Source organism: Trachypithecus francoisi, unplaced genomic scaffold (genome assembly GCF_009764315.1).
Source record: "Trachypithecus francoisi isolate TF-2019V2 unplaced genomic scaffold, Tfra_2.0 Lachesis_group9, whole genome shotgun sequence".
Classification (NCBI taxonomy): Eukaryota; Metazoa; Chordata; class Mammalia; order Primates; family Cercopithecidae; genus Trachypithecus; species Trachypithecus francoisi.
The window spans coordinates 71,885,558-72,029,736 of record NW_022681474.1 but is presented as its reverse complement, the minus strand read 5'-3'; the positions used below and the strand labels follow the sequence as shown (position 1 = coordinate 72,029,736).

The window sequence follows — 144,179 nt, the reverse complement described above, 5'->3', positions numbered from 1 at the left end:
GACCTGTCTCCAAGACTACTTTAATGGGCGGCACTCACTGCAGAGCTCCTAGCCAGGTTGGCCAAGGCTTCGCAGATTTCGTCTGTGCCCAGGCCTACTTCCTTTCACAGATACTGATCCCTAATAAACATCTTGCCCCATGTTCTGCTTTCTGAGATCCTAACCTGCCCTGCAAAGGAAATGCACACCTTTTGCCCATCTCAAATCTGACTGTGGCGCATTGCCTCAGGGTGTTAGAACTTTCTCCGTGACAATGAGGTAATTCAAAATATTCATATGGAAGTAACAAAACAATTCCTATTCACATTTACTCATTTTTTAAAACCAGGTTTCTCAGCCTTTATAGCTATAAATGCCAAAAATAGCAACAGAGTTGAAGCTGAATCCTATCTCATTCTAGCATTAAATAATAGCCATCCATGCATACATGAACTAATTGGAACAAATAAAACCCCATGCATCTTATATAGCTATGCACTTTTAATAAATTTTTAATTTCATGTTTAATAATCATTCATAAAAATGTTTAAAGTATATTTATATTGTTTTGATCACTTTTTCCAGAAGATAAATTTCATGAACACCTATGGCCTTATGGTAGCAGGAAATAAAATTTGTTTGTATTTTTATTTATATTATCAAGAAGCCTGATAGGGTGATGCATAAAACACTTGAAAACAAACATACTATATTAGAATGAAATTTTGTGGGGCAATGGAAATTAAAATACGAGTTCAAGGAGAAAAAAGAAGTAAAATTTCTATATGTCAAAAAGAATTTATATTTTTTATTTATAGTTGATGGTATCAAATTGCTATGGCATTTACATTTTACTAGAAGGATGTAAACTTTTATGTTTTTATTTATTTATGTATTTATTTTTCTTGAGACGGAGTTTCACTCTTGTTGCCCAGGCTGGAGTGCAATGGCATGATCTTGGCTCATTGCAACCTCACCTCCGCCTCCTGGGTTCAAGCGATTCTTCTGCCTCAGACTCCTGAGTAGATGGGATTACAGGCCCCTGCCATTATGCCTGGCTAATTTTTGTATTTTTAGTAGAGACGGGGTTTTACCACGTTGGCCAGGCTGGTTTCGAACTCCTGACCTCAGGTGATTCGCCCGCTTCGGCCTCCCGAAGTGCTGGGATTACAGGCATGAGCCACAGTGCCCAGTCTAAACTTGTATTTTAAAATGTTGCCATTTACCATACACCTATAATTACCATCTTAAAAATAACTATTAAACTTATTATCAAAAAATTTAGATGTTAACTTAAAAACCTGATAAGGGGTACATAGTTTTGCAAAACATTTTTAGGAGGTTCATGAACAAAAAGTTCTATGACCACTGATTTGTGTTGCCTGCTGGCCCCTGAGGGCTTTAGCTAAACTACTGAATACCTCTGTGCTAAAGCACATGTTAACACTTTAGTGCAGCTCTTGGGAACATTAATTACTTCAATCATCTAAGAATCATGGCTGAAATACAGAAATGCGGAAGATTTTTCTAATTCCCACCAAGGTTATTTGAAGGCAAGGGCCACAGGAGAATGCTCTAAGGGTCAAGAGAAAGACACAAATTCCCCCAAAAGAGTTTAAGAGAAGCTGCTCCTTCTGCGCCCTCCCCCATGCCCTCCTGCCACTACCCCCAGCTTTCTCTCTTTCCCCTCTCCTGTAGGCTCTATTAGGGGTGGAGGAGAATGAGACATCAGAGGAGAATGTATTCACTTTGCATATTGCCGTGCCTTCCAAAACAATAATTATAACCAAAATAATGACTGCCATTTATTGAACGCTTACTTTGTGCCAGGTTAAAAGAAACAATTCTCTTAACAGCTGGCATCAGGATTCTTCATAGGAAGGGAACTATGTTTATAATACCTTGAATAAGCCCTCTTAGGGACTGATTCTAAGAATTATTCAGAAGATGAGTTAGAAAAGCAAGAAAATGTGGGGAAAAATTATGACAAATAACAGCCAATAACTTTATAAATGCTTGCTATGTGGTGGGCACTGTTTTAAGCACTTTACATACAAAAATTCATTAAATCCTCACAATCACATTATTATTATCCCCATCTCAAAGATGGGACAACTGAGGTACAGAATGACTAAGCAAAGTGTCTCAGTTCAAGTAAGTGGTAAAGTGTCCCCGGGCCCCAGAGTCCAATGCTCTTATCTACTATGTAGTATCTAAGGTCTTAATAACAACTGTGCTGTGCTATGCTAGGATTTTAAAAAACAAAACAATAGTAATTAAACCAGTGTTATGCCTTTTCATCATACAGTAAGGAAATAGGAGAGAGACCAAAAGTAGACCCATATGTAGAAAATTAGCATATGATAATTAGGCATTTCAAATCAGTAGCAGAAATGAAAATAAATTTCTACTTTACACCTAAACTGAATTATATTCCAGATGGATCAAATGTATATAAATGTAAATGTATCAAAAATCTTAAGTACTAGGAGAAAATATTGGAATATTTTTATAATTTTGGCATTTCCTTCTAGGCAGATGATGCCTGGAATTTTTATTTAAAAAGGATTGGTATCTTTTTCTACATAAATATAAAAAATTGAAAAAACACTTTAATCTAAGCTGTAAGACAAATAATACTCTGAAAAAATATTGCAAATATATGATAAACAAAAAGACCAAATCTGGTGTATATCTAATATATACGTATATATCATATACGTATATATTATATATGTATAATGTATATATAATTTTTTAAAATTTATTTTGGAGACAAGGTCCCATTCTTTCACCCATGCTTGAGTGCAGTGGCATGATCTCGGCTCACTGCAACCTTCACCTCCTGGGTTCAAGTGATTGCCCTGCCGCAGCCTCCCAAGTAGCTGGGATTACAGGCATGCACTACCAAACCCAGCTAATTTTTGTTTTTTTTTTTTTTTTTTTTTTTTTGAGGCGGAGTCTCGCTCTTTCGACCGGACTGGAGTGCAGTGGCCGGATCTCAGCTCACTGCAAGCTCCGCCTCCCGGGTTTACGCCATTCTCCTGCCTCAGCCTCCCGAGTAGCTGGGACTACAGGCGCCCGCCACCTCGCCCGGCTAGTTTTTGTATTTTTAGTAGAGACGGGGTTTCACCGTGTTAGCCAGGATGGTCTCGATCTCCTGACCTCGTGATCCGCCCGTCTCGGCCTCCCAAAGTGCTGGGATTACAGGCTTGAGCCACCGCGCCCGGCCTAATTTTTGTATTTTTAATAGAGGCGGGGTTTCACCGTGTTGGTCAGGCTGGTCTTGAACTCCTGACCTCAAATGATCCACCCATCTTGGCCTCCCAAAGGGCTGGGATTACAGGCATGAGCCACCATGCCCAGCCCTCATAATATATTTTTGAAATTTCTGTAAATTAACAAAAATGCCAAACTACCAATTAGAATAAGAGATACAAATATGCAATTCACAGAAAAATAAATGCAAATGGAAATGAACAAATAAATCACTGCACAATCACACTCAAAGCCAAAGGTGTACAAATTAAAAAACAGCGGCTAAAAAATTTAAACTCATGGAGATAAGAGTAGAAAGATGGTTGAAAGAGACTAGGAAAGGCGGGGCTTAGTGGGGATAAAGAAGGGATGATTAATGGGTGTAAACCCAGCCTGGGCGACAGAGCGAGACTCCGTCTCAAAAAAAAAAAAAAAAAAAAAAAAAACAGTTAGATAGAATGAATAAGATATAGTATTCAATAGCACAATAGGGTGACTATAGTTAAGAATAATTTATTGTATATTTTAAAATAAGTAAAACAGCGAAACTGGAAGGTTCCTAACACAAAGAAATGATACATGCCTAAGGTGATGGATACCCTAATTACCCTGATTTTTCGATCATTACACATTGTATGCCTATATCAAAACATAACATGTACCCCACAAGTATGTACAACTATGTATCTATAACACTTCAAAAAATAGGGAATATCACATTTAAAGAAGAAATTAGCAAATATTAAAATGTTTGAAAAAATGTCAAGTGAGAAAACTCTTAAGATATTATTGGCATATGGATGGTAGCATAAACGTTAAAGCTTTTTAGAGAGAACTCTGGCAGTAGCTATTCTAACAGAAAATGCATATTCCATTTGTCCTAGAAATTACAGGGGGAGTTATCATGTCCCCAGTATTCAAGAACCTAGAACAAGTACACATTCCCCTGCTGGGTCAGTTCTGCATGTCAGTCTGGTATTCAGAGTCCTCCATAATATAGGCTCACCTACCTGTTCAGTGCAGCTTCCCCACACCAACCTGTCACCGCAAGCCTGTCAGGTCCCAAACAGCACACCTCTCACCCCCAGGCCTTTGCTCATGCTGTTTCATCTTCTCGAAGGACCCTCCCTCCTTGCTTTTCACCTCTCCCTACCTCCTTCAAGGCCCAGCCCAAACTCCATCTCCACCAGGATGCCAGGTCCTTAGCACAGTCCCTGATATTAAGTAAGGACTCAATAAACTCAATATTTTGTTACTTTAATATTATTAACACTTACACATCTACTCTCTCAGGTTGTTCCCTAATTCTTTGGGGTATGTTTTCTTTACAATTAGATTGAAAGTTTCTTGAAGACAAGAAATACTTTGGAATTTCCAAGTAAAGGACAGTATTGTTTCCAGGGTTTTAACATCAGACAGACCTTGGTAGTCCCTTGATCTGCCTTTTTTCTTTTCTTTTTTTGAGACGGAGTCTCGCTCTGTCGCCCAGGCCAGAGTGCAGTGGCGCGACCTCCGCTCACTGCAAGCTCCGCTTCCCAGGTTCATGCCATTCTCCAGCCTCAGCCTCTGGAGTAGCTTGAAATACAGGCGCCCGCTACCACGCCTGGCTAATTTTTTGTATTTTTAGTAGAGACGGAGTTTCACCGTGTTAGCCAGGATGGTCTCTTTATCTCCTGACCTCGTGATCTGCCCGCCACGGTCTCCCAAAATGCTGGGATTACAGGCGTGAGCCAACATGCTGGGCCTGATCTGCCTTATTCTACTGATGGTTAAAGTTATTTCACCTGTAGACACTAGCCCATAATACCTGCTAAATGCATTGTTACTGGGATGATTACAGCTGTTTACCTGCTCTCTGTATCATGGTTCCCCAGTCCCATCAGTGCCAAAATAGAATCAAACTCATGGAAGGTATTCAGCAAACTCTTATTGGAAGTTGATCAGCTAGAGATCCAAATTGCCATGCGTTCTATCAAATATGCTTTAAATGACATTTTGTGTGTGTGGTGCACGTGTGTGTGTGTTTTCATTCATTCATTCATTTAACTAAGAAGAACTCTTCTTTGCCTTTAGTGGGGTAGTGACTATTCTCAGTTTAGAACTAGCCAAAGAATCAATCTTGACCCAGTTGCTAGGAAACCGTGTCTTTGGAACAGAAGTTAAGAATCAATTTCCCCATGCTTTAAAGAACATGTATTTAAGTAAATTACTTCCTCAGAAATATTGATTCATTCCAAAAGCATTTAAATAATATGAAAAACAAGAGGATTTTTATGTGGAAGCTGTATCTTGACAGTAAAGTAGATGTGCACTTAAGAAAATATATTTACACAGATAATCTACATCTTGTTCGAGAGAAAATAGACTTTAATGTAGTAATAGGACTATTTATCTAATGAACTCTCATGGGCTCTTGCATAAATCATGATTCCTGGGTTGTGTGAATGTTTTTATGTGCCTTTGTGAACTTTCATAAGACTTTGGTTATGTGATTATATCAAAGGTTGAATTTATATTAGCAAATGAGGCATTGTGAAGACATGAAGACATTTTCTAATGGAAACATCATAACCAGAAGCACATTTTCCCAAAAGATGTGTTTTGAAAATGCTAAATCGTTTTAATGGCCTCAATGTCTTGCAAAGGATTCTCTTGGTCAGCAGCTGGCTTCACATGCATTCTCGGACATCAGCAAGCCCTGCTCCAAAGAGGGATGCCAGCCAGCCTGTGAAATGTTTCTGCAAGAACTTTTGGCTGCCTTAACCGCCTAAAGCAAATGTTTGTTTGCTGCAGTACGAGAATCAAATGCTTTTGTGTGAAAACACTTGCTAGAGAAACAAATGTTTGTTTTGGTAATCGACATTTGGACTGTTGGAACATTACCACTTAAGATATTGGTTTGAGAAATATACATTTAATTTGGAAAGCACCAGTCAGGATCAAGCATGTGACACAAATCTAGGCTGTAAGGAAATGAGGTTGAAATTGGACCCAACATTTTCACTTCCCCTTGTCAGTTCTGACTAGGAAAATGGTTCCCTGATTTACATGTTGCCTTATAATGTTACTGAGCAGCAGCATAAAATAAAAAAACTGATTTACTTCCTTCTGGAAGAGTATGACTTATAAATTATCAAAGATAGCAGCAAGCATGTATTTATCTAGTATTAATATTTAAATGCCATTTTCCTATTGAATGTACCACATGCTCCATATTAATCTTTTAGATTAGACTTAGTACAAATTGATGTTTCCTAAATGGAAGATTTCTCCTTACAGTTCACTTTTGATTATCCATGCTAACTGGCAGGAGGAAAGGTACAGACACTCCAAAACAGCAGGAGATACAGAAATAAGCTTTGGCTTCTGAGAGCATTAAATTTTTTAGTAGCAAAAAGAAACTAATTACATTTTAAGGGAGAGAGATACAAGGAAGTTTGTGTGGCAAGGGTGTCATTTATACATTAAACTTATTATATTTGGTCATGGATAATCCATAATTAGGAAGTCAAAATATACTATGCTCATGTCAAGGCTGATTGCTAGAGCAAAAACGGTTTTAATTTAAAAGCTTCTTTTTTTTCTATACATTTTAAACTATTTTTTTTTTTGCTTGATGAAAGCCAGAAGCATATGTAAATGCATCTGATTTTTTTTTTACCATTATGTTTGAGTTTTTCTCTTTTGTGAAAAAAATTGAGGATCTAGGTTCACCTGAAAATTTATGAGCTGAAACCTATAATAAAATGAATACATACTTCATAATACAATAAAATTATAGCTTGAATTCTTTGTTGCTGGCCTTAGCCCTATTTGGTCTTTAGCTTAAAAGAGACTGTATTTTGAAATGGAAAAGAGAGATCAGTTCAAAATAGCCAAATGTAGGAATTATTCATTAGAACACTGAGAAACATGACTTTGTATCCTGAACCCACCCACTACTAGCTGTTTCCATTTGTAAATTTCATTATTCTGTTCAAAAAGATGTGATATAATGCATGTATATTTGAAGTAGTACTTTGAGCTCCCCAGAACTTAATAATTCAAAATATTACGGTAAATTCTCACTTACTCTGAATCCAAACTACCAGAAAGCTGAAATAATGAGAATTTTTTGTACAATTTATAAAATGGTAATGTCCCTGGAGCATTACAAGATTCTAAAATCCTTTGAACAGTCACAGAAAGATTAAATTTTGTTCAGCATAATTTTCTGGGAAGAATGTTTGACAGAGTTCTAATTCTTTGAAGATAGTCATTAATCCATGTGTAGCCTATGGTAATTCTTTTTTAACTTCAATATAGAAATAGTATCTTTGCATTTCCAGAAAACCTTGGTTTTTTATTTCTAGCTGATAAGACCCTAAAATGTATGGCACATCATAAACCTTACAAAGGTTGAGAACAGATCACATATGTCCTACCTTACCATATTTTAGTTTATTTTTATTTTTTTTAGAGACAGGGTCATGCGCTGTTGCCCAGGCTGAAGCACAGTGGCATGATGATAGCTCACTGCAGCCTCGACTGCCCGGGATCAAAGGATCCTCCTACCTCAGCTTCCCAAGTAGCTGAGATTAGAGATAAGTGCTACCAAGTCAGGCAATTTTTTTTTTTTTTTTTCTGCTATGTGGTCAAGTCTGGTCTTAAACTTCTGGACTTAAACAATTCTCCTGGCATGGTCTCCCAAAGGTCTGCGATTACGGGTGTGAGTAACGGCAGCAAGCAGGCAGGTGGTACCTAACTATAAGTGATTCAATATGGTTGCAAGTAAAAGAAACCCATTCAAGCTGGCTAAAGGAAAAGATAATATTTAGTAACATGACACTGGGCTCTTTTATATAACTCAAGTCCATCTTCAGGCATAAACTAGAACCAACTAATAGAGATCTGGGAAACCCTAGAAATTTGTACTTTTCTGTCTGTCTCTCTTCTTTCCCCCTCTTTGTGTATCTGCTTTATTCTCTTCACAGTCTTCAAACCAGCTTCCCTTCTTGTTCTCTCCACTACATGGGAGGTTGGACCCTTTATGGTAATTTACATCACATACTATGGGGTCAGGCTTTAGATACACACTAACACACTCTATTTGAATTGTAAGGGGAGAGTAAGATCGGCCCTGCTGGGGTCAAAATCCACACCCCATGCGCCTACCCATTAACCCCTCTATCCCTCAATACACTTATCCAGGGAGGAGAGGAAGGATGATAGCCCAGGTAAAACAATAACGTTCATGGATAGAGGGAGGAGCAGTTATCAGAGAAAAGGAATCAATCTGAGCTGGGAATCTACCAAGAGTTCTCACACTTGTTTTTCTCAGAATCCCTTTAAGTAATAATTTTAAGTCTTAAAAATTATTGAGGACCCTGAAAAGCATTTGCTTGTGGGGTTATAGTTACCAACATTTACCGTATCAGAATTTAAAATTGAGAAATTTAAAATCATTTAATTTTTAATCCATTAAAAATAATAAATCCATAATGTTAATATTGATATACTTTTTTTTCTTTTTTGAGATGGGATCTCACTCTGTCATCCAGTCTGGAGTGCAGTGGCGCGATCTCAGCTCACTGCAACACCAGGGTTCAAGCGATTCTCCTGCCTCCGCCTCCTGAGTAGCTGGGACTACAAGCACGCGCCACCATGTCCAGCTAATTTTTTGTATTTTTAGTAGAGATGGAGTTTCACCACGTTAGCCGAGATGGTCTTGATCTCCTGACCTCGTGATCCGCCCACCTTGGCCTCCCAAATGCTGGGATTACAGGCGTGAGCCACTGTGCCTGGCCTGATATAATTTTTATCAAAAATAAATATATTTGGCTGGGTGTGGTGGCTTATGCCTATAATCCCAGCACTTTGGGAGGCCGAGGTGGGTGGATCACCTAAGGTTAGGAGTTCAAGACCAGCCTGGCCAACATGGTGAAATCCCGTCTCTACTAAAAATGCAAAAATTATCTGGGTGTGGTGGTGCATGCCTGTAATCTCAGCTACTTGGGAGGCTGAGGCAAGAGAATCACTTGAACCCAGGAGGTGGAGGTTGCAGTGAGCCTAGATCTTGCCATTGCACTCTATAATGGGTGACAGAGTGAAACTCCATCTCAGAAAAAAAATATATATATATATAAAATAAACATATTTTCCAAAATGAAAATAAATTAGTGAGAAAAGTAACACTGTTTTACATTTTTGCAAGTTTCTTTAATGTGTGGCTTGATAAGAAATAGCTGTATTCTCATATCTGCTTTTGCATTTACTCTGTTGTGATATGTTATTTTGGCTGAATATATGTAGAAAACTGGTTTTATACAGATATGTATTTGCGAAAGGGAGGAGTATTTTAGCAGCCTTTTCTTATAATCATAGATATTCTTTTTTGATACTATACCAAAGTCTGACAAATAATAGTTGTAAGGTAGAATCTGAGATCATATCAACTAACATTTTGTACTCTGTTACAGTAGTATCCATTGGTTTATCTTGCACTTTTATTCGGGCATGATCATGCACTGGCCATTTGGAAAATATTGGCTGACTGAGTTATAGAGATTTTCCAAATGTTGATACATTTTATTATGCAACGTAAAAAATCATATTTTCTAATATCGCTATCAATTTATCAGAAGAGTTTTTAAGTATTAGGAAGCTGTCACATTCAAGGTAACAGATACAAGTTTTCTAAAGTTCGAATTTTCACTTGAAAGCATACATTTTAGCATTGGCAACAAACACTGTCAATTGTATGTCTTATAATGACAGGCTGACTTCATTCATTTTTTAAAAAATGTCTGCCAAATATCCAAATATAAATAGCCATAAGTTGTCTCTCAGTTGCACCTTCAAGTAAAAGTAAGGTTCTATTTTTTTTTTTTTTAAAAAGGTTAGTTGCACTCACAACTCAGGCAACCATACAAGTGCTTCTCCTTGAAACAATTGTTCTTTGGTATGCAGAAGAAATACTTACGCATACTTTCTCTTTCGTCACACAGAATATTAAAAACAAGTAATCAAGTGTTAATGTTTAATAAAATTAATGATTTTTAATTGCTTCATCAAGGATATTAAATAAAGCTGTCTTTTTCTTTCTCTCTTTTTTTTTTTTTTTTTTTTTTTTTTTTTTTGAGGCAGAGTCTCGCTCTGTCGCCCGGACTGGAGTGCAGTGGCCGGATCTCAGCTCACTGCAAGCTCCGTCTCCCAGGTTTACGCCATTCTCCTGCCTCAGCCTCCCGAGTAGCTGGGACTACAGGCGCCTGCCACCTCGCCCGGCTAGTTTTTGTATTTTTAGTAGAGACGGGGTTTCACCGTGTTCGCCAGGATGGTCTCGATCTCCTGACCTCGTGATCCGCCCGTCTCGGCCTCCCAAAGTGCTGGGATTATTTTTCTTTCTCTTTGAATGCACTGTAGTGAAGAATATAATGACTAATATAGCCTTGGCGTTTCTGCTGAGGTACCAGCAGTTTTATCCAATATAGCCTTTTTATCATTAGTGCAAATGTCAACATAAGAAGGCAAGTGTCTTTTTTTTTGAGACTGAGTCTCGCTCTGTCGCCCAGGTTGGAGTGCAGTGACGCGATCTCGGGTCACCACAAGCTCTGCCTCCTGGGTTCACGCTGTTCTCCTGCCTCAGCCTCCCGTTTAGCTGGGACTATAGGCACCCACCACAACGCCGGGCTAATTTTTTGTATTTTTTAGTAGAGATCGGGTTTCACTGTGTTAGCCAGGATGGTCTCGATCTCCTGACCTCATGATCCACTTGCCTCAGCCTCCCAGTTTTTTATAAAAATAGTTTTGCCCTCTCAGATCACCACAAGGTGTCAGAGACACACCCTTTACCTGCCCCTACCACCAGAGATTTGTGGACCACGCTGTGATAACCACTGTTATATGCCAACCTGCTAAACATGGATTCACACTAACTGAAGTCACTGAGTAATTTAGAGCAATTTATTATTCTGGTCTATTATCTTCTTGAAAAAAAAAGGAAATATACATTCATATTAAATGGGAAAAGATCACGTTTTAAAAACAATAAATTATAACTTTTTAGTAATCAGTTCTAGGGGAGAATTTAAAAACTCAGACTGGTAAAGTTGGTTAAAAAAAAAAAAAAAGCAAATAAACAAATGAAAACCACCCTCGGAGCTGGTGGAGTTCAATGTAATACCCAGTGGAAGACTATTTAGAACAATAAATGCCGTGGTTTCTGTTTGATGGATTACTTTGCAGGAACTGAGAGGGCCATGCAATGAGACATGTGGTATGGCAATTTTCCAGATCACATAAAATTAAAAATGCAAGGAAATCCTCAATGCTTAAGTTACCACAAACAGGTTTGTGAATTAAAACAATAACAATAAAAGCAATAACACAAAACTAAATTTTCAAAGGAGGCAGTTACCACATATAGTATTGATTTGACATCACCAACATAAACTTACTAAAACTCAGAGACCCAGGGCTAAGGAAAGAGGAGTTTAATCCAAACTCCAAACCATTTACTAGCTATGTAACCATGAGCAAGTACAACTGTTAGGCCTCAGTTTTCAAATGTCTAAGATAGGAGTAACAGTCCATCTCTCCTAGTATTGTTATATCACATGACCTGATGTATTTAAAGTGTTGAAAAGTACATGGCACAGAGTAGAGAGTAAAAATGTTCCTGTGAAAGTTTTAGGAGGTAGGTAGTGATACAACAGAGAAACTCCATAGCTTATCTAACAAGATGGTCTTTACTGTACACCCTAAAGAAACCACTAAAACAACAGAGTTGTATCTTAAAAAAGTAAGAAGGGGCCGGGCGCGGTGGCTCAAGCCTGTAATCCCAGCACTTTGGGAGGCCGAGATGGGCGGATCACAAGGTCAGGAGATCGAGACCATCCTGGCTAACCCGGTGAAACCCCGTCTCTACTAAAAAATATAAAAAACTAGCCGGGCGAGGTGGAGGGCGCTTGTAGTCCCAGCTACCCGGGAGGCTGAGGCAGGAGAATGGCATAAACCCGGGAGGCGGAGCTTGCAGTGAGCTGAGATCGGGCCACTGCACTCCAGCCTGGGTGACAGAGCGAGACTCAGTCTCCAAAAAAAAAAAAAAAAAAAAAGGTAAGAAGGGTGATACACGAAATAATTTTAAAAGCTCAGTTAATCCAGAAGGCAGAAAAAGAAGAACAATGAACTGATGGCACAAACAGAAAACAGCAAGATGACAGATTTAAACCTAATCACATCAATAATCACATTAAACATAAATGATCTAAACAGCTCAATTAAAAAGCAGAGACTGTCATATTAAAAAACAAGACCTTAACTGTACAATGCCTACAAAAAACTTGCATTAAATACAAAGAACAAATGGCTTTAAATGTAAAAGGATGGAAGAAGATAACCATGGTATTACACAGAAAAGAAAGAAAAAGAAAGCTGTAGAGGCTATGTTAATATCAGCAGAACTAGTTCAGTGCAAAGAATAGTGCTAGGGAGAAAGAAAGTCATTTCATGATGATGAAGAGATTGGTTCATCAGGAGGACATAAACATCCTAATTACTAATGAACTAGTAACAGATTTTCAAAAGGCGTTAAGTAAAAACAGAACTGCAAAGAAAAATAAATCCATAATTTGAGGTGATTTTAATGCCTCTCTCTCAAAAATAAACAGGTAGATAAAATTCAGTAAGTATATAGAAGACTTGAACAACACAATCTGTCAACTGAACTTAATTGATACTTAAAGAAAACTCCACCTAATAACAGCAGATTAGACATTTTTTTCAACTGCACATGAAATATTTACAAGGACAACCACATTCTGGGTCATAAAACAAATCTGAATATTTTGAAAATAATTCAAGCCATAAGATAGTATGTTTTCTAACACAATAGTATTAAATTAGAAATCAATACTGGGAAGATCTTTAGAAAATCTACGAATGTTTAGAAATTAAATAACACTCTTCGTAACTCATGATAAAAGAAGGAATGAAAGAATTTTTTTTTTTTTTTCCGCCATGGAGTCTTGCTCTGTTGCCAGGCTGGAGTGCAGTGGTGCAATCTCGGCTCACTTGCCACCCCTGCCTCCTGGGTTCAAGTGATTCTCCTGCCTCAGCCTCCCAAGTAGCTAGGACTACAGGCATGTGCCACCATGCCAAGCTAATTTTCATATTTTTAGAACAGATGGGGTTTCACCATGTTGGCCAGGATGGTCTCAATTTCTTTGTATCTGGAATTGGTGGGTTCTTGGTCTCGCTGACTTCAAGAATGAAGCCACGAACCCTCCTGGTGAGTGTTACAGTTTTTAAAGATGGTGTATCAGGAGCTTGTTCCTTCTGGTTCAGAGGTTTCCGGAGTTTCTTCCTTCTGGTGGGTTCGTGGTCTCGCTGACTTCAGGAGTGAAGCTGCAGACCTTTGCAGTGAGTGTTACAGCTCTTAAAGGTGGCGCCTCTGGAGTTGTTCCTTCCTCCTGGCCAGAGTTGTTCCTTTCTCCCAGTGGGTTCGTGGTGTCGCTGGCTGCAGGAGTGAAGCTGCAGACCTTTGTGGTGACTGTTACAGTTCATTAAAGCGACATGGACCCAAAGAGTGAGCAGCAGCAAGATTTATTATAAAGAGTGAAACAACAAAGCTTCCACAGCGTGGAGGGAAACCCCAGCGGGTTGCTGGGACCCTGCTTTTATTGCCTTATCTGACCCCACCCACATCCTGCTGATTGGTCCGTTTTACAGAGAGTTGATTGGTCCGTTTTGAAAGAGTGCTGAATGGTGCATTTACAAACCTTGAACTAGACAGAGTGCTGATTGGTACATTTACAATCCTTTAGCTAGACACAAAAGTTCTCCAAGTCCCCACTAGATTAGCTAGACACAGAGCACTGATTGGTGCATTTACAAACCTTTAGCTAGACACAGAGTGCTGATTGGTGCATTTATAATCCTCTAGCTAGACATAAAAGTTCTTGACCTCAGGATCTGCCCACCTAGGCCTCCTAAAGTGCTGGGATTACAGGTGTTACTCACCACACCTAGCCAAAAGGAAAATTTAAAAGTGTTTTGAGGCTAGGCATAGTTGCTCACGCCTGTAATCCCAGCACTTCGGGAGGTTGAGGCAAGTGGATCACTTGAGGTCACAAATTCAAGGCCAGCCTGGTCGACATGGTGAAACCCGGTCTCTACTAAAAATACAAAAATTAGCCAGGCGTGGTGGCATGTGCCTGTAATTCCAGCTATTCAGGAGGCTGAGGCAGGAGAATCACTTGACCCCTGGTAGGCAGAGGTTGCAGTGAGCCAAGATCGTGCCACTGCACTCCAGCCTGGGTGACAGAGTGAGATTCTGTCTCAAAAAAACAAACAAAAAAGCCCAAAAATGTGTTTTGAAGGGAATAAAAATGAAAATATAGTGGAATAAAATTCGTAGGAGAATGCTAAAGTTGTACACAGGAGAGAATTGATGCACTAAGTGCCTGTAGTAGGTAAGAAGAGCAGTCTCAAATCAGCTTCCATCTTAAGAGACTAGAAAATAGAAAACAAATGAAATCCAATGTATACAGAAGAGAAAGCATAGAAAACAAGTAGAAATCCATGAATTTGAAAACAAAGAAACAATAAAGAAAATCAATAAAATGAAAAGTGATATTTTAGATCAATAAAATTAATAAACCTCTAGCCAGAATAGTCAGGAAAAAAATGAGAAGAAATTACCAACATAAGGATAGAAAGGTGACACTACAATAATGTCTACAGATATTAAAAAGGTAATAAAGGAATATTACAAACAATGTTATGCCAGTAAATTTGAAAACCCAGAAGAGATGTATAAATTCCTTGGAAGATACAAACTACTAAAAATTCCTCAAGAATAAATAGATAAACTAAATAGCTCTATATCTATTAAAGGAATTAAATTTTTTGTTTAAACTTTCAAAAAAAGAAAAATTTAGGCCCAGATGGCTTTACTGATGAATGCTATCAAACATTTAAAGAAAAAATAATACCAAGTTTAGACAAGCTCTTCCAGGAAATTGAAGATGATGAAATATTTTGCACCTCATTCTTTGAGGTCAGCATCAGCCTGATTCCAAAATCTGACAAAAACATACAAGAAAAGAAACTACAAACTCAAATCCCTCATGAACATGTATGCTAAAACGCTGAATAAAATTTTAGCAAATTGATTCTATCAATATATAGAAAGGATAATGACAAAGTGGTCATTTATCCCATGAATGTAAGTTTAACTTTTCAAAATCACCATATAAAAGTCACAAATGTAATTTACTACATTAGCATATTAAAAAAGAAAAACCACGTGATTATCTCAATAGGTGCAGAAAAAGCAATTGACAAAATATAATACTATTGCTGATAAACATTCTCAGCAATCTAGGAATGCAAGAGAATTCCTTAACCTAATAAAGAGCATCTATGAAAGATCTATAGATAACATCTCACTTAGTGATGAAGAACTGGATGTTCCTTCTAAGATCAGAAATAATACAAGAATTTCTGCTCTTACCACTTCTATTCAACATTATAGTGGAAGTTTTAATTAGTCCAGTAAGTCAAGAAAAAGAAATAAAATAAATTCAGATAGAAATGAAAAAAAGTAGAACTGTATTTAGAGATGACATAATCATCTATGTTAAAATCCAATGGATTCTATAAAAAAACTTTTGGGACTAATAAGTGAGCTTAGCAAGGTTGCATGATACAATATTAATATACAAATATCTACTGCATTTCTATATACTGGCAATGAAAGAAGATATTGAACTAAAAAATATGATTTGTAATAGCACCACAAAAATGAACTAGTTAGGAATAAATTTGACAAATGATATGCAAGATCTGTACCCTGATAACTATAAAATATTTCTGAGAGAAATTAAGGAAGACTTAAACAAATGGAAAAATATCCTGTGTTCCTGGGCCAGATGACAGTTAAGATATCACTTTTGGCTGGGAATGGTGGCTCATGCCCGTAATCCTGGTAATTTGTGAGGCTGAGGCAGGAGGATCACTTGAGCCCAGAAGTTCGAGACCAGCCTGGGCAACACAGTGAGACCCCATCCCTACAAAAAACCAAAAACTTAGCTAGGCATGGTGGTGCATGCCTGTAGTCCCAGTGACTTGGGAGGCTAAGGAGGGAAGAAAACTTGAGACCAGGAGGTCAAGGTTGCAGTGAGCTGTGATTGTGTACTGCAATCCAGCCTGGGTGACAAAGTAAGACCCTGTCTCAAAAAAGAAAAAATGTAACTCTTCCCAAATTAATCTATAGATTAAATATAATCCCAATCAAAATGACAGCAGGAGTTTTGTAGAAATCAACAAGCCAATTCTAAAATTCATATGGAAATGCAAAGAATCTCAAATAGCCAAAACAATTTTGAAAAACAATAAAGTTTTAGAAATAACAACCTGGTTTTGAGACTTATCAGAAAGCTGAAGTAATTAAGACAATGTAGTATTGGTGTAAAGATAGAACAATAAATCAATGGAACAAAATAGGGAGTTGCTGCATTAAAAAATTGCTCACAACAACATGAACAATTAACTCTACAAACTCTACAACTGTAAAGGCAATTCAGTGAAGAGAAAGTAGTCTTTTAAATAAAGGGTGCTAGAGTAATTGGATATTCATATGCAAAAAAATTAATCAATATATCACACCATATACAAAATAAACTATAAAATAGATCACAGACCAAAGCTGTACAATTTTTTGAAGTAAAAAACGTATAAGTAATATCAGTGACATTGGGTTAGACAAACACTTCTTAGACATGACAACAAAAACATAGTTTGTAAAATAATAAAATAAAAACCAAGATTCTGATAAATCTGATCTCATCAAAATTAAAAGCACTGGTCAGAGAATGAACAAATAAGCGAGAGTCTGGGAGAAAATACTTACAAACCACATATCTGATAAAGGACATGAATCCAAAGTACACAAATAACTTCTGAAACATAATGAGAAGAAAAAGTCTAATTTTAAGTGGGCAAAAGATTTGAACAGATATGTAACCAAGAAGAATGCACATGTAAAGATCTTCTACATCTTTAATCACATCTTTAATCACAAGGAAAATGGAAACTGAAACCTTTAGAAGATACTACTATCTACTAATTAGAATGACTAAAATAAAAAAGCTAGCAACCACTATACATATACACTGAAATTGAACATAAACGGATAATGGATAGTAGGAGCCAGGTTTTTTACTGTTCCAGTGAGAGGTTACAGATGATCAAGGGGAGGGGGCTACACTGATCTTTGTGGTCATGGTTTAGAGTTGGAGACATCAGTTTAAACTCATGTTTAACTTAATATAGATAGAAATATTTATAGATATGAATATGTACATTCATATATACATGTATATTTTCTTCTGTCTACAGAGGCTAGAAGCAATGAAATTCCAGTAAAAATGAGCACACTGAACTACCAGATCTTGGTTTCTAATACCATTCTCGAAATAAAATAAACTAGGGCTCTTTGGAGAAATGGCTGGTTCTAGGATTGGGGGAGGAAATATATAGGAAGAGCCTGGAGTATTTTGTTTTACCAAAAAGAAAAGAAGTGCTCAAACAAAAATACATTGATGGAGGCATGTCAAAGGAACAGAGGAGCCAACTGAAAGCTCCCACCAGCCTGACATGGTGTTGTCAGCTTCTTCTATTCTGAAGCTACTGCTTTTTTTTCCTACCTTTTCATACTGTACTCTTTGAAAGGAAGTCACCAAGTGAAGCACTGGCTTAAGAAGTGAAGTTATGCTTCACCTCCTTGATAGTGGAGAATCTGCATAAATTATTTTGAATTCTTCTTTCCTATTATGTACCTATTCAACAATTTATATCAGTATGGATAAAAAAATAGTTATTTTACATTCTGTGTTATCATCCAATAATACTTTATTTTGTTGCTCAAATGTTTCCAGCTTTGGTTTTTGAGGGTATTTTTTGGAGCAACAAGATATTCCAGGCTCATCGGGTGCTGTCCCTATCCCAGCACCAGAATCAGTCAAGGATCTCTGGTTCCTTTTACTGGAGAATAGTATTTAGAACCAAGATCTGGGGGCTCAGTATGTTTACAGCTACTGGTAAGTCACTATTTCTAGGCCTTCTCGATGGACAGAGCTAGGATAGATATGTTAAAAAAAAAAAAAAAGCCCACAGTGATACTTCCAACTCAAACCCAACACTACAGTATATGTTCTAGTCTTCCCCTTTCCATACATGCAAGTTCCATTACCAACAGTAAGAAACCTGGTTTCCGCTATCCTTAATATATATACATATTTATCAAGCCTAGATTGCACAAAAGATTGTTTCAGAGTTGCTAGTCCAGTCATTGCTATGGAATACAACAATGCAGCACTTAGAGATAAGGAGTTCACTTTCTGTGACAGAGGCAATAGAGAAAGAAACTTAAAAGCATAGCCGTGGAATCAGAATTTGAATCTCTCATTTTCAAAGTGTCCGACTTTGAGCAAGTTACATTGTCCCCTCAAGTATCAGTTTCCTCATCTATAAAATGGGAATAATGATATCGACTTCACTGGGTTGTTGTGAGGATGAAATCGTCTATTGTTTGGTGGTTGCTATATTTTGGATATTTGTTCCTCCAAATCTTATGTTGAAATTTAATCCCCAATGTTGGAGGTGGGCTTAATGGGAGGTGTTTGGGTCATGGGGGTGGATCCCTCATGAATAGATTAATGCCCTCACCCCAGGGGTGTGTGAGTGAGTTCCGGTTCTATTAGTTCCTGCCAGAGATTTTTTTTTTTTTTTTTTTCTGAGATGGAGTCTTGCTCTGTTGCTCAGGCTAGAGTGCAGTGGCAGGATCTCCACTCACTGCAATCTCCACCTCCTGGGTTCAAGCGTTTCTTCTGCCTCAGCCTCCTGAGTAGCTAGGATTACAGGCGCATGCCACCACTCCCAGCTAATTTTTGTATTTTTTTAGTAGAGACAGGGTTTCACCATGTTGGCCAGGATGGTCTTGATCTCCTGATGTTATGATCCATCCGCCTCAGCCTCCCAAAGTGCTGGGATTACAGGCTTGAGCCACTGTGCCCGGCCCTTCCCACCTTGCATCTCCCCCAGTCCCTTGCTTCTGCTCTTGCTATGTGATCTTTGCTCACACTGTCTCCCCTTCAACTTCTGCCATGAGTGGAAGCAGCCCAAGACCCTAAACAGATGCAGATGCTGGCACCATGCTTCTTGTACAGTCTGCAGAATTATAAACCAAATAAACCTCTTTTCTTTAGAAATTACCCAGTCTCAGTTGTGTTTTTCTTTTTTTTTTTTTTTTGAGACGGAGTCTCACTCCGTCGCCCAGGCTGGAATACAGTGGTGCCATCTCCTCCGCTCACTGCAACCTCCCCTTCCTGGATTCAAGCGATTCTTTCGCCTCAGCCTCCCGAATAGCTAGGATTATAGGCGTGTGCCACTACACCTGGCTAATTTTTGTATTTTTAGTAGAGACAGGGTTTTCTTTTTCTTTTTTTTTCCTTTTTAGACGGAGTCTTGCTCTGTCGCCCAGACTGCAGTGCAGTGGCCGGATCTCAGCTCACTGCAAGCTCCGCCTTCTGGGTTTACGCCATTCTCCTGCCTCAGCCTCCGGAGTAGCTGGGACTACAGGCGCCCGCCACCTGGCCCGGCTAGTTTTTTTTTTTACTTTTTAGTAGAGACGGGGTTTCACCGTGTTAACCAGGATGGTCTCGATCTCCTGACCTCGTGATCCGCCCATCTCGGCCTCCCAAAGTGCTGGGATTACAGGCTTGAGCCACCGCGCCCAGCCGAGACAGGGTTTTCTTTTTTTTTTTTTTTTTGAGACGGAGTCTCACTCTGTCGCCCGGGCTGGAGTGCAGTGGCCGGATCCTGGCTCACTGCAAGCTCCGTCTCCCGGGTTCACGCCATTCTCCTGCCTCAGCCTCCCGGGTAGCTGGGACTACAGGCACCCGCCACCTCGCCCGGCTAATTTTTTGTATTTTTTAGTAGAGACGGGGTTTCACTGTGTTAGCCAGGATGGTCTCGATCTCCTGACCTTGTGATCCGCCCGTCTCGGCCTCCCAAAGTGCTGGGATTACAGGCTTGAGCCACCGCGCCCGGCCGAGACAGGGTTTTCAATGTTGGCCAGGTTGGTCTTGAACCTGTCACCTCAGGTGATCCACCCACCTCAGCCTCCCAAAGTGCTGGGATTACAGGCATGAGCCACCGTGCCCGGCTTCAGGTAATTCTTTAGAGCAACACTACACAGACTAACAAGAGTAGCTATAGTAAGCATTCAATAAGTAAAAGCTAATTGTTGTAGATGCCTTTAGGAAAATCTCTTTAAGATACTACGTAGAGTGAAAACAGAGGGAACAAAATAGAATGAATCTTAAGGCCTCGCTCATGCCTAGACATTTTCTAACTACTACCAAAGGAACTGTTAACATCAAGGTAAAATGAAACTCTTCTCCTTCTACTACTTTCTGTGCTGTATAAAATTTTGCCATGTGTCTGTGTTATTTTACATTTAAAAAAACAAGCTTCATCTTAAAAGATGATTTGGCTTATTAAAAGGTTGATTTAACGTCTCAAAAAAAAAAAAGTTTGAAGACAGTATCTGTGAAACTGGTTTTCCTGAGATATATTGCCAAGTGTTCTCTGCATCCTGGCCAGCCTGGGAAGCTGGCCCTGCAAGGCAGCAGGCCCATGGCCACTAATTTCTCTTATTACTGCCATATTTAGGTTCCACATCCTATTTTTTCATGGCACTGGAAATAAACATGGATCCACGAGTAATGTTCTCTTCATTATGTTCTCTCTTTCATTCATATATTCATTCATTCAACAGATATTTTTCAAGAACCTACCTCGTTCTGAGCATTACAGCAGGCACCAGGGATGCAGCAGGCAAAAAAAATAAAAATAAAAATAAAACAAAAACGATAAAAATCTTTATCCTTCTGGAGCTTGCATTATAGTATAGGAATATTTCAAGAATCTATTGCTGCTTAACGAACTATTCCAAAACATAGTGTCCTCAAACAACAACCTTTATTTCATCACAATTCTGAGTCAGGAATTCAGAGCTCAGCTTGGCAGTTCTTTTGTTCCATCTAGTATTAACTGGATCTCTTCCTTGACTCCCTTCAGCTGATTGGTGACGTTGGCACAGACGGTTCCAGAAGGCTTTATTCACATGTCCAGAGCTTTGGTACATGGCTCTTCTTCACCTGGCTAGTTTGGACCCCCTTACAGCATGGTTGTTGCAGGGTATTTGTTCTTCTAATGTGGCTGTGAACTTCCAAGAGGCGGCATCCCAAACATGGAAGGCAGAAACTCAGATTCAAGTGACGGTAAAATAGGCTCCATTTCTTGATGGAGAATGACGTCATATTAGAAAACAACATGTGGGATGAAAGTTAATGTTATAGTCATCTTTAGAAACATAATCTACCTTAGAGAGACAGATAACTAAAAAGACAAATGAGTAAAAATGAATTTTAAGGAGAAAACAAAAGCAGGAAAGGGAATACAGAGTGTGAGTTTGGGGATGGAGTTTCAATTTTAAGAGGGGCTAGAGAAGGACTGATTGAGAAAGTTACATTTAAATTAAGACTTGAATGAAGTGATGATAGTTGGTCTAAGAGCATTCCAGGCAGAGGAAACAGCAAGTGCAAGGCCCTGAGGCAGGAGCATGCCAGGCATGTTCAGGATAGCGCAAAAGCCAGTATATGTGGAACAAAGAGAGTAAAGTTTCTCTAGAGTAGCAGATTAAGTCATGTAGGTAATGGGGTCAGCAGACCATGGACAGTCTTTTACTTCAGCTTTTACTCTGAATTAACTGGGGAGCATTTGAATGTTTTTTGCACATGGAAGGTATATGATCTGACTTGTGTTTTCAGAGGATCCCTCTGTCTGCTATCCTGAGTATAAACAGTAGAAAGCTATGTGGTAGTAGGGAGACCAGTTAGAAGGCTATTGTAATAATTCAGGCAACAGATGCTGGTGGCTTGAGTTGGGGTGGAAGCAATGGAGATGGTGATAAGTGGTTAGATTCTGGAGATATTTTGAACATATACTCAATAAGATTTGCTGGTGCATTGGACATATGGTGTTCTGGATAGAGAGGAACCAAAGAAGACTTAAAGGTTTTGACCTGAGTAACTGGAAGGATCAAGGTGGTGTTTACTAGATGAATAAAACTGTGAGAAGGTCAGAATTGGAACAGAATAGCAGATCTTGTTAAAGTTTGAAATGACTACTGTGCTTCCAAGTGTAGCAATTTAATAGGAGCTGCAACACACAAGTTAAGTCCTCACCTGACCTCATCAGTAGGTACTTGGAAACTTCAGCTTTAAGGAAACACACAAACGAACCAAATTTACTGCAGGCTAATTGATATAAACAAGAGTTAAGTTCCTATGGCATATTTCTGGTCACAGAAACATCACCAGACTTCTAAAGACTAAAACACTTCTAATATTAAACACTGAAATAAATGTGAACTATATATACATTTAAGAAAGATTAATAAAAACAAGATAATTATTACCCAGTTATTCCAGTTGAGGGTTGAGGGTGGCCAGAGTCCATCCCAGCTAGCTTAGGGCACAAAGCAGAAGCCACCCTGGCCAGGACACCATGCCCTAGCAGGGGGCACCTCACACACACACCTACACAGGCTGCGACAATGTAGATACACCAGTTCACCTAACATGCACATCTTTGGGATGTGGGAGGAAACCAGAGTACCCAGAGAAAACCCACACAGACATGGGGAGAACACGAGAACTCCACACAAACAGGGGCCCCAGGCAGAAATCAATTTTTTTCCAATCAACAGTATAATGAAATGACATTGACATTGAACGAAATGATGTTATTTGAAGATCAGCTGTCATTGCGTGTATATATACATGCACAGATTTTTATTTTTTTATTAAGTCTTTTATTATGTTATTATTTATTTCAACAGGTTTTTGGGGGAACAGGTGGTGGTATCTGGTTACATGAGTAAGTTCTTTAGTGGTGATTTCTGAGATTTTGGTGCACCCATCACCCACATGCACACACTTTTAAATGCATAAAAAATGTTTGGAAATATACATTAAAAATTGTTAACAGTGGCTACCTCTGGGTAACAGGAATCTTTGGAAAGCGGCACTGGAATGTTAGGGGAGGAAGTAATATATGTTTTTGTTTTTTGATACCTTTCTGTATCATGTTTGTATGTATATATGTATTACTATGTTCTCTGTTACTTTTATGATTAAAAATTACTTAAAATTTGTGTGGTTGGTGAAATGAACCAAGTCACTGCAAACAGGAGTCTTACTAGGAGAGTCCACATTGGATCAGGGGTTTATAAGGTCCTTTCAAGCTCTGACACTGATTTCTGCAACTGGGCGTTAACTGGTAAGTATCCCCGTCATTTCCTCCGTAGGCTTCTGTGAAATTCGGTATGTGAACAGCCTCTCTAATTCATCTGCTTCATCTTGAAAACAGTACCAAGAGCTCTCGGTGCTTAACTACCTCACAGGAAATTTGAGGTTGGATGAGATAAGGTGTTCAAATACTTTGAGTTACCACAAACACAGGTGCTCATGTAGGCAGAATATTATGAGTCCTGGAATATTAACAGACCTAGTAAAAAGAAGCTGTTTCTGCCTTTTGATCACGTAGGCATTTTGATACTCTTGAACTCCATTTAGTCTGCGGTGGAATGAGTGTTTCTCCACAAACAGTATTAATTTTAGCATTTTTGTTCATGCCTTCTGTCAAACAAGATTTCTTCAGCCTTTGATTTTTATCAAGATTCACTTTATTCTTCAAAGCATTTAATTCAAAGTTCACTCCATCAGTGGGTGGATTATTTAAGTAACTGAAATACCAGTGTTGAATGCCATAGTAGTTATAATATTTCTCTTCACAGGGGATATATTTACCAAAGTCACATACTAATGAACAACTGGAAGTGACTGTCCAAATAGCAGACACCTGGTAAACACTGAATGGAAAATAAACATGGACAACTCTACAAAATATTTATTCGATGACTCTTTTAAATATTCTTCTAAGGTCATTATTATGTGTCAGGTGCTGTACTGGGTGCTAGGAATACAGGAAGAAGACAAGTGTCTTTTCCCTCATGCAGCTTATATTCTACTAGAGAAATGTCACGTTGTATTTTAAATTTTTCACACTGGTTCTAATGAAGTATTTGAGAAGCTATGTGAAGAGGAATTTGGAAGTTGCTGGCAGTTATCAGTTTCTGGAGATTATGTAGTTGATTACTATTATTACAAAAAAAAAAAAAATCAGCTTTAGTCCCCCACAAAGGTGAAGAGAAAATCAGAAAGTCACCACCAATCAGAATCACAAAAGGCAGTCAGTGGAAAAGATTGCAAGTTTCAGGAAAAATGAGTTGTCTTAATACGTAAAAAAGTATTTCTTAGAACTGGAACTTACAAGAAATGGGGTGAAAATTCTAAAAGCAAACAACCTTAAAGAATAATGTCAAATAGAGGCTGGATATTCATGAATATGATGGGTTGGGGGCATGGCTTCTGCCTACAGAAGGAGGTTGAAGTAGGTTATCTCTGAGGAGCCTTCCTAGTCTAATTGAATAAGTACCGCAGATATGAAATTATATTTTCTCTAGAGAACAATTTCTCAACAACCAAATAACCCAAGATGCTAATACTCTATTTATATTTTATAATTTCTTAACAAAGATCTCAAATAAGAACTGAGTAAAGAACAGGCCTTGTTAGTTACTGAAGAGTAAAGAGAAGTATAGTTTTCACTAGACAGTCTTGCCTGAAGCTCAATTAGAAATCTTACCATTCACTAGTAAAACATCTGCCAAAGTTAACAGGTAAACCACTAATTGGTAAGCGGTCACTCCAGGGCCCCTGCCATCATCACCATCCCCAACTCGCAGGAAATCTTGCTAAAATTTTTCCCATTGTTCTGCTTCCCTTTTCTAATTTGCCAGCCAAATTTGTTTTCAGTACCAACTTCAGATGACTCTCCTCTCATGACAGCTTGACTTGTCACTCATTTCTATAATCTATCAAAAATAGGACCTCCACAGTTAAAAAAAAGAAAGAAAAAAACCTCATAATTTTGATGGCAGACCCTCCAAGTTGACTGGTACTCAGGCACCAAGTCAGTCCCAAACTAATGAATATTGATTGCATCAGTTCTTCCAGCTTTGATTCAAAGATTGCTTTTGGCAGGCCAGGCACGGTGGCTCACGCCTGTAATCCCAACACTTTGGGAGGCCGAGGTGGGTAGATCATGAGGTCAGGAGTTTGAGACCAGCCTGGCCAAGACAGTGAAACCTGTCTCTACTAAAAATACAAAAATTAGCTGGGTGTGGTGGTGGGTGCCTGTAATCCCAGCTACTCCGGAGGCTGAGGCAGGATAATTGTTTGAACCCGAGAGTCGGAGGTTGCAGTGAGCTGAGATCACACCACTGCACTCCAGCCTGGCAACAGAGCAAGACTCCGTCTCAAAAAAAAAAAAAAAAAAAGATTGCTTTTGGCAAAGACATTGACTCAGTTTCAAACTGTGGTGAGACATCAAAGGAAAAAGTTCTTGGTTTGGTTCCTTTAGGAAGAGACCCGGTTAATCTAACATCTGAATTCACGGCAGTTATATGTGACTGCTGACTCCTCATCTTGCAGCCACCCCAATGGGGGGGTCTCCAAAACAGTACATCAGGTGCTTCTTGTGCCTAGAACAATCTCTGGGGTTGGGATAATAGTAATAGACACAGTAGCTAACATGTATTGATTATTTGCTGTTTTCCTGGAATTTTACGCTTTTATATATAAACTCTTATTGAATTCTTGCAGTGGTCCTATGATTACCACTTTACAGGGTCTGGGCCTTAAAACAGTTAAGTTGAACTGCCAAAGGCCAGTCGGTGAAAGTAGCAAGGCTAGGATTTGAACCCAGGACAATGTGCTTTCAGTGTTGCAATGGCTGGAGACTGTAAGGTGTGGCTGCCACAGGAGGGAGATGGGCTATCATACCTTTGCTTTTGTTTGCTCCGTGCCTGGCTCACCTGCCCTGGAACTCTCAGTCTTACGTATTCTTAACATATATGCTTTCATTTCGTCTTTTTTTGTTTTACATTAGGGGCATCTTTTATAATTCAGCTAATGTTTCTACTTAATGCATTCAGAGAGTGAGAAGTTCCAAAAAAGTTTCCTTTCTGTATATGTAGTTAGGTTTTGCTAAAGAAAGGTGAGCTCAACTGCTGATTTACTAAAAATAAGATTGATGAGGGAACCTTATCTTATTTTGAAGACGACAAATATGGAGACTTTTCAACCATGGAGGAAGACAAAATGCAGTAGCTGAAAAGGAGATTAAAGCAATAGGGAAAGTAGCTTTCTGCCCCGTGACCGAAGATGTGTGTCCTATAGAGAAGCTTCTTAGAGCACTGGGGGGGAAGGGGGTGTGGGGGAGAGGCATGGTGGGAGGCCAAGTGCTCCTCACCCCCTTCCTGCTCTCAAGTAGTTCCACTTGGCTCTTACGTATTAAAAGTCTACATAAAGTATTGTTTGGAAATACAGTTCTGCTGCTAAAACAAAAGTACGACATTGTACAATGGTTATTTTACTGCTGGTTACCGGTCAGAAAAACTTTTTTTTTTTTTTTCCTGACACTGGAACTAAACCCTATGAATAAATCCAACTAATTTCATCCTCCATCCTCAGATGCCCAGGCAGCTAGCAGAGTCCTGTATATGATGGGAACTAGCAATAAGTTGGTTGAGTACTTTTTTCCCAAAATATTTTATTACTAGTACAAGTTACTGATTGTGTCCCAGGAAGTTTATGGCAAAAACATTAAACAGACTATTTTCACTGGTGTTGATAAGACTTGTGGTACATTTAGTCCAAAGCTTTCTGGGTTCTCCACCCTAAGCATTTTATTTTAGTAATTGATCTGGGTTGAAATCGGTCTAAAGTGGAATTATTATCTTCAAATGATTTCAAAGTTTTACTAAACTTAATTTCTTGGGCTGCTTTGCTGCCTAATACAACAAAGATGTTGAAGTATACCAGACACATTATTCTGATTTCCCAGATAACCTTTGAGTGACTGATTCAGGGATGATGGCAGCTTTGTTCTCAGAACTGACTATTTAAGGAACACTTTTGGCATCACAAATTACAAAAAAAAAAAAAAGAAAAAGAAAAAAATAGGGAAAAAGTTCAGTTGAATAGTCCTCAGAGGGAAGCAGAAATCAGGAACTCCATTCGAAGTCCTTGGACACATGTGAGGTTTGCCTGAGGTCCCGAAAGTTTTCTCCCTTTAATCTGTTCACCCCTCTGTGTCACCCTTCAGAGCTCTCAGGCCTCTCCTTTCCTCTTGTGTACCGAAAAGAGAATTTGATACATTCAGTCACCTTAAGATGTCACAGGTTGATGCAATTTAATGTATCACCCTCCCCTTGCAAAAGAGCTGCCAGACAAGAAAAATCAAGTCAATAGTGTCACATTAGTGACCTGGATATATGTGAACCACTGTTTTTTCTTTTTTAGAAATTTTTAAATCAAGTCAGGTGAGGCGTGATTCTCTCAGCATACTTATATTGACAAAGCATGTCTTTTTAAAAAAGTGGCCTGTGCCCTCGGTGAACTTAATGTATAGTGGTGGATTTACCGGCTGCTTTTCTTCTTCTAGAGACAATTTATGAGGATGCTCCCCAATACTATCTGTAGCTATCTCTGCCCTAACTACTCAGAGAGAATCTGTCAGACATGTGATCTGAATCCACTAAAGCCCATATGGCAAATTTCTTCAGCATACCAGAGAAAAAAGCAAACTTTAGACTGACATTCAAGGCCATCCATGATCTGACCACATCTGCCTTATTAACCTGATTTGTCAGTAATCCCCAACCATATACAAATGAAACAATTTCGAGTTTTTAGGTAGACCCTACATTTTCATGCATTTTTAGCTATCAGTTACAGTGGAAACAACCCCAAGACTTAGTGGTTAAAACAATATGCATTCATTATCCTATTATCAGTTACAATAGGTCAAGAATTTAGGAGCGGCTTAGCCATGCATTTCTGGCTTGAAATTTCTCAGAAGGTGGCAGTCATGACTAGACTTGAGGGTCTGCTGCCAAGGTGTCTCACTAGCAAGTTGGGGCTGGTTATTGGTGACAGGTCTGTTTCTTTCCACATGGGTCTCTCGCAGGACTGTCTGAGTATAGCCACCGGCTTCCCCCTAAGTGAGTGATCCCAAGAGAGGGGAACAGTAAAGGTGTGCTATCTTTTTATGACTTAGCCTCATGTGTCACACAGTATCACTTCCATTATAGTCTCTGAGTTACAAATGAATTCCTAAGTCCAGCCCACAATCGATAGGAGGGGAACTAAGCTCCACCTCTGAAGGGAAGAGTGTCAGAGAGTTTGTGAACGTATTCTAAATCAACATCATGCTCCCACTCCTTTGCTCATTCTGTTCCCGCTGCTCAGAATGCTTTTTCCAGTATCTGCAGAGCCCAATCAATCCTATGTCTTTCAAGACCCAATTCAACTGTTACTTCCTCCAAAAGTCCTTCCCAAATGCCTCCTAAGAGCTTTCCTTTCTTTTCATTTCTGTTTTATTTTCTACATTTTTTTTGTTTTTTGTTTTACTACACTTGTTCTTATTTTAGATGGTAATTATTTGGTATTCCAAGCCAGAGTTTATCAACTTTGGCACTACCAATGCTTTGGGCTGGATAATTATTTGTTGTGGGGATCTTGTCCTGGTATTATAGGATGGTTAGCAGCATCCCTGGTCTCTTCCCACCAAATACAAGCAGCACCTTCTGGCCCTAGTTGTGACAATAAAAAATGTCTTCAGACATAGTCAAATGTTTTGTGGTGGGCCAAAAAAAATCACCCCTGGATGAGATCATAGTTCTAGGCAATTATGTTCTGTGATTCATTTTGAATTTCCAACTCATGGCTCCGAAAGGCCATTCTAACAAGCTAGGAGAGGGAAAGGACTTTATTTCAATCTCGACGTTGCTGAGAACCCCTGAGTTTTTCTGTCCAACCTTTCCTACGCATTCTTCAGTCCTCTGAGTGATTCCAATAGCCTATCAATAAATTCGCCCACCAGGTGCAGTGGCTAACATCTGTAATCCCAGCACTTTGGAAGGCTGAGGCACCAGATCACCTGAGCTCAGGAGTTCGAGACCAGCCTGGCCAACATGGTAAAACCCTACCTCTACTAAAAATACAAAAATTAGCTGGGTGTGGAGGTACACACCTGTAGTCCCAGCTACTCAGGAGGCTGAGGGAGGAGAATGGTTTGAACCTGGGAGGGGAAGGTTGCAGTGAGCCAAGAACATGCCACTGAACAACAGAGATTTTTTTTTTTCTTAAAATAAATAAATAAATTCACCCATTTTTTTTTTCTTCATTTTCAGCTTAAGTGAGTTTCTGTTGCCTTCTACCTAAAGAAATGTAATTAATGAAAACTAACTCATACTTCAAGGTCTGGCTCAAATATCACTTCTAGTAGTCCCAGATGTCTCTAGATAGAATTTATCTTTTCTTCTCCTTCATATTTCTTTTAGTGCTTTCTGCAGCCTGATAGTGGAGTCTATCTAGGTTTACATATACCAAATATTCCCTTAACCCAGGGCCAAGCATTATGCACAGAATAATATAGGCTGGATCTAATTGTAAAGGAAATGGATTTTCATCCGGGGCTTTAATGCAAAATAATACATCAAGTGACCACATGACTGGGGGAAAAAAAGAGTTTGGAGGCTAGTCTGGCAAACCTTGGTCTCAATGCTTTTTTTATATTTCACGTTTATTAGAGGCTGTTGGTATACTGAGGAGGATGAGAGCACTGTCTTGAATAACTGATTAGGTTCAAATCCTGTCTTCTCCACTTACTGGGAGACTGTGAGCAAATTACTTAATTGTTTTGTGCCTCCAATTACTAATCTGTAAAATGGGGATTGTTAAAATACTACCTCATGGGGTTACAACATAAAGCAGACAAACTTAGAGCTGCTTTGGCCAAATTAGGAGAGACCCAGAGACTCCCTCACTTGGCATCACCCTACTGGTTGCCACCTCCAACGGCATCAACTCAGGGACCTAGGGCTGTCTGGCTCAGTTTGAGACAAACACCAGCAGCCATCCCAGTTGTTAACTAGCCATGTTGTATTGAACACAGTATTTACTCACCTGTTTAACACTAATAAGGAAGTTGAACAGGTGAGTAAATACATTGTGCAAGACAACGTGGCTAGTTAATGGTAGCCAGGAGCTGGGTGCTCATTCTAACTCTGTCAGCTCTAGTTCTGATGCCAAATATTCCAGCTTAACCCGTCTTATTTTCCTGAACTGCCATTCAAGTCCTTTGTGTGGTACAACATATCCCATCTCTCCCCTACTGCCACATTTGCTTCAATCATGCCTACTTGTTTTACCTACAATTTACTTTACAATATGCTCATTCCATTTCTGCCCAGCCAACTGCCCTATCCATTCATTCCTTTCCACTTCTACGACTACTAACCTCCCTTTGAAAGCGGCAAAACTGAAACTCCTCCAGGAACCCATTAGATGAATTATCTTCTATTTTACTTATTCCTTCTAGATTTGAAAACCCTATTATTATTAATCCTTGCATCTTTGCAAGATATTCATAGTATATACATTTGCACTTCTTAACTCGTTATTTTTTTGAGGCAGGGTCTTACTCTGTTGCCCAGGCTGGAATACAGTGACTTGATCAGAGTTCATGGCAGCTGGAACTCTCAGGCTCAAGTTACAAGTTATCCTCCCACCTCAGCTTCCCAAGTAGCTAGGATTGCAGGCATGTGCCACCACACATGGCTTTTTTTTTTTTAATTTTTTGTAGAGACAAGGTTTCACTATATTGGCCAAGCTGCTCTTGAACTCCCTGCCTGCCTTGGCCTCCCAAAGTACTGGGATTATAGGCATAAGCCATCGTGCCCAGCCTTAACTCAATCCCTCACAGCTCTTTCATAGCACTTAAAATTAGATGCTAAACTGTGTCATACTGATTACTCTTTCATACTGCCCATAGTGTTTTATGTATTTTTTAATCTTTATAACCTAAGTTTCCCAGTGGTAGGTAGAGATTGCTTGTATCCAGATAGATTTATGTTAGCTATATGGGAGGCAGGTCAAACCATGCTTCATCTCCATAAGCTCTAATGACTGGTTCCACTCACTGGAATTCACGTGAGCTTAATAGGCTGTCTTTTAATTCATAAGCCCCATTAATGCCAAATATAGAGCTCAAGAGACAATGAACAATAAGTACATGGACACACTTTTAGGTATTTCCTAAATTTTTATGCACTGTGAGCCTAACATGTTCACATCAAGCAAGAAATGAAAATAGGAGAGGGGTTATAAATGACTAAGTTACTATGTGTGTGTTGGGTCTCTATCAGCTGTATCCTCTTCATACACGTGTTACATACTGTATGTCAACCTGTAGAAACAAGGCAGGCACTTAAGTATTAGGTCCTAGACTATGTTGTTATCTTATTTAATAAACACAACTATCTTATAAGGGTTTTTTTAATCTTAAACATTAAAATAAAAAAGCCAAATGAGGTTTAAAAAAGCCCCAAATCATATAGCTAAGTCATGACAGAGCTAGAATTTAACCCAAGTCTAACTCCAGAGTCCACAGTCAACTACCATGCAGTATATGACCCAGAGCAAGTCTTCCACTCTTGTATGTGTGTTAAGTGGGGCTATTGAGAGAATATGGTAATGATTAATTTATACAAAATATTTAACACAGTATAGTATCTTACACATATTACCCAATAATCTGTACTCACTCTCATTACAGAATACTATGACAGGGTTAAAATGTCAATAAAGCATGCTTCCTGCCCTTGAAAAATCTAATAGGGTGTGGTGGGTAGACTTCTAAAATAGCACTCCAGTGGCTCTAATTCAATGGCTCTTTACCCATGAAGACGATGAGATATCACACCCATGACTATATTGCATGCAAAAGGGATTTCCGAATCAGTTGACCTGGAATTACTCAAAAGGGAAATTATCATGGTGGGTATTCCTCATCTAATCATATGAGCCTTTTAAAAGCAAGCACTTTCAACTGGGAGCAGCTGAAACAGTCAGAGATTTGAAGCATGAGGGAGGCTTGATGCACTGTTGCTGACTTTGAAGGCTGAAGGGGCTACTTGCAAGGGCCACAGCACAGTTTCTAGGAGCTAAGAGTGACTCCTAGCCAACAGGTAGTCCTACAAGCACAGGAACTGAGCATGAAGTACCCAGTAGGGCATGGCAGGTTGGAGCTGGGTTGTAATGGTTTCTGTAAACTGTGGAAGGTGATTTGAACTTTTTATTCTGCTTCATTGGAAGCACATTTAAAAGAATTTTTTAAAACTAACTGAAAATACCTGAAGAATCTAACACCAGTATGTGTATGAGTATGTATGTATGTATGTATGCCATATCTATACTTTTATATTTTGCATACATAAAACACACATTTTAATATTTGAGATAAGTGAATAATTCCTCTTACTACTCTTCTCCCTATTAATATAAAACTACTGAATTGCTCCAACTAATTCAGTTAAAGATGTTTATTAAGATGGCTAAGTTCAACAAAAATGCAACCATTCATAAAAATAATTTTGAGTAGATAAACAAAATATCAAAATATTTTAAACAAGACACCAAAAAGTATTCATTTTTTAACAAAACTATTTTGATATCTTGAAACATCTGACATAATTATGCATACACAAGATCTTTTCAATCTACCTCTTCCTTAGTAGTTACATTACGAGATTACCATATGTCTCAAAAGCAAACTGCTGCAATTTAAAACACACTTTTCCATAAGATCTGGAATGATCTTTCCTAATTTTCAAATGTGTCAGGAATAGTATTTTCTCCTATACTCAGATAAAGAAAAATGTTTGTTAAAATTTCTTGTAACTTTTTTTTGTTGTTAATTGAATGTAGTTTGTTTCTCTAAGCACATTGATTAGTAGGCCTCTCTCCCTGAAGTTTTTTTTTTAATGTTAAATATTTCTGACCATACAGATTTAGACATAAAATGCTGAAATAATACAACTGAGCCAGGATTGCTCATTTCTCTCCCCGGCCTCTGAGGTGCTCTGCAGGAATAAAGTACTGAGGGAGGTACATCAAAATAAGGAGACTCCTTGTGGCTAGCAGCAACTGAATATCCTAGGTATCTAATTTATTGCAGTGGCTTAAGCTCTGGGGAAATTATGCATCACTAAACTAAAAGTAAGATTATGTCAATGGATTTTTAAAAGAGCATACTTAGGCCGGGCGCGGTGGCTCAAGCCTGTAATCCCAGCACTTTGGGAGGCCGAGACGGGCGGATCACGAGGTCAGGAGATCGAGACCATCCTGGCGAACACGGTGAAACCCCGTCTCTACTGAAAAATACAAAAAACTAGCCGGGCGACGTGGCGGGCGCCTGTAGTCCCAGCTACTCGGGAGGCTGAGGCAGGAGAATGGCGTAAACCCAGGAGGCGGAGCTTGCAGTGAGCTGAGATCCGGCCACTACACTCCAGCCTGGGCGGCAGAGCGAGACTCCGTCTCAAAAAAAAAAAAAAAAAAAAGAGTATACTTTTAGCATCAGCTACTTGGTATGTCTTTTTCTAATTAAACTGATTCCACTACACTGTCTACTTACATCAGTCTAGTCTAGAGGAGCACTTAAAGATAAAAAGTTAGAAAATGTCTTCAGAAATCAGTTCTTTTAATGTATAGAAGTTTCAATTACATGACTTGGGCTTGCTTACCAAATGCCTTTGGTACTTTAAAAAATGTATGTTCATGATATAATACTTTTTAATCCAGAAGTTTGAACCATATTTAATTAAAAAATAAAAATGATAAACAAAGCCAATTACACAAGCATGTCAGTAAATAACACACTATAATATATTTTCGAACGAAGACTTGCTTTTAAAAACCCAAAGGTAACATCTTTCCCAGAGTTAACTAAGAACATCTATGATCCAGAATAAGCAGATTTCATTTAACTATTAATAGCAATGAAGCAGTTACACACAAACATGTAAACATATGTAAACATTTAAAAATAGTAATGTCTTTGAAATGTAAGGGGAAAATGTCAACTTTATCTACATTATAATTTAAGACTAACAGTGAAGATAGCTACTAGACTATAAATGGTCATCAGTTAAAGTTTAATTACTATTTGATAATTCACTCTTTAACAAGAAAATGTGTTTTGATAAATTCAGACCACAGGGAGCAATATTTTTCTTGCAGAGCAGCTCTTGCTCATGGTGCAATGCAGCATTCTGTCCATGTAGTACAGTTGTACCTCAGTCGTGGTAACACAGGTGATTACATTCAAATGGCATTTAACATAAATTGCACCAAACTGCCCTATAATTTCATTTTGGACTGACTTAATTAACTTCTCAGTAGGTGGCTGAGGTGCTGAACAACATAAGCCTAAAGAAATACTTGACTGCTTAACCTACCTTACGTGAGGTGTCTCTAATTCAAGACAGCTTCCATTTTTAATAAATAGTACCAGGTAAAATGCATTTAGTAGGATCCCAAAGGGTAAAGATAAGGCATTTATAATAGATGGATTTAGTTTTCCACATATATTCACATCCATTTAAAAAAAGTCAGGGGGCACTGCAGACAGCTAAGGAGGATTTAACAAAACTCAGCAAGAGTTGGCATGCCTGATATTTTTGAAAGACTATTTACCTTAGGAGGTGTGCATTTAGAATTTTAAAAATGTCTTTTTTGCCCTTGCAAGATATTAAAATACAAAAGTTACCACTTAGTAGCAATTAAAAATTATTACTATCTTAATGCTGAATACATAATTTATATCCCAGAGCTTGAAATGTAAATGTAATTGTCTAAGACATTATCTTTAGATCATCAGAATTATCATATCATAAAATATCTATTCTATTTCCCCAATTATATTATCAAGAGCTGACAGCTAACTCTTTGCTTCAAGTTTATAGTCTTCATATATCAAGAAACAAATTAAAAGGACAAACAAGGAATGTGAAAGCTCATAAAAAGCTGAAGCAGCTTTCATATTACATGGCATATTTCTTTGTCATAAACTTCTGGTTTAAGAAATGAGAAAACACACACTTCTTTTGAAACACTCTTTAACCCAGTGCTTAACTATTTTTAGATTTTTTTTTTTTTTTAACTGTAAAGGAAGGGAAGGAGGAGAGACAGAGGGCAAGTGGGAATGGGGGATTAGACAGAGAGAGAGGAGAGGGTGCCAGAGAAAGAAACGAAGACAAAAAGAAAGGAAACAAAGAAAATAACCAACTTTGTATCATAACTACACTCTTTTGGGAAGAGGTAAATTAGCATTTCAGGAGCTGAAGACACCAGGCCCATTTCAAAGACTTGTAACATACAGTAAGCTGGGCCTCCCCAGAAAGAGACTGAATAATTTGGTGGGGAGGAGGTGGTGGTCCTTGCTCAGGCTTTTAAATGGTTCTAGGTAAAAAGGGCTTCAGACCTGTTTCAATGTTCTGCTCTGAGGGCGTAACTGCCAGGTAATTTCTATATGAATATTTTCTTTTTCTTATACAACTTAAATCCTTCCTGCTATTATTTGCATGATGAACAATGACAAGAATATAATCTGGAAGTTTTAATACTGATTTGTAATAAAGGCAGGCATCAACTAGGAAAAAAAAAAAAGAATGCTTAGATGCCAGCTTCAGAAACAATTTTGCCTACAGCATCTTCTAGCTCAATAATTTAGTGGCAATGACAATCACAAATGCTGCCAAAAACAGCAATGAGGTTTTAAAAACTAACCAAAAAATTCAAACATTATCCTTTAGATTTTTAATGTCATTTATTAATTGGCAATCATAACAGAAACTTACGAGAGCCTTCTAGTTAGAAAAATAAATCCACTTTTTAAGGTTTCCATACATGTGATGATCTCAACATGCCATCAAGCAGGCATATAGTATTTTCTTCTCACCCAAACCTGTGTCTGTCCTGGTGTTACCAGTCACAAAAAAACCTTTTGTTATCATCACTCCCCTCACGATTCAATACTTACTAGGAGTCCTGGGCAAACACAAAAGTGTCCTGGCAGTTACATCATTCTCTATAAATGAAAAAGACCCTGCTATCTGAAAATAATGAAAGGCTCCGTTTAAATTAATGTGGTTTTTTGGTCAAGTGTTCATTTTATTTTGTAATCATGTAGTTCTGATCCAAATAGAGTTCTTCCTAGCTTTAAAAAGATCTCGAGATTATACAAGGGGCAGCAATTTAATTCTTAATTTTTTATTTCTTGCAATGACATTTAGAGTTCAGTGTGATTTGAGATTTTTAGTGCTGTTGCTGACACCTTATGGAAACTGTTTTATTTGGAAATTCTGATTAGATTTTTAAAACTGTTCTGCTCTTGTTTACAAAAAGCATTATTATAAAAAATGGATTTTTTTGTTCCTTTAAGGTATTTTTCTGCTATTTATTCCTCACTTGACTTTATAATCCTGTTTGGGTCACTATGATTAGTTGCTATGGAAATTACCTCCTATGGAAATGATTCCAATGTCATTGTTGTAAGAATATGACTTTTAATGAAAAATACCGCTAGCAGACATCAACTCTTACTAGGAAAAGGAAATCTAATTAAAATTTTAAAAAAGAATTCTGAAAATTATTTACCATGGCCAACTTTTCTGATATTTTTGAATCTCCCATCTTCTTTTTAAGTAAGTATTAAATGAATTTTAAGGTGTTAATCAGCTACTCACTTCCCTAAATTCCAAAGTCACAATGGAAATCAGCACCACACGCAGAAAATTGAATGTAAAGAGCATTTCATCTACCATTTCTCTAATAAGTGTTATGCTTCATTTATGAAAGTTAATGTCAACAGTATTTCAGGGCTCATCAAGGAAACAAGTTTGAATAGCACATTACAAATTCCCTTTAAAGATGAAGAATTTAATATTCCAAAATTTATCCCAGGAATTTAAAAGCTCAGGCCTATAAACTAGTGAGTTAAACAATAGATGAGAGCCAGTGAACCATTAGATGAGAATTCCAGAATGCTAAGAAGAAAATTTTCTTGGGTGGATTCTATAATTTGTGGTTTGAATAAAACCTTTGAAACATTCCATTAGTATTAAAATTCTCACAATGAGAATATGGCTCATATTTAACACATTTTAAATTACTAGACAGTCTCTCCCCAAAAGAAATTTTAATGCTTTATTCCGCCTAGGGCTTATTCACTGCCTGGTACTAATTTAGGAATAAATTAACCCTTCCAACAATTAGGATATTGTCTAGAAACTGCCTCTTGCACACTGCTGGAAAAATCACTCACATTCTGAAAATCAGGAGTAAAAGAGAAATCCATTTCTTCATTATAAAATGTTTTTCTATACCTAATAGCTTATTAATTATTGGTATAAATCACTATCATATTTACCTATATAATTACAATACTCTATAATGCCTCTGAATTAAGTCTCACAGTTATAGATTTTGTTAAATATTTTATCATTAAGAGTTTTCTAAACTTGTGCCTGCAGCCATGATCTAGGGTCCAGAATGTCTTTGATGGATTTCTGTCTTGGAGCTGGCACTGGCTTGGCTTCAAAATTCGTTTTAGTGTCTGTGTGCTCACCATCACTTAATCTATTTTTCCTGGCAGGGAGAAGTTTTCGAGGAGCAGCCATTGGTTTCTGTAAGTGATGCATTAGGGTTGATAGTTTGGTATCCAAAGACGATGTCTGAGATATACTTGTTTTTCCCCAGTTGTCCTTAACCAATTGATCTGTGTTACTCTGTGATTTTAAGCTGAATGGAAGTTTATCAGGAGGAGGAAGCGGGGCTCGTCTCTTTTTCCCTTTTTCATCATGTAATGGCTCACTTGCAGGAGACAGTACCTTTTTCTGGATGATCATTTGATGGTCACCATCAAACAGTGTAGCCCGAGGAGGTGGTAAGGGTTCCTCATGCTGACCAATAAGGAACTGCCCATTTGTCTCTTCAATTTCTTTTTGTATCATATCCGTTAAACTTTCAAGTTTCATAGGTGAATCAATGCCTATAATAATTTTTAGAAAAAAAAAATGAAAAAATTCAAAACCAGTATGCACTTTATCTGAATAAGTTCTTTTTGAAACTAGTAGGCTATATATAATGGTCATCAAAGACTATGATAAGGAAAACATTCACTTGTAAAAATAACCACACCACCAGAACTAAAAAGATCATGCACTGCACTAATCATACATTATATATGTAAACACACATAATACATAGTATGTATATAAAACATATATAACATACATATAATGTACATAATACATACACATGTATAAATATATTCCTATATAAATCAGCAAAATCCAGCTTTCAAAGTGGAATTATATGAGTTTCCTAAAAAATTCTATACATTAAGTATATATGGGATAACATTTCTTGGATTTAAAACCTTATTCTGACTGCTAGGTAAGAGATTTCCTTTTTACAAAAGCTAGATATATATTGGGATGACTGTATTTGGATGAGTATTCTTTCCTGTAGACCAGCAAAGTCTCTGTTAAAAGGGAAAATGCTTAAAACCAAAAACCCAGGAGAACAGAGTAATACTCTCATACCACTGTGGCAATAAGGGCGGTGGGTGAAATTTTCCTTGGGAAAAATAAAATAACAGAGATAAATGTCTATTAAGTGAATTACTAATATTTTAAAATGTGTGAACCCAAATGTACCATTTTTGACCTAACATTTTAAAGTGAATGTAAGTACAGATACATTAGGGGCAAATTAAACAGAATTTAGACTGACATGCTCTTGTTCACAACATTATTTACTGAGGCAACGGCAAAAAATAAACACCCTTCAAGGTGTGGGAAATTGAATAAAAGTGAGTCTAGAAATTTAAAATTTTCCAAAGTATTAAACTTAACCAATTTTTTTTCTGGCTAGAGATGAAAGCTTCCATTCATTAATAAGCATCTATCAACACTACTTTACAACAAATTTAATAAAATGCAGAAAAAAATTACTGAACATGATGACATTTTAGAATCTGCAAGTGTTTATTTTCAGAATTTTCATCAGCTACTCAGCTAATGTTTATTTTCAGTGCACCTTTACTCATTTTAAGCCTTAAATTTTTTGTCTGATCTTGAGCATTCAGACTATGAAAAAATGTGTATTCATTATTCTGTATTAATTCATCTATTAAACATGAGTTCCTTAGTCTATAATCATAGTCTTTTTTCATTCATTTTGATTGTGCCCTGAAAATTTTAGCATTTTAATGTCAATAGAATAGGCTGCGTGAGTATGGACAATGTTGTTTTTGTTATCCTGCAGCACAGAAAAGACAAACTCCACTTACTTATATCATGGTAGACTGAGGTTGCCTCTTTTGTCAAGAACAAAGGTGGTTTCCGTGGTGACATAATCTCAATTTTCATAAGTTCTTCACAACAATGCTTCCATTGGCCTAAGACAGACAGAAAAAAAGGTAGACCGGTTTAAAACATAAATGTGAAGATATGTATTTCATTTTTAATAGATAGCAATACATTTTTGCTTTGAATAAAAATCAGTGAATTTATAAATAAAGCACTTCCTTAAGGGAGGCTTGCAGAAAAACCTAGTACTATCCATAGTTTCAAAGTCCAGTTCTGAATATAAAAGTAATCTATTTAAAAAATTAAGTTCGGCCAGGTGCGGTGGCTCACGCCTGTAATCCCAGCAGGTTGGAAGGCCTAGGTTTCTTCTGACTGGTAACATCTGAGGTCAGGAGTTCAAGACCAGCCTGGCCAACATGAGGAAACCCCTTCTCTACTAAAAATACAAAAATTAGCTAGGTGTGGTGGTGCAGGTGCCTGTAGTCCCAGGTACTCAGGAGGCTGAGGTAGGAGGATCACTTGGAGGTGGAGGTTACAATGAGCTGAGATTGCACCATTGTTCTCCAGACTGGGCGATAGAGGGAGACTCCGTTTCAAAACAAAAAAGAAAAAGAAAAAAAAAATACTTCTATGCAAACATTAGGCTAAAATCTCTAGGCTATTAAATACAACACTATTTCACTAAATGGTTAATAACTACTTTAAAACTTCTATTTATTGCAAAAGTTTGTGCAGGTTTTCTTTTTTAAATATTAAACATTAAGTATTCAAGACGCTGAAAGGTTAAACAATCAACTGAAATATAGTTACCTAGAAGGAAATAGAAAAAAACATAAATGAGTAAGGTTCTCAAAAATGGTTTTAACTATGAAAATTTTGATTAAGAAAGAAAAATGATTTAATAGCTGTTCCTTTAAGATGATTATCATGCTTTTCAAAATCATTTAACTTTAGAAAAACACTGTATTTTCATTTAGGTTTTAAAAGGTATATAAAAACCTATTACTATAAAGTCATATCACTCAATAAAATTCTGAGTCTAATTTGTTTTATGAAGGATACATTAAATAAAGGCATTTGAAATAAGAAAAAATACTCTTGAATAAAATCTTTCAACTATTAAGTTAAAATTTAAGTGTGGACATCAATTTTTATTTTAATTCACACTATTTTAGTCTTAAATTTTTTAGATTTCTCCTGAGTGATGTCTAAAAATTTAATCTTTTCATACTTATTGTGCACCTGCATGCTGGATAGCAACTATGCTAGTTCCTACATATCTATATATTAATTTTGTAAGAGTAAGTTACTGAGGTTCACCTTCTTATAGCCTATCGTATACCAGTAGAAAAGTAAATGTAATACACCTATGTTGTATATCCATATTTAATATCCAATTTGATTTTTTTCTATGACTTAAAAACTAAGGATACTTCATGTTTAATAAAATTACTCATTTTTGTTGTTTGTAGTTGAATATACTATCATAGTAATATGATAATACATGCATACATTTAAAATCCACCACCATTAGTTAAGAAACATAAAAAAGCCTTTCAGTATGTTTTATTATGATGCTAAGCATAGAATATGGTAAAAATTTCAAAATAAGCCACATAGCAACTGATGAAGGGAATAAATTCTTGAGTACAAGGCTTCAAAGGTTGATCTCTAGAATGTCAGGATCTGAGATCTGATAACTTATTCCTCCCCACACTTCCTTTTATAGATAAATATATAAAAGTCAGTTTTTTTCTTCTTGGGGGCAGGAAAAAAAACCCTTATCTAATGGAAAAATAATGAAACACTTTAAACTGCACACATGTCTGTCACATTCTTAGAAAAATTATTATAAAGTACAGTATCTTCTCTGTATTGATAAATGAAAGCATTTCATTGTTAAACTAGTATCAGAATACGAGTTACAATGAAAACTGGAATATAATGCCACATTATTCCACATGTTACTAAAGTCAGAGGTACAAATGTGTTCATGGGTCAAGACTTCACGATTGAACCATTGATTTTGCCAGCAAATAAATCTCTATGCATAGCTATACATGCTAGCCAATATGCTAACATGAAAACAAGGGCGCAATATGAAATATTAAATGGATATGTTTTGTTCACATAACAATTTATATATTGAAGATGTTTCCTAAAATATCATTCACTGTTATAGTATTCCCAGTCAAAATAATTTTTTATGCTACACTCCTAATGTAACTCAATATTTATACTGTTAAATATTTTAAAAATTTTAATGTTCCAAATCTATCTTAATTTTTGATATCTTTGACCTACCATTCATTCTTTGCTCCACTCCTATTGACCATCCAGAACACGTCACTCCTCTTTTACATGTTTGTTAACCCACAAATATTAAAAATAGCTATTACATCCCCCTTGCCACCAACATCCACCCAAGGCTATTCTTCCTCAGGCTAAACAGATATATTTCCATAAGTGTTTCCTCCTGAGTTCTAATTATCACACCCTCCTGGTTTTCTATTCTTAAATAGCGCCAAATAATTGAGATTTGCTCTCAATATTAAATTTCTCTTACTTTACTCTGCCCTGAATATCTATCCTGTACTTTGTTCTATGTACTATACTTCAATCAGAATCACTAGAGGTTGCACCTGTCACTAGGAAAGTTAAAATTTTAAAGTACAAGTCAATTTTTTAGTATGGTATAAATACCTCCATCTTTGTTTCATATATCCATATGAATTTTGAAGTATAAATGTAATAGAATTTGTACTTTAAAAATTACATAGGTTGGCAGTTTTTATGCAAAAAAGCATTAAATACCAAAAAAGTAACCAGACCCAAGAACCAAGTTGTCATCACTTATTATGTTGACACTACAAAAACGTCATGAGATTCTTATTCCTTCAAATCCCCATTTTAGCATGATAAATTATTTGACATAATCTAGAGAATGAAAGCATGAGATGATCATCTAATAGTAACTGATATCTAGACTACAAGATTTTGGTATCATCATCTTCATTTACCTCTCCCCCTGTTTTTATGCACATAACAATTATAAAATAGCTGGGCACGGTGGCTCATGCTTGTAATCCCAGCACTTTGGGGGATGGAGGTGGGCAGATCACCTGAGGTCTGGAGTTCGAGACCAGCCTGACCAACATGGAGAAATCCCGTCTCTACTAAAAATACGAAATCAGTCGGGTGTGGTGGCACATGTCTGTAATCCCAGCTACTCAGGAGGCTGAGGCAGAAGAATCGCTTGAACCCAGGAGGCGGAGGTTGCAGTGAGCCAAGATCGTGGCATTGCACTCCAGCCTGGGCAACAAGAGCGAAACTCCATCTCAAAAAAATAAAAATAAAAATAAAATAAATAAAATAAAAATACCAGAATCATTTCTAAACATAAGATAGTCATTTATAAGACGGATTCTCTAAGACAGAGCATTTAGGAAAATGGTTAAAGTTTTAGCTATGATTAGCAAAAGCAAGGAAGTTCTTGTCTTTTAAGTTACACACCTGAGTTTTTTTTTTTTTTTTTTTTTTTTTTTAAGACAAGTCTTACTCTGTCGCCCAGGTTGGAGTGTACAGGCGAGATCTTGACTCACTGCAACCTCCACCTCCCAGCTTCAAGTGACAAGTAGCTGGGACTACAGGCACATGCCACCACGCCTGGCTAATTTTTATATTTTTAGTAGATATGGGGTTTTACCATGTTCATCAGGCTAGTCTTGAACTCCTGACCTCAGGTGGTGCACCTGCCTCGGCCTCCCAGAGTACTGGGATTACAGGCATGAGCCACCATGCCTGGCCTGAAAATTTTAACTAAATAAATGTGGTACACGCTGATAAGCATGAAATGAATATTTGAACATTTATTGAGTTTCTAGGGATGATACTTAAGGAAAACAAGTCCTAAACAATCCAAGAAAGCCATGGAGGGAATCCTCTAGTTCAATGTTGTGAACCAGAAACCTCTTCAGGCCTAAGTTTTCTCATCTTCAGAGCAAAGGGAAATAATTTCTACCCCGCAAGAGTGTTAAGAGAAATAAATGAAATAATCTGTTATATGGGAAATAATCCATAAATTTAGATCCCTTTCTTGCCTCTTCCCCAACTTCTAATTTGAGGGCTGCAGGTATTACCTCTTCTTCCTAGTGTTCCAGAAAACAGAATTCCTAAAATGTCGGTCCCTAGGATTATTTCTATGAGTTTCAGAAATAATTTTCTTTTTGGAAATGTCTCAACTTTCTATGGAATAGCATTCAATAGACAAAATACTGGTAGTATCCATCAGTAGGCTTTGTTTGATCAGAAACAGACATTATCAACATTCTACATTTTCAATATAATGATAATATGCTGTTAAGACTTATTGTCAGTAAACACAAAGAACTGTTATGATTTCAATATTTTCCTGTTGATAAAATTCTTCCTTGAGAAATTTGAGAACCTCATATATTTTACATACTAGAGTCCTATTACATTACCATCCCATTGTTTTTATGTCCATGTCATTAGACTGTATTATTGAGATGAGAAAATCATGTGTGTGTGGTTTTAAAAAAAAACCTGTCTGGATGATGTCCAAGAAGATGGTAACGCATCTGGAGTTAAGGGAAGGCTACAAAAGTGAGACTCTTGAATGTTTCAATATTTTAGGATCATCATCATCCTGGAAAAGTTTTTTGTTTCTCAAATGGCTTCTTATCCCTGGATCAAACACATTGCCTTCAACAGTTAAATCCTAACATTTTGAGACAATATGGTCTGACTGTTTTAGTGACCAAAGGAGCTTCAAAAAGTAGGAGGTAGAGATGCTAGAATCCAAACGTATACTACACAATAGTCAGGCACTGGAAAGAGACTGAGAGCAAAAAGCATCACTGCATTGATGATATACTACCATTTTTTCAAGAACATAAAAAAGTTTTGCTACAAACTATAAGATTATAATTGTAAGATTGCTGTGCACATCCTTTTAGGCTACATAAATACACAACTAAAAAATCCAAATATCTATTTACTAAGATCAAAGAAATGCTGCCAGAAGGCTTCCATCCACTGCTGAAGATCTTCTCTATTGTCAACTGCAAAAATCTGAGTTACAGCTTGTCCAGGAACAGGATTGATGACAGAGAAATTATGGGTTCTTTTCTTGGCATCCTTATCCATTGCCCGGATCCTGGTTTCCTAAAATTTCAGAAAAAAAGTGGAGTTTTGCATGAGAAAATTTCTCTAATGATCAAACAAATGTTTTATTGCTTAGCGACCATATTTACATCTGATGTAACCATGATCTTATTGCTGATCATTTGAAATTTAAAACATGTAATTTTGAGAATTTTTAATATTCAAACTCCAATCTAGAAGGTTTTTTAAAAAGAATGCTTTATATAAAAAAAACTGAATAATGTCTTAAAGTATGCTATATATAGCACGTATGCTAAATTACATGAGATTAAAACATAACCCCTGTTTTGATCTATCTCAGTTTAAGTGGAAGTTTGCTGTCTTTTATATACATCTTAAAATTTCCAATAAAACAAGTACAGCATGTCGTAACTGTAATGTGGATTATACATTAACTATATTTCAAATTAATAATCACTAAAGTATGTTTCTTATTCTAATATTCATGCATCATATCTAGTGCTATCAGTTAAAGCAGTAAAACCATAACTTAGTGTTTACTGTAGCAAAAGTTAGGTTTTCCTCATTAACATTTATTTTGTATGTAACATTCATTTACAAAGTTCATAGCTAAAGATCCATAAAGTAATATAATCTTATAGTTAAAATTAGTTTTAAAGTGCTAAGTACAACACTACCGCAAACGCAATGGTTTCATTCACGCTGACAGTCTATGCCTTTTTTTCTGAGTGATACCAGATATGCTATTATGATGACACTTACTGATTCTATACTTAGAAGATTCTGAGAAGTCTATTCTCAAGTCACACATATGCACAGCCATGCCACATGGTAAGCTAGCAACTACATGTGGTTTTGACCAAGGAATATTGGGGGATAAAGTCTGTACTAGAACTATCTATTACACAAAGATAGAGATTTGATGCCTAGATAATGATTCATTTACACTATTCTAGGGCAATGCTGTCTGGTATAAATACAATGTGAGCCACGTATGTAATTGAAAATTTTCTAAAAACCATGATAAGTAAAAAGAAACTGCTGAAATTAATTTAATGATGTATTTCACATAACTCAGCATATCTGAAGGCTTTCATACTAAGCCTTCAGAATCCAGTTTGTATTTTACACTTACAGCACATCTCGATCTGGATCAGCCACATTATAAGTGTCTTAACAGTCACTACGGGATAGTGGCTACTGCACTGTACATAGTGGTTCAACAGAATCATGGTTAAGCCTACTGTAATGTGTGACAAGAATATTTTGGCTGGTAGTAATAAAAGCTGATTAAGAATAGAAAGAAATTCTTCACTGAGTAAAGTGTGAAAAGAGGCTATATAGTCACACACCAAAACCTACATATACATATAATGTGGATATTATGTGGTCATCACAGAAGTAGCAGGGTTAGGAAGAAAAGCTATCCATTCCCCGAAAAATTGATAAATACAGGCAGGTGAACACCATATATACTACGCAAGGAATTCCTTTCTGAAAGAATAAATTCTTATTTAAAAACCACAGGGGAAAATGTATGTTGTATAAAGAGCAACATAACTTTGAACCTTTAGAGTATCACAAAATATAACGATAGTTAATCTATCCCGTCACTGTAGAAATCTAGGAATGTGAGTGTCTTTAGAGGGCTGTAATGGGACTTATGCCCAGTATCTTGATTTTATCATAATAGAGTCTTTTTACACTTCTATGGCTTGGTAATAAACTTCGTGAATTAATTCTTTTAAGTAATTATTTTTATTACGTAACAGATTTTGCCCTAAATGGTATCCTTGGAGCTCAAAGATGCACCTAATCATCCACTGTGAATATAAAGCTTATGTATAAGCTTTGTAGCTAGCAGAGAATGACTTAAGCTCTAGGAAGAATCTTTGATATGCTACTCTTATCAGACTAATCGAAGGTTAAATCATAGTGGGGGAAAACCCTCTATTGTATTAGAAAATAAAAAGTATTCTTGTTACTGAAATTGTGCTTCCCTGCACCAATTCCATTTTAATAAACATTTCTGACTACTTTTTGTATAAAGGATTAAAGTGGATTCAATTTTTAAATAAGGGAAATTTGATTTTTATCGATGAATTTGGATATTTTTACCAAGGTTTCATTTCAAATGAAACTACTACATAGAAAATCTGAGGAACTCAATCATTTATATCCTTCTAAGAGAATATAATGCAAAAATATATAAATACTACTATATATACACTCCATTGATTCTGGTAGCCATAAATATCGCTACATTTTTAAAACATGAGAGGGTTTCAAAAGGTACAAATGAAATGCAGAATTTGAATTAACTTCTATGTTATTATCCAAAATAATTTACTGGAAAATTTTTAACCAAAAAACTGCGTGTTGAAGAAAAAGTGATTAATACAAGTAAAGTTTCTTAGAGTGTCAGACAGTTCATGCAAGCTGTTTTTTCAGTGTGGGAAAATATCAACAATAGTGCTCAGGTCTTCAATTCTCAAAAAAGGGAGTGATTAGAAAACACTAAGGTGAATTTTAGGACTGTTATTTACAGGCTTATGTGTTTACATAAGGGAAGTATCTCCTCTTAGGGTATGAAAACAAGGAACTTGGTAATTCTCCGCCTCCCCCCATATTTCTGCCACCTAAAATATTGCCTCGTACTCAGTAAATGGCTAAAAAATATTTAAAGAATAAACAAATGAAATAGGAAAAGAACAACTCAAATAATGATTTAAAAATTTTGTACCGAAAGGCCCAGTTCCTGGAAATAATCTCCAATCCAATTCTTTATGAGGAAACATGTTCTGTGAGAAGTATTCTATTAAGCCTAGCGTTTCCTGTATTGTTTTTGCTAATCTCAAAACTTTAATTGATCTAGGAGGTTTTATAGTCAACTTTCCTTGATCTGTAAATAGATTTGAGATTATTCACTGTGAAATTTTAATCTGTAGCTGGGTTTGCTTTTTGTCAGTCTGCAATTTTTCACTCCATGAGATGGTGGTGTTACCTAGAGAATGCCAAGTGAAATCTATAAAAACATAATCTGGGAAGTCAATTTTGTAATAAAACAAAAACTCTAAAGTCACAGGAAAGTTTCATTTAGGTTTTAAAAAATTATTATTTTGAATTAAAACTGTACTTCCTTCCACCTCTTCATTTCCATGTACATGGAAAATTACTAGAACAGGACTAGATTTATAAATTATTTATGTTACTTTTGACGATACAACCCTAAAAAATGCACCCAGATTATGGTCTCTAAATACTCTTTACTACAAAAAGGAAACAGAGCTTTTTGAAGAAATGACTAATCCTCAGCCTGGGCCAGAAAATGTATAAGATGATTCAGGAACATCTTGTCCTATCAGAAATCTAAGATTCCTAGGGTTACGTCAAAAGGATTCAAGAGTCAACTCTAAGGAGCTTCTACCAGTCAAACATTGGACAATTAGAACATCGATTAGAATAGCAACAGCACGGCCGGGCGCGGTGGCTCAAGCCTGTAATCCCAGCACTTTGGGAGGCCGAGACAGGCGGATCACAAGGTCAGGAGATCGAGACCATCCTGGCTAACACAGTGAAACCCCGTCTCTACTAAAAAATACAAAAAATTAGCCGGGCGAGGTGGCGGGCGCCTGTAGTCCCAGCTACCCGGGAGGCTGAGGCAGGAGAATGGCGTGAACCCGGGAGACGGAGCTTGCAGTGAGCCAGGATCCGGCCACTGCACTCCAGCCCGGGCGACAGAGCGAGACTCCGCCTCAAAAAAAAAAAAAAAAAAATAGAATAGCAACAGCAATGGACAGACACATGACTTGTCTTTAAATCCAAAAATTCATAATGATATTTAAAAACTAACTCATTGGTCACCTGTGAAAGACGGTAGGAAACTATCTCATTATTTTGGTAACTGACATATAAATGGGAAAAAACAAACAAGCAAACAAACAAACAAAAAAAAAACCAAGCACTTATCCTGTCTTCCCTACAAGAATTGTACTTCAGGGTAACCAAAGAGCTGATGAAGTAGAGACATTCCAGCTATAAGCAATGCAAAAAAGCTACCGGTTTGCAATCCTTAATGAAATAAAGGATCTAAACGATGCTCATCAGTGGTTGTTAAGATGAGCGGAAGACCTAGATATTGATATGCTTCTTGATGAAAGTATATGACCCTTCCTAAAATGTATTCTTACTAACCAACGAACAAATGTGAGTATGATCCAAAAATGTAAGAAAAAGGCAGGCTGGGTGCAGTGGCTCATGCCAGTAATCCCAGCACTTTTGGAGGCAGAGGCAGGTAGATCACCTGAGGTTAGGAGTTCAACACCAGTCTGATCAACGTGGAGAAACCCCATCTCTACTAAAAATACAAAACTAGCTGGGCATGGTGGCGCATGCCTGTAATCCCAGCTACTGGAGGGAGGCTGAGGTAGGAGAATCGCTTGAACCTGGGAGGCAGAGGTTACGGCGAGCTGAGATCGCACCATTACTCTCCAGCCTGGGCAACAAGAGCGAAACTCCATCTCAAAACAAAAAAAGAAAAAGAAGAGAAAAACGGCAACCCAGGGATGCAACTAGAAAAATCCAGACTATGGAAAAACCCTGTAGGATAAAATATCAATTTCTTCAGCAAATAAACTGTGCATGGTGTGTGTGTGTGTGAAGGGGGTAGTTTGAGGTGTGAGTAAACATAAGCCAACATATTCATTATTATTAGTAGTAGTAGTATTAAGTTCAGGGGTACAAGTGCAGGTTTGTTACATAGGTAAACTTGTGTCACGGGGGTCTGTTGTAAAGATTAATCACCCAGGTATTAAGCCTAGTAACCATTAGTTATTTTTCCTGATTCTCTCCCTCTTCCCACCCTCCATACTCTCCGATAGGCCTCAGAGTGTGCTGTTCCCCTGCACGTGTCCATGTGTTCTCATCATTTAGCTCTCACTTATAAGTGAGAACATGTGGTATTTGGTTTTCTGTTGCTGTGTTAGTTTGCTAAGGATAATGATCTCCAGAATGATTTATATTCCTTTGGGTATATACCCAGTAATGGGATTGCTGGGTCGAATGGTATTTGTCTTTAGGTCTTTGAGGAATCAACACACTGTCTTTCACAATGGCTGAACTAATTTACACCCCCACCAACAATGTATAAGCATTTCTTTTTCTAAAGAGACTTAAAAGACCTAATCAATCAACCATAATATGTGGCCCTTATTTGGATCCTAACTCAAAAAACCTTAAAAAAATTGAGACTGGGGATTTTAAAGACTGCCTGGATTTTTGACGATATATTAACTACATATAATTATATCTACATATGACAACTTATATATAAAAGCATAAATTTTCTTAAGGGTGACAACTGGAATATTACAAGCAAAATGATATGGTCTCTAGAATTTGCTTCAAAATATATGTAATGTGGAGGCAATGTGTGAGAGTACAAATGGGTTCATTTATACTATTCTATGTATAAATTACCTTGAATTTTTTTCCAAAGTAAACAATCAAAAAATAAAATACAAACACAAAAACCAAAGTCAGTCTATTATTAACACCTCTTTCTTGTTTGTAATGCAGATAATATTTCTTATCTTCCTTACAAACATGCTGTAACGATAAATGAGTTATTTGAAAAATGCTTCATCTGAAGTCCTGTTAATCAGGAATGAAGACAAAATGGTGCTAAGAACAAGTTCTAGACTTTATATACACTCTACTGACAAAAAAGGATACCTTCATATATATGACAAGGAATGTTTGAAATATGTAATCCATAGCTATAAGTTAAACCAGCCATGAGGTATGATTAGTATCAGTTTAATATAATTATTTTAAATTTATATTAATTAAATCAGATGTAAACTCCTGCAGGAAAATGTTTGAAAAATTATTTTTGTTATATTTAGTTTTAAAAATCTGAACAGTTGATGTGATTAGATATTAAGGAAACTAACATAATTGGATTAAAATCCCATGTGCTCCATAATAATTTTGCTTTCTAGGGTCTATGATAAATATAATAGTTAAAAAGTATTTTCAAAACAATTTAACCAAGGTCTACTACAGTAACTAGTGTTGACTTGTTTAGTACAGATTTTATTAAAATGAATGATGTATATGATATTTAAAACAAGAAAAGGCTTGATCTCAAAGACTCACACTTTTTTTTTAACCATCACACTCCTCACCCTATTAACAACAGATAAAGCTTTGGTTAACAAAATGCTTTCTATAATGTGTAGGAAATTCAGTTAAGTACCTGTTACTGAGAATGTCTTGCTCAAGAACATTCTTGTGAAGTTTTCTGAATTTGAAGCAATCACTTTGAAGTAAATCACCCTTTCAAATTTGGATTGAAAATAGGAGGGGAAAAGCTTTTAGGCTTTTCTTCCCTTAATGTGACTATTTCCACAGACGGCTCCCTATGAAAATTAATGAACTAACTTAGCCTTACAGGAAATGCCATTTAGAAGGACAAGAATTATAGCTTGAGAACAGATCCTGTGATCTAAATAACAGAACTATTATTTATATACCTTAGCAACTGTGAAATTTATGTTTTCAAACAATTTTTAAAGTAGCATTAAGGAAAATTATTTTCATGAGAAAAGAAGACAACCAAAAGACAAAAAACTCTGATTTGTATTTAATATTTAACATTATTAAGCTTAAAGATCTTAGAGACCAACCATTAGAAATATACTAAAAACTAAAAGAGACACACTATTCCTTTTTCTTGAGACGGAGTCTCACTCTGTCGCCCAGGCTGTAGTGCAGTGGTATGATTTCAGTTCACTGCAACCTCTGCCTCCCAAGTGCAAGAGATTCTCCTGCCTCAGCCTCCCAAGTAACTGGGACTACAGGTGTGTGCCAACATGCCTAACTTTTTGTATTTTTAGTAGAGATGGGGTTTCATCCTGTTAGCCACGATGGTCTCAATCTCCTGATCTTGTGATCCGCCCATGCTGGCCTCCCAAAGTGCTGGGATTACAGGCGTGAGGTACCGCGCCCAGTCGAGAAACACTATTCTTAAAAGTTTTATTTGATCCTTACCTGCTGTATCAGAAAATACCAAACTGGCTTTTATCTTTTGTTTATTTTAGAATACATTGTTCAAGACCACCCTGGGCAACATGGTGAAACTCCGTCTCTACTTTAAAAAAAAAAAAAAAGCAAAAAAAAAAAGCCGGGCGCGGTGGCTCAAGCCTGTAATCCCAGCACTTTGGGAAGCAGAGACGGGCGGATCACAAGGTCAGGAGATCGAGACCATCCTGGCGAACACGGTGAAACCCCATCTCTACTAAAAAATACGAAAAACTAGCCGGGCGAGGTGGCCGGCGCCTGTAGTCCCAGCTACTCGGGAGGCTGAGGCAGGAGAATGGCGTGAACCCGAAAGGCGGAGCTTGCAGTGAGCTGAGATCCGGCCACTGCACTCCAGTTTGGGCGACTGAGGGACACTCCGTCTCAAAAAAAAAAAAAAAAAAAAAAAATCTGGGGTAATTAAAACTTTTAGTTAAATAATAGTTACGGGTCAGTAGCTATCCATTTTGTAGGCACTACCAACAAGGCACAGAGAAAACTTCAAAAACTACCGGAGCCTGTTGGTGGGTGCCTATAATCCCAGCTACTTGGGAGGCTGAGGCAGGACAATAGCTTGAACCCAGGAGACGGAGGTTGCAGTGAGCCAAGATCGCGCCACTGCAATCCAGCCTGGGCGACAGAGCAAGACGCCGTCTCAAAAATAAATAAATAAATAGTTTAAAAAAACAACAACAACAAAAGAATATACTAAAAAGCTGGGTATGGTGGCTCATACTTGTAATCCCAGCACTTTGGGAGGCTGAGGCAGGCAGATTGCTTGAGCCCAGGAGTTTGAGACCAGCCTGGGTAACATGGTGAAACCCTGTCTTTACAAAAAATATAAAAATTAGCTAGGTGTGGTGGCATGTACCTGTAGTCCCAGCTACTAGGGAAGTTAAGGAGGGAGGATCCCTTGTGTCTGGGAAGTGGAGGCTGCAGTGAGCTGTGATGGTACCATTGCACTCCAGCCTGAGTGACAGGGCCAGGCCCTGTCTTAAACAAACACAAAACCAAAAAGAAAATGCTAATAACATGTCTCCCTTACAAATGTGCAAGGTAAGAAAAACAATCAAAACATCTACCTTAGAAATTAAAAACCAAGTAATTTAAAACATTGAATAGATTAAAAACCTACGAATGTATCACTGTAAGAGACAGTGAAGGTAAGGCAGAGAGGAAGATAACACTCATCTGCTACCCCTGGAGAGATAATACCAGCTCCAATATATATTACCAATACCAATGCAACACCAATACATGAGACCAACTACTTACCCTGAAAATTGGCAATTAATATATCAAGTATTTATCCCGCCTTTTCACAAGAGACTGTAATTCACCCCTAGTTTATAAGAAAAACTTCTTCACAAAAAGAATGCCAAAAGGAAGGACCTATGTAGAGGGAAAGTAGTATGAGAAAATCACCCAGAATCTCCTGTGTAATAACTGATTTAGGCAAAGACAATCACAGGTGGCTAAAACCATTATGTGAAAGACTGTTAGGAAACCAAGACAGTCACACAGTGCTAAAGTGTCTCCTCACTGACTACTTGCTAGTTGTAAAGAGGGAAGATTACTTTATGTTGGAGAGAGGGCATCACCAGCAGTGGCGACAACCTCACATCATGAGCCTCCTAATGGGAGGCTCTATAAAGTACTTGTCTGTCATCAATCATAAAATCTTCTAATAAAAATGTTTTACATAAACACAATCAAGCCTCTAGACCTCATTTATAAATCAGAAGAACTGCAGAGGATGCATAATCCCTGAATAATCCTGGACTGAAGACCTGAGCTAAAAGGCCATTTTGGGAAAACGGGAAAATCTGAATATGGACTGAATATTAGGTGACATAAGAAAATTATTTTTAATTTTCTTAACTGTGATAATGATATTACGATTATGTATATATATGAAAGGCCCCTATTTTTATTAATAGGAGTTACATGTTGAAGTATTCAGGAATGAAGTATCATATCAAAGTCTTAAGTTCAAATGGGTCATCAAAAAATATAGATTTAATCAAAGAGATAATGTAAATACGACAAAATGTTAACTGCTGAGTCTAGGTGGTTTATACATGGGCCATCAGTATAGTTTTTTTTTTCTTCAACTTTTCTGTACATTTGAATCATTTTGTAAGTTGAGCAAAAACAAAAATTACTTTAAAAGGAAAAATAATTACATAACAGTCATGTTTTAGGAAGTAACAAATATATTTCTTGACTGGAATAGTGCTTGATATTTTGAATAAGAAGATCAGTGAATTCACTATTAAGTGGGAAGTTTTCAGGTGAATGGAAAAATTCAAAGGAAGCCTGAGTTCTCTAGAAGTAAGAACTACAAAGAGAAAAAAGCTTCTAAAGAGAAAAACACAGGAAACCAACACTGGAGAAACTTAAGATGGCAATATTGCAAAGAAGGAAAACAGAATACTTTGTCATCAGTTTTATCTTTGAGATTAACAACTAAATTATATTTTTTAATAATCTATAATAATAATAAATATATCCTTCCAACATTAACTCTTATTTCATGTTCTACTTTTAAAATGCTCTTTTGTACTTTAGATAGAAGTTATGTACAATGGAAGAGATAGTTGAGTCATCAGTCCTCAAGGTCAAATGTAGCTCACATTGTCTCCAAGTACAAGGCTAAATCTATACAAATTAATAAATTAATAATTTTCCTATGATATGTAATGGCCAATTGTGGAAGAAACACTAGAATTTGTAAGTCTGCTGATTTCAGTCATCTTAACAATGGCACTGATTGACTACAAAATCTCATTAGTCACCTGGCCATCAGCCTTTATTACCACAAGGAAAAGTAAATCAATTAAAAAAGGTCAATTCAGTCAGGCCATATAAACATTGTCACCACTTTTCTGGAATTAGATCCTTGTCATCAGACTGAAAATAACAGATACACTGATTACAATAACACAGTTTTATTATAAATGTTCTCTTAAATTTAAATCATAAAGTTTCCACACATGTCTAAGCCATCGCCTATAAGTCTACTGTGGCTTCATGCTCAGAACTTCATTTTACAACTACTTAACTTTCAAAATTGATTTACAGTGATAACGAAGAGAGGAAAAAGTCTAATTCTGCCTTCCAAATGCCTATGAGGAAATAGCAAAAACAGTCCATGAATTTTTATCTATTTTTTCCTACTCATTAGGAAAAGGGTGAGCCATATAATTTTCCTTACTAGTTTGGAAAGTTCTATCTGATCTCTAAGTCTATTTCCTCACTTGTAAAACAAATACTATACCTGTAAAACAGGGCTGCCATACCTGCTTTGCCTATCTTAAAGGGCTGAGATAAGGCGAGTTGAATTCCTTCAAGACTGTCTTCAAATAAAACAAATGACTTTAAAAATATCATTTGTTTAGATTACATTTTAATTTATTTTATGACTGAATATTCTATGGTATAAAATAGAAGAAAAAAACTAGGATTTCATTTTTACTCCTCAGCTATTTACTAAAAGCCAAATCAGACATAATCACATATATAGAACTTTTACCAAAATTATTTAAGCTGAATCTAGTGAAATAATTAGTTACATATAGATTTGGAGAAATTCTAAGAAGAAAACTGGCCTGGACTTTAAAAAAAAGTCAATGTAATGAAAGGCATAAATAAATAAAGGCAGAAGGTGAAGGGCACAATTTAGATGACAGGAATCCAAGGAAATGCTGACCAGATGCAGTACATGATCCTTGATGAGGTACTGGATCAAACAATGAAGAAAAATTAGAAAGGATATTGTGGGGACAATTAGAGCAATTTCTTTTGTATATTAGATAATAAGTATCAACAACAAACTTTTTGAGCATGACAATACTATTATGGTTACGAAAAACTGTCCTTGGTTTTAGGAGAAATATGCTAACATATTCAGAGAAGAAATGTTATTTGCAACTGATTTTACAATGGTTCAGAAAAAAATTTTAACTACAGAGAAAGCAAATGTGGCAAAATGTTAACAACAGCTGAAGAGTCTAGATGAATGGTATACAGGTGTTCATTATTCTGTTTCAGTTTTTCCATATGAAATTTTCAAAAGACTAAAGTGTGAAAAACTGGCAGGAAAGACAACTCTGCACAAACCAAACAAAATAAAAAGTTGGCAAGTAATGAAAAAAGCATGTCAATTTTTCATTAATAAAATTATATATTTCAAAAACCTACTTTTCTAAGCCAAAATAGATTCATTATAATACTGAGGTATTATGTCCTTATTTGTTTTGTCAAAACAAAACAGTTTAAACAAAACAGTTAAATTAGGTGAATTTATATAATAAAAAGTCTCACTAAAAGACTTCCTGTAGGTAAAAAGCAATGTAATTTCTAAAAGCGGAATAGAAATAGACAAAAATGTAATTATTGGAAAAGATCATGAAACTAAACTCAAGTCTTTATAGATTAGTAGACTGGTACCCACAGGTTTTCAGGAATACAACTATTATATAAAAGGACATACAACTTTACATTCTTCTTTAAAGGATAATTTCAAAGACAAGGAGAACAAATGTGATGCCTCATGTTTCATCACACACTTCAACCACGCCAAAGACAAGCAAAGCAGAACAACTAGAAACAATTAGGGGCAGCCTATAGGCAAAAACCATGGTATTTCGGTCTAGAAATGCAATTATTCTAGAGTAGGAATGCTCTAAAAATTGAGGAAAGAAAAATCCTCTAATCAACACTAGACTTGAATAACAGACAAAGCTAAATTTAAGACCGTGAAGTAGAAGAAACTAAGTCTGCGTTATATTGAAAAGTTGTCCTATAGGATTCTAGATGAAAAAACTGTAGCTAGATTTCAATAGTCTCCTTTGTATCAAACCACTATATATATACTTGACAAATTCTCTAGGTGGTGTGGTACTACTTTTTTTTTTTTTTTTTTTGAGACGGAGTCTCACTCTGTCGCCCAGGCTGGAGTGCAGTGACGCGATCTCGGCTCACTGCAAGCTCCGCCTCCCGGGTTTACGCCATTCTCCTGCCTCAGCCACCCGAGTAGCTGGGACTACAGGCGCCCGCCACATCGCCCGGCTAGTTTTTTTTGTATTTTTTTAGTAGAGACGGGGTTTTACCGTGTTAGCCAGGATGGTCTCGATCTCCTGACCTCGTGATCCACCCGTCTCGGCCTCCCAAAGTGCTGGGATTACAGGCTTGAGCCACCGCGCCCGGCGGTACTACTTTTTAAATGCAGTATAAGCACTCAACTATTCTAAATGGACTGGCAGGCTTTTCTATTCTGACACAAGATTGGACAATTGCCCATCAATCCCATAAGAAATCAGAAAGTATAGTCAAGAATGTCTTTTTATGGCTTCATTTGAATACTAACTAGAAAGAGCATCACTGTAACATGAGCTTAAACAATTTATGTTTAATCCCTAAATTCATAAAAAAAATTAAATATACTGTTAATGCGGAGTTACATTTTCTGCTTTAAAACCTATTTACTGGTATAGATGTCCATTACTATGTTTTCTTAGGAAATATACATTTTCTTATAACAGATAAGCTCTAATAGAAAAACAGAAACAGATTAAATTGTATTTATGAAGTAATCTGTTTTTACCAGTGCTTCTCTTTTATTCATAAGACAACAACAATGTAAACTGCACATACAAAAACAAACTTCTTAAGATGTATCTTTTTTTCTCAAAATAGCATTTCCTTTACCTTGTTAATGGGTACTACCAAAGCTGGTTCCACTTTAGCTTCAATTTCCTCTGGACTGTAAAAACAATAGAGTTTACCTCCTCGCAAAACACAATACAGCCTTCTCCAACTAATCAGACCTTTTACCATTTGCTGGGAAAAAAAAAAAAATCGAGAGACTATCAATTTTAAGTTATCACTTTAAGTTCATCAAAATACTTATCAAAGTTAAATTATTTAGAATTTTTAAAATGTGATAGAATTATCCATTAATTTGATATACAAAAGGTCAATTGCTCCAAATCCAAGAGTATGTTAATATCAGAGAAGAAAAGTTTGGAATTAAAGACATTAAGTGAAATGGAGGCAACGATCACCACCTAACTTTTACACACATAAAACCATAGATCAATGGTGTCTTAGAAAAGCTAGTTGATTAAAAATTAGTGCTTAGAATTCTATGGCAATTCATCAAATGACTCAGGAAAATTATAAAAACAATTCTATATGTTCAAAATATTATTTTCTCTTACTGTTCTCAGACTATCGGAAAATGTCAACTACCCTGTAAGAATGCAAATTTTCTTTCCTCCTAATGGAATCTTTTAGAAAAAGCTATTGATTCATTGAAGTTCACAATTAATTATTTACTGAATATAAATAACTATGGTTATAAATAAATCAGGAGTAGGTGGCACAGAGGCAGCTCTGGAAGCTCAGAGTCCTAAACCGTGCCAAACGCTGTCTGCCAGAAAGACCTTTATGCAAAAGGTGTTGAGCAGACCTCATCAGTTTCCACAAGGAGCCCTCTGTTGCTGATTATCCTGTTGCTGCTATTAATGAAGCAGAGGAGCATGGAGAGGTAGCACCTTAGCCATCAACATTGCAGTAGATCCCTCTCTGCCTTGTCATTCTTTTCACCCCGCATCCCCTACAATTTATATCTCATAACATTTAGAAAATTGACATTTAAAAAAAGGCTTAAAAAATACTTCTCAGTATCAGAAGGTGAAACAACTGCCAGTATATTAAGATTTAAAGTAGAGCTACAATTGTTGTAGGATATTTAAAGTCCTCTAACCTGCTGATTAAGAAATCCTGCAAATGCATCCTCAGCCATACAAGCTGGCTGGGCAACTAGTCGGCAGCACATGTTGCCATATAGGGGAAGCCAAAATGAAGACTCCTCTATTTAAAGGAGAAAGAAAAAAAATCAAGTTATAAATATAAGTTTATTTAAGGTCATCATACATTTTGATTTTTCTCTTTTTACAATTTTGTTTTGCTTTGTACAGAACATATTTTAGAATTACTTTTATGTAAAGATTCATCCTACCCAAATACTAGTGCCATATTTAGTGAGAAAATCAAATACGAGAATAGAAAGGACAGGATAATATTATAACTGATCGTTTACAGCATGCTACCACCTGAATAAATATGAACTCTTTAGTCTCTTGTTTGATTTTAATTATTCAATGAAAGTTGTTCAGAGAATATAAGTGATCTCATTTAATATAAAAACATTCTAATAAAGTAATTTATGTTTGTCAAATTCTAATTTTTGCTCTGATTTTCATTATAATAATTAGAAAGGTGATCCTCCGAATGAAACATTATTTCACTTTGCGAGGCCGAGGCAGGTGGATTACTTGAGGTCAGGAGTGAGATCAGCCTGGCCAATATGGTGAAACCCCATCTCTACTAAAAATACAAAAATTAGTTGGGCATGGTGGTGCATGCTTGTAGTCCCAGCTGCTTGGGAGGCTGAGGCAGAAGAATCGCTTGAGCCTGGGAGGCAGAGGTTGCACTCCAGCCTGGGCAACAGAGCAAGACTCCATCTCAAAAACAAAGCAAAACAAAAACAAAAAACATTATTTTAGAGAACTTAAGATAACTTAATCAACATTTTTGGCCCTTCCTCCTCCCCTTCTCTTGCTGAACAATTCAGTCATAAGCCATTAGGTAGAGACCCCAACATAAACATCTGTGCCAAGACTGGAGAAGGAGCTATGGTGTGCTAGAAAGGGATGATGGAGACAGGCAGAGTGAGAATGGTGAGTAGCAGGGGCTGCCTGCAGGAAGTATCAGCAGCTGAAGGGGCTGAGAGGGTGATGACACTGGGGCGCAGCCTAGATTTGGGACTCTAGCTTGAGCAAGCAGGGTAAAAGAGGTATGCCTGAGAAGAGGAGCCTGACATCGAACATTAGAGCCCAATGAATGAAGAACTAGTCCAGACTGAAGGAAAATTAAAAAGCATGATAATTCAATGAAATATATGATTCTGCACTGTATCCCTCTGCCATAAAGAACATTATTGGGATGATGGGCAACATCTTGAATGGACTCCGAGGATTATATGGTGGTAATGTATTAGTATTCATTCCTTGACTTCGAGAGTGATGGTGATGTAGCTGAATGTCCTGATAGTAGCAAATATGTATTAATACATTTTGGGGTATGGACTATCATGTAAGCAACTTGCTCTCATATTTTTTTGAGAAAAAAAAAGATCTTGACATTCAAGTTGAGTATGGTAATGTGTGCCTGTAGTCCCAGCTACTCAAGACGCCAAGGTGGGAGGAGTGCTCGCATCCAGGAGTTTGAGGCCAGACTGGGTAATATACCGATACCCCTCTCTAATTTAAAAAAAAAAAAAAAAAAAAATCTTGACATTCAACTTGCAACTTTTCTGTAACTTTGACATTGTTTAAAAAAATTCTTTCAGGGGCCGGGCGCAGTGGCTCAAGCCTGTAATCCCAGCACTTTGGGAGGCCGAGACGGGCGGATCACGAGGTCAGGAGATCGAGACCATCCTGGCTAATACGGTGAAACCCTGTCTCTACTTAAAAATACAAAAAACTAGCCGGTCGACGAGGTGGGCGCCTGTGGTCCCAGCTACTCGGGAGGCTGAGGCAGGAGAATGGCATAAACCCGGGAGGCGGAGCTTGCAGTGAGCTGAGATCCGGCCACTGCACTCCAGCCTGGGTGGCAGAGCAAGACTCCGTCTCAAAAAAAAAAAAAAAAAAAAAAAAAAAATTCTTTCAAAAAAACATTAAGATACTCCTTTAATGAAGATACTTACCTGTGTACTACCTATCTATATGGAGGAAAGCATTAAATGATTCTAGGAATCAGTATAAATAAAAACCCAACATATGGCCCTTAGTTCACACTGGACCACATAAAAATGATTTTTAAAGTTTTCGCTGTGCCCTGTTGGTAGTACCTACAAAATGGCTAGTTACTGGCCATAACTATTATTTACCCAAAAGTTTTAATTACCCCAGAATTTTTTTTTGTAAAAATAGTTAATACATACATGCAAGGCAGCAAAGGTTTGTAGTGAAACCAAAAAATTTTAAACTTACCTGCCCAAGATTCTACTATAGAATAGCACACAACAATGTTCTGAGACTATTCAAATCATTTTTATTAATACATTTTTAAAGCTGCTATATTTTAGAAATAAGGGCTTAATCTGGGAAAAATGAATGCACAAGCATAATACATACTATTCCAAAATGCAAACACAAATAAACAAAGTTATCTTTCCTAAAACAGGCAGCAAATGAAATAAAAATTCTGTAAAAGCATGTATTTCAGTAATACATCTGAAATTAACTTTGTGATTTATAAGTTTAAAAGTTTGAAAGCAAACTTCTTTATATAGGCAATCTCAGATTTATGACTAGCTTATGTCCTAAATATCTGTAAGTTAGTTGAAAAGTACATCATAAAGAGTAAGAAACACGAAGGATACAAAGCATGCAAAAAGAACTAAAGTTACACAACAGCAGAGGCAGTTTCAAATTAGATAAGTGAGATTTTGTCCAAACTGATGAAACATACCAACAACGTAAAGAAGCTCAAGAAACTCCAAGCAGCATAAATAAAATCTACACCTAATTATACCATGGTAAAATTTTAGAAAACCAAAGGCAAAAAGGAATAAAAAGATTACACTCATAGTGGTGACACACTGGCAAATTATTTACAACATTTGTAATAAAATAATAGAAGCCAAAAATATTGGAATTGTATCTTCGATATTCAACAAGACAAAATTAAAACTGCAGAATTAAGAAACATCTTCAATAATGAGGCAAAATAAAGCCATCTTCAGATAAACAAAAAGAACAAGAAGTGTTTGTAGAGATAGGGTCTCACTATGTTACCCAGGCAGGTCTCAAACTCCTTGGCTCAAGTGATCCTCCCGTCTCATCCTCCCAAAGAACTGGGATTACAGGCATGAGCCACCACACCTAGCTTCCTAATTATTTTTTAAACTATATATTTACATTTCATGAACTTTTCCATATTTTTAACATAATTTCTCATTGTGAAACAAAAAAAATTGATATAACATTATCAATCTTATCAGTACAGAGCCATAATCCTTACAACAGTAAGTATAATTAGGACATTTACCACGTATTTTTATTTATTTGCTTGGAGAAAATGAACAAAAGTAAATAACCCAAATCATACTTCCAAACTGCCTTACCAGCACTGCTCCATATTTTTCATCACGAGTAAAATAACCTGGGAGAGTGGCAAGTGCTCATGCTAAGTTTTACCAATCTTCTTAATGACCTAACCCCCTTCTTCAGTTTCCCATATCTTTATTTTGGATAAACTATAACTACCACTACCATCCAAAGAGAGAAAGGTTAAGGAACCCTACTTTCTCTTTCTTACATTCTCTGCTTCCTACTAACAGAAAAGCTGGCTTCCTTGATTTCAAATTCAAAAATAAGTCAGGTCTTTAATTTCCAGCTAGAAAGTGGTGAAGTCATAAATTCCAAGTCAAAAACAAGGATTGAGCATACCCGAGACCTTTCTTTTCCCACTAAGCCTTGCAAACAAATCTCAGCGTAGAGAAAGGAAAATAAACTTTTCTCCTTTGGGGAAGAGGGACAGATATATTTGAAAGAACCAACAGAATCACTCATGTCTCCATTATTTAAGCCGATATCCACTTGAGGGGAACATACTATAATTAGAAATACAGGCAGAATATATGTAATAAGTAAAATATATACTATACTTACCATTTCCATTAATAGACAGATTATGGGTCTTGAAACTATCCTCAGCACTTTCCAAGGTTAGGGTAGTGTGAGCTAGCAAATTATACTTTACACCACTAATAGTAAGAAAGAAGACATGTTTTAAGTATTTTTGTATTTCTACTACTACACAAAATATTTGTATGTTCAACAACAAATAATAAACAACCTGATTTAAAGATAAGCAAAGGACTTGAATAGACCTTTCCTCAAAGAGAGAACAAGATCCAGCATTACATTCTGATGCACTACATTTCTATAAAGACAGAAATGTCTATTTCTCTTTTATTGACAAATGGTCAACAAAACATAAAAAGATGCTCAATATCATTAGTCACTGGGGAAATGGAAATCAAAACCACAATGAGATATCACTTCATATTCATTAAGATTAGTAAAACAAACAAACAAACAAAAACCAGAAACACATGTTAGCTGGTATGTGGATAAACTAGAACCCTTGTACATTGCTGGTGGGAATGTAAAATGATACAGCCTCCGTGGAAAACATTTTGGTGGTTCCTCAAAAAATAAGAAATAAAATTACTGATCCAGCAATTCTACTCTGATATACACCCAAAAGAACTGAGAGCAGAGACTCAGATATTTGTACACCCATGTTCACAGCAACATTATTCACAATAGCCTAAAGGTAGAAGAAACCCAAGTGTCTATCCAGGGATGAAAGAATCAGCAAAATGTAGGGTGTGTGTTTGTGTGTGTGTACATACACATACATATACATAATGGAATATTATTCAGCCTTAAAAAAGAAGAAAATTCGGACACACTACAACATGGATGAATCTTGAAGACATTAAGCTAAGTGAAATAAGCCAGTCACAAAAGGACAAACACTATATGATTTCTCTTATAAGAGGTACCTAGAGTAGTGAAATTCATAGAGATGGAATCTAGAATGGTGGCTGCCAGGAGGAAAGAATAAGGAATTAGTGTAGGGTGGGTGCAGAATTTCAGCTTGAGCAGATGAAAAACTTCTGGAGATGGAGGGTGGTGATGGTTGTACAATGTGAATATACTTAATGCCTCTGAATGTATACTCAAGAATGCTTCACCACAAAAAAAATTGAGATATTACAGATGACATTTTTTGATGATACAAGTTTATCTCTATATTTTGTCAATAAAAACCTGCAAATTATTTGTTTTAATTCACACCAATGTTTCTCTGAAGGGTCCCCGTTCATTTGTTATTTTTTTTTTTTTTTTTGACTCACTGCAAGCTCCGCCTCCCGGGTTCACACCATTCTCCCGCCTCAGCCTCCCGAGTAGCTGGGACTACAGGCGCCCGCCACCACGCCTGGCTAATTTTTTGTCTTTTTAGTAGAGACTGGGTTTCACCCTGTTAGCCAGGATAGTCTCAATCTCCTGACCATGTGCTCTGCCCGCCTTGGCCTCCCAAAGTGCTGGGATCACAGGCGTGAGCCACCGGGGTCCCCATTCATTTAATAAATATTTACTGAACACTTAAAATGTGCCAAGTCCAATGCTAGGTGATGGGCATTCAATGGTAAACAAGATCCAGCATTACATTCTGATGCAGGCAGAACGAAAAAAAGAGTAGGCATAGGAATAAACCAAATACCAGCATTTGCAAGTTGGAATGCAACTTTTTCTATGAAAGAAACAAAGGAGATGAGAAAACTGAGGACCTGTGGTAGGTAGGTGAACTGGGGAAGGATTTTCTGAGGAAGTAACAGTTATCCAGTCATAAAAGAATCTAGCCAAGCAAAGAATGCAGGAAAACATTCCAAGCAGAGTGAGTATGTGCAAAGGGAGGGCTGAAGGAAAACCAGTGTGGCTGGTGCACAACAGGCAAGCAGCAAGCATGGTGCAATGCAAGGCTCGAAATACAGGCAGTGATGAGCTCACCTGAAGGCTCTGTGCGCCCTGGAAGAGGGGTGGATTTAATTCTAAGTATAGTAGGAAAGTTGATAAAAAGTGGAATGATAGGGTCTGATTTACATTAATTTCCCAGGGACAAAGGCTGTCTTCTTGACCAAACTCCAGCCACACTCCTCTGAGTCCTTTTCTCAACTAGGCCTCAACCTGGCCCTCTAAGGACCTGAACAATCACTAGCATTGTTTCTTGCAGCTCAAAGTTGCATCCCTAAGATGTCTTCTTAAAGTGCCTGCCTGAGAAAACTCAAGGCTGACAAAAGAACTTATTGTTTGTTCCAGCCAACAGCTGAAAACAGTGCCTTTGTCTTTCAGTCTCTGTGGGAGGGTAGGACACTAATTTTGATAAATACCAGCTAGAATACCCAGGTGGGTTCCACATGGACCAATTCCCTCTTCTCACTATCTGGAACTTTTCACTTAGCTAACTCTGAGTCTGACTCAACCTCTCCCAATTTCCTTATTCTCCCTTTAAAATGCCCAGTCGCCTCTACACAAATCAAAGTTTAGTGCAGTTCATGTGTGACTCTTCTTACTGTAATGGCACATTACTGATTCAAATCTGTCCTTACCACTTTAATTAGCATCCAGCTTTGTTTATTTTTCACAGAATGAATCTCCTTCTTCTGGTTATCTACATCAGAGATTTGAGGGTTTTATCTATAGTGTGAGAACATGGAGGACTTCATTACACGCATTCCATTTTTTTCCATTATAGTTCCCTTTGTGGTACTTATGTTAAAATAGCACTCTTACCAAAACACCTAGAATTTCTCATGATGTATTTCATATTCTGGCACTTTGTGGTGATAAAAAGTGAATTTATGTTCAGTAACAACTGTATTTTCTGTCTTTTTTTTTTTTTTTTTGAGACGGAGTCTCACTCTATCACCCAGGCTGGAGTGCAGTGGCGCGATCTTGGCTCACTGCAAGCTCCGCCTCCCGGGTTCACACCATTCTCCTGCCTCAGCCTCCTGAGTAGCTGGGACTACAGGCGCCTGCCACCACGCCTGCCTAATTTTTCGTATTTTTAGTAGAGATGGGGTTTCACCATGTTAGTCAGGATGGTCTCGATCTCCTGACCTCGTGATCCGCCCACCTTGGCCTCCCAAAGTGCTGGGATTACAGGAGTGAGCCACCACACCCAGCAACAACTGTATGTTGTATGCTAGTAATCCTAATTTTTTTCATGATTTTCTTGATTTTTTTTTTTCAAATCAGTAAAATCTCAAAACATCAATAAGTATATTAAAAGAGAGAGAGAGACAAAGAGAGATATAGAAGACAGTGATATCTGACGAGAATTTATATTAATTGTGCTAGGTGTTATGTTTCATACACCTCCTTTGTTTCTTACTAAATCTTTAATAAGATTTCTGTATTACAAAGAAAAAATATGCATACACTTAGTAAGTATGCAACGTATGCATGCACTTCAATAAATAACAGCATACTCCACAGAATACTACTCCCTTGGAGAATGCCTCTTGGCTTTTACTATATAGTCATTACAGACCAAAGATAACTCTCTATACCCAGTGTTTTTGGTCAATGTTTATATACGAAAATTTATGTTTGTCTCCATATTTCAACATAACATTTTAAACAAAACAATGCATGAGTATATTTTTGAGTTACAGTTCTGAACCGGTATAATGTCAGACTCACACTTAGGCTTTTCAAAAGTTCACTATGTATCAACAAATCTTCACTGCTGCTAGAACTAAAAGAGGGACAAGTGGCCATTCTCTGCTATTATTCACTCATTCTGAACAAGTTTCTACAGTGTCTTTTACAGTAAGCTCTTATTTTTTCCTATTGTTCACAAAATGAATCCCAAAGAAGTTGAAGTATTAAAACTGTGGAGAAAGAACCAAAGTAGGCTGGGCATGGTGGCTCACGCCTATAATCCCAGAACTTTGGGAGGTTGAGGCAGAAGAATCGCTGGAACCCGGGAGGTGGAGGCTGTAGCGAGCCAAGATCGTGCCACTGCACCACAGCCTGAGTGACAGAAAGAGATCTTGTCTCAAAAATAAATAAATAAAAAGCAATCAAAGTAATTGAGAACAGCAACTACAATGGAAGAGCAAATGTGATTACACACGAACTGCCTACTAACATTCGTATTAGTTGTTTGGTTATCAGGGTTCAATATGTTAAGCATTATCCCAACATAATAATTTGTCCCTGATAAATGAGTTTTATGGAACTATATTTTAGAAAACTAGACAGGAGTTTTAAATTGATAACACATTATAATGTTTCCCACTTAAACAATGGGATGTAGACTCACTGTGAGCACTTTAGGGCAGAATATGTTATTTTCAAGAAAAGATTATTGACAATAAGTGGGGTTGCCTGCATTTGCCAGGCACTGTTCCAGGTGTTAAAACTACAATAATCAACGAAATGGGGGAGGAGAATGTATAAATATGTAAACATACATTTATATATTTATCTACTTTTCCTGTCTTATACAGGAAGAAAAATAGATAGAAAAATATATATCAGGCCCATGAAGCTAAGTAAAGCATGGTGAAGGAATTAAGGTGAGGGGAGACTGCTATTTCAGATGGCCCAAGGAGAAGAAGGCCTATCTGCAAAAGTAACACTTGAGTGAAAACCTGAAAGGAAGAAAGGAGCCACGAGAAGAACAGAAGGAAGAGTATTTCAGGCAGAGGACAATACATATAAAGGCTAAGGTGAGTACATGCTAGGTGTGTTTGACAAACAAGGAGGACAGTGTGACTGGAGTAGTGAAGGAGGCAGAGTGATTTGAGATGTCCAAAAGGCAAGCAGGGGGCAGACAGACAGTCAATACCACAGTCCTGGTGGGGCATGGTAAGGAACAGTGGATTTGGAGTGAAATGTGCAGCAAATGGTAGGTTCCGAGCAGAGTCATGTACTATGATCTGACTTGTATGAAAATTAAATGATCCCTTGGCTGCTGTGTGGAGAACAGACTAGAGAGGCCAGGAGTGAAAAATGGAGACACCAACTAAACGGTTACTGAAATTGACCAGGCAAGAGCTGTTGCAGGCCTGGAATAAAATGGTGGTAGTAGGGTGGTGAGAAGTGGTTCAGATTCCTGATACATTCTCTAAGTTTTAGTGCAAAGACAGGACGTGAAAGCAAGGAAAGAATTAAAGACATCTCCAAGGCCTCTGGTCCAAGCAACCAGAAAAATGGAATTGTTATTAACTGAAATGAGGCTGACTGAGAGAGAAACAGATACAGGAGGTAAGAATTCAGTTTGGGGCAAGTACGTTTGAGATTGTTTTTGATATCTACATGCATTATTTGAGATTGTTTTCAGTATCTAGATGCATCCAGGCAACTGGATATATGAATCTGGAGTTAGAAGAGGAATAGGTATTGGAGATATAAATTTGGGAGTTATCAGTATATACATGAAATTTAATGAAAGTTAGTTAGGTGAAATCCAAGGAGCAAATAATGGGACACAAGCACTCCATTAAATGAAGAGCAATGAACAAAGGAGACAGGCAATGAATAAATGGTTACTGAGGTTGAAGAAGAATCAAGAAAGTGTCATTCTAGACGGCATATAAAAATAGTATTTCAAGGAGAGTGATCAATTGTGTTAATACCAAAAGGTCCAGGAAACTGACAATCAAATGTGGCAACATTAGATCACTGTTGACCTTGACGAGAGTATTTTCTGTAGGACGGGATGGAGGTAACATTAGGTAAGCCAAATGAAATAGTTCAATAGAGAATGGCAGAAGAGGAAGTGGAGATAGGAATATAAAAAATTATTTTCCAAGAAGGATAGTTAAGAAATTGAAGGTATTTCAGCATGCTTATAAGTATACAGAAATGGTGCTGTACGAAAGTTGGTGATGTAGGATAGGAGGGGAGGAAACATACAGGAGCCTACTGTGAGTGAGAAGATGGGATCTAATGCACGAGTAGACAGGCCTTAGATGAGGTGAAGGCAGGTCACAAGAAAGGAAACAGCAAACACTGAGGCAGATGTGGGTAGGCTGGCAGGTTTGGAGGATGGAGGATATTTAAGTTCTCTCCCAATTACTTCAGTAATATCAATGACATATGAAACAAAAAATATTAGCGGTTAGAGAGGAGACATGTGAAATACTTACCTTGAAGAGAGGTAAAGTAGAAGACTGTAGAAACAGAATTGCTCAGTCATACTGAGAACCCACTTAAGGTTAGGGATTATGTATCTCAAGTAAGACCAGGAAGTATATAACTGTGTTTTTCTCTTGCTTCTTCATCTATTCCTCATGAGTACGAGTGCATAGGAGCTAAAAGTAGGAGTTAACCAAGGTTGGAGTTTTTCTAAGGAAAGTATGACAAGAGAGATGCTAGGAAAGGATAAAACAGTAAATTATGTATCCTAAGCTGGAGTCAGAGTACTGAAGGGAAGAACCTGGAAATGTGGGAGATGGTGGAGAGAGAGGGATACCTACTACAAAGATTACAGAGGACATGCAATTACTAGTAATGACAAGATCTAGAATGCAATCACGGGGTAGATGGCTGAAATTGAAAGAGGACAAAATTACTGGGGCAAGGTCATGAAACCGAGAGGTCAAGGTATTACATGGGCTAATACTTGTATTATTCTTAACACATGTATGTTAAGTCGATCAAGAAAAATATCTGAAATGGTAGGATACAGAAAGAGAATGAAGACACCTTTGGGTTTTATTTTGAGGACCAACACTGTAATTTATTCTCATTGACCACTAAAAAAATTGGAGTAGTCTTCACTTTAGGAAGAGTCATTTCAATATACTGTAGAATGTTAAACACTGCTACTAGTGTGCACAGGAAGGAACTATGTTATTCGCTGCATCTGTACTGGGTGCACTGAAGAGATGGCATGTTTAGAAGGCAATTTGTGTGGCAGAATTGACTAAAATTATGTGATAACCAAACTATATGTTTAAATTTTTTTCTTGGGCCTTAAGAAATGATTGTGACTGAGACATCTTTTAACTACTTTAAGGTTAATATGTAAGACATTTACCTCTATTTCCAATGAGTGACACATAACAACATGAAAAAAATTATTGAGAGCCTCCTCTAAAAACAGTTAAACTATGATATAGTCAACTAACAGATAATGTGGCCATCAAAATAATTATGTAAAGACTGTAATAAATTCTGAAGAAGGTTGAATGTGCAGTATAATTATTATCTAAATATCCCCAAAAGCTAGACATTTAAAAACCTGAAAGTAAAATATCAGCTTAAACTGATAAGAAGTATTTGGTTTAGAGTAAACTATGACTAACTTTTTTTCCTTCTAGGTTCTATTTCCAAGTTTCTATTTTTTTTCTTTTTTTCTTTTTCTTTTTGTATTTTGAGACGGAGTCTCGCTCTTGTTGCCCAGGCTGCAGTGCAATGGCACGATCTCGGCTCACTGCAACCTCTGCCTCCTGGGTTCAAGTGATTCTCCTGCATCAGCCTCCCAAGTAGCTGGGACTACAGGTGCTCGCCACCATGCCTGGTTAATTTTTTGTATTTTTTTTTTTTTAGCAGAGACAGAGTTTCACCACGTTGGCCATGCTGGTCTCAAACTCCTGACCTCAGGTGATCCACCCACCTCAGCCTCCCAAAGTGCTGAGATTACAGGCATGAGTGACTGCACTGGGCCTATTATTTTTCTAACAAAATGATTAATGTGGTTAAGTGGTAACAGGATGAAAACCACCCCTAGGAATCAACTGCATGCAAAGCATTGTCATACTTCATCTCTATGTGCAGTTTAAGGCACTTTGACAAGCAACATCTTTTTTAAGGTTCCAAAAAACTACTAGAGATAGGCAGGGCAGATATTTTGTTCCACATTTTCAGATGAAGAAACTGATGTTCAGAGAATGTAACTGACTTGCCTGTAGCTAGCAAGAGGTATACTGGAAAGAGAGCCCCAGTGTATCATATTGGCTTTATAACTCATTAAGAAATAGTTTAAGATATTTTTTCTTTTAAAACAAATAGTGACTACATTTTACTAAACTGGAAGAATTTTGAGTGCAGGGATCTATTAACCTTTGAATTTACCAGATGACATAACTGCTGGATAATCATTTCTACAATGATTTAATTAATTATGTACAATAGTTGAGTAACTCCTTAGTTACGTTTACAAACTGTATTATCTGTCACATCACCAAATCTTTAAGTCTCGTTCCTCAAAACATAAATAATCCATGTATTCTGAACAAGTGTTAGGATACATGTTTCATAACTTTAATCATATTTAAGATGTAATATTAGTGGTTTATTTTTAAGAAACAATACATCTTTTGTCAAGTAAATAATCACTCTGAAGTTTACCAGTTTTCACAAGATGATTGTTTAGAATGATGTATAGTTAAAGAATAATGTACTAAATAGTTATCAAGGAGCATAAAATAGTTAATTCAGCTATTAGATGCACTGGGAAAGTCTGCCTAAAGGAATTTTAGTAAGCTAAAGTCTACAATAAAATGAATAAATGAATCTTATCAGGGAGCATACTAAAAATTACCAAAAATGTTCACTGTCTTCTTTCAGATCAAACAATACTTTATGGTATTTCAAGTTGCTTCATTTTTAAAACATGACTAACTACAATGCCAGTGCTTCCAAAACCAACAGTGACCTCACTTTTAAAACATTCTTGTCAGGATAACATTTTCTTTCTAAAACATTACACTCATTCCTTTTAGCCAACCCCAATATTGAGTTCCCAAAAGTTTAATCAGCTACATTTTTTTTCTATCAAATAGGCCAATTGTTACAACATTTTTTTGGAGGAAAGGGAATGTTATGAAAAAAAATGGCTGCTTTAAATGGTAGTCTAAAAAATGCACTCTTGTCAGGAAGAACGGCTATATTTAGTCACATGTCATATTACTAGGGAAAATTTTATCATTTTATATGTGTCCATTTTGGTTAAAGACTAAAATCTGTATTAGAAATCTTCACATTGACCTAGATCACTTAAATACACAAAATGATCTCCTTATGCATCCTGAATTTTAAACTCCTACCATGGTGCTGAAGTGGTCCAGTTAAGGAAGCATCAGGTAAGAGTAGTCCTGGGCTATGAGTTAACCTAGCAGACTCTAGGGTCATACTACAGTATCAACAAAATGCTGGTATTAGAAGGACATGATTTGTGAAATGCTGTAAAAGGTTTTATTTTATCTTTTAACCAACTTTAATGGTATCAAATAAACAAATGACATGCAAGTTTCAAGGGGGAAATGTTCATAAAGAAAATTAGTGTTTGGATTCAAGAATAAACCAAATAGAATGAAAAATTCTGAACAGGAAAATAGATACTCCAAGATAAATATGCCTATCTAGTAAAAAGAACTTAATGCACAAAAATTTATTCTCAAAAATTCCTCTAGGCTTCAAAAAGAAATACAGATTAAATACGGTTCTCTCTCTCTCTCTCTCTCTCTCTCTCTCTCTCTCTCTCTCTCTCTCCCTCCCTCTCTCCCCCTCTCCTCTCCTCTCCTCTCCCCTCCCCTCGCCTCGCCTCTCCTCTTCTCTCTCTCTCTCTCTCTCTCTCTCTCCTCTCTCTCTCTCTCTCCTCTCTCTCTCTCTCTCTCCTCTCTCTCTCTCTCCCTCCCTCTCTCCCCCTCTCCTCTCCTCTCCCCTCCCCTCGCCTCTCCTCTTCTCTCTCTCAGCATGATCACACAGCTCACTATAGCCTCAACCTCCCAGGCTCCGGTGATCCTCCTACTTCAGCCTCCTGGGTAGTTGAGACTAGACCTGGGCTGGTTTTTTGTATTTTTACTAGAGAAGGGTTTCACCCTGGTGCCCAGACTGGTCACGAACTCCTGGGCAATCTGCCTGCCTCAGCCTCCCTAAGTGTTGGGATCACAGGTATGAGCCACTGCCCCCGGCCTTAAATATAGTTTCTAACATCATTTAAATGATCTCCTATAAAATTATAAACATAGTTTAAATGAAAAAATGTGGCTACATTTTATAATCCTATGTCAAGTTTCTAAACCGTGAAGTTTTACCATGAGTTTAAAAAAAAAAAAAAGGCCTAGAAAAAGCACTGGTCTGGGGACAGTAAAAATAATAACCATAATGGTAACAGAGGTTACTATAAAATGCTTCCTTTATAAACCAAATCCATGAATTGTCTTATTAAATCTCATAATTATCCTATGGAATTGAGATATTATTATTTATTATTATTACAGAAGGAAAAACAAAAAGAGAGTAAATTAATCTCTCGGGTTACAGAAGTAATAAATTACAGAAATTAAAAATTGAGTATTCATGGCCATACAATGAGGTTTTAAACTATTTAGGAAGTACATTCACTGTTTTTACATGCTGCAAAGGTGCATGAAACTCCAGAAATGTTTCTGAAAAGCTTTCTAAAAAGAAATGATTGTGTATGAACATCTTTGCCTTTCATATGAGAAAGTGAGGGAAAAAATGTAACGTTTCTATCATATAGTGCAGTTGGATACGAGACACTACTGGTCCTGTCATTTTTAAAATAGGAGTTTTGCTACTTAAAAAATGTAAAAATTATTGAACTGGGTAATTATCTCTAAGGTCTCTTTCTGCACTAAAACCTGTTTAAACCTGGAAATAGAATTGTTTATCTAATCATCAAAAAGAATTAATTCCACCACCTTATGACTGAATTAAAGTACCTTCCAGCAAATCCTTGATATAATATTAATGCAGAAAAGTTTTCAAGATGGTCTAAGATCTAAGAGAAGAAAATGAAAGGTCTCTTGCCTCCTTTTAAATGACATTTATATTGGAAAGACATCTTCTATGACTGTTTTTCAGAATGTGGACTGGGACTGATTCATGGGTCATGAAATCAATTTAATGATTTACAAACAGCATTAAAAAAACTGAAAGCAACAGAATAAGAAAATGCCTGATAATTATATTGTAAATAGAAAGGGTTAAGAATTACTTCATAAAATCTATCTGCTTACATAACTGTGCACTCAGTCATGATGTAAAATGTATTTTTTTTAGCATAAGCATCAATCCAAAGAGATTGAAAGACACTATGCTAGAGTGCCAAAGTATATTTTGCATGTAATACATCTCACATGAAAAGAGTAATTTAATTAAATTTTGATGACTGGTGTTTCCAGGATCTATACCTCAAATATTTTGCTTTTTATAATTATAGTAAAATTATTGACATGCTGAAGAGCCAACTCTACGAAACATGCAAAGAAATTCTAGGAATGCAGCTTGATCAACAGTGTTCCAAAGAAACATCAACATAAAACTATTTGTGAAGAAACAAATACAATGTTTAAAGAAGGTATCTGAAGGAAACCACGCTCCTTGGAGAAATGGTGATTCCAAGTCTTGGCAGAAAAATATAAGGTGAAAGGGGAACATCTTACTGTGTCAGAAAGCAAAAAAGCTATCAAAGATTAGGTTGTCTCAAAGGATGTAGAAGTCAGTTTAACGGTTTCCCACTGATCAAAGATGAACAACTTGGGCATCAAAGAGAATAGCAGATTGAAACACAAACATTATAAAAATTCAAGGCTGGGTGTGGTGGCCTCACACCTGTAATCCCAGCACTTTGGGAAGCTGAGGCAAGCGAATGATTGTTTGAGCCCAGGAGGTTGAGATCAGCCTGAGCAATGTGGTGAAACACTCTCTCTACAAGAAAAATACAAAAATTAGCCACCAGGCGCAGCAGCATGTGCTGGTAGTCCTAGCTACTCAGGAGGCTGAGGCTGCAGTGAGCTGAGAGCTCCACTGCGCTCCAGACTGGGCAACAGATCCAGACTTGTCTTAAAAAAAAAAAAAAGGAAAAGAAAAGAAAAGACAATGCAAGAGTTCAAATAAAACAACACTGATCACCTCCATGATTGCTACGGTTTCAACTTAATATTCTAAAATCTAGTAAACAGAAGAATCAGGCATTTTTTTCTTCCCTTTCCTCCACCAATGTTATTGTAGTTGTATCCAGAGAGTTTACAAGGACACGTTCTTTGCAAGAATTCCAGTTTGGAAGAAAAATGCAGGACAGATATATAAAGTCACCAAATTATAATCCATAATAATAAATGATGAGCCTTGACTGCTAAAAACCATTAGATAAAAGACTGATAGAGAACTTTATACCTGATAGGTTAGGCTGGCAACACTTAAACCCACTGATCAATTTCAACATTACTCAAAGTGGGACAAAGCCTCCTACTAGAAGCTAGTAGGAAGTACATCTAATAATATGAATAGTATTCCCCTAAAAGAGAACTGAACCTAATCAGTCCTCTAGATCTAACTGCAAGGTTATAGGAAATACAAGGGCCAGAAAAAAATGTAAAAAAAGACCACAAAGATGCAATCAACTAAATTCAAAATATGGAAAATTCTACAAGACCTAGTCTCTTCGATAAATAATGACAAGAAAAAAATAGGACAGGAAATTGTAGTAGGTTAAAAGAAACTTAAAAGATTCACTTTAATGTAATATTGTAGACCTTGTTTGGATTCCGATTTGAACAAATCAAAACAGGATTTTTTTCCAATATTGGGCAATATGAATATAGACTGGATATAAAGGACTTATTTTTTTTTAGTTAAGTATGATAACGATAATGTGGTTTTATTAAAAAGAGATAAAATATTTTCCATAAGAATAAAGCATGACATACATAGAGCAATTTAATTAGTAGATTAATATATAAAGAAATACCTTGACATGCACGTAGTTCCTTTCCAACAACATTTCATTTTTTTGGTAGATACAAGCTAAGCATCTCTACTCTGAAAATCTGAAATGCCCCAAAATCTGAAACTTTTTGAATGCCTATATGACACCACAAGTGGAAAATTCTACACCTGACTTCATGTGATGTTTGAAGTCAAAACTTTGTTTTATGCACAAAATTATTAAAAATATCATGGAAAATTACCTTTAGGCTATAAGGTATGTGTATGTGTATGTATGTATATATATGTATGTATATATATAACGTTTAGTCCTGGGTGCCATCCCCAAGTTACCTAATTATGTACATGCAAATATTCCAAAATCTGAAAAAGTCCAAATCTAAAACACTTCTAGTGTGAAGGCTTTCAGATAAGGGATATTCAACTTGCATTAGAATTCCAAATCACTAAAAACACTCTCACCCAACGTCCTACCTTTTAAGGAGGGTATTAAGGATACCTCAGTTGAGTAAATGTCAAACAACTAAGTTTTGTTTTTGTTTCATGATGTTTTCCCATTTATAAAGTAAACATACACTTCACATATAATACTTTAAAATATCACAAATGTATAATTATGTCACCATAAATGCAGTATTAAAAACTTACAAAACAGCCGGGCTGAGGAGCAAGCACGTTTCATGATCCTCTTCTTGAAGCACTAAACTTATTTTCTTTCCTGTAGCTTTACTTATAGATGTCTTGAGTTTCTTAGCTAGCTTTTTTGGTGTGTTGGTTATAGAAGATTCTTCTGTACAGCAACTATATACTTCCACCTTTATCTGAAAGTCTGGCCCTGCTTCATTACTAAAAACAAGGGCATTCATAATGTTAGAAATTTAACTCAGTAGAAAATAAAATTACAACATTCTTTTATGTTTATGTAACATTTAAAATCAGCATTTGACATCAGGAAAATGCAAATTAAAACCACTATGAGATACTACTTCACACCCATAAGGACGGCTATTATCAAAAAGGCATGAGATAAATGTTGACGAGGGTATGGAGAAAAGGGAACCCTAGTACACTGCTGGTGGAGTCATTATGGAAAGCAGTATAGAGGTTCCTAAAGAAATTAAAAATGGAACTACTATATGATCCGGCAGTCCTTCTTCTGGGTTTATACTCGAAGGAGATAAAATCATTACCTTGTGAAGTCATCTGCACTCACCTGTTCATTGCAGCATTATTCACAATAGCCAAGATATTGAAGAAACTATAAGAATGCAGCATTATTCACAATCGCCAAGATATGTCCACCAATGGTAAAACAGATAAAGAAAATAAAGTATGTGTGTATACACACACACAACAACCATTCTGCCTTAAAAAAGGAGATCTTGCCATTTGCTACAACATGGATGAACTTGGAGGATATTAAGTTAAATAAGCCAAGCACAGAAATAAAAACATTGTATGATCTCCATTATATGTGGAATATTTTTTTAAAAAGCTGAACACCATAGAAATAGAGAATAGAACTGTGGTTACCATGGGCAAGGATTGAGGGAGAGTAAATGGGGAGATGTAGGTCAAAGGACACAAAATAGCAGATATGGAGGATGAACAAGTTTAGAGATATAATGTACTGTAAAAACATGAGGACGAATGTTAATAAAATTGTGTTAGAGATTTTTGTTATGTAGATTTTAGCTGCTCTTGTCACAAAAAAGTAACTATGTGAGATGACAGATGTTAATCTGTTTGATTACAGTAACATTTTACTATTTATATGTATCCTGTAACATAGTGTTATAAACTTCAAATATACACAATAAACTTTCTTTTTAAAATAAATAAAAGACTGTAGGGGAGCCAAGAGAAGATTGCAGAATTTCCTCAATAAGTGCAAGGTTTATGGGGAAAAAGTAAGAATTTGGAATAAGTTTATGTTAAAATACGTTAATAAGACAGAATCTCTCAGTGTTTACTTAGCATCTAAATGGCCTGAGAGACTTACTGCAACTTTCAGAGATATCAGCTTCAAAACTATGGCAATCTTAATTCAATTTAACCAATATATACATAGGGATGTTAAAGAAAGAATAAAATACCCTGGTCATTTTGTTGCCAATACTATTTCTTCTTGTCATTCCTTTAATACATTTTTAAGGTATTTATAAGTGTAATTTTCTGAAATGACTGTTCTTCCAAAAAAAATCTGCTAAACCTTTAGTTTTCATTTCTTCTTTATAAAGAGTCACTTATAGTGTACACGTCACTGTGTCCCGTGACCCGCCCTGACTTTTGCACCTAATAACTATAAATAACATTTTACTATCTGGTTATATAGGGGAAAAAATATACTTCAAAGCATGAACTCCTTGAGAATGGTTGCTGTCTGGGTGATCTTTGTGTTCTTAATCTAGTATTGTGCCTGGAATGTAGAAGGTACTAGATATATTTATTAAATCAATATACAAAATTCTGCAATTTTAGCAAAAGTTAAGATTGGCTTTGCCCTTTTTCAGACACAATGAACTACCTTTAGCATTCAAGGCTGTGGTGGTGTTACTAACAATAAAATATACTTAAGACTGCAAAAGAGGTCCATCAGCAGCAGATGTTACTTGCAGATGGAAGATCCATCAGTTTCAGAGATTTAAAAAATGGAGCACAGACTTTTAAAGATATAAATGGCCAATCTATAGTTTGAATAAATCCCAGGAATAACTTCCAGCTATTTTTATAGTTTATTATTTGGCAACTTTTAAACATACAGTATTCCTGGTAATGACTAAAAAAGTCAATATTTAGAGAAAAACCAGAGATTCCTAAATATTGAATACTTATTAAAAACAATCATCATAACAAAAAGCACATTTTTCAACATTTATAACATTTGTCAGCAGTTATTTTTAGAACAATTTAAAATATTTACGGAATTCTCAAAAAATTATAAATCATGTGTTGTCTTCCTAACTTCTATTGTTCTTTCCCTGGAAAAAAAAGTCTGATTTTTGTCTCCATGATAAAAACAAACAATAGCAAAGTGATGTGAAGAAAAGGGCCCATTAACGGGTAATTTTGGCGGGAAAAAAAAATTCACTAGCAATAGTTGATAATGGAAACAAATGTATTCAGATAACCAAGAAAAAAGTAATTTTTTTTTAGCCTCAATTATATAAGCATTTGGGAATATGTTTTGGACCCTAAATAAATTCCTTTGGTTCAATACAGCTTATAAGGCGGCCTGCATTACTACTTATAACTCAGAACAATGCATTTTATTTTTCCAGGCTACACTATTACTATGAGACACTGGACCAGAAGCCACAAAATATGGTTTGCTGTAGGTTTTTTTAATGTTGTGTGAGTGGCAAAACTAGGCCTCTGAAATCTCACCTGTCTAGCTCATAGCTGAAAATGGCAAAAACCATGCATATGGGTTTTTATATTAATGGTTAGTAGCTATTAACATTTAGATCTAAAGATCATGTCTTGAAAAGTCTAAAATACAAATCCCACACTGATTTAGGCACACAGAACCTTTGAAGGAGGGCAGGAAAAACTATGTTAGTTAAAAATGATTTCTATGGCTACCCAAGGAGTTCTTTCTTGTTCTGTATTATGACCACAATAAAATGAGCCTGTAAAAGAGCAGGGACCATAAAAACAGCCCTGAGGATCACCCATTTTTTTTTTATTGTTTTGAAGTACATGAAAGAAGTGCACCATAAGAAAAAGAACACCCCAAAATTTCAAAGTGCTCTTCCTATAGCATGTACTTCAGGACTATCTTGTAAATAAAGTTGTTATACTACTTTAGTATTTCTGCAACCAAATATCCTACATGAGATAAAAATCCTGTTTTATGCTTAAATTATCTCTATATCAAATAACATTACAGGATATTCTGTTATATGCAAAGCTTAGTTAATAACTGAACTATAAGTCAAATATTTATTGCTAATAGTAATTACAATATTTCCATTTTTATTTTACATCAGAAAATTGCAGACAGAGAAAAGGACTTCTTCTGAACAAAGTAATTTTAAAATCATATTAAACATTTAAAGATCACTTAAACATTTAAACATTAAAATAATCCAAAGACCCAATAAGAACTTCCTTTTAAAAAAGAAAAATTTTAGATTTTTCTGTGAAGACTAAAAAATACTTACAATATGGTTACATTTTCAAAACATATATCTGTGATTGTTTTATCTACATTCACCACATCAGTATCAAACACATTAGCTCCCATTTTGAATAAACAAAAAATGGCATAGCATTGCGATCCTGGAGGAAAAATAAACATATTAAGCAACAATCCATGTAATAAATCATTATGTTAAAATCTACTTGAAAATGAAAAATATTAGCTTAAAGATTATTAATAGACTCTTTTCATACATTGTATATTGTAACCCTTAAGTCTTACAGTGACTGTTCTGCCAGTATATAGGAATACCTTACTCAACTAGAACACAACAATTAAACAAGGAAGCAAAAATAAAGTTAAATATATAGGCCTCTCAGCAGCCTAAAGAAACCACCAAACTCATAAATTTTATTCCTATTAAACTCCTTAAGCTTTAATTAATAGTAAACTTTATATAAACACACACACACACACACACACACACACTACTACCTCTGTCATTTTGGTTTCCAAGTCTATTTAAGAAAAAGATGTTTTTTATTAGAAGAGGTTAAGAGTAGGCACATTAACGACAGCAAAATATTTTCCACCAAACTAACAGCAAGGGAGGAAACCACAAGAAAAAAAAAAAAACAATAAAATAGACATGAGAACACAAAAAACATAGCTGCTGGGCCTTTTAATTTGGTGATGTTTTAAAAAGTATTAGGTGATTAAAGAGCTAAATCCTCATTTTGAGAAAATGTAGCTCCTCAGAAAAACTTATTCTCTTTAGTAATCAGAAAGCTTTACTTAATTCTCACATGTATTCCTTTGTAAAGTAAATTATATTTCCTAATTGAATAACAAACACTAACCTGATTTTAAATTCATATAAAACTAATTATGCTTAATATGATTCAGTTTTTAAAGTACAAGGAACAAAGCTATCACAATAGACAAGGAAGATAAAGTATTATCATATCTTTCCTGCTTTGCCTCTAACAGCTAGAAATCATTTGAGGTTAATTTCCATGACCTAAGCAATACATGGATTTGTAAAGACTATATAAAACCATAAAATACTGAAGGAAAAAAAATCAGATCAAGCTAAAAATCTTTCCTTATTTCATCCTGTTAAATAACCTGAAGTAATGAAATAAGGCAGAAAAATCTTCCAGACTCTGGTCAAATACAAGAAATGTTGGCTTTACCTTTATTCGTTAAACAATTTCTTCTGCTTTACCTTTATTTGCTGAACATTTCCCTTCCCCCGTTCCCACTCTGAACCCAGTACTCACTGTCCTTGCACTGGTTCCTATCAACAACTAAAAGTACACTACATATGCACTACATTAATTAGTATCAAGTAACTGCAACATATTTATATTAAAAATCAGAAAATGGTTCAAGATGCTGCTTATTCTTTCAAATGACATCAATTTCCTTCAGCAAAGCAGCAGTCTTTTTTCTCAATAATCAGATATACTACATGCTAAAGAAAACATTTCAATTACAAATTAAAATCATACATACGTTCTTTATTGCTGAAGTGATCAGTGTCTTTCCACATTAGTGGTATTCGAATATCTACAAAGAAGGGAAAAAGAAATGACAAGTAATAATCTTGGTAAGTTTTATTCTTTACAGTGACCTGAACCTCTGCATTCCATAATAATTCTGACTATTAAAGCTAACATAAAGTGTTACTGTTTAACAGCACATTTTCTAGATGTTGTTTATACTTTGTACTTTTATTTAATCTGTAAAATTACTGTGTGAGGTAAAAATATATTCTTCTTATAAAAATAACTGTTCTAACTCCATATATATCTGTTTCTTCCTTACTGATTAATGATGACATCTTTATCATATATGCCATTCTAAGTAAATACCTGTTCCTTGACTATACTTTTATGAATCTGAATCATTTATTAATTAGTCTAGCTAAATACCAACACCGTATTATTTTTCTTTTTTTTTTTTTTTTGAGAGGGTCTTGCTCTGTTACTCAGGCTAGAGTGCAGTGGTGCCACCATGGCTCACTGCAGCCTTGAACCCCAGGGCTCAAGCAAATCTCCCACCTAAGCCTCCCATGTAGCTGAGACTACAGGTGTGTGCCATCTGTTGCCCAGGTTGGAGTGCAGTGGCACGATCTCAGCTCGCTGCAACCTCTGCCTCCCAGGTTCAGGTGATTCTCCAGCCTCAGCCTCCCAAATAGCTGGGACTACAGGCATGTGCCATGTGCCAGTACCCCTGGCTAATTTTTTTCTATTTTTACTAGAGATGGGGCTTTACCATGTTAGCCAGGATGGTCTTGATCTCCTGACCTCATGATTGGCCCGCCTAGGCCTCCTGAAGTGCTGGGATTACAGGCGTGAGCCACTGCGCCCGGCTGCCTACTTTTTATACCTTTTTTTTTTTTTTTTGGTCGAGACAAGAGTTTCACCATGTTTGCCAGGCTGTTCTCCAACTTCTGGGCTCAAGCAATCTGCCCTCCTTGGCCTCCCCAAGTGCTGGGATTACAGGCATGAGCCACCATGCCTGGCAACACTATACTATTGTAACTATTGTACCTTTATAATATACTTACTAATCTGTTAGATATATTTCTTTTCTGAAAACAACTTATTCTTACTTGCTAATTTCTTTATATAAATTTTAGAACAAATCTTGTCAAAATCCCCCTTCTCCAAGTGTTTTATTAGTATTCCATTATCTAAATTAATTTAGGAACTGATAACTTTATAATATTGTCTTTATATAGAATAGCATAACAATTTGCCTTTACATTCTACTAAGGTTATTCTTGAATAATATTTTTGTTTTTTGGAGGTTTTATTGTAAAGGATATCTTTTTTGGTAATATATTTTCTAAGTAGTTATTGTTGATTTTAAGATAAAGTACCACTTTTTTGTATATTTATCTTGAATCCAGCCACTTTTACTGAATCTTTATTCATTCAAATAGAGTTGAAGTAAATTCTCTTAAGTTTTGTAAGTTTATAATCTATTACCTTTTTTTTCTTTTTTGAGACAGAGTCTTGTTGTATCACCTGGGCTCGAGTGCAATGGTGTGGTCTCTACTCACTGCAACCTCCACCCTCCCCCCAACCCCTGCCCCCGGGTTCAAGTGATTCTCCTGCCTCAGCCTCCAGAGTAGCTGGGATTACAGGCATGCGCCACCACACTCGGCTAATTTTTGGATTTTCAGTCGAGACAAGGGGTTCATCGTGTAGGCCAGGTTGGTCTCAAACTCCTGACCTCAAGTGATCTGCCTGCCTTGGCCTCCCAAAGTACTGGGATTACAGGCGTGAACTGCCGTGCTGGGCCTACAATCTATTATCTTCAAACAGTATTCAATTTATCTATTTTCAGTATTTTCACCTTTTATCCTTATTATTTTAGCTAGAATTTCTAAAATTGTTAAATTATATTGATATAACGGACACTGTAATTTTTTTTTGATTTTTATGAGAATGCTTTATTGTTTTGTAATTATGACTTGGCTGATATCCTGCCAAAAAGTCCACTTCTTCTTGCTTGACCACAGCTGCTGACTCATTTCATTTCACAACTGTACTTATTCACAGCTGTTCTTGCTCTGTTAGGATTAACAGAGCATTAACTATTTACACTATCATGGGAGGGACATGGATCCTGACTTCCTTTGCTGTACACCCACAACCTGTGGGTCAGCCTTCTTCTATCCCATGCCTAAGAGAGGAGGGTAGATATCAGCTCCACAAGATGAGAAGTTGGATACCGATTTCCCAGGTAGTCTTGTGCTCTTCAGACAGCAATGGATTTGTAACCCATCAACTCTATTTCTGAATTCAGCTTCCAATAACAGAACTTCCTTCAGGTTCTTGCAAATGGCTCAGTTTCAGTTTACAGTACTCTAACCTTTGTCTTGTTTTATGTCTTCAATGACATTTTAATGGTAAACTGAGAGAGTCATAATAAGACAGCTGACTTGATGCTACCAAGTCCCAGAAGTCTGTCTATCATTTTCAAAAGTGAAAACTAAGGTACTTGGTGAACTGATTTGGTTTATTCATTAAATTAGTAGTCGGTGACTAAGCTAATTACCACAATATAATTACGGTAAGTACTACATTTATATATGGTAAATATTTGGTGTTCAGCAGAAATAATAAGAGTAAATTAGTGATTTAGTTTCATAAAGACCTGGCCAGGGAGTGGTGTAGCTGGAAACAAAAAACCCAGGTATTTTCTGGCTATCAATGTACCAAAACATTATGAAACTTCGTTGCAAATATTCATCTTTACCAAAGCAAAGGTCACATTTTCATCCTAGTATCAAAAGAAAATGGATTTATAAAGGTGAATTCATTTTTTGTTTTTACAAACACATACAAGATATAATTAAGTCTAGGCAAAGATGAAAAGACATTACGTAAGTATCTGATTTTCTCAGAGTTTCCGTTCCTTAATTTAATTTAAAATTATCTTTTGGAAAGAAGAAGCACATGCAGAAATATGTTCAATTTTTACATTTGAGTAATTGTGGGCAGGAAATAGTTTTTTATTTTATTTTAAATACTTTTACTTAATAGACTCCTTCTAAATGTACAGTTATTTCTAATATTATGAATTGGTACAATCAATAAACTTGTGAAATGACAATAGATGTTGACTATCATGGCATTTGAGTGTTTAACAGCAACTTAACATATCTCATTTATATACTGAGTGGCACTATATTAGAAGCAAGAAATGAAGGATATGTTTAGTTTTTATAAAATCTCAAAGATGTACAGTAATTTATTCACAAAAAATTTATTACACATAATAAACAATACTACATAAAAGTACATGTTTGACAGCAAAAGGATACAAAGATAAAACATGTTTTGTTTTGTATTATAAAGATAAAAACTATAAATAACAATAAGACAAGCAACAAATTTTTACATATTCCAGTTATTTTCTGAAGAATATTGTGCTTAGCTGAATGCAATTCTTCAGATTTTGGCCATTTATGTACTTTGTAAAATGTAGGTCTACCGTCCTGTGTGATAATTTTGTTTATCCAGAAAAATATTACTAGAAACAGTTCCTTAGGTGATAGTGCCTCAAATGTAGCAGGCTCTCTAGTACAAGACTTTTGGCCAATAACCTAGTTTACTTAAGGACCCACGGAGGTATATACTGTTGTTTCAAAAATGTACTGACAAGAAAATAGTTGTAAAAGTGCATTATCTGACTACTGTATACACGAGTCAGCCATGTATTCATTTCAGTCTGTGGCATCTACAAGCCATTGTCTTTAGCTTCCTGAACCCTTTGGAGAAACTGAGACTGCACAGCATAAGTGCCATCTAGTGGTGAAGGGTCTCCTAACTGCATGAGGAATTCAGAGAAAGGAAACATCATTTCTAGCTGGAATGGTAACAGACATTATATTATATATAGATGAACAAACAGATCTTTAAGAGAATGTAGTTATTTCACAAGCTAATTGGGTGTCAGAAGCATGGGTTATGTTGCCAGGACAAGGAGAGAAATGTCTGCTAAAGCAGACAGCTTATGTTTAGGAGTAACAGAAGATATGACTAGAAAAAAAATTGGGTCAAAATGGAAGACTGAAGAAAAATGTGTGGTCTTTACACTACAGGCAGTGAAGAGCAGGCATTCATCCAACAGTCACTGAGCAATTACTATGAGCCAAGCACTGTGCTAGCTTCTGGGTATAAAGTGATGACCAAAATAAACATGGTACCAAAACCTAATGGAACTTCTGACCTAGACAAAACATTAAAAACATTACTATAGCTTCTGAGCAGGAAAGGAACAGAGTCAAAAGACTTGGGTTTGGCCCAGTTCAGTCACTTACCCTCTGAGTCTGTAGAAAATAACAATTACTCTACCTATTTTACAAGGGTGCACTAAGGAGAAAGCTGTAGAGTATATAATGTATAAAACAGTTTTCTTAAACTCTAAAGTTCTATATGAATGTAGCACATAACGCTGAAAACAGTGTTTTAGAAGAAATATTCTGATAGAGGCATGAAAAACAAAATGAAGAGAATGGAGACAGGGCATGAACCAAAATCCACCATGTAGTTATGTTATGGAATTTATTAAGCAATATAAAAGATTCATTTATAGCATACCTGATATGGCAATCTTTCCTTTACACGCTGTTCGTTCTTTACTTTCAAATTTCACATCACTGTCAAAACAAAAAACCTTATGGAAAAAAAGATCTTTTCTAATAAGCAATTGTTTTAACAGTGTTTCACAAATGTCGAAATATTAAAAGCAAATGCGTATCCATGAATAATAATGACTTCCAGTTAATGTAAACTATTTGACTCAAACTTTAAGATGTTTAGTCAACAGTTAGCAAGTTAAAAGAAATATTTGGAGCCACTCCCTGATTTTTCATATAAACTTTATATTCCTTGATGACTGTATACTGGTTACTTTACGATGAAAGACTTTTGTGACCACTTGTATCTGTAAACAAGATGTACAATATTTGTCCATGTCCCCAGAAGTATAATACCTTAGATCACAATTTCATAAACTACATTTCTAACTTACTAGATACAGTGGCCTGAAACAGTTAATGAACTTCCCAATCATGCAATTTGCTGTCCAGGAGTATCTAATCCATATAGAATCTGATAAATATCCAAAAAAGTACCCTCTGCTGTATAAATATCTACAGTTAATATCATATTTAATTTCTCCAAGATTCCAAAGAACTAAGTGTATGCTAAAACAATAAAGTAACAAACTAAGATGAGAAACAGAGTAGCTCTGTAGACAGAATAAAATTTAGAGAGAAAAATATTATGATTCAAAGGAAATTATGGGGATATAAGACACTTCCAAATCTGAAGTTAGAATATTTTATTACCATGAAAATTTTAAAATTAGATAGAAACAATCCAATATTTGACTGTTTCCCCAATATCCTATTTTCCTAATAAACTGCATTTAGAGATTAGCATTCCATTTACAGGGCAATATTTCCAAGACTATTCTTTGTATTTTTCATTCCTATTTAATTTGGTCAGCTAATTACCAGTTAATTTAATTTGTTACTTCAAATAAGTGATAAGACAGAAATTTGCCATTTGGATACTGCTGGATTCTAAGAAGGCTTGTGGAGAAAGACTGGATGGGAATTTGAAATGGGACGTTTTCAGAAGGAGATGACAGCAACACACTGCTTTCAGTAGGTCTGTTAAAAACACTGCCAATATATTCATTATAATGCATCCAAATATGAAAACAAATGTATCATCCTACTTTTTTGCCCCTTTACTGGATTAAACTCATAAGTATATAGGTGGTATATTTCAAATGAGCTAAAATAATTTACTGATGTAAAGTTCATAAATTTATAAGATATTTACATAGTATTTATAGAATTATACATTAGGTATGACTAAACTAATGCAGTATATTTAAAGCCATATATTCTTGGAATTCTATCTAATTACTTTATGGCCATATCTGGTATTAAAACTAGGGAATTCACTCAGTGAAACATACAAATAAATACTCATTGTTTATTTCAAAATAAAGTTTCATTGAATCATAAATTTTAAAGAGTGAAGTTCAACACTTTATATTAGTTTGTCACGTCAGAGAAGATTTTCTTGCTTATTACTTAAGTTCAATTCAACAGTTCAATTGAACAGTTTATTATTTATTTTAGTGAAATAATATACTGAAAGGCCCACTAGAAATTAAACACAAATCTCGAGTTCTTCAAACTTGTACAAGAAATACAATACAAACATAACTGGTTGGCATTTGAAAGTAATATTTCTAAAAACGCCTATATGAGCAATGCATAATATAAATTCTTCAAATACTTATTTTAGTGAAAAAGCACAAGGAAGCTCAAATATAGTGAGTAACTTAAGTATTATGGAATAGGTCACAGATTATGCTAAAGTTGAGATCCATTAGGTATTATTAAATTGGATTAAATTTGAGGCTTTGGCAGGCAAATGAAATTCTGAAATACTAGAACTACCAAAAGCAAACTTGCTGAATATTTACCAAGAAAAATTTCCCCCTTCCGAACTATTCAACTACCTGGCAGAGTATAGCTTTCTCCCCTGCAATTATAAATTATTTGCATAGGCATTTCCAGGACTGGTGAGCAAACTTATTATACACAAATATTGTCAAACTATAATATAAATTCAATTAACCATATAATCTTAGAGAATTAAGTCTGTCTTTTAAAAAATAAGAGGAGAAAAACTGAAGTAATTCAGCCTTAATTTTCTGAAGCTTGAATTACTTTCAATTCAAATAACAAAACTGCTATTTAGGGTACTAAAATGTGATGTTTTTCTAATTAATCCAAATTGACAATGAAATTGTTAAACACTATCTGTCTAATAATGTGCTACTGTAGCTAATAGTTTAATATAAATACTTGTTCAAAAATCTGCAATATTAATGCTAATTCTGAATGCTAGAATTAGAGAGCCAGCCTGAGGAAACAGAAAATAAGCACAAAATTACCAAAACAAAGCACAGCTAGATAATAGTGTACCTTATTCATATGAACCCAGTCTAGAGCATTATTTTGGCTGAGATTTGTAAATGCTAACTTAAAAGATAGAGATAAACATATAAAAGACAAACTTAATTTGTATTACTTATATTTCTGCCTGTAGGTAAATAAAATGACCAAAAGAGGGTGCCAATCTGCCACATTGCTGCTCAAAAATCTGTATTAAAACTGACTGAGTAAATACAGATTATCCTATCTTATACTGTTCCAAGTGGGAATTTAAAACAGCATTTCTTTGCCAAAATTAACAAGTTATAATGAGAAATAGGCCAATGATGAAAGCATTTTACATTTTCTTAATGAAGCACTAAAATAATTCTAAATGGGAATCTATTATTTGAAAGCAGGTTATAAAATCCTTTACCTCTGATGCAAATAAGTAAAGATTAAGATATTCAGAAACATTTAGCATGAAATTTTAACCCATCCTAAAACTATGGTATAAAATTTGTAGCTTCATAAATATCTTAAAAATAAAATCAGTAATGTCTTTAAATACGTTTTATTATAGAACTAAGAGTACACAATTTTCACTTCCAACCTATACTTTTCCTTTTTGAGTTATAGTACCTGAGCAATGAACAAAAAAACTGGAGGATGAGAGAGAGTAGTATAATAATCACACAAAACTCACAAAATTATTTTGGCACAATTAAAAATCACAATTATGTTAAATGACACACATAATTAAGTGCTATAAATGACACTGATTAGTATTGTTTTTACAAAGCCAAATAAAGCATTTCAGAAGTAAGTCAAGAAGCGATGAACTGGGTTGAGCAGGGGTTGCGGGGTGCGGGGCGTTGTGGGTGGTGGGAAGGGCACAGATGGAGGATATTGCTGAAATATAAGCTCCGTGTGTGCTTTTTTGTGTGTGTGGGGTTGGGGTGTCTATTTTGTTCAGTGGTCTATCACCAGTGCCTGGTATTCAGCTCAGTGCATTCTAAAGAACTCAATGAATGTTTAGGGACTGTTAAATGAAATAAGGATATGGTCATTGATGGAGCAGGCAGTAGACATGGATACTTAGCATTGGATTTTACTCATTATTAACTAATTATATAAGTGGGTTGCTATTAACCTTTTAGCCTCAGTATCTTTATTTGTAAAATGGGGAAAAGATTCACTATCTCACAGAGCTACTAAATGGATTAATATTTTAAATGTATCCTATGTCATTCTTCAAAATGTTACACAAATACAAGGACGACTTTCTGAGTATTTATATTTTTGGCCTCAGTATTTAGGTTGGGGCTCACATAGAAGAGGCAGTAAGCCATTAGTTAAAGTGATCAGAGAATGACTTACCAGTTCCTGTAAAACAGGAGTAGCCATCTAAATCAGATTTATTTCATACATTCTACAAAAGCCTTGAGATCAACAAGGAAAGCAAATAAAATGACCTACAGTCAACACCAACAGTATAACTAGAAAACAGAGACTTCTATGAATTTTAATTTACAGTAAATGCGGAAACTAACATCTGAAACCGTCAAAACCAGCTAGTAGAGGCCTTGCATGTAAGAGTGAGGTGGGCATTGCAAACCACAAGCAATATCAACTTAGGATTTCCCCTAGAAGAAGAGTGAATGGATCTAAGACCTAGTGGATACCACAGTACTGGTTCCTGGAGAGGTAAAAGAAAGGGCTCCAAAAGTACTTTGGTTCAAAAGTTAAGTCTTGTGAGCAACACAAGAATGAGAGAGGTGTCCTTTGGAGCCTTGGCTACGAAGAAAAAGGAAGAAAGTAGATGAAGTTTAAAATCCCAAGAAACACATTAGTATCAAAGAACAGAATATTAGCCAACCAGCATCCCAAAATACATCATTTATTAAGGAAACTACTCTTCACAGTTCCAATAATAAAAAACATTCTTGAACTAAGAAACCAAATGCAGTATTCTCCCCCTAGCCATGGTTTTGCTTTTCATGGTTTCAGTTATCCAGAGTAAACTGCAGTCTGAAAATATTAAATGAAAAATTCCAGAAATAAATAATTCATAAGTTTTATTATTTTTATTTATTTTTGAGACAGGGTCTCACTATGTTGCCCAGGTTGGAGTGCAGTGGCGTAATCTCAGCTCACTGCAACGTCCACCTCCCAGATTCAAGCAATCCTGCCACCTCAGCCTCCTGAGTAGCTGGGACTACAGGCACACATCACCATGCCCAGCTAATGTTTATGTTATTTGGTAGAGACAGGGTTTTACGATGTTGCCCAAGCTTGTCTCGAATGCCTGGGCTCAAGTGATCCACCAACCTCGGCCTCCCAAAGGGCTGGGATTACAGTCATAAGCCACTGTGCCTGGCCTAACAATTCATAAATTTTAAACTGCACACCATTCTGAGTAGTGTAATGAAACCTCACGCTGCCCTATAGGATGTGAATCATGCCTTTGTGCAGTGTATCCATGCTGTATACATCACCTGCTCATTAGTCACTTAGCTGCCGTCTAGATTATCAGACTAACTCCCAAGGTATCACAGTGCTTGTGCTCAAGGTCCATAGTAGCCTAATGCTATACCACAATGCCTATGACATTCATCTCATTTAAACTCATCACAAAAGCAATTTATCATCTCACATCATCACAAAAAGGGTAAATCAGATATTCTGAAAGAGAGAACACATTTGCATAGCTTTTATTATAGTATATTGTTATAATTGTTCTATTTTATTTTTATTAGTTATTGTTGTTCATCTCGTACTGTGCCTAATCTACAAATTAAACTATCATAGGTGTGTATGTGTAGGAAAAAAACATAATGTACATAGGGCTTAGTATTATCTGTGGTTTCAGGAATCCAGGAAGGATGATGGAACATACCCCTTAAGGATAAGGGGTCCTGACTCCTGACTCCTAATCACTTGGCTCAGAAAAATCCTACATATTTCCTTACGGACAAAAATAGACTCCAATTACCCATAGAAACCTACTATAAATAAAAGTAGATAATCAAAACTCTTCATTTGATTAAACTACTCTACCAACTCCACCTCCAACAAATATGAAAAGTAACAAAAACCGTTAACACAATACTCCAAAATGAATTAAGTGCATTTATACAAATTATTGCAAATATGAAAGAAACCAGGAACCTAAAATCCAAAATTTGAGACTAGGAAGGAAAAAACAACAGGCAGATATGCAAAGAGAGGAGAGAATGAGAGGAAAGAACAAGCAGAGACACTGGAAAAATAAAATCATTTTTGAAATGAACATTAAAATGTAAGGTGTCCAAGGATAAATATATAGAAGCAAAAGTACACAAAGGGACATAGTAAATGGGAATGAAAAGAACCAAAAGAACAAAAATGAAATACGGTATTAAAAAAGATCAGAAAGTGATAGACATAGAAGACAGGCAAAGAAGATTCAACTTATATGTAATCAGAATTCTTAAATAGGAAAAACAAAATAATGAGATAGAAAGAATATTTTTGTATAATTCAGAAAGATGTTCTGAAAATAAAAAAGAACAATCCACATATCAAGAGTCCCAAAATGTGCCAAATGGTCAGCCTTACACACATTCCAGTAAAATAATCAGACTTTAAGATAAAGTACTTTCAGTCTCCAGGCAAAAAGTCAAACTCATTTACAAAGGAAAGAAAATGAAAGATTAGATTTCTCAATAGCAAGACAACAATGGAGCAAAGTCTTCACAAAACTCAAGGAAAGAATGTGTTGGCTAAGGAATTTATAACTGGCAAACTCACCCTAAAAGTAGAAACACTAAAGAAAAACACTTTAAACATACAAGAAAGTGAAGAAAACTGTACTCATGTGGAAGAATCTTCTAGCTGATGAGCTTCTTCCAAAAGAGATGATTTTGGAAAGTACAACGGAAGAACAAGAAGTGAAAATTATACCTACTTAAGTGCATATCAAAGACTAAAACAAAGGTGAAGATACGACTATAAGATTACTATGTAAATATTATCCATTCCACCAAAGAAGAAAAAACAAAACTTGAAAAAAAGTGGAGTACGGGGAAATACAATAAGCTCATTGATCTTGACACAGATACTAACTGGAAAAAAAAGATATTACTTAAAACAAAAAATCAAAATAGCAAAAGCCTGTGTTAGGCCATTCTTGCATTGCTACAAAGAAATACCTAAGGCTGGGTAACTTAAGAAGAGGTTTAGTTGGCTCATGGAACTAAGGGCAATATATATAAAAAACGTATAAGAACTAAGGGCATTATATAGTTATCAGTATATATAAAGTTTTTTATATAAAATTATAGTAACTACTATAACTTATAAAATGCTTCCAAAATTTAAAACAAAGAAAACAGACCACATAGTAAAAGACTGTAATTATAATATACAAAGTTAACATAATATAAAAGAATATTACAGTAGCTGAAATCAGATATATCAGTTATATCAGCAAATATAAAATGTCTTAATTTTCCATTAAAAGGATTTCCAGATTGGCTCATAATATAAAACCCAACTCTAGGATGAATACAAGAAACAAGTCTTCAAAGGTGAGTCAGAAAGGCTAAAAATAAAGAGATGGACAAAGATATATGAAACAAATACAAATAAGAAAACAGGGGATGTGATTTTGTTACCAGGCAAGGTAAAATTCAGGTTCAAAAACATTACCTGAGACAACAGAAGGACACTTTATAATGCAAAAGGCTGCAACTAACGATGAATATATCACAAGTACCGAATGTACCAAATGTTACAAAGCATCTTCCTAAAGCATAATGTGCAGAAGATACAAGGATGAAGACAATTAAGCCTTAACAATAAAAAATCTTAACCTATCTGTTTCAGTACAAGACAGTTCAACTGGTCAAAAAATAAGGAAGGTTATCAAAAAGCTAACATAGTAATTAACACAGATCTTTCAAACACCTTTGACTAACATTACACTCTTATAAAAAGAAATATAACTTCAAAAGCCAATGCAACACTCATGAAAACAGACCATATTGCCGGGCGCGGTGGCTCAAGCCTGTAATCCCAGCACTTTGGGAGGCCGAGACGGGCGGATCACGAGGTCAGGAGATCGAGACCATCCTGGCGAACACGGTGAAACCCCATCTCTACTAAAAACTACAAAAAACACTAGCCGGGCAAGGTGGCGGCGCCTTTAGTCCCAGCTACTCGGGAGGCTGAGGCAGGAGAATGGCGTCAACCCGGGAGGCGGAGCTTGCAGTGAGCTGAGATCCGGCCACTGCACTTCAGCCTGGGCGACAGAGCGAGACTCCGTCTCAAAAAAAAAAAAGAAAATAGACCATATTAAGTCATAAAGAAAATCTCAAGATGTTCCATAAAGTAGAAAAAATAAAAATTTATTTGATTAAAAAGCAATTTTAATCAATTAAAATTCTTCTTTTGGTAATGGCAGAGTAGCTCACGCTGGAGAAATCCTCCCACAGAAAACAATAAAAAATTTAAAAAACATCTACCTGAAGTGACTGGCAAGCAACCAAAACTATACAGAAATTTGAAAAGAGTCAACACTGGAAAAAGTGATACAGCGGAAAAAAAAATAATTGACACATGATGAATCTCAAAAGCATTATGTTGAAAGAAAGAAACCTCCACTGTATAGTTCTATTTATACTAAGTTCCAGAACAGGCAAAATTAACCTACAGTGGAAAAACAAGTCAGAATAGTGGCTGGTTCTTGGGGTTCTGGGAACCATGGCAAGAGCTACTAATTGGAAACTGGAAAGGAGCACACGGAAACACTATCTATCCAAAAAATGTAATTAATTCAAAGAGAAAAAAAGCAAACAGAAACAAATAAGTCTGTTTATGATTTAATAAGAAGACCGTAAGAAAAAGTTCATTGATATGGTTTGGCTCTGTGTCCCACCCAAATCTCACGTTAAGCTGTAATCCCCAGTGTTGGGGAAGAGACCTGGTGGGAGGTGATTGGATCATAGGGGCGGATTTCCCCCTTGCTATTCTTCTGATAGTGCGTTCTCATGAGATCTGGTTGTTTAAAAGTGTGTAGCATTTCCCCATTAGTTCACTCACTCTCCTGTCGCCATGTGAAGGAAGTGCTTGCTTCCCCTTCAACCTTTTGCCATGATTGTAAGTTTCCTGAGGCCTCCAAGCCATGCTTCCTGCATAGCCTGCAGAACTGTGAGTCAATTAAACCTCTTTTCTTCTTAAATTACCCAATCTCAGGTAGTCCTTTATAGCATTGTGAGAACAAAGTGATATAATCAAGTAATTTTTGAATACTCTCTACCCTATATCTACAGGGATGTACATACATGTGTACATATACATACACACACACAAAGAACTGCAAAGAACTTATTTTAAATTGTGTCATAAGGAAATAAAATAGGCTGAACATGGTGGCTCATGCCTGTAATCCCAGTGTTTTGGGAGGTTGAGGTGGGAGGACTGCTTGAGGCCAGGAGTTCAAGATAAGCCTGGGCAACATAGCAAGACCCTGTCTCTACAAAATAAATAAATAAGCAAGCTGAGAGACAAAAAATAAATTAGCTGGGTAGGGTGGCATGAACCTCTAGTTCTAGTTACTTGAGAGGCTGAGGCAGGAAGATCACTTGAACCCAGAAGTTTGAGGCTAGAGCAAGCTATCATTGTGTCACTGCACTCTGGCCTGGGAGACACAGTGAGACCCTAGCTCTAAAAAAATTAAAAAATAAAATAAAGTAAAATGGATTGGACAGAGGGATAAAACAAATATTAGTTGTAGAACCTTAGTGGTAGGTATATGGGTATTCACTGTATAATTCTTTCATCTTTTCTGTATGTTGGAAAATTTTCATAATTTCTGTATGTTAAAAAAAGAATTGTAAGGAAATCTTGAACTTGCCTGGGTAGGTTTACGGTCAGTAATAACATTGGTACTGTAATCACAAACCTATAAACATTGATATAAACTCATGATTTTTTCATCTATTTCATCACTAGATCCACTGAAAAGGCCTAGAAGCAGTGATACCCCAGTAAGCATGAGCATACCCAGTTCCCAGGGTTTGCATTCAAAATATGATACACCATTAAAGGGAGCAAGGTGTCAGAAAAATGGCTGACTCTAGGCATGGGACAGGGAAAATATAAAGCAAGAATGGATCGTCTTTTTGTGTCAGGAAGCAAGAGATTCTTAGTGACTATAAACGATAATAAAACATTGAATAAAAATCCAGGAATGGAGAGACTAAAGAGACGAATGTCCTTTATAGAAGAATATCAGCCAGGATCCGTGCCAAGATGGCCGAATAGGAACAGCTCCAGCCTCCAGCTCCCAGCGTGAGCAACACAGAAGACAGGTGATTTCTGCATTTCCAACTGAGATACTGGGTTCATCTCACTGGGGTGTGTCAGACAGTGAGGGCAGGACAGTGGGTGCAGCCCAACAAGCAAGAGCCGAAGCAGGGAGAGGCATCGCCTCACCTGGGAAGCATAAGGGGGAAGGGAATTCCCTATCCCAGCCAAGGGAAACCGTGACACACAACACTGGAAAAATCGTGTCACTGACACCCTAATACTGCGCTTTTCCAAGGGTCTTAGCAAATGGCACACCAGGAGATTATATCCCGTGCCTGGCTTGGAGGGTCCCACACCCACGGAGCCTCCCTCATTGCTAGCACAGCAGTCTGAGATCTAACTGCAAGGTAGCAGTGAGGCTGAGGGAGGGAGGCCCGCCATTGCTGAGGCTTAAGTAGGTAAACAAATTGGCCAGGAAGCTCTAACTGGGTAGAGCCCACCAAAGCTCAAGGAGACCTGCCTGCCTCTGTAGACTCCACCTCTGGGGACAGGGCATAGCCAAACAAAAGACAGATTTAATGTCACTGTCTGACAGCTTTGAAGACAGTAGTGGTTTTCCCAGCACGGAGTTTGAGATCTGAGAACAGACAGCTTGTCTGCTCAATTGGGTCCCTGACTCCCGAGTAGCCTAACTAGGAGACATCCCCCACTAGGGGCAGACTGACACCTCACACCTCACACGGCCAGGTACACCTCTGAGACAAAGCTTCCAGAGGAACAATCAGACAGCAACATTTGCTGTTCAGTAATATTCACTCTTCTGCAGCCTCCGCTGCTGCTACCTAGGCAAACAGGGTCGAGCAAACTCCATCAGACCCGCAGCTGAGGGTCCTGTTAGAAGGAAAAATAACAAACAGGAAGGACATCCACACCAAAACCCCATCTGTACATCACCATCATCAAAGACTAAAGGTAGATAAAACCACAAAGATGGGGAAAAAGCAGTACAGAAAAGCTGGAAATTCTAAAAATCAGAGTGCCTCTCCTACTCCAAAGGAATGCAGCTCCTTGCCAGCAACAGAACACAGCTGGACAGAGAATGACTTTGATGAGTTGAGAGAAGACGACTTCAGACAATCAAACTTCTCCGAGCTAAAGGAGGAATTACGAACCCAGCACAAAGAAACTAAAAACCTTGAAAAAAGATTTGATGAATGGCTAACTAGAATAATGCAGAGAAGTCCATAAACGAACTGATAAAGATGAAAACCATGACACGAGAACTACGTGACAAATGCACAAGCTTCAGTAATCGACTCGACCAACTGGAAGAAAGGGTATCAGTGATTGAAGATCAAATGAATGAAATGAAGCGAGAAGAGAAGTTTAGAGAAAAAAGAGTGAAAAGAAATGAACAAAGTCTCCAAGAAATATGAGACTATGTGAAAAGACCAAATCTACGTCTGATTGGTGACATCTGAAAGTGACAGGGAGAATGGAACCAAGTTGGAAAACACTCTGCAGGATATTATCCGGGAGAACTTTCCCAACCTAGCAAGGCAGGCCAACATTCAAATTCAGGAAATACAGAGAACACCACAAAGATATTCCTTGAGAAGAGCAACTCCAAGACACATAATTGTCAGATTCACCAAAGGTGAAATGAAGGAAAAAATGTTAAGGGCAGCCAGAGAGAAAGGTCGCGTTACACACAAAGGGAAGTCCATCAGACTAACAGCAGATCTCTCAGCAGAAACTCTACAAGCCAGAAGAGAGTGGGGGCCAATATTCAACATTCTTAAAGAATTTTCAACCCAGAATTTCATATCCAGCCAAACTAAGTTTCATAAGTGAAAGAGAAATAAAATCCTTTACAGACAAGCAAATGCTGAGAGATTTTGTCACCACCAGGCCTGCCCTACAAGAGATCCTGAAGGAAGCACTAAACATGGAAAGGAGTAACTGGTACCAGCCACTGCAAAAACATGCCAAAATGTAAAGACCATCAATGCTAGGAAGAAACTGCATCAACTAGCGAGCAAAATAACATCACAATGACAGGATCAAGTTCACACATAACAATATTAACCTTAAATGTAAATGGGCTAAATGCTCCAATTAAAAGACACAGGCTGGCAAACTGGACAAAGAGTCAAGACCCATCAGTCTGCTGTATTCAGGAGACCCATCTCATGTGCAGAGACACACATAGGTTCAAAATATAGGGATGGAGGAAGATCTACCAAGCAAATGGAAAACAAAAAAAGGCAGGGGTTGCAAACCTAGTCTCTGATAAAACAGACTTTAAACCAACAAAGATCAAAAGAGACAAAGAAGGCCATTACATAATGGTAAAGGAATCAATTCAACAGGAAGAGCTAACTATCCTAAATATATATGCACCCAATACAGGAGCACCTAGATTCATAAAGCAAGTCCTTAGAGACTTACAAAGAGACTTAGACTCCCACACAATAATAATGGGAGACTTTAACACTCCACTGTCAACATTAGACAGATCAACGAGACAGAAAGTTAACAAGAATATCCAGGAATTGAACTCAACTCTGCACCAAGCGGACCTAATAGACATCTATAGAACTCTCCACCCCAAATCAACAGAATATACATTCTTCTCAGCACCACATCGCACTTATTCCAAAACTGACCATATAGTTGGAAGTAAAGCACTCCTCAGCAAATGTAAAAGAACAGAAATTATAACAAACTGTCTCTCAGACCACAGGGCAATCAAACCAGAACTCAGGATTAAGAAACTCACTCAAAACCGCTCAACTACATGGAAACTGAACAACCTGTTCCTGAATGACTACTGGGTATATAACAAAATGAAGGCAGAAATAAAGATGTTCTTTGAAACCAATGAGAACAAAGATACAACATACCAGAATCTCTGGGACACATTTAAAGCAGTATGTAGAGGGAAATTTATAGCACTAAATGCCCACAAGAGAAAGCAGGAAAGATCTAAAACTGACACCCTAACATCACAATTAAAAAAACTAGAGAAGCAAGAGCAAACACATTCAAAAGCTAGCAGAGGTCAAGAAATAACTAAGATCAGAGCAGAAGTGAAGGAGATAAAGACACAAAAAACCCTTCAAAAAAAATCAATGAATCCAGGAGCTGGTTTTTTTTGAAAAGATCAACAAAATTGATAGACCGCTAGCAAGACTAATGAAGAAGAAAAGAGAGAAGAATCAAACAGATGCAATAAAAAATGATAAAGGGGATATCACCACTGACCCCACAAAAATACAAACTACCATCAGAGAATACTATACACACCTCTATGCAAATAAACTAGAAAACCTAGAAGAAATGGATAAATTCCTGGACACATACACCCTCCCAAGACTAAACCACGAAGAAGCTGAATCCCTGAATAGACCAATAACAGACTCTGAAATTGAGGTAATAATTAATAGCCTACCAACCAAAAAAAGTCCAGGACCAGACGGATTCACAGCCAAATTCTACCAGAGGTACAAGGAGCAGCTGGTACCATTCCTTCTGAAACTATTCCAATCAATAGAAAAAGAGGGAATCCTCCCTAACTCATTTTATGAGACCAACATCATCCTGATACCAAAGCCTGGCAGAGACACAACAAAGAAAGAATTTTAGACCAATATCCCTGATGAACATCAATGCAAAAATCCTCAATAAAATACTGGCAAACAGAATCCAGCAGCACATCAAAAAGTTTATGCACCACGATCAAGTGGGTTTCACCCCGGGATGCAAGCCTGGTTCAACATATGCAGATCAATAAACGTAATCCAGCATATAAACAGAACCAAAGACAAAAATCACTGATTATCTCAATAGATGCAGAAAAGGCCTTTGACAAAATTCAACAGCCCTTCATGATAAAAGCTCTCAATAAATTCGGTATTGATGGAACATATCTCAAAATAATAAGAGCTATTTGTGACAAACCCACAGCCAATATCATACTGAATGGGCAAAAACTGGAAGCATTCCCTTTGAAAACTGGCACAAGACAGGGATGCCCTCTCTCACCACTCCTATTCAACATAGTGTTGGAAGTTCTGGCTAGGGCCATCAGGCAGGAGAAAGAAATAAAGGGTATTCAATTAGGAAAAGAGGAAGTCAAATTGTCCCTGTTTGCAGATAACATGATTGTATATTTAAAAAACCCCATCGTCTCGGCCCAAAATCTCCTTAAGCTGATACGAAACTTCAGCAAAGTCTCAGGATACAAAATCAATGCGCAAAAGTCACTAGCATTCTTACAGAGAGCCAAATCATGAGTGAACTCCCATTCACAACTGCTTCAAAGAGAATAAAGTACCTAGGAATTCAACTTACAAGGGATATGAAGGACCTCTTCAAGGAGAACTACAAACCACCCACTGCTCAATGAAATAAAAGAGGACACAAACAAATGGAAGAACATTCCAAGCTCATGGATAGGAAGAATCAATATCGTGAAAATGGCCATACTGCCCAAGGTTATTTATAGATTCAATGCCATCCCCATTAAGCTACCAATGACTTTCTTCACAGAATTGGAAAACACTACTTTAAAGTTCATATGGAACCAAAAAAGAGCCCGCATTGCCAAGACAGTCCTAAGTCAAAAGAACAAAGCTGGAGGCATCACGCTACCTGACTTCAAACTGTACTACAAGGCTACAGTAACCAAAACAGCATGGTACTAGTACCAAAACAGAGATATACACCAATAGAACAGAACAGACCCCTCAGAAATAATACCACACATCTACAACCATCTGATCTTTGACAAACCTGACAAAAACAAGGAAAGGTGGAAAGGATTCCCTATTTAATAAATGGTGCTGGGAAAACTGGCTAGCCATATGTAGAAAGCTGAAACTGGATCCCTTCCTTACACCTTATACACAGATTAATTCAAGATGGATTAGAGCCTTAAATGTTAGACCTAAAACCATAAAAACCCTAGAAGAAAACCTAGGCAACACCATTCAGGACATAGGCATGGGCAAGGACTTCATATCTAAAGCACCAAAAGCAATGGGAACAAAAGCCAAAATTGACAAATGGGATCTAATTAAATTAAAGAGCTTCTGCACAGCAAAAGAAACTACCATCAGAGTGAACAAGCAACCTACAAAATGGGAGAAAATTTTTGCAATCTACTCATCTGACAAAGGACTAATATCCAGAACCTACAAAGAGCTCAAACAAATTTACAAGAAAAAAACCACCCCATCAAAAAGTGGGCAAAGGATATGAACAGACACTTCTCAAAAGAAGACATTTATGCAGCCAACAGACACATGAAAAAATGCTCATCATCACTAGCCATGAGAGAAATGCAAATCAAAACCACAACGAGATACCATCTCACACCAGTTAGAATGGCGATCATTAAAGTCAGGAAACAACAGGTGCTGGAGAGGATGTGGAGAAATAGAAACACTTTCACACTGTTGGTGGGACTGTAAACTAGTTCAACCATTGTGGAAAACAGTGTGGCGATCCCTCAAGGATCTAGAACTAGAAATACCATTTGACGCAGTCATCCAATTACTGGGTATATACCCAAAGGATTATAAATCATGCTGCTCTAAAGACATATGCACACGTATGTTTATTGCAGCACTATTCACAATAGCAAAGACTTGGAACCAATCCAAATGTCCATCAATGACAGACTGGATTAAGAAAATGTGGCACATATACACCTTAGTTTTTGTCCTTAGTAGGGACATGGATGTAGCTGGAAACCATCATTCTCAGCAAACTATCGCAAGAACAGAAAACCAAACACCACATGTTCTCACTCATAGGTGGGAATTGAACAATGAGAACACTCGGACACAGGAAGGGGAACATCACACACCAGGGCCTGTTGTGGGGTGGGGGGAGGGGGGAGGGAAAGCATTAGGAGATATACCTAATGTAAATGATGAGTTAATGGGTGCAGCACACCAACATGGCACATGTATACATATGTAACAAACCTGCACGTTGTTCACATGTACCCTAGAATTCAAGTATAATAATAATAATAAAAAAGAATATCAGCCAATAAGTGTAGAAGGAATACTAGAATTAGATAATCACTGTTTCACAAACCCCATTATAAATATAATTGATTTAGGCAAGAATCATAAATGGATGATAAAGCCATTAAGTTAAAGCTCACTGGATAACAGAATAATCACCCAGTTCCAACACCCCACAGATTACTTACGAACTGCAAAGGGAAAACCATTTTATCATGAAGAAGAAAGCTTGCAACTGCCATCTAAAGCAAGGGTTCAAACTCAGCATTAGCTGGTGGTAAGACCAGATATCATATTGCATCAATTGGGAGCATATAATGGTCCCCAGCCTCACCTAGAAAAAAATGTTTGAGTCTGATAAAGCCTTTAGACTCAATGTCCATCTATGGCAAAAACAGAGAATACAAGAAAAGGTTCAACGATACCTCAAGGAAACAACCAGGCAAATGCAGAATGCAGGATATTTTAAAGGCTAAAAAAAACTAGGCTTTCTTTTTTTTTTTTTTTTTTTTTTTTTGAGACAGGGTCTTGCTCTGACGCCCAGGCTGGAGTGCAGTGGCATGATTGTCGGTCACTGCAATCTCAAGCTTCTGGATGCAAGTGATCCTCCTGCCTCAGCCTCTTGGGTAGCTGAGATCACAGGCACACATCACCACTCCTGGCTAATTTTTCTGTATTTTTTTGCAGAAATAAGGTCTTATGCTGCCTAGGCTGGTCTTGAACTCCTGGGCTACAGCCATCCTCCTACCTCAGCCTCCCAAAGTGTTGGGATTACAGGCGTGAGCCACCATTCCTGGCCGAGACTCTTCAAAGTATAAATGACAAGAGGTTTTTAGAAATAGGCAGAGTAATTAAAAGAAACTGAAGAGATATAACCAAGTGTACTGCACAGATCTTGACTGAATTCTGGTTTGGGGGAAAAAAAGATAAACCGTTTTCTTCTGACAACTTGGTAAAATTGCATATGGACTGGATATTAGATTATTATTATGGAATCACTAATATTTTATATATAATATTTTGATTATGTAGAAGAACGTTATTTTTAAAAGATCCATGCCAAATTATTGTGGTGTGTGTGCCATGTTGTCTGCAACTTATTTTTAAATGGTTCAACAACAACAAAGAAAAATGTGTGAATGTATACACACACTTGTATGTGTATTTGTGTGTGTGTGTGTGTGTGTGTGTGTGTGTATAGAAAAAATGGTAGAGTAGATGAAGGTGAATATATATAGAAAACTATTAACTGGACAACCTAGGAGGAGAATATACATGATGTTGATTGTACTATTCTCATAATTCTTATGTATGCAAATTTCATATAAAAAGTTGATTAAAAAGCAAACATAGTTGAGAATAAATGATAATCTGGAACATGGTAACCCGACACTTGGACCAATAAATGACAGTAAGAACCTAAGAACATAAAAGAAGGTGACAAAAAAAGAGTAACTGGTATATAATTAACTCCTATTAAATTCTAAGCCCTATTTGCTCATCATACACATTAAGGGGATACAGGACAAAACTTTATTTATGAAGCATACATTAAATTGTTCTTAAGTAAGTACACAACGCTGTTGGTGTTCTGGGGGATATAAAGTAGAAAGAAGGAGAGAACCAAGAGTTGCCTCAGCTATGAGTTCCCTCTAAACTCCAAGCACCAAATCCTCACAATAATCCTGTGAAATTAGTGGTGCTATCCTATTTCACTGACAAGAAGAATCATTGTCCCTGTTTCCAGAAGCTTATAATTTATGAAAAGATATGTTGATTATAAATAGCTCTATTAGAATGTAGTATGTTCTAGTGAGGTATTCATGATTTGGATGGTACTAAAAGTAAAAGGAGGTAAATAGTCATTGTTTGGGTCCTTACCATGGACATAAAGGAATAATTACTTTCCGAATAGAATTATCAAGGAAACTTTGAGGCAGGTATGGTGTCCCAAAACAAATGGGTTTCATCAAGTGGGAATGGAAGATATGGTACTTCAGGGTAAGCAAATGCACTGGAAATAAGAAAATCCAAGAACTGTTTTTGGGATATGATCAAGCATTTGACTGCAATAAATTTGTAAAGCAGAAATTGAAAGATAAGAGTGCAAGTAATTTGGGATCAGACCCCAAAGATTCTGGAATGCCTATTTCAGTAAATGGAAAGTAATAGCTATTTTTTGAGAAGTAGACTGAAATAAACCGTCTTTTAAGTAGCCATATCCAGCCACAGCATGCAGAAAAAAAGGTACAATGATAGTTTACTAGTCAAAAGTCCAGCAAATTAACAGACTGCTGTAACCAAGCCATGGTACTCTCTAAATTGAGGCAGTAAGCAACCTATGCACCTCATCCTAACGACCTACTGCCTACCCAATCCAGAAAGGTTTTACATCCTGACTCCACTGGGAACTATACAGAAGCCTGGGTATTTTGGCTTATTCAAGCATAAAGAATAGGCATTGTACTAGGTGTTTCATACCCAAACACAATTTAGAACAAAGTTTTTGTTATATTATTAGAACAGTATGGTAATAGAACATTTCACCAGTTGTCAATATTCTCAGGATTGTATGGTTTTAAAAAACAACAAATGATATTACTGATTTCTTAACTGTGGTTCCTCATCTAAAGCACAGAGTAACCATTTATTGAATTTTTCCAAGGGTGGTACAAAAGTAGCCCTATTCTATATGCAGAAGTTAAGTCAATGTATACAATGGATTTCTTGGGACATTAGGACTTAATTCTTTCCTGGAACCCCAGTTTTAAAAGCCTCTAGAATGAAGTAAGATTATTTGACTTTTTAAATAATTTCATTGGATTGAGAAGTAACTGAAAAGTTCTTGCAGAATGGTTATGTACAGAGAGCACCTTGAGTGAAGATCTATTAGAAAAGCCCTGAAGAAACCAACACACAGTTTTGATTTCCTCATTTCTCTAACAAAAGGTTACTTCTTTATAAGATCATTTCTATGTCTGCCTATTCTTAAATATTTTCCCTAAAAACTGGTTATTTCAATTATTTACTCTCACCACCTTTTTTAATACCCTGCTGCCAAATAACCTTCCCCAAATAACCGTTTTTATCATACCTCTTCCTTGCTTAAAATGATAAAGGAAGGCCGGGCGCAGTGGCTCAAGCCTGTAATCCCAGCACTTTGGGAAGCTGAGACGGGCAGATCACGAGGTCAGGAGATCGAGACCATGCTGGCTAACATGGTGAAACCCTGTCTCTACTAAAAAAAATACAAAAAAACTAGCCGGGCGAGGTAGCGGGCGCCTGTAGTCCCAGCTACTTGCCAGGCTGAGGCAGGAGAATGGCGTAAACTCGGGAGGCGGAGCTTGCAGTGAGCTGAGATCCGGCCACTGCATTCCAGCCTGGGCAACAGAGCGAGACTCCGTCTCAAAAAAAAAAAAAAAAGGATAAAGGATAAGCCGGGCGTGGTGGCTCACGCCTGTAATCCCAGCACTTTGGGAGGCTGAGGCAGGCAGATCATAAGGTCAGGAGATCCAAACCAGGGTGAAACCCCGTCTCTACTAAAAATACAAAAAAAATATAGCCGGGCGCGGTGGCGGGCGTCTGTAGTCCCAGCTACTCGGGAGGCTGAGGCAGGAGAATGGCGTGAACCCGGGAGGTGGAGCTTGTAGTGAGCCAAGATCTCGCCACTGCACTCCAGCCTGGGTGACAGAGCAAGACTCCATCTCAAAAAAAAAAAGATAAAGGATAACAGGATATAGAATATTCAAGATTTTTTTAAATTCCAGAGTTCAATAATTAAGAAAAACAATGTTTTTACATGATGAAGAAATATATATGTGTATATATAACATAAAAGATATTTTCATGGGTAAGCAAATATATATAAAGCCCTGTAATAGCTCACCATGGCAGCCTGGTGCAAGAGTAAAAAAAAAAAAAGTACAGGTTCTTTTTCAGAAGGAGTGGGAGACGGAGGTACATGGGTTTTTAAGTCACCTGGATTCATGACCTAGCCACAAAAGCCCTGTGTATCCTTAAAGAGTTACAGCCTTTAAAAGATGTTTACATCTGATATGGTTTGGCTGTCTCCCCACCCAAATCTCATCTTGAATTGCAGGTCCCATAATCCCCATGTGTCATGGGAGGGACCATTAGGAGGTAACTGAATCACTGGGGGGCAGGCTTTTCCTGTGCTGTTCTCATGATAGTAAGTCTCACGAGATCTGATGGTTTTATAAAGGCCCAATTGCCCTGCACACGCTCTCTTGCCTGTTGCCATGTAAGACGTGACTTTGCTCCTCCTTCACCTTCTGCCATGACTGTGAGGCCTCCCCTGCCATGTGGAACCATGAGTGCATTAAACCTCTTTTTCTTTATAAATTGCCCAGTCTCGGGTATGTCTGTATTAACAATGTGAATATGAACTAATACACTATCTTTCTCCATTTTTAATGTGATATTTGTTAACATCTTACACAATGCCTGGCACCTGGAAAGGCTGTTAATTAATACCAAAGAACTTCCTAGCATTCCGGGCTTTCTTGGATCTTGCTTCCTCCTTCCTTTTCATCTTTGCCTTGATCTTCAGACTCAACACAACAGACCTTTTCACTGCTCTTGAATAATTCATACTGATTTTTCAACATAAATTTTTATTTTGCTGTTTCTTTTTGAGACAGAATCTCACTCTTTTGAGCTGGCTGGAGTGCTGTGGTGCACTCACTGCTCACTCCAGCCTTGATATCCCACACTCGAGCAATCCTCCTGCCTCAGCCTCTCGAGTAGCTGGGAGTACAGGCACATGCCATCATGCCTGGCTAATTTTTGTATTTTTTGTAGAGACAGGTTTTGCCACGTTACCCAAGCTGATCTCAAACTCCTAAGCTCAAGCAATCTGACCACCTTGGCCTCCCAAAGTGTTGGGATTACAGGCATAAGCCACTTCGCCTGGTCTATTTTGCTATTTTTCTTGGAATGCTGCCTTCCTCCTGCTCACCTACCTGGATTCTATCCATCCTTCACAATCTAGAAGATCCAAACCCAATTGTTCTATTAGATATTCCTCAATTCCACCACTTCACAATTACTTGATTCTTCTTTGAAAAAGTCTAGATTTAGTATCTATACTTATTTTTTTGACAGTTTATCATAAAATTTAGAGAAGGTAGACTAGTGTTCTCATTACAATGCTATTTATTTTAACTCTAGCAGCAATATAAAACTGAGCATTTTTCCACCTTAAGGACTAACCAAACTAAGGAACAGACTGCTGAATCTCCAAAGGCAAAATATTTGCTGAATATTGCCATATTTTGACAAACTGTTTTTTTAATATAGATACCCTAGCACAGTGCTTAATAAGTGTTCTGCAAGTAGTAGATATTCAGTAAATATCTGCATAATTTACATAACTTTCTTCAAGGAACTAAATCATTAATCTTCAAGTCATTTTTGTGATAACAAAGCAAGTATAATTTCTAGTTACATCTGATCAGTGACCTCAGGTTATATCTTCATATACAAAATGAAGCAATAAACAAAGAATACATATAGAATATACAAGATTTTTTTTAAACTCCAGCAATAATAATTAAGAGAAACACTGTTTATACATGAATGATGAACAAATATATATGTGTGTGTATAGTGACAAAGATATTTTCATCGATCACAGATAATTAGTAAAGAAACTGAAAATCAAACACATTTCCAGTTAGGGGTCCTAATTTTTCCCCATCCCTGCTATATAGATTGAACAGGCATTAGGCTTATTTAATATTCTTTTATAAATTAGCAACTTCAGAAAAACCACACTGTCAGATTTAAGAAATGGTCAATTCATAACTCATTAATACTTAAAGAGCATTAAATATGGAGGCAGATATGGTCCCAAAAATAATATTCCAGATATTGTGATAGATGATATAATATAATGTTTAGTCCCATACTTTCTAAAATCAGGGCTTCTCAAACTTTTCCACTGAAACTTCCCTTCTCGACAAAATATCCTAATAAAAAGGCTGAGAGGGAACATATATCCCCAGGTATAAGAAAGCAGAACCTCAAAATACTCCACTATTCTAAACTTCTCATGCTTAATCTTAAAAATTCATGCTCTAAGAAGACATGCTATATTTATTCTATGACTTTGTATCATGTACTCTCCGTGCTACATGTTACCAACTTTGAGAAGCGCTGACTTAAATCAATGTATGTCTATCTGAAAAATATTTTCCTACATTAAGATAATGGAACGATTTCATTGTATAATGCTGGGGGCACACAGCAATGAAAACTGACATTTGTTGAGTACTAAGTATGTAAAAGGTATTACATTAGGTTTTGGAATATATAAAATCTCAATTTTCAAGATGTAAATATTATCATGCCCATTGTAAGGAAGGAACCGAGAGGCACAAGGAGATTAAAATAGCTATCCCAGCAGGGCGCAGTGGCTCATGCCTGTAATCCCATCACTTTGGGAGGCCGAGGCGGGCGAATCATGAGGTCAGGAGATTGAGACCATCCTGGCTAACATGGTGAAACCCCATCTCTACTAAAAATACAAAAAAAATTAACCAGGTGTGGTGGCACACGCCTTTAGTCCCCGCTACTTGGGAGGCTGAGGCAGGAGAATCGCTTGAACCCGGGAGGCGGAGGTTGTGGTGAGCCGAGATCGTGCCACTGCACTCCAGTCTAGGGAACAAGAGTGGGACTCCGTCTTAAAAAAAAAAAAAAGGCCGGGCGCGGTGGCTCAAGCCTGTAATCCCAGCACTTTGGGAGGCCGAGACGGGCGGATCACGAGGTCAGGAGATCGAGACCATCCTGACTAACACGGTGAAACCCCGTCTCTACTAAAAAATACAAAAAACTAGCCGGGCGAGGTGGTGGGCGCCTGTAGTCCCAGCTACTCGGGAGGCTGAGGCAGGAGAATGGCGTAAACCCGGGAGGCGGAGCTTGCAGTGAGCTGAGATCCGGCCACTGCACTCCAGCCTGGGCGACAGAGCGAGACTCCGTCTCAAAAAAAAAAAAAAAAAAAGGCTATCCCATGGCAATATAGCTAATAAGGTTGTATACTTTGTATCCCGGTCTCTTTTACATCACATCCTCATCAAAATTTTATTTTTACAGAAATCTCAAGACTCTGACTGGTGTTTTTAACTTACTTTTCAAGAATTTAATGATGCTATGCTCAGCTCAACAATCACTATTGTTTAACAAGAAATTCTTCCCTTGTGTCAGAGCTGTAAATCAACAAAGGGGAATGTAAGACTGTTTTTATTTAAAATACACCAAAATCCAGCCACTAAATTGAACCAATTTTTAGGTTCAAGTAAGATTTGGCATTGTAAATAAGACAGGATATAAATTTCATATACAAATCATCGATCTATCTAAAAGAGCAGCATGAGATGATAGAACACATGACCAGAAGTTATTAATACTTAGCAAATCTTAACTCTCATTAGCTTTCATCACTTGTTGCATGAATGTCCTTGAGGTTTTTTGCCTCTCTGGGACTTACATTCACCATATCAAGAAGTTCCTTTCCATTCATAAGGTTTTATCTCTTCACAATTTTGCTGCTCACTCATCTCAGTTTCTATACTTGAGTTTCCATGTCTCACAGCTAGTACCTTTTTATTAACATATTTCTAAGAAATTAATTTTCTTACTCTACATTTCTATCAATATTGGTCCTTTCTTCTTAAAACGCTCCCTCAGTCATTGCTTCTGAATAATTTTCATTTTATAACTACATATTGAATACAACAGCCCAATAAAAGCTGCTAAGTTCACTCTGAGCTCTATCGGCAAACTGTTTATGACGTCAGCTACTACTTCAGTGTATTTGCTTTTTTAAACAGTTTGGTGATTTGACATGTGTACTTAAGCTTAAATTATACTGTGTTTTAAATTTACATATTTAAGTACATTAAAAGTCACAGGTAAACTATGTTACTAACCATCTTCCAGTCTGATTTGCAATCTGTTCTTCCAATTTCTGTAGCTCCGATGTATAGGCCATTATTCGAGCATTGCACACCATGAGATTCTTAACTGCATGTAAAACCTGATCTTTCTGAGTGCTCAGAGAAAGGAGTTTCCATATTCCTTCTCGCATTCGAATTTCTAAGTCTATTTTTTCTTGAATGCTGCAGTCCTAAAAAAAATAAAAATGCATCTTTAAAATATAGCAAAAATCCAAAATTACATTTTAACCCATAATAGATGCAAAATGTACTAGATATCATAATTGTATACCATCTCGAGAAAGCAACAAAGTTTTAATATAAATATATGTAGTGTAAAAATAGCTATTTTAAAGTGCTCTTTGCAATTCTTCACTTCTTGCTTCATTACGAAATCTTTACAATCTAAAGAAACTGAATAAACAGAACATAAACAAAGGTGACAAACATTATGTGTTCTTATAACTATATGAAGCTTAATAGTGTCTCTCCAAACTTTATGTCCACCCAGTGCCTCAGAATGTAGCCTTATCTGGATAGAGGGTTTTGCAGATGTAATTAGGTAAGATGAGGACATACTGGATTAGAGTAGGTCCTAAATCTAATGACTAGTGTCCTTAAAGAAAGGTCACAGGAAGACACAGTCACATACAGAGATAATGACATATGAAGACAGAGACTAATACGTCTATAAGTCAAAAAAAATACCAAGGATTGATGGCAGTAATCAGAAGCTGGAAAAGGCAAGAAGAGAATTCTTTCCTAGGGCCTTCAGAGGAGCGTGACCCTGCCAATTCCTTGATTTCAGACATCTGGCCTCCATAAGTTTGAGAATAAATTTTTCTTGTTTTCAGTCACTCAGTCTTGGTCATTTGTTATAGCAGCCTTAGAAAACATACAATAACTAACGTGAACAATATATCACACATATATATTATATAAATTGTATTAAGAGATGGCAATGTGGTTGATGACAGTGAATTAACCAGGAAAAACATTCTGAAAAAGCAGATACTGAGTAAAGGAGCCAACGTTTAGTAGCAGGGAGGAAACAGGCTATTTGTAATAGTAGGCAGTGTAAATACAATCTCAGAAGCAAGAGAGCGAAAGCATTGTACATAGAAAATGTCAGAAGCCTTAGCTATCCAGAACAGAGCTTTATAATATAATTCTGGACATACCATTTATTTTAGTTTTAGGGTTCACCATGAAACTACTAAATAGCTTATTTCTAAAAGTCTTTTATTCCATATAATTATCTTTTAATGGCCTGATTCTACATACAAGTTTCACATGCAACATTAAAATTCTACAAACTGAATGTACAGTTCTGATTTAATTCACAATGACTTTATAAAAATTATAAATCAAAGGTACGCTTTATTGTATCACAAACATGTAATGATGTTTCTAGTATGTCTATTTCTTAAAGTGACCACCCTAGTTTCTATGGTAAACAAAATAAAGACTATAATTTACCTTCTGATTGGATCAAAATGTAAATTTAAAAATGTAAATGAAATCTAATAACAAAAGGTCTAGACAACCTTTTCAAAAAGAAAAGATGAAAGTTAGGAGAGCTAACAGTCTTTGAAGACTACCCCAAAAGACAAACTGCAGATGATTTAACTTGACTATCCAAATCAATCAACTGTACTATTTACACACAGAAAACAGATCTGTTTAATTACCTCCTGTAATTACATCATGTAATCACCACATAAAAACCTTCTCATATAGTGTTGTAACTCAAAACTGGTGTACTATATAAATGTAGTCATTCGCTGGTTTTCCTTCGCTGCACATGACTGAATTTCAACAACTCCATTTCATCTTTTTATGAGTTAACCAGCCCCAAAGTAAATTCTTCTTTAATGTAATTAGCAATTAATTATAAGAATTATCTATGTGACCCATATGTCTATAGAAATAAACTCTGGCAGACTGACTATATTGGGGAGTGCACATAGGGAGCAACCTAAAGCTGGTATGAATAGTTTTACCCCACAACTCAAATATAAACAAATACCAGCTGGTGCCACTAAATTCAATTTTGGTTTTAAATGCTGCAATGAAACAGGCAGTTGAACTAGCACAGTGGTTCTCAAAGCTGGCTGCATATTCAAATCATCTGAGGCAGAGAGGAAGGGCCTTATAAAAGTACCTAAACCTGTGACCTACCCCAGGCCAAGCAGGATTTCTGGAGATGGGCTTGAGCCTTTTTTTTTTTTTTACAGTTCTTCCGGTGATTCAATGGTCAGCCAGGGTAGAGAAGCACAGCTGGACTATTTGAAATTCCACAGCAATCTTGAAAGTTGCAACAACCTTAAAGAACCAGCAGGTGGCTACAGCCACATTAACGAATCAGTTTGGGTTTCTGTCCCATAAATAAAGAGTATCTTCTCACCATCACTTACAATGAAGACTCCATAAAACTACAGAAGCTTGGGAAATAGTAGAGAAAGAAAATGTAGCCAGGATTTTTTTAAAAAGTACATTTAAAAAGTTTGAAGATGATGTAAGATTAAAGTACTATTTATTAAGGAAATGAGGTGTATCTAACAGATACTACTATGAAGATTTTTTTTCTTTAGAGCAAGGGTCAGAAAACCATGGCCTGGCTGGGACCTGATTTTGTAAATAAAGTTATACTGGACCACAGACACATTCATTCATATTGTCTATGGCTCCTTTAAGCTACAAGGGCAGAGCTGGCGACTTCAACAGAGACTGAGAGGCCTGCGGAGCTGAAAATATTCAGTTTGCCCTTTATAGAAATAGTTTACTGACCCATAATCCAGACAAATTAACATACATAGTAAACTATAATCTTACCTCCCTCGCTGAGGCAGGTCTCAGGCAAATGTGAGTTAAGTGGATCCCAGAAGGCTAACATAAGCAGGATGAATTGTTAAGTGTACATATGGTTTTCAATGTATTCTGAGTTTGTTTTTTTTTTAAGGCTACTGGTTTTAGCCAGTTTTGTATTTCCCATGCAACTTCTTTTAGTACACATCTATACTTTACATGCAGAAAAAGCCTTTCTGGTTAAGCAATGCTAGCTCTAGCAAGGAAGGGTTTATGGAACTGAAACCCTTTAGAGCTGTCTTTAGTTACTAAGGGTACACAGTGCATCTGGGGTAAGGGTTGATGTCTAGTGCTATCCCCAGTAAGAATAATGATCATGTAATAAGGGCACCAACTGGGCATTCAATAGTGACGTTTATTGACCTCAAAGAGGATGAGTACGGAGTGGAAAATCATCAGTGTTGCTCCCTCAGCCCTAATGGCCAGGTAGAGTCAAGGCTGATTAGGACCAAAGACAAAAGCTAGTCTCTCTGTAACCATTCCTTTTAGGAGTGTTTGAATGCCAGTCTCCAGAAAGAGCAGAGAATGAGGTAAGGCCATCATCCTCTTATTTCTTTTCCAATTTTCTGAATAAGGGCTTGCCTCTAATCAAGCAAACAGAAGCCTGTGTCACTGTCCTGACCCTGTAAGTACTTTAACAAGTTAGGCTGATAAAAATATATGGACAAGGCTATGAATGAAATAGGAGGATACCTTAAAAATGGAAATTTAGATTAAGTAGGAAACAGAAACCTATCAGGTTTTTTTAAAGAGCTAGCCTAGTATGAAGGAAGTGTAAAGAAAATGGCTTTATTGTTGGTATCAAAAACTGACTAAAAAAACCTGAAGTTGAACTCCTGGTAAGACAACTGCAGTAATCAAGACAGAAACTACCATTCACCTAATGGATATAGTTAAGCCATGATAACCAAAAGACCAAGGTGAAGAAGAAAAGAGTAAATACAGTCCATTCTCATTTTGCTAAAAGAAATTGTGTAGATTTTAAGAATTGTTTATGTTCAGAAAAATGTCTGGAAATTGTTAACAGCGGCCATTCTGGGGAATGGAACTAGAGAGAGAATTCGTAAATTCATGTTTCTATGTTGACTTTCCTGCAATGAGATAGTATTACTTTTTGAATTTTATTTTTATTAAGATTCCAAAAGCTTAAACATTTGTAAGAAAAGGTAGGGGACTGCCCGAACCACTCAGCTGAATAGGACGAAGGATAATAACAATAGTCATCTCTCAAGCACATCCTGAGTGCTAGGTGCTGTGGATAAGTACTTTAGAGATGTTCTTGAATTCCAACAGCTGTCTGGGATAGGAAGAATACCCAATCTACAACTGTGGAAACTGAAACTTAGAAAACAGAGATAACTTATTTAAGGTTGCACAACAAGAAGAGTTTGGTTTGACCTGAATCTGACTCCAAAGCCAATACTCTATGCTATGAGGAGTCGCAGAGGACTCCAGGGTTTCAGTAGAGGTGTTTGACTAGTGTGTGACCACCTCAAAATCTTTGGCCTTATCTCGATAACATGGCAGCTTCATTCATGTATCAAAGGAAATACCAAATAAAAATTCAGTGTTAGTCAAGTATAAAATTATCTGACTGACCCTCAATATTCCTGTTAGGTTGAAACCTACTACTATTTTGTGTTTTTTCTCCAAATCTAAACTGAAGATTCCGCATTTCAATCATTTCGATTTTGTCCTGCCTAAAAAATTAAGTATTGTACCTTCCCACATGTAAATAACCAAGCCTTTACGTATATTTAAACATTTATTTTCATTCCTTGCAGCTAAACTTCCTTCATGATTTTATCCTCATGTCGCTTCTGTACCATTCCTATTCCTGCAGCCTGAAGCTCAATAAATACACCTGGACAGCTACACCTACACCCACACCTATATGATCCATACAAGAATCTCAAGAGAATGCCAATTCACTATAAATTAAGATTTTGTTAACAATCAGGACAGCCAAAGTATATAACAGGACAGGATCGAAAAAAAGTACATTAAAATCTTTGAAATTTTTGAAAATGCTGATATAAAACAGCATAAAAATTTACTGATAAAGACACTGGACTTCTTTTGCATAATGAATCTTAATGTCTTGCTTTATTTTTCACAGTATTATTGAAAACTTCCTAACAATTTTGTGTCTGCTAAGGAAATTCTAGATTTTTAAACAAAGATATCAGATGCCTCCATATGAATGAAATTGCAAATATTTTACCAATGTTGACCTACAAAACTGGCAATTTCATATGGCTTAACCTACTTCTGAAGTAGGCAAAAGAAGGTAGAGATTAAAATAGAAGTGAAGATCCAGCTTAAAGACATCAGAGTTCTCTTTTAAGACCCTAAAGTTATGGTTAAGAGTGAAAAGTAGTAACATTTTAATAACTGATGCTGCCAAGAAATAATGTTGGTCTAGTAAAAAGCAAAATAAAAAGGTTTCTAACACATTTTACATGGCACAAAAGCAAACATCAAACTTCTATCCAATTTAACGTGTACTCTCTTTTTCCTTTCTAATGATTTGAGAAAGAACCCACTATCAAACCTTCAACTTTTCTCTAAAGTGCAGAGGTTGCAGTTTGCCTCTACTCCACTCCGAACCGCCCCCCCAACCCCAACCAGTTCTGTGTTGTGTGTAGACATCGCTCCATTACTGTGCTTCCCATTAAATCTGTAATAAGCCAACTGTCTTCCACTGGCCTCGCTGGGTTTCTTGGGAATCAAGCGGCTCCCATTCCCCGGCATCACCTACACTTGCAAAAAGACAGGCGTCCAAACTCTGGAGAGGGCGGCAGACAAGTGCACCAGCAAACGCGCGCTGGGACCCCGGCCCCGCCTTCCCACTCCGGACCTCAGCTCCCTCTCTGAGAAATCCGGCGGTGCCGATGTCCAGGCCCTTTAGAGCCCCAAGAGTGCAGTCTCCTAGTCCCTCCCTTTGTTTGTGGCCACCGCTGAAACAGAAGAGCGGGGGAGAGGCTTTCCGACGACTCCACAAAGCGAAGGCGCGAGGAACAGAACCCCGGCTCCCTCTCCTTCCGCGGCAGGGTCCCTCCCGCAACTCACCTGCTGGGTGGGAAGCCCCGCCAGGCCGAGCGCAGGACCCCTCAGACTCGGCCCCTCCATCTCCAGCGCGAACCGTCCGGGCCGTCGCCACTCTGTCAAAGGAAGATTTGAAAAGCCCGCCCCTGCCTGGAGCAGCGGAGGACGCCAACCGCCCGGCTGTACCAAGTCCCAGTCGCAGGGGCCGGGGGCGCAGGAGGAGCCCTGCCGACGCGCACGCGCAGTGGGCACGCCTCGGGCCCTGCCGCTCCCGCCGCCGGAAGTTGCCGAGACCCCAGGCTCCAGCGCGGCGGGGCGGGGTAGAGGGCGGCGGCGCCGGACTTAAAGTGGGGACAGCGATGTGGGCGGGCCTGGAACGTGAGTGGGAGGGGCCGCAGGGAAAGATTTGGCGGCGGAGCGCACCTGTCGGAGCGCAGGTTTCTGGCTGCTGGTTTTCGTGGCACGCCCTTTGCACTGGGAGCATTCTGCCCGCATGCCACCGAAGGCCTTACAAAGTGATCGTAGCTGGACAGACTCGAGGCTGCCGTCCCTGTACTCCCAGACAACTCAGGAACCCACAGTGTCACTACGAGCCCACGGTCTCGCTTTCAGAGAACAAGTAAAATTGCTCTCAAACACAGCGCTCGCTGTCTCCTCTCACCTTGCCCAGCGTTGTCACCAGGGTCACCCAGAGATAATGGTTTTATTCATCAGGTTCATAAGATACTATGTCAGCCATTTCACAAGGTCTTGTCTTTGCCCCCAGTGTTTATAATCCTAGATGTTCCCCGCCCACTACTCTGTCCACTTACTCTGTTTTCTTGCGAAGGATTTCTTACAGCTCTCTCACCCTCTCTCTCTTTCCCTCTCCTCTTGTTTCCCCACCAACATCCAAAGTGACAGCAAAATGGGGTACTGTTTCTCAAAAGCCTTATTTCTTGCTGCCCTAAAGATGAGCACAAAGACCCATTTTAATTAATGGATTTTGTTAATTATAAAGGGAAACGTGGAATTTTTAAAAATCAAAACGAAAGCAGCAAAGATTTCACACCCTTGAAAAGTCCGTAAAATTCGTTGTCCCTAGTTTATCTTGATTTCCCCCTTGAAAAGGCAACAGGAAGCCTCTTTGGGCCTCAGACATTTTTTCTTCTTGAAGAGTCTACCAAATCAACTCTCCAGCCCTCATCGCCTAGAAACCCTTGGGCATTTTTCCTCTATAAATAGGTGCCCATGTTTTTTTATTTGCCTGGGACAGACCCTGTCTGGGTCGGTTGTCCCAGTGTTGCACCAATCTTGCACTTATCCCGAAGTGGATATTATATGGTCATTTTAACTGCAAGACCTTTTTAAAAGCAGTTGGTTTGAGAATGTATTTTAAAAGTATATTGGGTACCCTTCCTCAAATAGGTAAAATGCCTCTTTAAGAACCTTTGGACTAGGTGATACGAGAAGCTTCCCAGTAGGGAATGATGGTCCCCTTACATTATGAATGACTTCCTTACAACAATAAAAGATGTGTTCAAAATTACCAACATGGAGCTCACCTCATTTTCTACAACACAGGTCTGAATTTCAGAATTATTAAATGCCCCTTCCTCCAATGCACATCTCTTTCTTATGCTACCACTTTGTGGTGTAATTATCCCCTACTCAATGTGAGGCTGCATGAGCCTAGCTATAGTACCTGACTCAAAAGAAAAACACACCGAGAGCCCGTATCAGACACGTAGTACTTATAACACATAAAGCTCTCAGATGCAGATCAAAATACATGTAGAAGCCAGCACTTCATAAAAACAGAGGTGAGTCAACCAGTTTAAAATTGGACACTGATACAGGAATATTTGATGAGTTAAAACCAGATATTTAACTAGAGATACATTTATTTATGATACTAGAAGAAAGAGGTTAGGAAAGGCCACATTTAGTAATTACCTGTAGAATACAGTTGTTACAAAAGACCTTTCTCTTTGGAGAAGAAGTTATGATGTGGTCCTGCTTTTATTATATACCTAGAGAGTCCCCAGGAAGTGCTTAAATAGTTAATTATTATATGATGATTAACATACCTTGGAGTAGGACTTCTGTTTCCTTATTTATCCTAAAGTCCTTTCTTGTTACTGCTAGTTTGATCAGACACAGTTTTCTCTGGTGTATGTAATGCACATAAAATATAATCACTCATGGAAACTACAAAAGTTTAAAGAGCTCACATGCAGTAGTTTGATTAGCTTGAGGATTTATCTTTCGATCTATCTATTTATTTTACAGTTCCCAGAAAGTGAGAAGTACTACGTTTTACCATCTCAAATATTTGAGAGAGAACATTTGGGCATCTCTTAACCCATCATCCCTGGCCTCTTACAGAGGGTTGATATCCACCCAACTGCCCAGATGTAGTAGCTTCAGCTAGAGGATGAGTGACGGAATTACTGTCCTACCAATATTACTTCTCACTATAAGGTCAATATTTAATGCCAATTAAAAATATACATATATTGGTTACCCCTTACATAACAGATAGCATTATAATAAATTAAAAACTACAGAAACCAATCTAGAGAATACTAATATATGTAAAGTACATTTTTCTTCTCTTATTCTCTGTATTCTTGTTTTAAACTAAGAGGCTAAAGGCAAAGAAAACACTGAAATTAAAATCAGCTCTGTTACATAACAGATCCATTATTTTGAAAAATGTGGTGTGACACAGAACAGGTAACTTGTGATTTTGAATATCCTCCTAGCCTCTCTTATATATAAAAAAAAAGGTCCTATTAAAAATTCTCTTGGTGCTTCCTTTTACTCATCTGTTCATCTTGTAGATAATGTGTTAAGGTTGAACTGAATAAATTAAAGCTATATTTTGAATTATATATGGAAGAGACAGAGAGAGAGAAGGAACTGAGGTCAAGGTGCTAAGCAGAAGTGCAGCATTTTCTTAAATGAATGGTCTACGAATAGCTGAAGCATCACATAATCATAAGGAGGCTATGGAATGTGGAGTCTGAGAATTTATTAGCCCGATTACCTTGGGCAAGCCACTCGGTTTTCTTATTTGTAAAACAAGTATAATAATACCCATCTTGTTTTTTAAAGTTGTTGGGAGACTCAGATAAGATTTGTGGGAGTGCTTTGTAAACTGTCCCACAAAAACAGGAGTGGTTCCTACTGTAGGAAGAAAACATGAGTACCCAAAGGCAACTGTAAAGGACCTATAGAACTATGAGAACTGAATGAGAAAAAATGATGTGAATTGGATATATTCAAGATATATCACCTACTACTGCTAAATAATATGCTATATATAAAGAACTCCTATAAATCAATAAAAATCCAACTGGAAAATGGTCAAAAGCTATGGTAGGCATATTATAGGAGAGTAAATCCAAATGACAAATAAAATATGAAAGGTTGCTCAACCTTATTATTAGTCTGTAAACTGCAGATTAAGGTCCCAAGGAGATATTTTACAGTCACTAGATTGAGAAATATTAAGAAATCTGATAATACTAGGGGTTGGCAAAGATGCAAGTCCAAGGGATATTATATACTGGTGGAGGAGATAGAAATATGTCCAATCACTTTGGAAAAACGAATTTAGAACTGTCTTGTAAAGCTGAAAATGTGTTTACCTAGCAGTTCTGCTCCTTGGTATGTATCCTCTGGGAAATTCTCGCAAATTTATATAGGCAACATTGCTTATCATAGCAAAAGGATTTTAAAAATCCAAATGCTCATTTCAGGAGCATGGATTAATAAATTGTGGTGATTTACCCCGTAGAACATCATATATCTTTAAAAAAACCATAATTATGTTTAATAACACACACATAACTAAATCTTAGAAATACTGAAGAAAACTCTGCAGAAGAGTACACAGAATATATAATTTTTGTAAACTTAAATAACAAGAGACTTTAAACAGTACATTTTGTTTTTTTTTTTTTTGAGACAGAGTCTTGCCCTGTTGCCCGGGCTGGAGTGCGGTGGCCGGATCTCAGCTCACTGCAAGCTCCGCCTCCCAGGTTTACGCCATTCTCCTGCCTCAGCCTCCCGTGTAGCTGGGACTACAGGCGCCCGCCACCTCGCCCAGCTAGTTTTTTGTATTTTTTAGTAGAGACGGGGTTTCACCATGTTAGCCAGGATGGTCTCGATCTTCTGACCTCGTGATCCGCCCGTCTCGGCCTCCCAAAGTGCTGGGATTACAGGCTTGAGCCACCATGCCCGGCCAACAGTACATTGTTTAAGGAAACAGGTGTGTAGTAAAAGATTATGCTTAACAGGAAAGGAATGCTAAAAACAAAATTCAGGCTAATGCCCAGCTTTGGAAGGAAAGCAGAACAGGATAGTCACAGAGCCTGCAGATATAGAGCTACTTACTGGTCATGTTTTAATTCTTAAGTTGGGTGATGGGTTCACCAATATTAACTGTAATGTTTACCTGGTAACTTACATATATAACATATATTTAGTATCCGTCAAACCTTTCATAATAAGAAATTTTTAATAGGTAAAAAAGTCCTTGTAAATGTTAAACAATAGTGATAATGTGTGGTTTTTTAAAAAACTAATAATACATATTATAATATAATACATATTTTAAATCTAATAATACATATTTTGGCTTACAGAATTTGACTTGACATTTGATGCATTACCTTGGTATTTTTATTATGTGAAAGCATGGAAAACACAACTGTAAAGCATTGGTGCCAAAACCAGAAAAAAGATGCTGAAGAATTGACTATATAGATTTATTTGTGAATACTTAAGAACCACTGCTTGGGAGTAGTAAGGGGTAGGAGTCTGGTGGAATTTGCAAGGGATGAGAGCTCTTGTCAGCAGATGGGGACAAAATTTACTGCCAGTGTGACCTACATATTACACACAATCCTGAGGAAACTGAAGTTACATTATAATCAGAATGCTCTTTACTCACCAAGCAAATCAGTCACAGGAATTAGTTGTATAATTTGAACCGGTGGTTCTCAAATTGGGGCACACAAAGACTTTGCAAGGCCTGGGTATATGTAAAGGTCTGACTGTTTAAAGGAACTCGTAGTTAAGATCTTCAACTTAGGTTCCCTCATTCTGAAATTGATGGGCCTAATAACTTACCTGCTGTCTAGGCCTCCCCTTGGTCACCCTTTCACAATCACCTTTTCCCATTTGACAAAAGAAAGCCATCACTTCCACCCATTGCATCGTCCTGAAGTATAAAAACCATCTAGAGGTCAAAGAGGCAGTTAAAATGATTGATATTGGGCCAGGAGCAGTGGCTCAGGCCTGTAATCCCGCACTTTGGGAGGCTGAGAGGGTAGATAACCTGAGGTCAGGAGTTTGAGACCAGCCTGGCCACCATAGTGAAATCCCATCTCTACTAAATATACAAAAATTAGCTGGGCGCAGTGGCGGGTGCCTATAATCCCACCTACTTGGGAGGCTGAGGCAGGAGAATCGCTTGAACCCGGGAGGTGGAGGTTGCAGTGAGCCAAGATCATACCACTGCACTCCAGCCTGGGTGACAGAGTAAGACCCTGTCTCAAAAAAAGAAAAACAAATTATTGGTATTGATTCTACATTAAGTAATAGTTACCTATGAATACATAACTAATTGGAGGAAAAAGGGCTCATCCACCACATATGTGATGTATAAAATTTCAATTTATATACATATGTTTGTTGCAGAGAAATATTATAAGGTGAGCAGTAAAGACTTCTCATGCATAAAAATATTTTATTTTAGCATAAAATTCTGTGGGGAAGTGGAATAAAAATACAAGTTCAAGTAGCAAAAGAAATAATGTACAATTTCCAGCATAAAATTGTTTATATATTTTTTACGTGGATGATGCTGAATGGGTATCAACTGTTAACATTTTAGATTCCACTGGATACATTTAATAAATAGAATTTTTGAAATTTGAAATTTTAATTATTTTCAATATACCAGCAATTACAGCCTTTGTAACTATTTAAATGTATGGTAAAACATGACAGATGTCACCTTAAAAATATGTAAGGGGTAAAAAGATTTTTTAAATTATTTTAAAATAATGAAATCAAGTCATTTGTAGCATCAACATGGATGGAACTAGAAGTCATTCTGTTAAGTGAAATAAGCCAGTCACAGAAAGACAAATACTGCATGTTCTCATATGTTGGAGTTAAGAAACTATCTCATGGAGATATAGAGAGTAGAATGATAGCCAGGCGCGATGGCTCATGCCTGTAATCCCAGTGCTTTGGGAGGTTGAAGCAGGAGGGTGAGGATCACTTGAGCCCAGGAGTTCCAGACCAGTCCTGACAACAAAACAAGACTCCATCTCTACAAAAATAAAATAAAATAAAAAATAAAAAAAGACAAAGAAAGGAAATTAGCTGGGTGTGATGGCACACACTTGTGGTCCCAGCTACTTGGGAGACTGAGGTGGGAAGATTGCTTGAACCTGGGAGGTTGAGGCTGCAGTGAGCCATGATCATATGACTGCACTTTAGCCTGGGCCACAGAGTGAGATGTTGTCTCAATATATATATATACACACACACACATATATATATATGAGAGAGAGAGGGAGAGAGAGAGATATCAGAGGCTGGGAAGGGTGTGAGGTTGGAAAACAGTAGGAAGGGGGAATGAAAAGAGATTGGCGATTGAGTACAAAGATACAGTTAAACAGAAGAAATAAGTTCTAATGTTTGATAGCAGACTAGGTTGACTATACTTAGTATAGTCATCATAATATACATACTAATATTATGTATATTTTAAAGTAACTAGAAAAGAGGACTTGACATGATGCCAACACATAGAAATGATAATGCTCAGGTGATAGATACCCCAAATACCCTGACTTGATTATTACAAATTCTATGCATATAGAAAATATTTACATGTACTGCATATATATGTAAATATTACATATGAATAAAAGAAAAAATATTTTAGGTGTATTTGCACAAAAATGTTTGAAAACTGCTGATTGAATTATCTGATGGCACCCACAACAATACCCAGATGCATTGATATAGAGCAGAAGGTCCACTTGCAGAGGGAACCAGACCCACTTCCTCAAATTCCCCTCTGACCATTTCCGCCACTGTCTGCAATCCCTCATATACTCTCACATGCCCCTCTGATTTCCAGGCCAGTCTCAATTCCTTTCTTAGCTAATATTTTTTTCTTTAGATGGATTAATATTATGAATTAGGCTAAGGACAGATTCCTCTTTTCCCACTTTGGTTCTGGAAATGCTCTTTTTGTAGATATTTACTACCTTTTTCTCCTCAAGAGTATCTTGGCTATTACTGTGCTTTTGCTCTTTTACATGAAATTTTGATTCAGCTCCTCAAGTTTGAAGGAACAAAAAGAAGTGTGTTCGAGTTTTTGTCCGAATTGCATTGAATTTAGAGAGAAATTGTATATTTAGGATATTGGGTATTCCAATCCATGAACATCATGTATGTTGCAAATTTAGATTTTCATTTGAGGTCTTTTGATGAAGTTTTACAGTATTTTCCACATAGGCCTATGCATATTTTCAGTTCCATGTATTCTTGGGTTCCTTGTATCTCTTGTTGCTATTATAAATAATACTTAAAAGACATATCTTCTGTTTGTGGCTGGTGTATAGAAATAAAACTGATTTTTATCTGTTGGTCTTATATCCAAGGGCCTTGCTAAATTTGCTTATTATTTCTAATAAATCATCTACAGGTTTTTAGGTATATTCTGTATGAAATCAAGTGTGAATACTAACACTTTTCTTTTCTGATTCTCATATTTCTTCTTACTTGACTTACTACATTGGCTAAGGCAGCCAATACAATATTAAATGGAGGTGGCATTCTTGTTTTATTCCTGATTTTAATCTTTATCTCACTAAGTACACATCGTTTACCTTGCAGTTTGGGGTTTACGCCTTTCTTAATCTATTGTCTTTATCTCCTAACTTTTCTTTTGTATTCTCTACTTTCTGGACTCTTTGTGCTGAATTCCGAGTATTTTTCCAGATTCTCATTTTTTTCTTTTATCTGTGTCTGATTTTCTCTTAAATCCATCCACTGAGTTTTTTATTTCAACCATTAAATTTTTCATTTATAACAGCACTGTTATAATGACTTTTACAAATCTCCCTGGTAATTTTGAACAATCTTGTTACCTGTTCACTTCTGTGATTCTTCTATTTCTTTATATCTTTTTCACAATTGTTCTACATTCTGTTTCTAATCATTGTGATATTTGTAGTGCTTAAGGATACTAATTTGATGTCATTTCCACTGACATTTACTGAAGGTGATTGATTTCCTTGAGATTTGTAATCATTGACTGGGTGTTCATTTTTACCTAATCCAAGCTTTCTTACAGGGGGGATTTACATGTGCTTTTACTGGGAGTCATAGGCTCTAGATGCCTGAGACCAGTTAACTCAGGTTTCTAAGCATAATATAAGAATCTCAGGTGCACGTCCTTCCACTTATCACTGGCAGAGCAAAAACAATTTGTGTGTGTGCACATGCATTTGTGCGCTAATAACTTACACTGTGGTTTTAACTCAAGTTTTTTGATTGATTGTTTTTGTTGTTACTCTATTTCTAGTTCCTTAAAGGTGTTTATTTTTTTCCTAAGATACCAGCAATGCTATAAAAGTTATATTTATGCAAATATATCTATTTTACAAAAAATTATTCATCAGCGAGAGGAACCATTATTTGTGAAGTCCACTGTACCTCTAATATAGAAGTTCACAGAAGGCCAGGGGCGGTGGCTCACGCTTGTAATCCCAGCACTTTGGAGGCCGAGGCAGACGGATCACGAGGTCAGGAGTTTAAGACCAGTCTGGCCAACATAGTGAAACCCCATCTCCACTAAAAATACAAAAAATCAGCCAGGTGTGGTGGTGTGCACCTGTAATCCCAGCTACTCAGGAGGCTGAGGCAGGAGAATAGCATGAACCTGGGAGGCGGAAGTTGAAGTGAGCCAAGAGTCACACCATTGCACTCCAGCCCAGGCGACAGAGCGAGACTCTGTGCAACCCCCACCCCCACAAAGAAAAGAAGTCCACAGAAACTGCTAATATAGAAATTCACAAGAAAGGATAGTTTAATACCAAAATATAGTAAGTACATAATTATATATAAAATGTAAGAATAAAGAACTGTCCTTTAAATTGCACTCATTTGGTTTTAAGGGAAACTCACCATGTTATATTTTTCTCCTGCAGATGTGGCTGCCTAAAAAAGCTGGTCAGTGTCCCAACAGGGTCAGATTCCTTAATGGTCACTTTGAATATATTCCATTTTGAGCAATATGGAAAAGGAAGAATTTTTCAAATGGTAGAATGAAGTGCTATGAGGAATAATAGACTGGGGAGTCCTCTCCAAGGTCTAATCAAGGGACTTTTCTCTCCCTTTGGGATAGAGGATCATTACAATTTCTACTTGCTGAGATTTCATAGCTACTGCAGACCAGCACTGCTGTGTCTCGCCGCCTTCTCCTTTCTAAATGGGAAGAGTTACATGGAGGCTATCCTGAACATGTATCCCCAGTATATATTGGATATACGTGGGGCAGATGACTTGCCCTTGATGTTCATAGGTTTCTGGTTCAAGACGACTCCCATCCTCACGTGAAGCACATTGTTCCCTGAGGTAAGGACTGCAGTGTATTACCAAAGATCCTCCTTTTTGAGCTTAATATCATCACCACATGCGACTTTTGGATTTTCTCCTTCCAGGAGTGCATATTGCCAACAGGAAAGAGAGTGGACTGAATACTTAGTGCCTAGGAAGACTATTGTAATCAGTGACCCAACATAGTTCCGGTTTGGCTTACTTCCTCATAGGTTTGCCTGTTTGAGGTCAGCCTTGACCATGAGACTTGCTTTCTTTGCTGAACCATGAGCAGAAGGGTCTGTGAAGCAGCTGTAAGAGCAAGTGTTTGACTTGCTGTCATTTTTCCCCCCTCTGTCCCAGTGACAGGCAACTTTCCAGATTGTAGATGGCATAATATTGCATGGTTCAGAGTGAAATAACTAAAGACAGAACCCACCTGTCTTGTGCTGAACACACATTAAAAGCAATAAACATATCTTTGTTATTTTGAGCGTTAAATAATCTGTTATTTTTAGCACTATTTTGAGCCTCTGAATCTGGGAATTGTTTGATGCTACAGTGTTACTTACTTTGTTCTGGTTTGATACAAGCACCAAACTGGGAGACAGAGGATTTAAATTACAGTCTTAGTCGTCCTGCCATCTAATATCCGTTTGGCAAGTCACTTGACATCTGTAAAGCTGAGTTTCTTAATCTGCAATATACAAATAATAATCCTTCCCCTGTCTGCTTCACAGGCTTATCTTGAGTATCCAGTGTATATGAAAGTATTTGAAAAATGTAGGGCATGTACAAATATCTGCCAGCAGTGTCATTAACATTGAATTTGTTTATTCCATCTGTGTAATGCCAATCCCAAAAAAGAAAACATTAGAGAAGTTATGAAAACTAAAGATTTAAATTAGATAACGGTGGAATGAAAGACTTGACAAGTTCAGCATGAAGTGGAGATATTTCCATCTAAAATATTTCAATGACTATGCACACCCTATTTTATAACCATAAAGTTCTTTAAAGAGTCATTAATGTTTTTTAAATTCTATTGTAAGTTAAAAGTTATGACTAACAAAGCCAAAACCAAAGGTATTTTTAGAAGAAAAAAAGTTTATTTTGGACTTAGAAAATACTGTATTTTTCTTTTGTGTGATAGCAAAGTGAAGCTTGATTGAGTTGGCTTGCTTTTTACACATTCTGCAGTCAAATCTGCTAAACTGCTATGTTTTCAAACTCCATCTGTCTTTCTCTCAGCCCCAAATTCTGAGCACCTACAGGTTGATCCTTGCCTTCCAAGAAATCACCACATTAGAAAGAACAAATCATAGACTCTTGTAGCGTGCCCTTCCCATTATTTTCTGAAAAACTGAAGGCAGGAGAACATTCTATGATGACTTTCCAGAGTGTGTGAGCCTGTTAGTAGTTCTGCATCGGTTGATGAAGAATATACACTGATCACTTAAGCTGTCAGTGAGAAGGAACTCTGTACCTTACGGAATGTTGTTTTTGGCTTGCCATTTGCTGTTATGGATGTCCAGGTAGGTAGGGCAGGCCCCCACAGTAATGCTATGAAGTGCTACATTTACTGGTGCTATCACAGTAATGATGATGATGTGTAATGAATAATTATACATGAAACTCTGAGATCCTTCTCGTATTAGACACGTGGAATGAATTATTTATCTCTGTCCTTTCTAGTTTTGCATTGGGAGGCCTAAAATATTCGGGTTTCATTTTGAGCTGTACAGATTTTACTGATTATAGGTGTTAAATAATTTCTTTTTCTTTCTTTCTTTTTTATTTTTTTGAGATGGAGTTTCACTTTTTTTTGCCCAGGCTGGAGTACAGTGGTGAGATCTTGGCTCACTGCAACCTCCGCCTCCCAGTTTCAGGTGATTCTCCTACCTCATCATCCTGAGTAGCTGGGATTACAGGTGCCTGCCACTGCACCCAGCTAATTTTTTTTATTTTTAGTGGAGACAGGGTTTCACCACATTGTCCAGGCTGGTCTCAAACTCCTGACCTTAGGCGATCCACCCGCCTCAGCCTCCCAAAGTGCTGGGATTACAGGTATGAGCCACTGCGACCAGCCTCGTGTTAAATAATTTCTTTTTTTTTTTTTTTTTTTTTGAGACGGAGTCTCGCTCTGTCCCCCAGGCTGGAGTGCAGTGGCCGGATCTCAGCTTACTGCAAGCTTCGCCTCCCCAGTTTACGCCATTCTCCTGCCTCAGCCTCCCGAGTAGCTGGGACTACAGGTGCCTGCCACCTCGTCCGGCTAGTTTTTTGTATTTTTTAGTAGAGACGGGGTTTCACCGTGTTAGCCAGGATGGTCTCGATCTGCTGACCTCGTGATCCACCCATCTTGGCCTCCCAAAGTGCTGGGATTACAGGCTTGAGCCACCACGCCCGGCCGTGTTAAATAATTTCTAATGCTAAATGAAAGCTTGCTTTTTGCTGGTCACTGTTCTAATTTTTTTCCATCTATGAAATCTGCCATGAATATAATTTCATTTCTTCAAACCATTTTTCTGTCACTTGGAAAATGCAATCATTCATTTCTGAAATACCCACTAAATTATTTAGTTGAAATAAGTAAATAAAGTGTAAAATAGCATATACTATCAACAAAGAGTTTTTTGCCACTCGTTACCCAAAATATGTGGTTCTGACTTTTTTTTTTTTTTTTTAAGTCAGGGTCTCACTCTGTCATCCAAGTTGGAGTGCAGTGGCATGATCATGGCTCACTGCAACCTTGAACTCTTGGGCTCTAGCAATCCCTCATACTCACCTCTTGAGGAGCTGGGACTACAATTGTGTGCCACCACGCACACCCAGATAATTTTTTAACTTTTTTGTAGAGATAAGGGAGGGGTATCATGCTTTCCAGACTGGTCTAGAGCTCCTGGCTTCAAAGGATCCTCCCACCTCAGCCTCCCAAAGTGCTGGGATTACAGGTGTGAGCCACTGTGCCAGGCTGGCTCTGATTATTCAAAAGGACATTTGTGCATGCCAGGGAATATATCATCACATACATGCCTTTATTTTTTGTGTCCTAACAATGTGTTCATCTTTTGGCGTTTCATTTATTTGCTTTCATTTATATGAATTTGTTTCATTTATATGAATTTGTGGAAATTTATTTAACAACATGACTCCTTTCTAGCATGGTAGATAAGTAAAAGGTGAGATTTTATCTGCAGGTTCAATGTATGTTGCTTAATGTGTAGTTTTAAATATTTTGAAGACTTTTGTATATTAATCGTATACTTGATTCATATGTGAAAAGTGTTGAACCAAAACATGCTTTTAAAATGTTGCTATGCCCAGAAACAGATACTACTTAATAACTATTAGAGGGTAGATATAATGTAATTATTATAACATGTTATAAAAGTAACAAAATAATTTACTATTTATTAAGTAGTAAAAGCACACTACTGGGCATAGTGACGATCTCTTCCTAATAAAAGACCTGGTCATCTCACTTCTAAAAGATTTTCTCTTCAATGTCCAATAGTACATTTTTCTCTGTAGTTTTTATTTAACTGAATTCTACTTGGAACTTCTTTACTTAATAGTTTTTTATGTTCAAGCTCATTATAGAAATTATGTACAAAATGATATATATTTTATTATCTAAAATAAATTAGTTTCCCCTTTTTGGATATTACTTATTTACTGAAACTAATTTTTTTTAATTACTGGTGTTTTAAATTCATAAAATTAATAAAATAAAAAGTATGGTTAAAGAAATCATGATATTCATAAATCACTTTTTAAAATAACGCAGTTTTACTAAGAATGAGTTTGTAAATTGAAATTGTCTGTGGAAAGGAATAAAACAATTCTTAAGATCCCTTAGTATATTTTACTGATTTTTTTCTATTTCTTAATAAGTCAATATGGGAAACAAAAGGAGAAACTAATCTTGTTTATCACCTTTCATTAGTCAAACAAAATATTTTCCCCTAAAAACTTTTAGGGAAAATTGCAGGCCGGGCGCGGTGGCTCAAGCCTGTAATCCCAGCACTTTGGGAGGCCGAGACGGGCGGATCACGAGGTCAGGAGATCGAGACCATCCTGGCTAATACGGTGAAACCCTGTCTCTACTTAAAAATACAAAAAACTAGCCGGGCGACGAGGTGGGCGCCTGTAGTCCCAGCTACTCGGGAGGCTGAGGCAGGAGAATGGCGTAAACCCGGGAGGTGGAGCTTGCAGTGAGCTGAGATCCGGCCACTGCACTCCAGCCTGGGTGGCAGAGCAAGACTACGTCTCAAAAAAAAAAAAAAAAAAAAGAAAATTGCAAATGTAGGTTGTACTAGAAAATTCATTTTAATATAATGACTGGTTAGATTTGTTAAATAAATACAAGATTTTGCCATATATATTTTGGTTTTGTTTGTTTGTTTGTTTCTTTGTTTGTTTTTGAGACAGTGTCTCTCTATGTCGCCCAGGCTGGAGTGCAGTGGCGGGATCTCGGCTCACTGCAGGCTCCGCCTCCCGGGTTCACACCATTCTCCTGCCTCAGCCTCCCGTGTAGCTGGGACTACAGGCACCCGCCACCTCGCCCGGCTAGTTTTTTTGTATTTTTTAGTAGAGACGGGGTTTCACCGTGTTAGCCAGGATGGTCTCGATCTCCTGACCTCGTGATCCGCCCGTCTCGGCCTCCCAAAGTGCTGGGATTACAGGCTTGAGCCACCGTGCCCGGCCGCCATATATATTTCGAATACGAGAATGGTTTAGTAATTATTATCATGTACAAAGTGGATGTTTTGCTGTTTTTCTAAGGTACAGAATAAAACTTACTGTGCAACAATTTTAGCATAAAAGATCTAGTTTGATGTCATTTCTTTATGACTTAATTAGATCGGAATTTTAGGACCCATGGGAAAATGTATTACAGGACTTTCAAAGCAAACAAGATTCAATCATAGTATTCATAAATTAGAACAAGCCTTGGAGAGTATCTACCTACTTCTATACCACACTTTTCTAGAAGAGAGTAGATATAATGTAATCATTATAAAATGTTATAAAAATAACAAAATAATTTGCTATTTATTAAGTTCCTTTAGTCTACTGCAGGGGCATGGTGACAATCTCTTACAAAATATTTTTACTAATATGATAAATTGTTAGCTTCCACTTACTATGGTATTTCTGTAACAGTTGATGTATACTCTATGGCATCTTCAGGTACAATTTCTGTATCTGATAAAAGAACGTTTCACAAAGTGGTTTTCTGATGTGGCGTTTTCCGTGACAGCATTTACTAAAGGACATGAATTGGTTATTAATGGCTGCCGACTACTATATTTTTCCATTGTTTAAAAACGACTGCTCACGGTATTGGCAAAAACTTCGCCCAGGTACATTATGTCCTCAAGGCCCCATCCCCTTATGTTCCTCTCTCAACAGCAGCAACATTCGAAAGACTCTTGGTGCAGTTTGTCTTTCCAGCTGTGAGCCTAAAAGCTGTAAGTGCTGTTGGAGGAACAGACAGTTAAATGGGAAGAAAAGAGACTGAGAAAGGAGAGATGCTCAGTGCTGAGGATCCTGGTGTGCTACTTGTTTTTCTGCCTCCCATACCCAATTGTCACCATTTATATGAAATTCATTAACCAACTGGGAACTCAGTGGTCATGACAGCTACAATGTCTTTTAAATAAAATGCTTCCTTGACAATGCCATGACTGCAGTATGGTACAGCTGCACCCACCGCAGAACAAATATATTCATTCATCCACTGACAAACTCATTTGTTTCTTCCTTGCAGTAGCAGCAATTTTTCTCTTCAAAAATAAAGCAAAATCTCTCTTTTAAGATACAGCTCTTGAACAATAGTCACATCTATCTCTTTTTTTTTTTTTTTTTTTTGAGACCGAGTCTCGCTCTGTCACCCAGGCTGGAGTTCTGTGGCCGGATCTCAGCTCACTGCAAGCTCCGCCTCCCGGGTTCATGCCATTCTCCTGCCTCAGCCTCCCGGGTAGCTGGGACTACAGGCGCCGCCACCTCGCCCGGCTAGTTTTTGTAGTTTTTAGTAGAGACGGGGTTTCACCGTGTTAGCCAGGATGGTCTCGATCTCCTGACCTCGTGATCCGCCCGTCTCGGCCTCCCAAAGTGCTGGGATTACAGGCTTGAGCCACCGCACCCGGCCACATCTATCTCTTTAAAGCCAAGAGTCAGTCTCAACGTTGCTAAGTTCATTTTCAGCTTTCTTCAGAGGAAGGTTACTGTTAGTAGTATAACAAACATAGGATATTATCTACTGAATTGTGAGTCTTTAATTTTTCAAATGAAAAGTACGATCAAAAGTCCTATACTACCTCCATTCTCAGCCTCATACTTACATATACCTTGTAAAGTTCTATATGTTGAATTAAATAATTTCCACGATCACCATTATTTATTTCTGTGGCTGCTTTGCTTTGCAAACTTCAAATTGACAAGAGTAATGACAAAAGATGACACAACAGTATGTGTTTGATACCATAGTCATCAATGTAAAAAATAAGACTACAAATCTGATTCTGTTATTATGATCATCATATTTATGCTTGTTTGAATAAAATTATTCATCCAGAATGTTAACAAGATGTCTTTCATGTGTCATTAAAATAACTTATGTCAAATACTTGGCTAAATTGATTGACATACTTTCAATATTAATAAGTTCATACAAATGTCTAGCAAGAATAACCAGTCAAAATTAATTAATGATCAATTATTATAGATTATTTCTCTTGGTTCTCATTTGCTTTCCTAATAATCAACCTACTTTTTTTCTAAAATAGGTCAATATGAAATGAGTCCTAGTGATTTCACACTTCTATTTTTTAATAAATCAAAATGGTTAAAATAATTAGTTATTCTCTTATAAGTTATTAATCCTTACAGATATTATAAATCATGTTTCCATCCCTTAAATTTGATATGCTCATTTTCTTTTTAATTATCATATACTAATATAACAGTACTGCAGTAATTTTATTAGTTCTACTTCTAATACATTTTGTAAAAATTGATTTATTCTCAAATTAATCATATTTGACTTCATAGTACAAACATCCCTCTCATTATTACACTACTGGTTAGGAGAAGCTCTTTTTCAAGATGTTTAGCTAAAAGTATAGAAAGGGAACATTCATGTCTTTAACTTTGTAATCATTTTGTTTCCTGAGTTGGATATTTGTGACTCAATGTTAGGTACACAAATCTCCCATTGATTTAAGCAAGAATCCAAGAGATTAAGAATGAAACTCCTTGATTTTTCTTTAGCAGAGGATATATGAGCAAGAGTCATATTATCTACAGAGCTATAGTAAAGAATACAGATTTGAAATGTTGAGTATGGGCCAAGCACAGTGGCTCATGCCTGTAATCCCAGAACTTTGGGAGGCCAATGCCAGAGGATTGCTTGAAGTCAGGGGTTCAAAACCAGCCTGGGCAACAAAGGGAGACCTAGTCTCTATTAAAATAAAATAAATAAAAGCAATATGATTAAAACAATGTTGAGTATAAATTAAACCTTTGAATCTTAGGCATATTGAAAAGATGCTAGGTTTCTGACAAAGGGTTAAACTTCTTCCGTGGTTACTATATTTGAGAAGAGTCATTCCCCTTGTGCATTTGTAGGATTTGACACTTCATTTTGCAATTGCTAAGTCACAGGTGAATGTTAAAATGGCAAACAAGTGAAAATAACTACAGAACAAAAATAAAGCAAAGTTATTATCCTGAAAATTCAATTCTTTTTAAAAAAAATTCTGCCAATCAATTCTTATTGTGCATCAGGAAGAATAGCTCATGGATGCTGAGTTTAATACCTAGGTGATGGGTTGATCTGTGCAGCAAACCACCGTGGCACACGTTTACCTATGTAACAAACCTACACATGTACTCCGGAACTTAAAATAAAATTTGAAAAAAAAATCTAAAATGTTTATCATGTAACTCAGTTGGACTCAATTACTTTTTTACCTACATTACTAAAAAGTAGTATTTTTGTCCTAATGGTTCTGATTTAACAGCTTATGCAACCACTCTTAAATTATTTCTATGGACCTTAGTACAGATAAGCTAAAAGCATACCCACCTTCCAAGTGTTTTCTTCACCTTTTAAATATTCTCCCCATTTGAAAATGGAAGTGGAGTCTATTCACTTAGAAAACTAAATCTTTTTAGTAGTCCTATGATATAAAGTATGAGTTAGAGACTTTACATATAATAATGATAGCAGAAACAGCTAATATTTAGTTTTTTTTTTTTTTATTTTGCTGTCATGGTGGTTAGATATGTTTTATCTCATTTAATCCTTACAACCCTGAGGCGGATAAATACAGAAAAGGAAGCCACAAAGACTCAAAAGTTTAAAAAACTTGCTCAACTCAAACAGCTATAAGTGACCAACCTGTCTGGGACTTAAACCAGATCTGTTTGATTCTAGAACATACTGTATTACCTTTTTAATTAATATAATAGAATAAAATAGAATGGATTTCTTCTACCAGATTTTGTATTTCATCACTGGCAGCAAGTTCTGCCTTCCACAAAACTCTCAGACAAAAATACAATTCAGTCAAGTTGTCTGCCCCTTTACAACAAGGATAGCCTTTCCTCCAGTTTCCAGTAACATGTTTCTTATTTCACTAGCACTTAGGTAATCTCTAAGAATATCAAGGCTTTTCCCTACAGCTGTCCTCTTCTGAGCTCTCACCAGAATCACCTTTATGGTCCATTCATGTCAAGACAGGTTTTCTCCAGCATGTACCTCCAAATTTTTCCATCCTCTACTCATTACCCAGTTTTAAAGCTGCTTCCACATTTTTAGGTACTTGTTATGTAGCAACAACCCACCTGTTGTTACTAATTTCTGTTTTAGTCTGTTCAGGTTGTAGGACAAAATATCTTAGACTGGGTAATTTATAAACAATGTAAATTTAGCACTCCCAGTTCTAGAGACTGGGAAGTCCAAGATCAAGGTACTAGCAGGTTTAGTGTCTGGTGAGGATCTGTTTGTTCTTCATAGATGGCACCTTCTATGTATCTTCACATGGCAGAAGGGGGCAAGGCAGCTCCCTGCAACCTCTTTTATAATGACACTAACTTCATTCAGTAGGATACAGCCTGCAAGACCTAATCACTTCCCCAAAGTTCCCGCCTCTTAATGCTATCATATTGGATGTTGGATATTAGGTTCCAACATGAATTTGGAGTGGAGTGTGGGAACACCAAGATTCAGACCATAGCTACTATATTGCTCAAACATAACAACAAAAAATTAATATTTGGATATTATGGTTGCAAGTTGTAGTCACAAAGCACTTAAAACATTCAAAATTGTGGAGGGTTATAAAATGTTGAGAAAACTTAGATTCACATAAACTAGTTAAGACGAATTGTGTACTACTTTCCAACCACTCACCTTGCAGTCTCAGGATGTTCTTTACTCAATTTAACAGCGATGACAGAAATAATCTTACTCCTTAGTCAGGAAAATTGAGTTAACCTGCATACATGGTAACAGGCAGGTAGTTCTTCGAGCTGGGTTTTTTAAATGACAGTTTTGTTTTTTTGAGACAGTCTCACTCTGTTGCCCAGGCTGGAGTGCAGTGATGCAATCTCGGCTCACTGCAACTTCCATCTCCTGGGTTCAAGCGATTCTCATGCCTCAGCCTCCCGAGTAGCCTGGGATTACAGGCGGTCACCACCACACCTGGCTAATTTTTGTATTTTTAGTAGAGATGGGAGTTCACCATGTTAGCCAGGCTGGTCTTGAACTCTTGGTCTCAAGTAATCCACCAGCCTCGGCCTTCCAAAGTGCTAGGATTATAGGCATGAGCCATCACGCCCGGCCTAAAATGACAGTTTTAAACATAATTAGAAAATATGTGAAAGGTGAAACGTGAATCAAATATTTGTGGAAGCCCAGGGTTGGTGGTGGGCACTACTAGAACACTGCTGCACTGGGCACTGTTCCAGATTTTGCTGTCTACTTAATATAGGACAGCAGTTTAGCAGCACTTTTTAAAGTTGATAAATAGAGTCAGCCGATTTAAGTTAAAACAAATGCATTGTGTTTTCCTTTGGGCAATTAACTTAGTAATTAATGACTTAAATCACTCTTTCTGAAAAAATTAAGCCATTAATATAGGGATAGTGTATGACCCTAAAATTATTTTAAAAGACATGTCTAAATATTTTTAAAATTTGTATTATGGCAAATGTTAAATATAATCCAAAGTAAAAAGACTAATTAAAATAAATTCTCATAAACCCATCATCCAGTTTCAACACTGTGAACCCATAACCAATCTTGTTTTATCTAAATTGTTCCCCTCATCCCAGCCCAAGCCATGGATCAATTTGAAGCAAATCTCAAACAGCATATCTTTTATTCTGAAAGTATTTCATAGGTGTTCTAAAAGATGAAAGGGTTTTCTTTAAGAACATAACTGTAGTCCTGTAATTCCAATATTCCTTACTGTCATCAAATATCCACTCAGTGTGTTCATAGTTCTCTTGTTGTTGCATAAATTGTAATACTTTGTTTGCATGAACCAGGATCAAAATATGTTCCATACAGCCAGGCATGGTGCCTTACACCTGTAATCCCAGCACTTTGGGATGCCGAGGCGGAAAGAACACCTCAGGTCAGGAGTTCTAGATCAGCCTGGCCAACATGGTCAAACCCCATCTCTACTGAAAATGCAAAAAATTAGTCAGATGTGGTGGCACTTGCCTATAATCCCAGCTATTTGGGAGGTTGAGGTGGGAGAATAGCTGGAACCCAGGAGGCAGAAGTTGCAGTGAGTCGAGATTGCACCATTACACTCCAGTCTGGGAGGCAGAGCAAGACTCCATTTCAAAAAAAATTAAAAAGAAAAAGTGCACTAAAGAAATATATTTTTTACTGGAAGTAGGCTAGGTTTTTCCTCCATCTTTTGGTGAAGAGAAGAAAACGTGTTAGTTTCAATTCTCCCAGTCAACTAAGTGCAGTTTTTATGTGTGCTGAAAGCCTTGATTTGTTCTACTGAATCAGTGCTGGAAAAACCTATCTGATGAACTCTTTGTTATATGAGGAAAATAAATGCTCACTTTTAATGGAATGTCTTGTTATTTGCAGCCAAATGCATTCTAACTAATATTATTGACTTGAGGTATAGCTAGGTTCAGAAGCTTAATGGATATTACCAAATCTTTTCTCTTCCTGTCAACTCTGTATTCCTCAGAGCTGGCTTCATTATCAGGCCCTAGTTAGTGGCCCCAGGCAGGTTCAAACTATTAATAATATCCTATTTACGGATATCAGTGTCAGTTTAAAGAGAGCTTCTTCCTCCAAAAATATTTCTAGAGCAGTCCTAGGATTTAGTCAGTTCATCTGACTTGAGTTCCATACTTGAGATCTTGAAACTATCCTTCTGGCCACATACACAAACTGTAAGGACTGGGTCTCCAGATCACTCCCAGAGCTAGAAGTGGGGGTCCATCCTACCCAAACCACACAGAGAGTGGAGTGATTTCCCAGTGTCATTAACTGAAAAATGAAGGCAGATGTTCTGTCGATCAATCAGCAAACAAAAAACCCCGATGTTCAGTGCAATAATAAAACCAATAAATGTTTACATTGTCTAAGTACAGGACGTAGAGTGAAAAAAGCAGAATTGTGGTAGAGAGACTTTGGTTCTGTTTACTGAATCTTTTAAAGACATCGATCATTAAGCTCCTAATATATTCTGAGTATTAGGTAAGTGCTGCAGATACAGACATGAACATACAGAGCACCTGCTCTTCCAGTTTAACGAGGGAGATAGAGGGAAATTTGTAATTACAATGCAGCATATGAATGCTTGTGTACTGTGTGTTGTGGTTTTGTGAAGGAAAGGAAGAAGAGGGGCATCTACCTCAGTCTAGGGGTGAGTGAAAGTTTTCATAAAATCTTCCAAGAGTGGGTGAGAGGACAACTGAGTTTTAGTAAGTTGTGTTAGGACACCATGAGCAAAATCAGACAGGCAGGTGAACTTTTGGTGTACTTGGTTAATTATTGGCTAATGCAACTCTTGGACTTGAACAAACTTTCTAGCCTCTCTGTTTTCTCATCAAAAATAAACAGGGCTGGGCACAATGGTTCACACCTGTAATCCCAGCACTCTGAGGGCCAAGGTGGGAAGATTGCTAGAGGGCAGGAGTTTGAAACTAGCCTGGGCAACATACTGAGACCTTGTCTGTACAAAATAAAATAAACAGTGGGTGGGTTGAGAAGAAAAGAAAGGGTAGTCAGGATTGGACTTTTAAATGTGTTCTAACTTTTTTTTTTTTATAGATTTAGAATCTGATTATTCTATTACAACTTCTTGTACTTCAGTCTAACCACTTAATAACAAAGTCATAATGTTTAAAACATGTTTCCTTAAAATTAACTGTTTTAAAGTTAATAGCCTATTTTCTAGAGATAACATTTTACTATTTTCCTCTCAGTGAGTTATCCAGGAAGCTATACTGTTAAAGTTAAAAGTTCAGTTGGTACTTTCTGAGTTGCTTTGTTCTGTTTTGTTTGGCTGACATATATTTTGATAACACTTAGGTCATCTTAAAGCTAAAATTATCTTGGCCTGCCTTTGAAGCTTGGATCTTTGAGGCTTCAACAGCCCATTCACATTCAGTTACCCATATGCTGGAACATATATATATATTTTTTCTTCTTCTTTTTTTTTTTTTTTGAGATGGAGTCTTGCTCTGTCGCCCAGGCTGGAGTGCAGTGGCAAGCTCTAGGCTCACTGCAAGCTGCGCCTCCCGGGTTCACGCCATTCTCCCACCTCAGCCTCCCGAGTAGTTGGGACTACAGGCCCCCGCCACTACGCCTAGCTAATTTTTTTGTATTTTTAGTAGAGATGGGGTTTCACCATGTTAACCAGGATGGTCTCAAACTCCTGACCTCGTGATCCGCCCGCCTCGGCCTCCCAAAGTGCTGGGATTACAGGCATGAGCTACCGCGCCAGGCCATAGATATGTATTTTTAAATAATTAAACATTTATTTTAATAGCAAAAATGCATTCTTTTTTAAAATTTATTTTAAGTTCTGTGGTACATGTGCAGGTTTGTTACATAGGTAAACATGTGCCATAGTGGTTTGCTGCACCTGTCAACCCATCACCTAGGTATTACGCCCGGCATGCGTTAGCTATTTATCCTGATGCTCTCCCCCATCCACCTCGGCCCTTCCCCAACAGGCCCCATTGTGTGTTGTTCCCCTCCCTGTGTCAATGTGTTCTCATTGGCTGGAACATATTTAATATAATTATTGTGAAAATCTGAATTACTGGCCGGGCGTGGTGGCTCACACTTGTAATCTCAGCACTTTGGGAGGCTGAGGCGGGCGTATCACAAGGTCAGAAGATCGAGACCATCCTGGCTAACACAGTGAAACCCCATCTCTACTAAAACTACAAAAAGATTAGCTGGGAGTGGTGGTGGGCGCGTGTAGTCCCAGCTACTTGGGAGGCTGAGGCAGGAGAATGACAAGAACCCGGGAAGGTGGGGTTGCAGTGGGCGACAGAGCGAGACTCCATCTCAAAAAAAGAAAAAAAGAAAAAAAAGAAAATCTGAATTACCGAGCCCCCATTGTAGCCCTCTATATACTACAGTAAAGTTCAGAAAGTGAAGAGGAAGAAAGTAAGGGAACAGAAACTCCCCGAGAAGTAACCTTCTTGATAAGAAGAAAATGTCTTATAATAAGAGAAAATGTCTCCTGGGACAGATCCTATGGTGAAATGTGAAGAACATGAGTCAGGTTACTGTTCATCCTGAATTTGGCACCTATTTATTCCTCAAAAAAAGAAATCACTCTTTCTCTTAATACCTTTTATTTAATGAATACTGATTTATTCTTCATCTTGACTTTTGACTTTGGCCATGCTATAAAATTACTTTTGCAAAATAGCTCTCACCTTTAAAAACTTATACTATTCTAAAATCTGTCCTAATATTCATATTAACTTGGAATAATCTTATCTTGAACTTCATCTTAGAAAACATCTTCCTCTATAGAAATAAAAAAGATTCTAATCTTTTTCTTGACCCCCTCTTTTAAATAATCCAAAACAAATCAACAGCTATACAAAATTATAATATCTATTAAAGTCAGCATTTGTACATAAGAGAGAAGCTAATATTTGTGGGATAAACATTAAAAGATTTCAGTCTTGAGGCTTAGCATTTTTTGTGTCTTGTATTTTTCATCAGATTTAAGAAATTATACTCAAGAAAGGAGATATTTATCATGCCTCTGTTATTCTTTCTGAAATTAGAAAGGGAGAAATAGAATGAGCTTTAGAAGCATTTGAAACTATATAGAGTTATTCTGCTATTATGGGACTGTTTATTTCAAAGTTTGACAGCAAATTGGTAAGAAAACAACAATGTCATACGTATTAACTGTGTGATATATTAATTTGAGAATATTCATTATAACAAGTAATGAGAGGAACAGAGTGCTCCATTTGTTTAAGTGATCAGAAAACTCATTTGGAGGAATAATGGGCCTTCTCTGGGAATCTGACATAGGAAACTATGAGAAGGCACACACAGTTAGTTAAAGCAGGTCTTTGTATTTGCTTTTATTAGAAAGTTTCAACCTTTTGTAGATGAACTCAGGCAACTATTTTGGAGGACAGAGTGTTCTTAGGTTGGACTGAGTTAACTGGATATTCACCTTGCTTCAGTTAGTGACGTGGAACACCCAAGTCAGGAAAAAGAGAAATTACTACAAGTTAATATATATTGGGATAAAAGAGCTCACCTTGATTTATCACTCTGAACAAAAGGGGTCTTCCCTCCTTGGAATCCCACACTATTAAGGGAATTTCTATTAAGAGTATCAATTCCAGACAGTGTTGCTTCAATCTGCTCATCACAGACTGTCTTGGCTGCAGCTCTATGATGTTGGTATGCATGCACTGCAAATGGAAGGTAAAACCTTTAGGGTGGCCACTTCTCATCATACAGGGCTCCATTTACTAACCCCCTGCAACTACAGACACACAGCTCTCTGAGACTCTCAGGGGACTTTTTGGAGCTTTGGCCAAAACCATTGTTGCAGTCATTTTTGACAGCACCACCAGCATCAAATTTCTCTCTGGTGTGGCTCAAAAATTCCCACCTACTTTTCTGCTTTTGACAAAAAGGCAACAATTAAAACAACCAAGCATCACTTGTCCTGAGGACTTGGCTCACTGTCTTCTTGTTCTTTCTTGTTCCAAGAAAGCAAGACATGGAAGGGATAGACACCATGAACAGGCTTCAATAGCCTGTGATTGTAAAATGAAGGGCACTATAGCTTTTAAGAGTTATTCTGTTTTTCATATGGGTAATGCATGCATGTGATTCTAAATTCAAAAGGCACCGAAAGGAATGCAGTGAAAAATCTTCCTTCCACCTCATTTCCCAGATAGTTCCTTTCCCCAGAGAAAACCAATTTCACAGATATTTTATGTGTAGATAACTTTATATGTGTATTATTCTTTCTCCTTCCTCTTCCTTCCTCCTCCTCCTCCATCTCTTCTTCTTCCTCCTCCAGCTCCTCCCTCTCCTATGACTCTACTTTCAATGACCTCATAGTAGTTGATTTTGTGGTGGTGGCATAATTTACTCAGTAATTTCCCATTCACAAATATTCAGGTAGATAACACTTTTGACATAGGTGCAAAAGAAATTTATTGATGAAAGGATAGTCTTTTCAACAAAAGGAGCTGGAGCAATTTGACATATATAGGCAAAAACAAAACAAAACAAAATCAAGCAAAATAATTTTAATCTAAACTTCTCACTTTATTCAAAAATTAAATTTAAATGAATACTTTAACCTAACACTTTTAGAATGAAACATAGGTTAACAATCTTCATTACCTGGGAGTAGGGAAAAATATATATATATGTAATACCAAAAGCATAATTCATAAAGGAAAAATTTATAAATGATTATTTATCAAATTAAAAGATATTTTCTCTGTGAAGGACACTTAAGAGAATGAAAAGAGAAGTTAAAGAGTAAGATAAAATATTTTCAGATCACATATTCTACAAAAAAGACCTATATCCAGTACATATAAAATTCAACAATAAGAAAGCAAACTCCCTAAGTTAAAAAATGAGCAAAAGCCTTGACTAGACACTTCATCACAAAAAATACACAGAAGACAAATATGCACATGAAAAGATGCTCAACATTGTTAGACACTTAGGAAATGCCAATTAAAACAAATGAGATACCACTTTAAGGCTATTAGAAGGTTAAAAAAAGGTAATATCAAATGCTCTGCCACTGAAATTAAATGTTCTGCCACTGAAACTCTCAAACATTGCCAGTGGGAATACCGAATGGTACAACCACCATGGAAAAGAGTTGGGCAGTTTCTCACAAAATTAAACATACACTTATCGTCCAGCAATCTCACTCCTAGGTATTTACTCAAATGAAATGAAAACCTATGTTCCAATAAAAATCTATATATAAATGTTTATAGCAGTTCTCTTCGTAATAGCTAAAATTGGAAACCACACAAAGGGTCAATAAGTAAACAAAACTGTGGTTCACCTTTCAAAGAGTGAATGTATAAACAAGACAGTGGTACAAAGATCCAATCGAATACTACTCAGTAACAAAAAGGAACCAAACTATTGATACACGCAGCCACCTGAATGTATATCAAAGACCTTGTGCTGAGTTAAAGGAGCAAATTTCAAAATGTTACACGCTATATGATTCCATGTATATGACCTTTTTAAGAAGAAAGAATTCCATCAGTGGAGAACAGTCCAGTGTTTGCCAGGGGTTGGGGTTAAGGCAGAATATGACTACAACGGGGTAGCATGAGAATGTTTTTGGTGTGGCAGGACTGTCTATATCCTGACTTTGGTGGTGGTTATATGAATCTGTATTTGTGTCAAAATTCATAGAACTATACCCTTTCAAAAAAATCAGTATTATCATGTTCATTAAAAAAAAAATAGAGAGGTGGGGGGAGGGATGGCATTAGGAGTTATACCTGATGTAAATGACGAGTTGATGGGTGCTGACGAGTTGAAGGGTGCAGCACACCAACATGGCACATGTACACATATGTAACAAACCTGCACGTTGTACACATGTACCCTAGAACTTAAAGTATAATTTAAAAAAGAAAGAAAAAAATAAAAATAAATAAATAAAATTAAAAGCAAAATAGAAAAACCCTCCCAGCACTCCCTATGCTCCTAAAGAAATAAAAGAATATTCAAGATAATTTTGAAAAGAAAGAACTCAGTGAAAGGACCTATTTTGCTAGATATCAAGACTTATTATAAAGTTATATTAATTAAAATGGTATGGTATTGTCACAAGATTAGACAGACCAATGAAATAGACTAAAGCCCAGAAATGGATCTATGCATAGACAGATATCTAATTTATGAAAAAGGTGGCATTACAGAGCCATGGACAAAGGATGGTCATTTAAACAGATGGTGCTGGGATAGCCTGAGTGTCTATATAGAAGAAAGATCAACTACAAGTTATATTGTAGGTCTAAATATGAAAGACAAAACAATAAAGTTTTTAGAAGACAATATAGAAGAATGTGTTCATAGCCTCAGTGTAGGGAAATACCTATTTAAACAGAATAATTAAAAATTCAAATAAGGCTATTCATCATAGTTGTTTATATAATAAGTTAGAAATAATCCAAGTGTTCAATAATCATAAAGGCTTAAATCATGAATGGAATGAATATTACCATGCGAGTAATCTTTTTAAATAATATTTAATAATATGGCAAAATGTTTGCAATATAACATTAAGTGACAAAAGCGTGAGCTAAACTATAAATATTTGGTACTAGAAACATATTGGAAATAAATATACAAGATATTTTCTCTGGTCTTTGAGTCAGGTTCCTGACAAGATATGGTTAGCACACTCGGACTAGGTATTTTGAAAAGAATTTAATAAAGGAACATTTTACAAAGGTGTGAGAAGGATATAAAGAGAGAGATTGCCAGAACCCGAGTGGGTGGCTGTGTGGAGTGGGCTGTTTGATAGGAGCTGAGGCCTTTCATAGACAGATGCAGCAGCGAGTGAACAAGGAGAGTAAATACCCTAGCCTCTCTCCTCCACTCTCCTGCTGGTGACTCTCATTGTCCAAACCCAACAGGAAGCCACAAGGCAAGGAAGCTCATTAATGCAGCCCATATAGATCAGGCTCCCAGGCACAACACAGGGTGAAGAAGGCAGGAGAATGGATTTGCAGAGGCACATGGGAGGTATCCAGTGTATCTGGATGGTAGGATTAGTGGTGGTGATGATTTTTTTTTTCATTATAGAGTTTTCTTGCTCCAAATTTCAAGAAAGAACATGCATTAAAGTAGGAAAAAAGTGTTATCAAACCCTAGACATATTATCTGAACATCCAAACATAGCATGTGTTAGGGGCCGGGGAATGTGCATGTAAGGGAGTGTACGTATATCCCTTTATTGTAGAACCTGTCATTACAGTACTGGAAACAACTCAATGCCCATCAGCAATTGAATGAATAAATAAAATGCAAGTATATTCCTATAATGGATCCTATATGGCAATAACTAGAATAAAATCCCAACTTCTTACCATGGTTTACAAAGCCCTGGTCCTGCCTACCTTACCATTTTCTCCTGCCTCCATTCTGCTGTAGCTAAACTGACCTTTCTGTTTTCAAATATGTCACTTACTCTGCCTTGGAGCCTTTGATGTAGGTGTTCCCTCTTCCTGGAACAAAAAGGTCCCTGACATTTCCATGGCTGGCTACTTCTTAACACTTAGGACTCATCTTGAATGACATCTCTTTCGAGATGGCTTCCTTGACCACCAGATCTAAAGTAGCTCTTAAAATCAACCTGTTTATTCCTCTAATACATTCATCTATATCTGACATTTTTCTGCTTGTATGATGGTTATTTACTGTCACTTCCCACCACAATGTAAACTCTCTGAAAGCAGGGACACCATGGATCTTGAACACCATCATCTCCACCTAGAGTGCCCACTCATAGGCACTCAAGTCTTAATTTAATGAATGTGTGTCCACCACACGTGTCCATGCGCACATGCACCTGGGGCAACAAGCAGGGAACAGAGGATGACAGGGCCATCTCCCCGTTAATTATTAAGACCAAATGAGGCCGGGCGCGGTGGCTCAAGCCTGTAATCCCAGCACTTTGGGAGGCCGAGACGGGCGGATCACGAGGTCAGGAGATCGAGACAATCCTGGCTAACATGGTGAAACCCCGTCTCTACTAAAAAATACAAAAAACTAGCCGGGCGAGGTGGCGGGCGCCTGTAGTCCCAGCTACTCGGGAGGCTGAGGCAGGAGAATGGCGTGAACCCGGGAGGCAGAGCTTGCAGTGAGCTGAGATCCGGCCACTGCACTCCAGCCTGGGCGACAGAGC

At 37.0% G+C, this 144,179-nt stretch overlaps 1 protein-coding gene across 2 annotated transcripts; it reads right to left on the bottom strand.

Annotated features, from left to right (window-relative positions):
- Positions 1–33,993: 33,993 nt before the first annotated feature.
- RTKN2 (rhotekin 2) lies at positions 33,994–115,440 on the bottom strand. 2 transcript variants are annotated; one of them, XM_033208362.1, is made up of 13 exons: positions 115,135–115,440; positions 109,189–109,385; positions 85,543–85,601; positions 80,939–80,992; positions 79,443–79,560; positions 75,925–76,122; positions 62,662–62,756; positions 58,689–58,795; positions 57,629–57,760; positions 55,629–55,658; positions 44,710–44,875; positions 39,670–39,777; positions 33,994–38,364 (listed from the first exon to the last, which is right to left on the bottom strand). In XM_033208362.1, the coding sequence occupies exons 1-13, from the start codon at positions 115,192–115,194 to the stop codon at positions 37,829–37,831; spliced, it is 1,860 nt and encodes a 619-aa protein (XP_033064253.1). In that variant the 5' UTR covers positions 115,195–115,440; the 3' UTR covers positions 33,994–37,828. The 2 variants fall into 2 exon arrangements, with proteins under 2 accessions (XP_033064253.1, XP_033064254.1); XM_033208363.1 differs by lacking the exon at positions 55,629–55,658 and having other exon boundaries at positions 115,135–115,392.
- Positions 115,441–144,179: the final 28,739 nt, after the last annotated feature.

Bases quoted from the DNA above. Each gene is read 5' to 3' on its own strand.
- RTKN2 (XM_033208362.1), bottom strand. From the start codon at position 115,194: ATGGAGGGGCCGAGTCTGAGGGGTCCTGCGCTCGGCCTGGCGGGGCTT. The intron at 109,386-115,134 runs GTGAGTTGCGGG...TATTTTTTTTAG, and splicing joins CGGGGCTTCCCACCCAGCAG to GACTGCAGCATTCAAGAAAA. The intron at 57,761-58,688 runs GTTAGAGGACTT...TTTTTTTCCCAG, and splicing joins CAGGATTTCTTAATCAGCAG to CAAATGGTAAAAGGTCTGAT.